The sequence below is a fragment of the Ambystoma mexicanum genome, chromosome 1p, assembly GCF_040938575.1.
Source record: "Ambystoma mexicanum isolate Mex_15411 chromosome 1p, UKY_AmexF1_1, whole genome shotgun sequence".
NCBI classification, from domain to species: Eukaryota; Metazoa; Chordata; class Amphibia; order Caudata; family Ambystomatidae; genus Ambystoma; species Ambystoma mexicanum.
Window position 1 is genome coordinate 1,460,317,012 of NC_090921.1, and position 144,179 is coordinate 1,460,461,190.

The 144,179-nt window shown below is 44.3% G+C and overlaps 1 protein-coding gene and 1 long non-coding RNA gene across 2 annotated transcripts; both read right to left on the reverse strand.

Annotated features, from left to right (window-relative positions):
* Window positions 1–1,652: 1,652 nt before the first annotated feature.
* Window positions 1,653–81,430, reverse strand: LOC138455434 (uncharacterized). The gene is made up of 6 exons (XM_069607106.1): window positions 81,331–81,430; window positions 56,048–56,116; window positions 47,697–52,205; window positions 30,723–30,881; window positions 18,051–18,111; window positions 1,653–1,950 (listed from the first exon to the last, which is right to left on the reverse strand). The coding sequence occupies exons 1-6, from the start codon at window positions 81,346–81,348 to the stop codon at window positions 1,784–1,786; spliced, it is 4,983 nt and encodes a 1,660-aa protein (XP_069463207.1). The 5' UTR covers window positions 81,349–81,430; the 3' UTR covers window positions 1,653–1,783.
* Window positions 81,431–91,634: 10,204 nt separating this feature from the next.
* On the reverse strand, window positions 91,635–100,142 carry LOC138579765 (uncharacterized). Its single transcript, XR_011304133.1, has 3 exons — window positions 100,033–100,142; window positions 99,412–99,519; window positions 91,635–91,728 (listed from the first exon to the last, which is right to left on the reverse strand). It is a non-coding gene; the product is annotated as an uncharacterized lncRNA (long non-coding RNA).
* Between the last annotated feature and the right edge of the window lie 44,037 nt (window positions 100,143–144,179).

The window sequence follows — 144,179 nt, forward strand, 5'->3', positions numbered from 1 at the left end:
GGTTTTTTCTGGTGTGTTGGCCTGCGAGCGGCTCCGTAACTGTGAGGGTGCTGCCGCTTTCTGTGTGCTCCAATTTAAGGGCTGCAGGAATGAGCATTTGTGACTGGCAGCACAGTTATTCGGATGCATTAGCGCCTCTGTTCCCTATTTTGTCCTACTGCTTTTGTTTCCTGTGTGGTTGTTCCTGGTATACACAGGCGCAGCATCTGGATCCACAACCTACCCTCTCTTCATTGTGCTTCATCAGTCACTCCTGGCATAAGCAGATGCCATTTTCTACTCCTCCAATACTCTCTCACCCCATCTGCTAGTGGCCCCTTCAGCCATATGCAGGCCATCATTATTTAGATGCTACTGCGCCCTCTTGTTGGCAGCTGCATCTGACATATGCTGCTGCCGCCCTGGCCACATCATTTTCTTTTGCTCCGCCTGACTCCGCTCATTGGCAGCTGCTCCTGACATTCACGGTCTGCCTGTGTTAGAGCATTTTATTATAGCATGTATCTGCCACAGTCACAGTACCTCTGTGAATGCTTGAAAGTACTGACCCCCCTAAACCGATTATCACTATATTACAAAAGCCTTACTCCAATTGCTCTCCTTTTATATGTTTGTCCTACTAGATACCATACCTTAGTTAAATGCAGTCACCTTTGTTTCCCTGCCTCTCTTCTCTCCTTCTGTTCTGCCTTATTAGAAAACATACCTCTTGAAGCAAATGTAAGTCTGGGATTCTGCCTAGCCCTCTTGGTAGCACATGTTGAATCTGGCTCTTGTGATAAGTGCAGTGGCATTAGGACTCACCAAATTCTGGGAAGGTAAGAAGGTGTGAGCTCACCAACCTGGTGGAATCCTACTTGAATTCCTTTCGAGTCCAAAGCCCCACTAATCCGCTGACCACGTTCCATCCATCTAGGACTTTCAACCACCTGCTCATCCCATTATATCCCCTTCTGCACCTGGCATGTTCCTGTTGGTGGTTCTGGCTCTTGGCTATGCTTCTCTTCACTGTGCTTGTGAGGTGTGATCGTGCATGGGGGTGTGGATAGCTTTATTATGGACTCCTGTGTGACGCCTGATAAATCTTTTCTTCACAGCAAATTCTTGCAAAGTTGAGTTGGTGTAACTGTTGATGAAAGACTGTTGTGATATTTGTGTTTGTTTGAGATTTGCGTTATGAGTTATTTTGTATTGTAATAGCAAATCATTTTTTTCCAGGATTTGTGTTCGTGCTCTGTTGTGGACAACACTGAGCCATGTGATGAGGTTTTCCCTTGGAACACAATCACATATTTCTTTTACTGAGAATCAAACAAAGTGAACCTGCAACATAACTGAAAGGGTGAAAATGTGTTATCAATACAACGTGTGGAATTTTTCTACTTATTTGTATGAATACATTTCATTGAGTTCTGAAACGTGTGCTACCTCCAGGAAAGTGAACCAAAACTTATTTCTTCTTCTATCAAGATATTCAAATGTCTTGATATATTGATTAATCTCTCTTGCTTAATTCATGCACCAGTACCTTTTTAAAAAGTCTATTTTGTTTTACAATTTCACGCACAATATACAAGCATTATACCAATTTAATGTTTTATTGGATTGAATAACTATATACATATTTCCTAAGCAGTATAGAACTGCCCTTCAGTGTACAAGTCCAAATCTAGAAAAATGTCTGACATCCAAAGCCAAGCAAAAAACATAGCTAGATAAAAATCAATATAAATCGGTATTTTCAATTTTCTAAATTATTGCTTGGATATAATTTGCTTGCAAATTAGTTTAAATCGATGTCAGCATTTCTGCTTGGTCTTCTGCAGGAACACAGTTTAGAAAAAGCAGATGTAATCCTCTTTCTAATGGAAATGCTCCTGTCTCTCTCTGCTGGACTTGTTTTGAAGCGCCATCCTTCAATCTGGCATTCAGAAGCAGATGTGGCTGAATCTATGGAAATAGAAATATAGTTGTTATACAGTCATTTATTACTGTTCGTCACAAGAGTGATACAACAGGTGACGGAACATGAGACCCATCGGTTGGAGGTCGCTCAGAAGGGAATATTGAGGATCACGCTGCAAAGAGTGGAATGTCTTCTGCTATACAGTTGAAGGTTAGGTTGGGAGGAATTTAATACGTGTATGACATACTGATGCATACAAATGGTCAAATGAGTATGCTAGTGAATTGTAAGCTACCAGTTTTGCACAAAAAAGGAGGAAAAGGGAAGGAATAGTTTCCTAAAGAATTAGATCTGGAAGAAGTTTGAGAGACAATGGCCATCTGGGGAATTCATTTTTGGGATAACATGCCTTGTGTTATCGTCAGTCTTTGGCCATGAGGTGGATGTTCCTTTATTTGCCATCTACTTTTATGCTCAGAATTAAAAGAAAGTTAAGGTTAATATCATGCGTATCTGACCCTACTACCTCATCCATATGGTCTTTTGTGACCTCCTCCTTCTTTACAAGCTAGACCAATAAGTTCTCAGGTTGATCCCAGCACCTGACAACTTCCGCCACTTTTTGTTTATATTCCAGCCTCAGGTGGGACAGATAATCCCTCTCCAGCTGTAACATCTGCTAGACCGCCATTCCCAACTCTGTTAATCTGAGATAAGTGAACAAGTTGATAGTACCTCTACAAAATCCAAGAAAGAGCATCTAAGCCCCCTCCCAAAATACAAGACCTCTGACCTTTGAGTCCATATGTTCTTCCATTACTCAAAACCCCCTCTTCATATTCTGCCACCCACAAAGGTAAGATGTTTGCATTCTATTAACCCAGAAATCCAAAAAAATAAAAAATAGGTTCTGGCCGAAAAAAACACATTTGGTAGAGCGCATGATGAGAATTAAAGTCCATGTAAGACTTTCCATGGAGAGTTGTCCAACATCACAAAACTCTAGAGTCTCTTGGGACATGGCCAAACAATCCCTTTTAGTGGTAATTTGACCTATGGAGTCCTGGGAATAATATTGAAGGCGTGGTGATGAACTGGGGTGACCCTCAAAACTAGGTGCCACCAACAACTCTGTTATACGAAGGAGATAACTATAGTCCATCACCAGCCTTAGGATGAAGCCTGATACCTTTTTCACCGACCTAAGAAGCCTGTAGACCTGTCTGAACCCCAATTCTTGAGATTCATCAACACCCTAAGTGACAGAGAAAGGAAATGGTGAAAGTCCCACTGTCTAGTTGGGTCACCACAAAAGGAAAGGGCACCTATAGATAGCCAACCTCAGGGGAAGCAAGATTCACCCATTTCACAATGTATGCATATTTATATTTCTTCAAATATAACAAAAAACTCCCCATATAAATCTTAAAATTCCTCAAACACATGGTGGGGTTAAATTCTCTGATTTCCTTAATTACTAAAAGGCCTTTTCCCTTTGTCAACTAGTTCTAAAATGCCTATTTGATATAAAGTTGAGTCTGCCTTGATTACACCATTTTGCATGTATGGTTTTGTTCAACTGACCTCTTTGCCAGATATTAAATGTTCTATTTTCATTTTTACAAAATGTCATGGGATACCATTTGAATCATTCTTATATATCAACTGCCAATGGCGATATGGCCATTTGGCACAACTAGCATATCTCTATAGGTAGTCATCCTATGTTGCTTCATTGTTGTACAGCAGAGGTAGTTTCCTTATCTGACATCTATTTAAAAGAAAATACCTATTTCTTTCGCATCATTAATGTCTTTATTGACAGCCCTGATCATATGTTCTATCTGAAGCTTTTTTGGAGCAATTTTAGTTAAGACCTACACTCATACACAAGAACCCTATAGACAATTGCACATTCTCTTAGAAAACCCCGGTACCAAGGCTGCTAAATTATATGCATTACACAATGATGACAACAATAACAATACTGCCCAAACTAATATTATAATATTTTTAAAGAGTGAGAAGGGAATTTAGATTTTACCATTTCTCTTGATACTTTGGAAAGATTTAATTCACATATTTCAATGCCTAAGTTTCTACAAACTTAACAGAAACTATATTTTTCATGTTGGATTGAGCTTACCTCACCCTTATCAGCATTTCAAGATGTTCCACAAATTGTCCTTGTTTATGTTAGGCTTGTCAATTGCCTAATACCGATTTCCTTCAGTGGATTGTTAAATGCACATTTCTTCATGTATTTGTGGTTAGTTATTGTGGGAATTCTGCAGAAATCATGAATTTTAGTGTTCCTCTAACACTTGTTAGTCTACTTTTAGGTCGTTTAAGTGATATTGAAATAACATAAATTGAATCTTTCAAATTATTTCATCTATTTATTGCCATTGCATTTCAAAAACAATCGTCCAACTGGTTATGCTCCAAAAAATGATCCTTTATATTATGGTGGACCTAGTATTCTCTATTGACATAATGGAAAAATGGTACACTAAGTGTGCTGCAGAATTTCAAAAATGTAATATCAAATTACTGTTTTTTTAATTAACTTCCTCAATGGCTTCAACCTCTTTTCACAGTAAGGCAAGTCTTTAAAAATGTTACTGTTCCTAAGCCACCATGAATATGTGTAACTCTTTTGTATTTGATTTCTATTGAACCGTTACCTATCCTTCCTTATGTGGCTGTATGTATCTTTTCTCCCACTTTATTTTCTGCACTTAAATATTGATTTATGCACTGGTGGTTAACATCACTCCTAACTATTTACGGTTTTTATCAATGGTGATAAATGATTTACAGGTGTTCTCTATTATAATACTCCTGGTAATTTCAATGCATCATCACTATGGTTTCACTAGATTAACTGTTAATTGTGTCTTAATCCTGTTAATATTCAATTTTTCTTGAAATTTCAATTAATAATATAAATAATAATAATTTACCAATCATATAGCACTACGAACCCTCAGGCATATGGGCGCTGCTTATTATTGCCCACAATGTGTGGTGCTCATTTATCGACCTCGGAAGGACGAAAGGCTGAGTTTGGCCCTGCCGGGATTCGAACCTGTGTCAGCAGCTCTGCACAGAGGTCAAAGTGAGCGCTCTACTCGCTAAAAGCATCACTTCTTGGAGCCCTCCCTGAGCTTAATTAGTTAATTCATCTTTTCTTCAGAATAGCCATTCTCTGTCCTCCTAATCTATTGGCAATTAAACTATCTGAAACATTGTTTAAAAAGGCATAGTTTCTTAATGGCTTCTCCAATCAATAAAACATTGAGCTACTGTATTTTAATGCATATGACAAACAAAAGAGGAAAACAGGCTACCCCTGCTTATACGCATTCACTCATTCGAATTACGACTGCCAAAGGCAGGTGTCAATCAATATCTGCTTGTGTGCCCGAATCGCTGTTCAAAAAAGTTACTCCTGCATCCCGTCCCCTTTCCTCCATATTTTTGAGACATTCCGTCCTTCGGGACGGGACCGGTGCACTTTGAAGCATCAAAAACTACTTTTGTCCTCTTATTTTTACGCTGGCCACCGCACATGGCCGTAACCCCACCTTCCTGAGCTCCGCCCCGCGCATCACCCTTCAGTCCTTTTCTCCATGCGGTCGGGGTCGGACGCACTTGCATCGCGGGGAATTTTTTCTTTTTTCCCACTTGTCCTTCATCTTCCTGCTCCGGTTCCAAAGTCGTCTTCTCCTCCGTCTATGACGGAGTGTCAGGGATTTGTGTCCTGTTCTTCGTGCGAAGGTTGTTTCACAAGGGCAGCTCCCCATTCTCTATGTCTGGAGTGCTTGGGCCCGGAACATCGGTGGTAGACTCTTGTCTCTACTGCGACTCTCTCTCCGTCCAAGCACTCCAGCTTCGGCCTGTCAAGTGGGAGGAGTTGTTCCAATGACTTCCTCCTCCACATTTACAGCAGTTCATCGATGAAAATAAGGAAGCAGGCTGTAAGTTCCTTCCTTTTTAGGGTACTCCGGCCAGGGGACTCCTCCCCGGGGGCTTCTGGTTCTGGGAAATGTCCAAGTGGCTCTTGTACCAGGGTTCTCCTTGAGGTGTCCAAAAAGGGGTCTAACCTGGATTCCAGAGTTTTCTCTGAGGCTCCCTGTCAAGGGGCTCAAACTACAAGCTCAACTCATCAGAGGACATACCCTTTACTGCTTGTCCACTTCCCTTCATCAACAGTAGTGGAAGCAGCTACACTCCAGGCTAAGCCTTCTTCAACATCCTCCACGGCTGCCTCTAAGGTCCTGTCCAAGGAGGACAAAATTCTAGATGGCATCGGGAAAAATGTTTTTTCCAATGCAGGCCTTCAGCCGCATCAAGCGAATACTGAAGTCATTCTGGCAGTGGCAAACCCCAAGCTATGGAGAGAGCTTTTGGAATTTCAAGATTGTATCCCACAGGACAGGCTAGAAGATTTTAAAGAAGGCCTATCCAATGCCAGAGTTCTGGCTCAGGACCTGCTGGAGGCTGCAGCCCATCATGTAGATACGTCCGCTCGGTGCCTTATAGTCGGAATAGACATTTCCCGCCAGGTGTGGCTTCACGCGACAAAGTTCTCGAAAGAGGTTCAGGACAAGTTACTCAACTTCCCCTTTGAAGGAAAATAGCTTTTCCATTCCTCCAGTGATGAGGAACTCAACAAGACAAAGGCAAGCACATTGTCGGCTAAATCTTTGTGGGTCCAAGCAAAACAACCTCCAGCTAAAGCAGCCTAAACACATAGGTCGGTAAACAGAGGTCGGGGGCTTTTAGGATTTAGAGGTTTCCAGGAGCATCGAGCACACAGAGCAGAAGGTTCCTCTGGTGGGCCTCGGCACAAGCAGCAAAGAGAGAGTGCCCGGTTTTTCTCTCGGTCATCAGCCTCCTCCTTGGCAACAGGAGGTCTCGCCCCTGATGAATCATCCAAATTATGTTTTCCATTGGTCACATGAGACTCCGGTGGGAGAACGTATATCGTCTCATCTGGAGGCGTGGAAGACCATCACAGAAGACAGATGGGTTTTGTCCATCGCCTGAGCGGGCTTCCGACTTTCCCTCCCTCATCCCACCTTCTCACCCTCCTCTTCGCAGACTGGTTCTCCCTCCCTCAGAGCCGCGGTACAAAAACCTCTGAACCTCAAATTGGTGCGACCTTTTCCCTTGTCTGTTTACAGTGCCCACACCCAACCAGGCAGGCCTGCCCACTATCCTCGACCTCTCCAACTTCAACCTTTTCCTTCCCCAAGAGAAATTCAAGATGATAACGCCCAGCCAGATAAAGTCCTCTCTTCAGAAGGGCGATTGGCTAAGTGTGGTAGTTCTCCAGGACGCTTGCACATCCTGATCTGGCCCCCACATCGGAAATACCTTCGGTTTTCTGTGGGAACAGACCAATTCCAATATCGAGTGCTGCCGTTTGGTCTCAGCTCGGCACTGCGTGTCTTTACAAAGATGATGGCTGTCATCACAGTGTTCCTCAGACTGCAGGGCGTTCATGTCTATCCATATTTAGACGATTGGCTTCTGTGGAGTCCTTAATCCCGGGCTGCAACAGCTAATCTTCAGTCTCTCCTCCAGCTCCTGTTTCAACTGGGGCTGTCGGTGAACTGGCGGAAATCATCTATGGCATTTGCTCAAGACCTGATATTTCTATGTTTCCATTGGGATACTGTCAGTGCCATAGAATTGCAGATTTATCAACCATGTGCCATTTTTTCCTGAACTCCTCCCACAGGTCAGCCTGGTGGCTCCAGAGACTCCTTGGCCTGATGGCTTCATGTGCTCTAGTTCTGCCTCTTGCAAGACTGTAAATGAGATGCACACAGCTAGCGCTGTGGAGCTGCTGGTCCCAAGCTTTGGATCCAGACTCCAAAATGATACTGATCCCATCTTCCATGATGTTGGATATTCAATGGTGGACAACCTACAACAACCTCGCATTGGGAACTTCCTTCCAGAACCCTTACCACAGGTCGCAGTTACAACAAACTTCTCCCTTCTAAGGTGGGGAGTTCTGTTGGGTCATCTCGAGGTCTACGATCTGTGGACACCCCAAGACAGGATGTCTCATATCAACTACTTAGAACTCTTGCCAGTTTTCCTGGCCTTGAAATCTTTCCAGCCTTCTATCATCAACAGGGTAGTGCGAATTCTCAAGGATACTTATGTAGCTATGTTCTACGTCAACAGACAGGTGGGTACTAGGGTGCCTCCTCTGGTGGATTTAGCTATCCAGATTTGGAATTGGGCAGTCCAACACAATGTCTGGCTACAGGCCGTGCACATTTCGGGATAGATCAATGTTGCAGCAGACTCCCAGAGCAGCCAGTCTGTGGAGAATTACGAGTTCCCACTCATTGTGTTGGACTGCCCAATTCCAAATTCCTCCAATGAACAGCAATGTTCTTGCCAAGCTTTTCCAGCAATAGGGTTCTCCAACAGTGGACCTCTATGCGACTATGCGACTATGCGACTATGCTACTGCAACCAACAGGAAACTAACACTCTATGCTTCCAGGGATGGTCTCGGAGCATCTTCCTTGGGGGATGCGCTCGAGATTCTGTGGGACAACATGAAGGAGTATGCCTTTCCTCCTCTGCCGTTGATTCATCGTTCACTCTGGAAGCTCAGGAGTGCCTCCAACTGCACTCTCCTGTTCATAGCTACTTGGTGGCAAGCCAGGTTCTGGTTCTTGGAGCTTCAGCACTTATCGATATGCGACCCAATCAGGTTACCACAGAACCCCAGTCTCCTGCACCAGAGCAATCACCGGTGGGGCACCCCGCCCCACAATCCTACAACTTGGCAGCCTGGTGCCTGAGTTCAGGGCCTTAGCGCAGTTTAACCCTTCGGAGGATAATATGCGCATAATCCAGGAGGCACGTAAGCCTTCCACAAGAGTGTAGTACAAAGGTAAATGGCTTCGTTTTTGTCATTGGTGTCTTGCTAAACAGCTTGTCTTGTTTTTTATATCAGACATTGCGGCCTCCGGCATCCAAGTCTTATCGTGCAGAACATATCTGTCAGCCATTGCAGCTTATATTTATACAGATAATTGGTTTTTTTCTCTGATAAATCCAGTAATCAAGAGGCATTTTGCAGGTCTCCTTCACCTCTTGCCGCCGGTCTGGCCTCCGCACCCAAAATGGGATCTAAACGTGGTCCTTACCGCTCTGTGTCACAAGCCATTAGAACCACTCGCCACTAAGGAACTTACATTTATCTCCTGGAAAGTGGGCTTCTTAATTGCAGTTACATCTGTGAGAAGAATAAGCGAGCTTCAAGCTCTCTCTGTTGAACACCTGTTCTTTATCTTTCACAAGGATAAGGTTGTACTTCGCACTCATCATTCTTTCCTTCCAAAAATTGTCTCAGACTACCACATAAATCAGTCAATATCTCTCCCAGTTTTTTTTTCAGAACCCGGTCTTAGATGCGCAAAGGGTTTAACATAACCTGGACGTCAGAAGAGGTCTGAAGTTTTGCCTTGACAGAACAAGTGATTTCAGAAGCTCCCCACAATTCTTGGTTACTTTCGGGAACCCAAAGGGGAAACCGGCATCAAAAGCGTCCATTTCATGATGGATTGCTTCATGTATCTCAGAGGCTTTACAATTCAAGGCATTCAGCGGCCAAAGAGCGTTCATGCACATTTGGTCCATGGCAAAGTGGCTGCTGTTGCCTTCCAGAAATATGTCTATTGGGAGTCCATAGCCAAGGCTGCTACGTTGGCTTCCCCCTTGGCTTCTTGTAGACACTATTGGCTTGAACTGAGCTCCCGGGCTGATGCCCAGTTTGGCCAGGCAGTTCTTAAAAACCTGTTCCACTAAGGGGAATTTCAATCCTCCCGTTTCTTTGGTCAGTGCTTGGGAATCTCCCAAAAGTATGGAGGTAAGGGGATGGAACGTAGGAGTATAACAAAATTACTCATTTTAGTGACTACCTTACTCCTAGTTCATAGTCCGCTTTCCTCCATACGCCCACCTGCCGTCCCCTCAAAATAGTTTCCTCTACTTTGCTAATGGTCCTTTGACTTTGGCGATAGAAAAGGACTGAGGGCAATGCCCGGGCAGAGCTCAGGAAGTCGGGGTTATGGCCATGTGCGGTGGCCCCTCGTAAAAATAAAAGAAGGACAAAAAGCAGTTTTTGATGCTTCAAAGTGCTCCGATGCCAAAAGTATGGTGGAAAGGGGACTATGGACTAGGAGTAAGGTAGTTACTACAGTGAGTAACTTTGTTATTATTGATCCCCTTTTTTACAGAAAAATATATATAAAAACATTAATATCTCTCAAGGAAAACAATAAGCTCGGCGGTAACCGGAGAATGTTGAGTTTACTCTGTAGACCAATTGATACAAAGTGCTAGGTGAGAGAACAGTGTTCACACTGAGGGGTTAGTGTACCAAAAGCGTGTGGAAATACAATTGTAAACACTAAATATAACCATTGGAAAAGAAACTACATTAACCAAAGGTTAACATGTTCCACAACCTATTGTACCCAACATGGTTGACCGTGACTCTTCAGCCTTTGTCTTGTAACCAATCACGTTAAGAGGAAGATACCGGCTCTCCTAATTAAATAAAGAAGAGAAGAAATATAGCCATTGGAAAAGAAATTGTAATAACAAAAGGCCACCATTTTACCTTGCCGGGAATTAGGTAAGTGTGCTCCCTGCATCTCCATTCCCCTTCGCTCAGGCTTGTAACCTATGCCCCGGGGCAGTATCATACCGGTAATGCCCCCCTGCTTGATGGTTACCGGCCGGGTTTATCGTTTTCTCTGTCAGATATTGTTTTTATATATTTGTTTGTAAACAAAGTGCATCACTAAACTGCTTTGAACAGAAATTCTGGTACACAGGCAGATCTTGGCTTGCATATAAGGGAGGGATAGCCAGTTTTCCTGTTTCTTTAGCCTTAAGCGTGTTCTTCCCATTCCAAAACAGGCCCCGCCGAGACCAAAAAAGTGGGAAGCACCCATAATAATTCTATTTTAATGCATATGTCCATGAATATGTTCTATTTTTCCAATCCCCTTTCTTCGGGAATTTCTCCTCTACCTTCTGAATCTCCCTTCTCAACCTTGCTTCTGAAGGACTTTTTTCCTTTTTCTGTCTGGACCCTTTTGTAATAAACAAGAACTGGAAATGACCTTCTTCCGCCTCACACGCTGTGGTCACCAGTACCACGCCCATATTGTTACTAATTTGAAAAAGGAATGTCTTCTGTTATTCCAAACCTGAATACTGAACCTGAAGAAGATTACAATACCAGCGTGAACCCACCCAAGAAAATTCCCTCACACTAGTAGTAGCGAAACCATGCTGTGATTGGTCCAGTCCACTGTATGGCTAGAAATGACAGAAACAAAGTATTGCTTCGTCATTTCCACAAGTAAATAATCTATAGAAGGGTATGTAAATTTGGGTAGAAAAAAGTAAACCCACATTTTTCAGGATTTAGTGCACTTCATATTTCTGTTTATAAAATAATATTCTTGATTACATCTAAATGGGTTTACTTTTGTTTACCTCAACATTAAAGTCCCTTTTCACAAATAAAAACAACAAAAAGCCTGTCCTACCACCTCATAGAGATACCCAAGTACCCGATTCCCTTAACATCAAAGCATATCCTACCAAGTAGATCAACCCTACTCGCACATAACTCTTCACCATTACCCTACCTCCCCTCTGCATGGAGACCGCAAGGATAAACTTCAAAATAGTCTCTTAACCGGCTTAACCCTCACAAGCAGCGCAGGAGGGGTTCCTGCCCTAGGCACAACAGAATCACGCAAAGCTCAGCAATAAGGCCTCACGGCCCACCCATAGCAGCAAGAGAAACCGCCACACGCTGGTGCTCACGTCCTGCTAACACTCAATTTTGTAACTGTCCACTGCCGGAGTACAGATAGAGGAAAACGTGCAAAACTTTGACATCAGAGAAATCCTACTGGACCTGAAGGCTGGAATTGGGGGCCTAGCCACCAAATTAGACACACTTCCTTCGAAAGTCGATCAACTCCAACATCGGCTGGACAAGCATGCAGACAGGTTAGACACAGTGGAACAGCGAGTGCCAGACCTTGATGACGGTGCAATGTCCCTGACCTCCAGGGTATCCTCGTTGGAAGCACAAATGAAAGCAGTGTGCCCCAAAAATGAAGACTTAGAGGGACGCTCTCGTAGAATTAACATCAGAATTGTCGGGGTCAGAGAGCAACAGCTTAGGATCAAAATGGAAGAACACGTGGAAAAGATCTGTATGGAACTATTCGGAGCTGAGACCCTCTCCCAGCTGTTTGTCATCAAAAGAGCACACTAGGTCCCCAACGTGAGACCAATCCCAGGAGCAAATCCACGCCCGATTATAGCAAAGCTGTTAAACTACAAAGACAGCGATGCGATACTCCAGGGGGCCAGGGAAAAAGGAGACTTCCAATACGAGGGAAATCATATTCAATTCTTTCCTGACTTCTCCCAAGCAGTCCAGGCGCAGAGAAGATCGAACGCAGCTCTTAAACGGCGATTGCAAGACAATCAAATACTGTATTCAATGCTCTTCCCTGCGAAACTGCGCATCCAGCACAAAGGTAAAACCCAATTCTTCAATACACAGGAGGAAACCAGCGACTACCTAGACCGTGCCGGCTGCAGGCCCGCTTCGAACAACGGGAGCCCACAAAGGAGAGACCGGATGAGAAGGGACCCACCACAAACCGCTCGATAGACGACAACAGGCAAAGGCATCGTGTTACAACCATCACCATGAAACAACCACCACAGAACATGCATTCTATAAAGGAAGGTAGCCCATTTTCCTCTTGGAGGGCTACTAGCGCCCCGAGCACAGCAATGTTGACTGTTTTGTTTAGAAGGGAAAGTTCATCGAGGGCAAGTTGGGGGTTGCCCACGCAGGGGAGGGAAGATAATTACACGAAGATGCCATCGACTGCTCATCCACGCACCATCAAGTCCACACTACAGAACTCCAACCCGACGAAGTTAAATTCCAACAGATCATCACATGTGCCTAGGTTCCAACCGAAACCTGCTGACCACGTCACGTCCACCTCCAATCATCCACCCATCTGCCAGTAACACTGTTTAAAATTGCCACCTGGAACATCCGGTGTGGCAACCAACCAGCAAAAACCAGGAGAATCCTCCAATACCCCCGAAGACACAAAATTAACGTGGCCATGCTACAAGAGACCCACCTCCTTCCAACCTCGGAACAACATTGGGCCAAGTCCTGGGGGTGTCATAGGTACTTCTAATCCCACTCATCCTATGCAAGAGGAGTCGCAATCCTAATCGACAAGAGAGTTAATTTCAGCCTGATCGGCTCAAAGAAAGACGCAGAGGGAAGGGCCATGCTGGTGAGAGGGATCCTAGGGGGAAACGAAGTAGTCCCAGTAAACTCATATGCCCCAAACACTGACAGACCGAATAACTTCAACTGGGTCATGACACAGCTGGGAAGGATCAACTCGACGACCATCATCTGGGGAGCAGATCTCAACACACCAATAGACCCTGGAATTGATAAATCCCATAACACAGCCAGCAAGCCGTCCAAGGCGAGCCTTCAGGTCAAGGAGATCTGCCATGCATTCAATCTAACTGACACGTGGAGACACTCCAACCGGGACACAAGAGAGTACACCTTTCATTCAGCCGTCCACAATACCACACTATCCAGCACTGCAACACCAGGTCTCAATTGGAGATTCAAGCCTGGGTCACTGGCTGACTCTGTGTTCGCAGCAGAACGGCGACAGGAAATATCAGCATTTTTAGAGATAAATCAGAACTCTGTGAGCTCGGCTGGCACCATATGGGAAACACTAAAGTGATACATTTGGGGTGTATGCATGGCAAAAGAGAACGGTATATTAAAACTGATTCGCTGCAAGCTGGCCAGTAGTGAACAGCGCCTAAAGGGGCTTGAGCTTGAATGCATCACCTCCACCGATCCACAAACCCAAGCTAACTTAAAGGAAGAACTGCTAAAGTTTAAAGAAACGGCTGAGCGCGAACTGAAATTTCTAGGGCACAGACACCAGATCTGTCAATACAGAGAGGGTCAGAAACCAGGTGCACTGCTGGCCCGCTTATTAACGATTGACAAAAAACCCACCCACGTGGAATGCATCAAAGATACACATGGAACCCTAGTCTACACGGAGGGAGAAATAGTCAATGTGTTCCGTGACTTCTACCAAGACTTGTATAGTTCCAAAGGCAGCATAAACCCTGAGTCACTGCAAGACATCCTCAACGACACCAAACTGTACTGGGTAGACAATGATCTACGTGAACCTCTAAACGCGCCTATAACACAGGAAGAAATTCTAGAAGCAATCAAACACCTCCCGAACACCAAAGCACCAGGGGAATTTTACAAAGCCTATGCGGCCACCATTGCCCCCCTCTTTCTTCAAGTCTATGAAGAATCTATAGATCAAGGGAGCCTCCCTCCCACACTGCGTGAAGCCAATGTGATAGTACTACAGAAAGACGGCAAACCTCCAGAAGACTGCGCATCATACAGACCGATTTCCTTGTTCAACCTGGACAACAAGATTTTGGCCAAAATTCTATTGTCACGCTTGCTCCCCCTCATGCCGGCACTGGTACTCGGCGATAAAGCCGGATTTATCTCAGGGCGCAGCACGACCTACGGCATCAGAAGGTTATTCGGCGTGATAGAAGCCCTTGATCCAAAACAGGAAACAGCCATAATACTTGACGCCGAGAAGGCATTCGATTCAGTTCAATGGCCATACATTTTCACAACGCTAGGACACATGGGGCTGGGGAATTTCTTTATTAAAATGGTATCGCTGCTATATAGTGACCCACGGTCCTACATTACCCTAGTAAACACTAGATCCTCAAGCATCAAACTAGAATGCAGGACTAGGCAAGGCTGCCCCCTTTCAGCTCTCCTCTTTGCCTTAGTGATGGAACCCCTACCCTCGAGACTAAGATCCCACTAACTGCACAGGGGTCTTACGCTAGGACCCCATAGATTAGTGGTCTCCCTCTATGCTGACGATGTCATGCTATTTGTCAGTGATCCCCAAACTAACCTCAACCCAGTGATGAGGGAAGTGATTAAGTTTGGTCATATGTCTGGCATTAAAACTAATCAATCGAAATCAGTAATATTTCCTCTGACCCCAAAGACCATTAAGTTCGCAGACGATCATGGCTTTAAGTGGAAAAACACAAAGGTCCGGTACCTAGGTATCTATATGTCCCTTAGCCACAATGATATATATAAAGACAACTACGAGACAACGCTAAGCTGCCTGCGGGAGCGGGTTCACAGATGGAAGTAACTCCCCCTAACACTGTGGGGTAGAACCTCACTGACTAAAATGGTTATCCTCCCCAAACTCCTCTACTTATTTACAAATATACCATTGCTTCTGAGGAAATCCTTCTTCCAAACAGTCAAAAGTCTCATTCTGGAACTACTGTGGGCAGGGAAACCAGCACGGGTAGCATACACAACGTTAATACTACCAACCTCAGGCGGCGGCCTTGCGCTCCCAGATATAGAAAAATACTACTGGGCAGCCCAAGCACAATTTGTAAGTCATTGGTACAAGATACACTTCATCCGCCCACATGTACAGGTGGAGCGAGCCCTGGCATCCTCAACCTACTGAGAGCTGTCATCATCAGTCACATCCCGGTGCCACACAATACGTTGAACACAGTCTTATCCACTTATGCAATCTAGAAATAAATTGCATGAAAATTCGAGGTAAACTAAGATTCTCTCCCCTACATCCCCCTCACATCTGAAAAAGTATTTCTTGTATGGCTAGACAAAGTTAACATCCACTCCTTTGGAGACCTCTTCCCGGAGGGCACTTTCATAACTCCACAGATGGTTAAAGACAGAGGAGGCACCACCTCCCTTGATATATTCCTCTATTTTAGGCTACGCCACACCCTACAAACCCTTTTCCCACCGTTTCCCAAACAGCCACCGACATGGGACCTACTACACAACGTAATTCAGGCTAAAGGCGATGGGAGACTAGTGTCACTGTTATACAAGTCCCTGCTAACAGACACAGTAACGTTGGATCCCCGGGTGAAGGTAAAATGGGAAACAGCCATCCAGGATACAATACCTGTAGAGGATTGGGCCTACATCCTCCGCCAGATCCAGAAAGTTGCAATAAACACCCGCTTTAAACAAATCCACTTCAACTTTGTGCACCAAACCTATTACACCCCAGTCAGAAAACACAGACACCACCCAGAGCCGTCGGCACAATGCGAAAGATGTAATGCTGCAAATGCAGATTTTTTTCCACCTCGCCTGGAACTGCATCGACATACATCGATTCTGGACCAATGTTTTACGGACAACAGCCGACATACTAGGAGAGGAGGTGACCCCGCTCCCGATGGGAGCCCTCCTTGGATTGACCAAGTATCTACAGCCCGCAACACGTAAACTAGCAGCCCTTCTCATGGTGCTGGCACGAAGGAGGATTGCTATAGCATGGGGTGGGGCCCGGCTCCCACACTCGAAGCCTGGGAAAAAGACATTATGTACTGTCAAGACATGGACTCTGAATTCATAAAGACACTACCACTGCATGCACGATCCCCCGACATCTGGGGGCCATACATAGCTTATCTGCTAAACAGTGCTGAAACCTCAGATTCGGAATCTCAAGCTACATAAACGCAGATGGAGGAACAGTGGGGCCCAGCAAAACCACAGGTGGCAGACCGAATTAGTGAGGACAAGTAAATAATACCATGACTATTGAGTCGGGCGTCAAGGGCGGGGGAAACTTGAGCAGGGATGTATGTAAGTTAAAACTGTTATGACTGCATCTGGTTGGTGCGAATGTGTATGTTCGTATATTCAAACTCCAAAAATAAAGTTTTAAAAAATAACTCTTCACCACACATCCTTCATAAAACATGAAGGTCAGACTCTTTGAGAGACCCTAACAGGAGGGGTTGGCCAGCCCATTCATATATCTAAAGGGCACACATAATACAACACACTACATATGTACCTCACAAGTGACACAGTGGTCTCTGGGGCCGTACCAAAAGATAACTGAAGCTTGTAGACAGCCCACATCGAATCAAAAGGAAGGAGCTTGAATTACAAAACAAACAATGGGAGGAATAATAAAGCAATCATGGCAGGAATATCTGGTTTAATGCAATATATCCTGGTATAGTAACCCAGACTGAAAATGAAGTGATGCAATGAAAGGTCAAACAAAGCTACCTTTAACAATGAAGACATTTTAAATGAAGAAAGTGAAAAAAGGGTAATATATTACTTAATTTGTATTTTCTTTTAAAAAAATGTCATTCAGTCCTAATTTGGTTTTAAAATGGGATCATGGTTTCCTATTGATTCGGTCGTGTGGACCTAAACCCCCTGCATCCTCCCAGTACATCTCAAAATATTTTCTTTTGGAATTAGCTATATCAATCCATGAAGTTATGCTTTCAAAAATAAGGGGAGTCCCCACGAACCAACAAGCACCTTTCCAATTATCCTGCAGCCTGATCTCCTGCTTTAAAAACCACATTGCTTGCGTCCAGAAGTGTTCTTTTGTTATGCATTCTATGTTTAGGTAACTAAATATTTGTGTATGCATATTTTAACTTCGTGTTTTTTCAGTAAAAGGTGTTTTGAACACTTTGTCGAGTAATCTTAATTGTACTGAACATCTATTATTATAGCGCCCTGTCTTCTTCTGTGACATGGCAATGAGGGCTGCATTCTCTCTCTTGGAAAATTACAGATTCTGAAATAAGGTTTTTTTTTTTATCTAGGTCGCCTTTTGTTTGCACAACTCGATTATCTACGCACTCGCTGTCATAAGAGTATCACGGCCCATTTTATTTCAACACATTTTCTAATCCTCTCCTACCATCTGGCAATCCCTTACTCCGACCGATCACACATTTGAGTACTTGCTTGAGCCTGGGTGAAGATTGGCATTCCTATAGAAACATAGCTATTGAATAAAAGGTAATAAAGCAGCTTTTTCAAACAGAACAAACACATAACATTTGCACTTAAAGAAAAATTAATATGTAGCCTTCGATTTACCAGGTGGGGATTGAAAGGTGTGATTAGATGCTGAGGTTTCTTCAAAACCTGAAAAAGTCCCCTGCAAAAAACGAAAACGAATCTGTTTCAACACTGTTAAATAAAGCAGCTGTGTACAAAATTAATAACACCATAACATCCCAGACCCCCCTCTGTTGTCCATACCATGTAACTTTGGGTCTCATCCTAAGTTACCAGGGGAAACCAGACGTGGACCCCTTGCTCACTGTTCTTAGAGAGGCACAGCTTCACCTCACTGATGAGGCCCAACTGGGCTGAAATACGTGTATGGGGTTGCTGTGGTACTCTTGTTCAGAGGAGAATTGCCTAGCATTTCAGTGCTGGACTGCCCCTGGGCAGGACAAAGACTGATATGCAGGGAAATGTCTTCTCTGTGAAAAGAACAGTGAGCTAAAGACTTGGTTGAATCTCTCCCAGGGGTTATCCACCCAAGAACAAGTCAATGGGCTGTGTTCGTGCTGGTAGAGTTTCCCAGACCCCCCTCTGTTTTGCATACAGTATTAATAACACCATTCCATTCACTACCATCTATTTTTATCTTCTAATCTTTTTGTTAAATGTTTTTATTGAAAACAGACAACCAAAATGATGTCCAAACTCAATGTGAAGGAACAAAGCTTATATGCTGCCCTGCATATAAAGGGGAACATGACATTTGTCTATAAAATCATAATCTAATGATGATGTCATGTATCAGAGATTGCAAAAGAGCGGCATGAAAAAGAAAGAGAGGAAAATAACTAAAGAAGAATTTCAGGAGTGCAAATGTCTGGAGATTAATGCACTTGTGTGAGCCATAGATTGCGTATAAAACTGTGTGTCTAATCGAAGAGGTTAGTTGTGTTCATTTAGATTATTTTCAGATTTTAACTTCATAAAACCAACCTGGACAATATTACTGTTTCCAAAGTTAAAACAAATGATTTTATAAAAATATGAAACATCAAGAAGTAATAAGAGTGCCAGTGCAAACCCATCAATTAGATTTATAAATGTTATAAATGTACATCCATCTAAAATATCTAAGAACACGCACAGTTCAAATCCCTGAATATTTTTGCTTACTAACATATTACATAATCTATCTTCGTTACAGAAATCATTACTTTTAGTTTGTTAAACTACCAGGCGATTGTATTATGTCCACTCCATGCTATCATAGTGCAGTTGGACACTACAAAAATCACATGCTTATGCTTTGTTATTTTGCAGGGTAAAAATACCTCTCTTAATTGTTCTATTCTCATATACCTTAGACAAGGTCTGAGCTTTCTTGATCTTAAAATTGAGTCAGCAGGGACATTTAGGGAAAACCATTTTGAAAACCAACATATATTGGTATCCCCACATTTCCCTACAGCCATTTCACAACATTTTACTCGTGTTCATTTCACAGCAGTAAAATGTAATAAAAGTGTTGCCGATAGAGGATAAAATAAGAGTTTTTGATGGTTAGCGATTAAGCAAAGGCGATATTGGGGGTCTAGAAAGGGTTTTGGATTTATCGTTTGCAGCAAGGGAATGCAGGTTTCTGAAGCTCTGCAAACCCCTGTAAAAGATCCTTCAAATATACGACTAAGAAAGGCTGCTTTGATATTTATTGGACCCATTAGTGTGCAGCATAGGCACACAACATATCCCGCTGGAGAGGCCCCTTCCTCCTCCCCCCCGCTCACATTGCGGACTGGTTGTCAAGGCTCCTATGGGAGCCTCTGGTGAAGGGAGGACCTTGCTTGTGGCTGGGGTTCAGGCCACAAAAATCGGTCGCTGTGCACAAGCCTAGATCAAGCCTGACCGAGACCAGTGCTGGCTCCCGAACGAGGTGCAGCTGCAGGACCCCACACAGGCTCAGGAAGGTGACAGGGACTACAAGGTAGCGATTCCACCCCCCTGTTCTGTTCTGTTCTATTGGGCACTGGAAATGGTCTGCTTTGTACGGCTGATAGCTCAATGTATGCAGGGTCAAACCCACAACCTAGCGGTAGCGCCCATCGGTGGTAGTGTTTATGAAACGCCACTGTGCACCAAACATTACATCCACAGGTAACCCTCCACATGAGCAGGGAGGCTGGAATCATCTCGGGCTGCCTGATCCTTTGGATTTCAGGCCCACTCCAAGGTGAACATGACATGGTACACGCCGTGCAAGCAGAGTACACAGAGCAAGATGGAGGCACACACTTCATTGCCGGCCCCTAGGAGGACCCTCAGATGACCACCGGGGTATCCATGGGCAATACAGAGACAGATGATACACCTCCAATGCAGGCTATTAAGCAGGCAATAAATAACTCTAGGTCGTCTATGGAGGGAAAAATGTACTCTCTTGGAATTGATGTTGACCTACTTTGACGAGACATGCACAAAAGTATGGGCCAGGTGGGTGAAGTGGAGATCAGGGTGTCATACACAGAGGATACTTTAACTACTGTCCACAGTCAGCTAGGGGTCAACATGCAGCACACCAGACTCCTTTAAAACAGAGCGGAAGACACAGAGGGGGCGTTCAGATGCAATAACTTTAGTGTGGTGGGCCACCCCGAAAAAGCAGAGGTTCCTTCGGTGGAACTCTTTTTGGTATACTGGTTTAACACTCTAGTGTAACTCACCGGCCTGTCCAACCCGTTCTGAATTGGGTGGGCCCATCGGGTGCTGACTAAGCCCCCACCCAGAGCTATTGTGGCTACCGCGACTGAGATGTGATACTACAATCTGTCTGACCGAAAGGCATCTAGGGCTGCATTATTCCCTTATTTCACCCGGTCGGTGCAGAAAGCCAGGCAATAATTTGATGCTGCAAAGAAGCAATTGATAATGATGAGCATAGAGTATGCCCTGTATTATCCAGAGAATCTGAAAGAACACCACAAGTGCCATTTGCTGTTCTTCACAGAACCTGGACAGTCATGGGACTGGTTGGAGCTACAACCAGGGCATAGACCAGACCACCACAATGGGAAGAAACAATCCAGAGGCGTCAGTGATTCCGCACCAGCTGTTGATGCTGCAGCAATGCACCAGGGAGGTCGAAAGGATGCAGAGCATTGCACCGCCCCAATCAGCCTGTGGGCTATAGCGGACAAAAAGGGAACTTTTTGGATGGAAATGTATATGCAAATGGCAATGATTGCAAATTGGTGGTTGGGATCTTAAGGTGGTTTGTTCACTCTATACAGGAAATGTGTGGTGGTAAAAGAGGAGATGTCATTTTACTTTGCTCTTCCATCCCCACAAAAATTTGATCTAGTTATTGGTAATGTTGGGCGATGGATACACCACGTTTGTAGGATGTATGGGGCGGGGGACATTGTTGGGGAATGAGGGGTTACCGGTTATGATCAGTTCATGTGTGCAAATCATTTCATTTGTCACAAAGTGGCTACTTGGATCCAATGGAGTGTTCCTAGGTAGACAAGATGGTGTTAACTACTGCAGAGCTTTTCAAGTGGGATCTGCAAGGGGCTCCAGGGGAGTCTTGATTATGGTCTGGAAAGACACCCCATTTGAGACTACGTAGGAAGTCCTGAATGCTATGCTAGGAGCAGGTACCTATTGGCGGTTGGGATACTCCACTGAGAAATGCTGGAACTTCTAAATGAATACACCACATTGCCTCTGGGGAGGGATCTCATGCTTCAGCTTTAGAGATCCCCTGTAGGGCATGCTGTGGATTACTGCATTGTGGGGGATGAATTTAATGATGCAATGAGTAAGGGTCTAGATATGTTCGCCGACAATGAGGCCAGGGCGCACACTCACACTAACCTTAATGCCTTTGCAACCATGCTGGGTCTCATAGATGTATGGTGGGTTATTAAACTGCATCAATGGACTTTCTCCTGGTGTGCTTCTTTCCCTGTCACAAATTGACTATTTCTTTATCGCCAACACTGATATCCATCGTGTCACAGCTATACAATAACCTCTGCAAGGTATCTCGGACCACTCACCGCTACTGATGAGGTTGGGTTCCTACCACTTGCAGAGCGATCGCTCCTGACGATTGAATTCATACTATGTGGGGGCACCAGAGGTGATGCAACAGTTCAAAGACAAGAACATGGAATACTTTGAGTTGAACACACTGTCAGTTGACGACCCGAGTACTCTTTGGCAATGGCCTCCGTGGGGAGGCCATTGCGGTGCTTGCGCTAAAGGAAAGGGCAGATTGGAAAACCCTGGTCAACTAGAGGTGGACCTTTAGCGTCAGGAGAGGAAATTAATCTTGAATCGCTCTCTGGGGACCCAGAGGCGACTATTGCATACCTGGATACAGCCCACAACTGCACAACAAACACAGCTCGGCAGGCACATCTAGCCTCTCATGCCAAAGTATACAAAGCTAGGGGCATGGCTGGCAAACTTCTGGCTCGGTTGGAAAAAAGGGAGACCTCCTCCAGACATGTACGTTGTATTGTGGTGGATGTTGTTGAGACGGGTTTCTGAACTCTGACCTGGTGGGCAGAGGTTCAGAAGGCCAGCCTAGTTTCTTGGAACAGGGTAACCTTCTGGAAAAGCAAGACCAATCAAGGTAGCTTGGCGGCAGTCAAGACTAGGTCTCAGGAGGGGTGAGGGTTACTGAAAGACCTCAATGAGAACACAGAGTAAAGGACACTTACAAATCACTCCCAGTCAGGTGTATATATATTAAAAAAAGAAATACATGTATTTCAAGGCCTTTGAGTTTCAACACACAAATCAAACCACAGTAATACTATTAAGCCAACACAATCCTATCTAAATACATATATACAAGGCCAGTGGGGTCTAAAAGGTTAATGCACGAAATGGGTCCACAACCTAAAATGGGAAGGAAACAGGCAGTGCAAGTAGTCTTTAGTCCCTTCTGCATCCAACACACTTCTAACTAAGAGGCAGTCCAATCCCTAAGAAGAGTGGAGCCTATTGCTCAAAAGTACATGCGATGCTGGCGCACGCGGTAAAGCAGATGGGCAAAACGGGGTCTCTTCAAGGGTCTGTAGCAGCTCAGGAAGGTGGGTGAGGTGATGAAGAATAGGTTCCCACTATTCGAGGTGGGCCTCCACTTGAGGGCAGAGTTGATTCCAAGAGTTGGGAATAGTTCGCTAGTTCGCACACACAGTGGAAAGGAGTGGGGCCCCCAGGGGCCACTCATGCATAAAAATGGATGGAGTTGCTAGGGGCCACTGGTTAGGGTTGCGGTTACTCACAGACCCCTGGGGCACTCCGACCAAACTTTGGCAGTCGAGTCCACTTAGGTTGCAGGTTCATGTGCAGTAATTTGGCGGCTATGCGCCTTTCAGCGACGAAGATACAGCGATGATTCCCAAACAGGACAGTGGTGATTTCTCCGCTCCTGGTGGATGGATCAGGCCAGTTTCACTGCAGCAGGCTTCAGGGGCAAGAGGGGCACAAATGCAGCACACCTGCAAAGTTCGTCACCACGGCTGGGAGACACGGTAACCGCGTATACTCTGGTTCGGGAGCACTCAGTTTACTCCAGACCTGGGAATGCCAAGTGTACGAAATTCGCTATGAGAGTGCCGTGAATACAGAGCTAGCGACGTACCAAGTTACGAGGGGCTCCTCAAAATGGCAGCGGTATCAGGGCAAAGAGTCTGCGTAAGCTGGCCAGCCCACTGGTTGGCTCAGAGACACTTCCGAGAGAGCTTACTTTAAGGGTTTGATGAAGGTGCCGAGAATAGTTGGTCCCACTATTCCAATGGGACGAAGCGTCTTTGCAGACCTTCTAGGATGACTAGATGCAGAGGGGTCCCACTGGACGACAGCGGGCTCAGGGTGCCAAACCTTCGAGCGGGTCACCAGTATCCAAGTATCCTCGACTCAACTTCAGGATACTTGGATCCTATCCTTCATTCAGTGAGAACTTCAGAGATTGACATGGTATGGGTGTTTGGGGCCTTCTCTTATCCAGAATCTCCTTTGTGTGAAAACAAAGAGGAACCAATGGGAGATCTGCTCACATACAGGCATACCATACGTGGACCAATCACGGACCGCAGTGGTCCCAGGCATTCACAGAACTCCAGACTCTCTGGCACCCAGGATGTGTATTAGGAACAGACATCCCAGCCCACATCCTGGAGGCACACACACAAGGGGTGCAGAAACCCGGGAAAGCTTCACGGGAGAATGCATGCCCAAATAAGGACTGACCCGGATCGGCTCGACCTGGGGAAGTTGAAGGGGCAAGATGGCCAAAGGACAGGACAAAGAACCTCGTGGCATGGCCATTTTGGAGCCAGGCCACCTGTTTGTACCAAATGCGGTAATCACGGTTTACCTAGCAGGAAAGTGTTAAAAATATACAAAATGATAAGCTGCCACCAGCCCTGTCCAAGGAGCATCTACACTTCTGCTAAAAAATCTTTCGAGAGTATCTAGGGCCTTTGGAAATGACTAATAGACCCAAGTGCACTGTACTAGAAGGTACTTTGCAGAAAAGTTGCAACAGTTGAAACAAAGTCTCCCAGTACTGACTGTCTTAAAGGCATGTCAGTTTCCCCATAAAAAGTGAGCGAAAAGCCCAGATGAGTGCAGCAGAAGGATGGGCTCCTCTGGTAAAGTCAGACTATGGTGTTCAACATCAGCAAAAAGTTGGGGGGTACACATCTGGAGGGAAAATTACACATAAATGGGAATCTTTCCTAACACTCGCCCCTCCCAGACCAAGGACAGGGGGAATTAATCCACCCCTGGATGAGTCTCATGTTCAAGTCGGTTAAACATTCTGGACAACCCATCAGCATTGCTATGTTGGACACCTGGCCTATGCTCAATAGTGAAGTCAAAGCCTTGCAAACTTATGGACCACCTGAGCAACTTTGGATTCTCTCCCTTCATGTTCATTAGCCACTTTAAGGGCTCATGGTCAGTTTGCACAGTGAAGTGGGTCCCATGGAGGTAGGGCCTCAGCTTCCTTAAGGCCCACACAACAGAGAAACATTCTTTCTCTACTGTGGACCATCTGAGATCTCTGTCCTTAAGCTGGCGACTAATGAAGCCAACAGGGTGTTCCTTACCCTTCTCATCTACTTGTAATACTACAGCTCCTATCCCAGTGTCCGAGGCATCTGTCTGCACAATAAAAGGTCTTTGGTAATCGGGGGCCTGGCACAAGGAGTCTTTTAAGCCATTGAAGGCCTTCCCACACTCTTCAGCCCAAGTTACCTTCTTGGGTTTCTTAGGAGTTGTGAGAGCAGTCAGGGAGGCAGCTATGGTGCCATAGTCTGCCATGAAATTCCTGTAGTACCCAGTGATTCCTAAAAAGGCTCTCACTTGGGTCTGAGTGGTGGGGGTAAACCAGTCTTGTACTGCCTGTACTTTACTGGGTAGAGGCTGTATCCTCCCTCCACCTACTTCATGTCCAAAGTAGACCACTGAGCCTTGTCCAATCTGGCACTTACTGGCTTTATGATCAAGTGGGCCTTCTGAAGAGCCTGTAACACAATCCTAAGGTGTTTTACATGGTCCTCCCAGGTGGCACTGAAAACTGCTATATCATCCAGATATGCAAGACAGAATTCATCCAACCCATTAAGAACATGATTCACAAGCCTCTGGAAAGTGGTAGGGGCATTCTTTAACCCAAAAGGCATTACCCTGAACTGGTAAAGACCCTCTGGTGTTGAGAACGCTGTCTTCTCCTTAGCATGTTCTGCAAGAGCTGTTTGCCAATAGCCTGCAGTGAGGTCAAATGTGCTGAGGTATTTGGAGGCACCTAAAGTATCCACCAGCTCGTCTGTTCTAGGCAAGGGGTGTGCATCTGTCTTGGTGACAGCATTCAGAGCCCTGTAATCCACACAGAACCTGAACTCAGAGGTACCTGCTTTTGGAACCAAAACCACAGGACTGGACCAAGGACTACTAGAGGGTTCAATCACCCCAAGATCCAACATTTTGATGACCTCTGTCTTAATGTAAGACCTTACTTTGTCTGACATCCTGTATCCCCTACTTTTGGTAGGCACACTGTCTCCTGTGTCAATGGCATGTTTGCACCAAGGTGTCAAACCAGGAAACTGTGAGAACATGTGGGAAAATTGCCTTAGCAAACTTTTCACCTCTGCTTGTTGATCAGCAGTCAGGTGAGGGGCCACTTGGACACCCTCAATGGAGCTATCTGAAGGACTGCCCTGGAACAGGTCACAGAGAGGTTCTGACTCCTCCTCCTCAACATCTGAAGGCAGCAGCAGTGCAGCGATTTCAACTCTTGGGATGAAAGCCTTCAGCCTATTTACATGGAACACTTTTGGAGGCTGACCAGCCCTTCCAAGGTCCACTAAATATTTGACCTCACCCAGTGACTCCACCACTGTGTAAGGGTCTGACAATGTGTCCTGCAAATCTCTAGGCTTTATATGATTCATGATCAGGACTTGCTGACCAGGTGTGAAATTGATGAGAGAAGCCTTCTGGCCGTACCAATGTTTCATCAGTGCTTGTCCTGCCTTCAGTTTCTCACTAGCCAGACCCATCAGGAGTACCAACCTTTTTCTGAGCCCTAGCACATAGTCTACTACGTTGGTAGTAATGGGGGAAAGGGCATCTCCCATCCCTCCTTGACTATGGCTAAGGGCCCCCTCCCAGGGTGACCAAACAGAAGCTTGAAGGGGCTGAAGCCAACACCCTCCTGTGGTACCTCTCTGTAGGCAAACAGTAAGCATGGTAATAGAAGATCCAATTTTCTTCTTTGTGGTTCTTCCAGAGCCCCATCCATGTTTTTCAAGGTTCTGTTAAACTTTTCAACTAGACCATTAGTGTGGGTAATATGCGGATGAAAATGTATAGGTGACACCACATTCCTTCCACATGGCCTGCATATACTTTGAAATAACGTTGCTTCCCCTATCAGGCACAACTTCTTTAGGGAAGCCAACCCTAGTAAATATGCCAAGTAAAGCTTTTGCAACTGACTTGGCAGCCATAGTCTACAATGGGATGGCCTCAGGATACCTGGTAGCATGGTCGACTAGTACCGGGATAAACCTATTGCCTGAGGATGTTTGGGGGTCAAGGAGACCAACAATGTCGATCCCTACCTTCTCAAATGGTACTCCCACAACTGGGAGTGGTACCAGTGGAGCTTGGATTGTTGAGCCACACTTACCAGATAAATGGCAGGTGGCACAACTCCTGCAGTGACTTTCTACTTGTACCCCCATCTTGGGCCAGTAGAAATGCATGGATAACCTTTGCTTTGTTCTCTTGATACCAAGGTGACCAGCAAGAGGCACTTCATGCGCCAGCTGCAGGAGGGAGGGTCTTATGGCAAGGGGAACCACCAACCTCCTATGGTCTCCGTCTTTAGGCTCTGTAGGCTCACTGTAGAGGAGCCCACATTCCCAATAAATCCTATGCGCCCCAGGAGGTTGACCCTCAAGATGGGAGCAGGCCTGTCTCCTTAGGCCTTCCAGAGATGGGCACCGATGTTGGCCCTTACTGAATTCATCCCTGTCAGGACCACCTTCTACTAACAGGACTTTTAGGTCAGGATGGTCATTTGTATCAAATACTTCAGGTAACACCTCTACCTCGTCAAGTCCACGTGTTTGAGCAACTACCTTCACCTCAGTGGTAGGTGAGTTAGGGGGAATGTTTCTTTTCCTTTTTTGTCTTTCTTGACTCCTTTCACCTTGGGTTTCCCCTTTTGGATTGGGCATGGCAGTGGTCTTGGTCAATGCTACACTTGTTTGTGACTTTGTGCTGGGTCTTTCTACTGTATCTCCCACAAGCCCTAAAGCTCTGAGATAATTTCCCAGCAAGACCTTTCCTGGGACATCTCTCTGAATGCTCACTGGAATCCTGAGCAGTGTACCATTGATAGTAAGATTTACAGGTATAACTGGGAACTTGAGAGGTGGGCCATCAGCCAACTTAGTGAGCAACAGAGGAGCTCTGGCAACTTCCTCTGGGTCTACCAAGGTAGAATCCACTACGGTTCTGCTGCACCCACTATGACTAAGGGCAGGAGTATCTACTCCATTAATCAGCACACTGTCCTTAAAGTAGTGCTTGGTATTATCCGGAATCCTAGAATAAGCCTCTGAGACTTTAGGCTCCCAGGAACCCAGGGAAACTAAAACTACCTCAGTCTATCCCACTGGGGAAGGAATCTGAGGAGAAGGATGCCTGTAATCTCTTCTTCCTCATAGGAGGAGAAGGCCAGATTAGCAGAGTGGACCCCTAAGGTGTTGACCTTACATCTGTGGTCCCCCTTCACATGGTTACTTGCTCCACAAGCCACACAAGATCCACTGGGTCTGTTGACATAGGGAGGCTTACTGTAACCAGAGTTCTGTTGGCGCACTCGGACCAAACTTCGGCAGTCGAGTCCACTTCGGTTGCATATTCAAGTACGGTCATTTGGCCGCTCTGCGGCTTACAGTGATGAAGATACAGCGATGATTCCTAAACAGGACAGTGGCGATTTAACAGCTCCTGGTGGATGAATTAATCCGGTTTCACTGCAGCAGGCTTCAGGGGCAAGAGGGGCACAAATGCATGCAACGTTCGTCACCACGGCTGGGCAACACGACAACCGCGTATACTAAGGTTCGGGCGCACTCACTTTACTCCAGACCTGGGCAAGTCAAGTGTATGAAATTCGGAGGGAGAGTACCGCGAACAGAGAGCTAGCGACGTACCAAGTTTCAAGGGACTCCTCAAAATGGCAGCGGCATCAGGGCAAATAGTCTGCGTAAGCTGGTCAGCCCACTGGTTGGCCCAGGGACACTTTCGAGAGAGCTTACTTGTAGGGTTTGATGAAGGTGCTGGGAATAGTTGGTCCCACTACTCCAATGGGTCGAAGCGTCTTCGCAGACTTTCTAGGATGACCAGATGCAGAGGAATCCCATGGGACGACAGCGGGCTCAGGGTGCAAAACCTTCCAGCGGGTCACCAGCGGTTCCTCGACTCAGCTTCTTAGTTTCAGGATACTTGGACCCTATGCTTCGTTCAGTGAGAACTCCAGAGATCGACATGGTATGGGTGTTTGGGGACTTCTCTTATCCAGAATCTCCTTTGCGCCAAAATGAAGAGGACCCAATGAGAGATCTGCTCCCATGCAGGCATTCCATACGTGGACTAATCACGGACCACAGTGGTCCCAGGCATTCACAGCACTCCAGACTCTTTGGCACCCATGATGTGTATTGGGAACAGACATCCCAGCCCACATTCTGGAGGCACACACACAAGGGATGCAGAAGCCTGCGAAAGCTTGGTGTTTCGCGGGAGAATGCATGCCCAAATAAGGACTGACCCGGGACGGCTCGACCTGGGTAAGGTGAAGGGGCATGATGGCGAAAGGACAGGACAAAGAACCTCGTGGCATGGCCATTTTGGAGCCAGACCACCTGGCAGGAAAGGGTTAAAAATATACGAAATGATACACCGCCACCAGCTCTGTCCAAGGCACATCTGCACTTCTCCTAAAAAATCCTTCGAGAGTATCTGGGGCCTTTGAAAATGACTAATAGACCCAAGAGCACTGTACTGGAAGGTACTTTGTACACTTGTTACATGTTGCAGAAAAGTTGAAACAGTCGAAAGGACTAAGGGAAACAAAGTCTCCCAGTACTGACTGACTTAAGGGCATGTCAGTTTCCCATTAAAAAGTGAGCGAAAAGCCCAGAGGAGTGCAGCAGAAGGCTGGGCTCCTCTGGTAAAGTCAGACTATGGTGTTTAACATCAGCAAAAAGTTGGGGGGGTACACAATTGGAGGGAAAATTGCACATAAATGGGAATCTTTCCTAACAGATGTGAGTGGGGACATTCTGGAACATGACAAAATATTTGAGGCTCTTGCAGGTTATTACGCAAAAGGCTATACAGGGCATCTCTGGGTCGAGTGGACCCACACTTCACAGACCTGCTCGATGGCCCTCCCTAATGCTTGGAATCGGAAGCTCCAAGATGTGCCCTGGAATCCAATTTTACTGAAGAAGTGATACAAACCATATCATCTCTCCAATCGGCCAAATGTACAGAGGCCAAAGGATTACCAAATTAAAGGCGGAAAAACTAGAACTGAGGTAACTGTCATCGCGCGTGCTTCATATACCAGCGCCATCATCATGGCAAGGAACCTTACCACAGACAAATCTTAAAAGGGGGTGTGCTGTACACACGAGCTGAAGATGTTAGTTAAGATAATTGTCACCAATGAGAGCAGGGGAATTGGAGAAATATTGTATTTCTTTTGTATAGGTTTTGAACAATCTTGTGTGGGGGATGGTTTATAATAAAATATATGGCATTGATTAAACTGTTGCAAAAATGAATATAATGTGTCAACTTGTTTTGTTCAGGGAGACTCAGGTTGGTTTGACTTTATAAAATCATCTAGCCCCTCCCGGCCAATTGTACAATTAAGCATCCTTTGGTACAAACGTGCACTTGCTTCTTAAGTGGTGGGCCTGCTTTGGGTTAAGGTGGTTAGAGGCCCATCCCCACAGTAATAAAGCTGTTTCCCAAAAAAGTACTTGCTAACTCTCCACACCTTTCTCTTAGACAATTGTGATCTGTTTTGGAGAAAGGTGTCTGTGCCCTGCAGAACAGCAGCCAAAAATGAAATTGAACACACAAATGTAATGAAACAATGTTAAGTGTTGATAAGATATTTAAATACATAGCTCCATCAACAGTTACCTTCTGCTGTCCCAGTCTGACCCCATTGCGGCCTTGATGCCTCATTCTTTTCCACACGCTATGAAACCATTTGTTTGGTCCATGGGAAGGTGCGGGCTCTGGTTCATGGGAAGGTTCAGGATCTGGCTGTGAAGCGGGCTGTGTTGGTGGATGCAGCTCCTGTGGGAATAAATAGTAGCATAGATATGATTTCCTTATTACTCAGATGTCCTTTACTACATTCATTGTTGCAAACCCTTTTTAGAAATTCTATCTAGACTATGCAGATTACTCTTTTCAAAATATTTTTTTTTCAGCCTTCGGAAAAGTAGGAGCACCTGGTTGTGGCAATGTTCTATTAATTTATTAGCACAGGTTCTGCTTGATTAGTCACTGTGAGAAACAGGCACTACATTTTCAATCCTCTAATGGTTAAGAGCATGTCCTCATTGGAAGGACTTCTGTTTGACATGGAACCCTTCTCTTTCCGATAGAATGGATGAGATGTGTCTGTGTTTTCTGTCTCATTTGGGTACAAATCATTTTAAGCAGAGGGGTACTGGAAATCTTACCACACCACCCTAGATCCCCACCGTGACATCACAGTCCAACCCCCAATTCCCACCTGATGAAGCCAAGGCATTGAAACATTTGGGATGACCAGCAGATCTTTAATCATCTGCTGCCGATCATCCCCATCTGCTTCTCATGATGATACTACCGATCATGACACTGACAAAGCCTTGAACCAAAGATAAGTTACCATTCTAATGTTGCATCTTAAAAACACCTCAACCTTCTTCCCAGGCGAAGTTGTGCTATAGGGCGATTTGAAACCGCCATGGGTGCTTTGAAACTGCCAGGAGGCCAGTTTAATCACTAATATGCCAATTTCTTAAATTAGGTTATGTTCACTGCCTTTCACCTGCACCCGTAAGATCGGCTCTGTGATTTTGAAAGTAACATAAGTTGTTCATTCCTTTCACTCTCATACGATCCTGGAAACATGTACTCTTGCAATGTGCTTTCAGCCCCTGTGGCTGCTAAGCAAATTAAAACGTGTGAGTTGATTTCTACTAAAGCGGCATGCTGTCAGTCCTGTTTACAGCACCTCAATCTGATTTAAACCCTACATACTTACCTGTAACCTATCTATATCGTTTAAATGCTATCTACTTAACTTGAATTGCTTAGGACATTTTCAAGTCTAACACCTAAAATGATTTAACCATCAGTAAGTCCCCCACCCCTTTTAGTGAGCCATTCCCGCAACTGATATGTGCACGCCTCTTTTCTGCACGAAGTTTGCATTTCCATTACACACCAATGGCAAGAAGCCACAGCTAAACATGGCAATTGGCAGAGATTCATTATAACTCTAAAGACAGAAAAATATTTGAGTAGTTCATTAACATTTTTAATTCTCAGTTTTCCCCCACAATACTAAGAAGCTGATCTCAATGTTAACAAATGCCATTCAGCTTACAAGTAAGACCAATGAATAAACACATGATGAGATCGGAAATGTAATGAAAACAAGTACTTATGAATGTATGGTGTGATACCATTTTAACATATAACATGATGAAGGGCAGTAAATAACGTTTTCTTTAGAAATAAATCTACACAGGCAGAGTCGGAAAATAAAGGCTCAGCCGGAGACCTGGGATATTGAGGGAAAGAGAAATATTTGAATGTGACCGCACAAAGGAGGCAGCTGTTGAAACCAATAGTCTTTTATGTTCTTTGATAAGCACTGAACGTACAGCTGCAATTGACGGGGCATCACGACAGCAATATCACGCAGCAGAACTGTGAGGAATCATGATTGGTTGGTGGAGATCTAGAAAGTCCCAAAAGCTCTGCAGTTATCATTTTAGTCTCGACTCGGTTACAGGCACGTCCAGTGACATGTGACATGTCACACATGAGGTTGAGGCCCTCTTGCCTAAGAACAGGAATAGGGGTCTTGTAGGTACTGGTTACTTTACCATGACTCATCGTGTATGATGGAGTGATCCGCTGTGAATGTAAATTGTGTCACATCGATAAGCTGTTCAGAATTGTACAGTCCTAGCATGGTGCTACTAAGACGTGACCACCAAGGGCATAGAAGGTTCTGTTTGAAAATATATTGTTCAAATATATCCAACTAAATGCATCTTACTGTTTTATGTATGACTCAATTGTGTCAAATCATATAACAACAACAAGACATCTGTTTTTGGAGCCACATTTTCAAGACCGGACACTCTACCATTTTTTCTGTCCATTTCTGTAGAGCTTTACAGAAAAAAAACCTGACTCTGTTGCTGCTGCCATTTCTTATTATATTTTATGGTTTTAACCATGGCCTTAACTCGAGAGCAGCAGAGTGCTTTACAGGGTGTGGGTAGCCAGCATTTGCAATGCCATCTTTTAACAGTAGTGCAGTACTGTGAGGTGCAATATGTGCATCGGTATGTGCATCCATTGGGATTAGTCCATGGCCCGGTGTTGTTGAAAAAAAATCACATTTTGAGATGTTTGCGAAATTGGGGAATTGTAGGGGTATTTCAAGTTGATACCCGGAACGAGTTACAGAGTGTGGATGTGTGACAAGATAAGGACTGTTTCTGTGTCCTCTCTTTGCCGACGAGTTGTGATTCGAGCCGGTTTGTGAATTTGCTGCACCAGGAGTGTGTGCCACCAGATATAAGGAGCTTAGTCGCCAGGTACAATTATGTGCTACTCGTGACTGCCTTATAGATGATACAGGCAGTCTTGAACAGTATCCTGGACTGGAGAGGAAGTCAATGTAATTTGCATAGTATGGTGGTGATTCAGTCAAAGGTCTGTGCACCAAGAATTGTTCCTGTTCGCCTGCTAGCCTGCCTTGCATCTAGATAGTCCGCCTTAGATACTACTGTGTTGTATTCTGCATACCACACACTTAAAATTGTTGCTGTTAGCCTGTCTCGCATCTAGATAGTGCGTCTTAGATACTACTGTTACACTCTGCCAGTCTCAAACACTTAGAATGGTTGCTGTTTAGCCTGTTTGACATCTAGATAGTGCACCCAAGTAATTACTGTATTATTGTCTGCCTGCCACACATACTATAAGACTTAGAAATTGTTCCTGCTAGCCTGTCTCACATCTAGATAGTGCGCCTTAAGATACTACTGTGTTGTATCCACATCTAGATAGTGAACCTTTGATACTATTGTGTTATATTGTGCCAGTCTCAAACACCTAGAAATTGTTCCTGTTAGCCTGTCGCGCATCTAGATAGTGTGCCTGAAATACTACTGTGTTGTACTCGCATCTAGATAGTGCGCCTGAGATACTACGGTGTGGTATTCTGCCAGTCTCATACACCTAGAAACTGTCCCTGTTAGCCTGTCGCACACCTACATAGTGCACCTTAGATACTACTGTGTTGTTTTCCACCTGTCACACACACTCAGAATTTGTTCCAGTTATCCTGTTTTCACATCTAAATAGTGCACCTAGATTCTGCTATCTTAGATTCTACCGGTCTCATCTACTAAGAAATCATTCTGCTTGTGTGTTTCACATCCAGATAGTGGACCTTAGATCCCTAGCTATTACAGTGTTATATTCCAGTCCAAAATACTGTGACTTATTCGGGTTTAACCTGCTTGACTTACATTTACTCTGTTTCTGATCCTACAATCACCCCTGACGTGGCACTGTGATTTACTTACCTACGCTACAGAATTAAACCGCTTTCACTCGTTCCCCCTACAATTACAAGTGCCGCCTGAGATAGTACTATCATTTACTCGCTTAAGTCCTAGATGCCGCTTCTTCATCCAGACCTCCACCCTACCCAAACTCCTTAGCCCTCTCCCACCGCCATAGTGTCCAGATCCGAGTCACAGGTTGTACATCCAGGGCCCTCATCAACCTCCATTAATTCTTCAATCCCTAGCTCCCCACAATCGGATGGAGCCCCCAGTCCACACAAATCCCCCTCTCCCACCCGTCCCAATCCCCAACCTTTCCGTATCCCCTCCTCATCGCTCGACCCTCACAGCTCCTTGCCCAGCCTCTAGCACCCACCTTCACTACACCGTACTCTATCCCCACCTGAGCACAACCCTGGACACCTCCTTCGAACCTCATCGCACCCTGACGCCACTCGCCCCCTCTCCTACCACCATCCAGCATCCAACGCTAAAATCAGAGGCGCATGCTGGTGCGCCAACCACCTCCCCCTCCAGAAGCCTATTACTCACCCCCCTTTCCATCCTAACTCATCATCTTCCAACCTCCCTCTGACACTGATTGAGAACCCCCCGATATCCCTCGCCATGACACCCTGCCCTCTATCAAACTTCAAAGCCAGGGGAGCCCTCTGGCACTCCAAACAGCGCAAATCCACCTCTCCCTCCTCTCCTTCCTTGCACCTTCCAAGGAACATCCCTCCCTTCCCTCCTCAGAAGCCTATCCCCACCCTAACTCATCATCTGCCATCCTCCCTCTGACACTTATTAAGAACTCCCTGATACCGCTCGCCATGACACCATGCCTCCTATCAAACTCCCAAGCCAGGGAAGCCCTCTGGTGCTCCAAACAGCGCAAATCCACCCCTTGCTCCACTCCTTCCTTGCACCTTCCAAGGTACATCCCTCCCTGCCTTCCACTCCCCTTACCCCCCCTGTCCGTCCACCTTAACCCATTGGAGAACTCACCTCTCTCTCGCCCATCACCATCTACCCCCTAACCACTTTACGACCCCTGCCAACAATCCACACTCTTCATATCCCTTCCCCTCGCTGAATGCAGCACATCTCGCCCTCGCAAGAACAGTAGCTTCATCTCCCTCCCCCTCCAATCCCCCAACCCTCTCTCACACCCCTATAGTACCAAAAACCATGAAAATACAGAAAAAGAGACTGGTCCTCTTCCTCGAATCGCTACTCCTCACCACTTCTTCCTCAAACCGTCCTGCCAATCTCTCCTTCACCTCCCCCCTCACACTCTCCACTGCCATCGACCCTGCTTCCACCTCCTCTCTCTTGACTTCTCATGCACACCAGAATCCCCGTCTCCTTCCAGACTCACTCCAATTCGTGGACCCCTAAACCCCCTCAAACCCACTGACCATCTCTCCACCAGCCCGTCCCCCCTCGGCTCTACACACACCCCTCACATATCTACCTCCACCTGCCTCATCTTCCCAGCCTCCTCCGACGTAACCCCATCATATGTCACTCCAAATCCACTGGTACCCTGCCCCCTCCCTACCCCTGCTCACCCTATCTCAACAAGCCAGAATGCTCGACCCTCTTCCTCCTCCCCTCCAATCTCCCATGCTCCTCATGCTCCTACTCCGATGACCTCGACTAAGTCGACATCCCCTCTCAAAGTCACCTGCATCCTTTTTAATGCCCGCTCTGTAGCAAGAAACAGACACAGCATATTCGACCTCCTGTCCTCAGACAAACCCAACCTCATCTTTATCACCAAAACCTGGTTCTCCGACGACTTTGCCCCTGTTGCACATGAAGCCTCCCCCACCCCCCCGGCTACTCGCTCATCCCCCTCAATAGACCATCCAGAGGAGGTGGAGTAGCAGTCCTCTTCAATTCTCATTTCTCTGTCTCACTCGTCAAATCTCAGACATGCATTCTCTCATGTGAATCCCTTCTAGTTAAACTCTCACTACCTCCGACTTTCTCCCACAGCTTCCTACTCATCTACAGACCCCCTGGTTATGACGGACATTTCACCAAAAACCTCTGTGATTCTGTAGCCACCATTCAAGTAATTCACCCCTCCCTCACACTCCTTGGAGATTTCAATATCTGGTTGGACATCCCAACCAACCCCATGACCCATCTACTGGTCGACAGATTTGATGCGCTCAATCTCTCCCTTTATACCACTGGTCCAGCCCATTCAAGGGGGCACACCCGTGACGCAATTTTTAGCTCGCATGACCAGATTTATGTATCCCGCCCCAAACCACTCATCTGGACCGACCACTTTGCCATCACCTTCTCCATCATCACCCCTGCCCCGCCCCCTACAGCCACCCTGTCCTCCCCGCAAGACCTCAAATGCTGGAACAAAGTGAAGATCCTTCCTGACCTTGCCGAAGCCCTACTTCTTAGACCCACTACAACGATCCCCGAGCCTGAACCTTAACCACCGACTCATTCGACTCTTGACTCAATGACTCACTAATTCCACTCACCCACCCACTCACACCCCGCTTCCTCTCGCAATGGACCATTCCCCAAATGGTTCACACCCCACCTGAGGAACGCCAAAAAACAGAATAACTCTCTGGAACGCAAATGGCGATCATCTGAAACCAATTTCAGCAGATCCATGTTTGCCTTGCACCATCGTAACTACAAAGCTGAAATCTGAAAAGGTCAAGAAAGCCTATTACAACAAACGAATTCTAAACTGTAGCCACCGCAGCAAAGAACTCCAAAGAATCATATTAGAATTCGTCAAACCCACTTGCACCTCTACCCAGTCCTCCCCATCTCAATCACTCTGTGACTCCTTCTCCCTACACTCTCCCTACACTTCTACACCACCGCTCTTGACAGGACAACTTCCCTTAACAACAAACTGTCCCTCCTCTCCCACAACCGACCAACCCCCCCCGACCCAATGGCCCGACCACCAATTCCCCCACCTTTGACTCATTCAAACCCATTTTCAGAGATGAGTTTCTTGACCTACTATCTGGCAGCAAACCGTCTGGGTCCCCCCTCGACCCCTGCCCTGCCTCTGTCCCTAAAATAAATATTCTCGTCTACCTGCACAGGAGAACATGCAAGAACCATCCTAAATGACTCCCTCACCTCTGGCATCTTCCCCGATGCCTTCAAAATTGCAAATGTCAAGCCTCTTCTAAAAAAGTAATTCCTCAACCCCCTTGACTCCAAAAACTACAGACCCATCTCGAACACCAGATTCCTTGCAAAACTCATCGACCGAACAGCATATTCCCAGCTCAACGCCTTTGTAGAAGCCAACAACCTCCTCAACCCCGCATAATCAGGCTTCAGACCACGACATGGAACTGAAACCACTCTGACCTCGATCTGGGATGATCTTAAGGTCACTGCAGACTCTGAAGGATGCGCTGCACTAATTCTCCTTGATCTCTGCAGTCTTTGATACAGTTAACCACTCAATTCTCTTTGACCGCCTCCACTCACTGCTCTCAAGTGTATCGCCTCCTTCCTCAGCAACAGGAAACAAATAACCCTCCTCTCGCCATTTGTCTCAGCTGCTCGCTCGGTTAACACTGGAGTACCGCAAGCGCTTGCCTGTCCACTCTCCTATTCAACCTCTATGTGACCACCCTTCACGGAATCATCCGCATACACAACATCTCGTGCTACAACTACGCTGATGATACCCAAATCATCCTAAGAATCCCCAATTCGAGTACCAACCCCCACCCCGACCTCAAAGCCTGTCTTCGAGATATTGACCGATGGATGAAAATAAACTACCTCCTCTTAAACCACACTAAAACTGAAATCATGGTGTGCGGCAACACTGCACTTCTACCTCATCCACTCCCATGGCCCGCGTCCCTGGGCCAACCCCCCACCCCTTCCGACACAGTAAAAAACGTAGACTGCACTATGGACTCTGGCCTAGACCTCTCCCGTCAAATCAACAATGTGTCAAAATGCTGTCACTACCATCTCAAACTTCTCAGACGCATCTTTCCCTACCTCTCCTTCCCGAGCAGACTTGCCGCAGTTATGTCTATTGTAATGTCGAAACTGAACTATGCCAACTCCCTATACCTAGGAGGCCCAGCGTACCATCTTAACAAACTCCAAAGAGCACAAAACGCTACTGCTAAACTGCTCCATGCCCTTAGTCCAAGAGACCACATGTCTCCAGCTCTCAGAACCCTCCACTGGCTCCCAGTGGGACGAAGGGCCACCTTCAAGACCCTGTGCATCACTCACCGTGTAGTGCACAGGACCGGTCCATTATACCTGCAAGAAAAGATAACACCATACCTCCCATCCCGCACGTTAAGATCAAGCACTGCCCTCCTCTTAGTGATTCCAACCTCCAACTCTGTCAGGCTCGGAGAATCCCCCTTCTCAACCTTGGCTCAGACTCCGTGGAACTTGCGTCCCCCATATATTCGACACACCCAAGACTATATGACATTCCGCAAAGCTCTAAAAACGTGGCTCTTTCCATAACACCAAACGCAACCTCCTGATGCAATTGAATCCTTAGCAACTCGATGACTAATGCTCCATGAAACTCCCAACAATGTCATCAATCAATACGCTCATTAACTTAATTTGGCCATTAAGCAACCGCATGCCTGAAATGCATAATAATAATCTCCTTAGATCATAACTCCACGTAATTCCCTCTCCTTACTAATACTCACATATCCTTCCCAGTATCCCTACTGCCTCCTCACCATACTAGATCCTCAACATATCCTCTGTCAACTCCCGGCCCACCTCACGTATACTTGATCAAGGTACACTTGATCTCCTTAGATCATAACTCCACGCAACTCCCTCTCCTTACTAATATTCACATATCCTTGCCAGTATCCCTACTGCCTCCTCACCATACTAGACCCTCAACATAGCTTCCGTCACCTCCCTTGCACCTCAGGTACACTTCCCAACCCGTGATGTCCCTAAGAACTACCACCCCCCCCGCCTTCCCATGTTGTCGCTGGGTAACCCCAGCCCCCTCTAGTCCCTATGTCGCTATGTGCCCCTTTTGTCCCCCGTGCTGTTGCTGTGTACCAGACCCTCTGGCTCCCCCGCGTCATAGTATACCCCTCTGATCCCCCGCGCTGTCGCTGTATATTGCTGCTAATGCTGTGGGAGATTGATTCAATGGTCTTTCGGATTTTGTCTATTTTTTCGATACAAAAGTTATTGATTCTGTTGTATTTTTCCTGAGTTTCTGGAACCCCAGGTTCTGGTCAGTGTCTGGTACAATGCTTTACTACTTCAAAGAGGGCTTTGCTCCTGTTAGAGACTGCTGCAATGGTGGTTGTGTTATATGCAGCTTAGGACTCAGTAATCAGAATCCTATGGTTGGCATGGAGAAATTTGAGGTTGGTGAGAAACCCCAGGGTTAGCTTTCTACTTCAACATTTTTCTAGGGCCCAGATTGATTGTTTTTTCCTGGAGATCTGTGCGGTGTACCAAGGGGCAAGTGGTTAAGTCCTAGCATGGTGTTGGGATGGTCGATAATGGTTTCAATGGGAAAGAAGGGTTTGTGTTGGACGTTACATATTGGTGACTGGGGTAGATGAGATGTTAGTGTGATATTGCAATCTGGTATGTATCCAGTATAGTTTATGAGAATGGGAGGAATGTTACTATTAGTGTTATTTTGTGTATAGTTGACACATTTTAGATATACATACACGTAGCAACATAATAACAGGTATGCAGATATAGTGTGAACACAATGTAGTTGTGTGGCATGCAATGTAATGCCTAAAGATGGGAAGCGAGGAGCTTATATAAAAATGCGACAGAAGAGATTCGCGGATGGGGCAGCGGTAGTCTTGAACACATGTGCACAGATATATATACAAGGGGGTTTTCAGAGAAATGTGTTTGGGACAGTAAGGGAACAGTGAGTACATGGTGAATACATGGGAAGGTTATGTACCACAGGTCGCTCATGGCCGGGGTTTGTGTAGGCCACAGTAACCTGCCTTGGCGAGATAATCTCTGGGCGACTTGGGAAGTTGTATGCCGAGGTCGAAGGATGGGGGGAAGGCGGCTAACTGCATTCGGCCATCTTGAACATCTAGATCATCTTGAAATATATCCTCTGAAATATTAGTTTGCTTATGTACAGGAGAGGCACTGTGAAGAACTGGGGACTGAAGTCTAGGAAACTTAAAGGGCCTTGGGTGCTCATCTAAGAGAAGGGATGTTTTAGGGAACCTGTATGAGAAAGAAATAAACTCAAACACTATTTCCATACACTCCTCAAATCTTTCCCTTGTCCAAGTCCCTGTAGTTAGAGTTCAGGGAGTGGAAAAACTACATCCTCTAGAACAGGACTTTTGTGACTCTCTAAGGACTGAGATAGAGTGGAAGATGACTGGACATATCCCTGAGTAAAACTGGGGGAACTTGGGTGCCAGAACCATGGAATCAGGCTGTTTTTCTCCTTAATTTAGGGAGAGTTTTCACTGTAGACGCATTTTTCAACGTGTCTTTCGATGTGTCTGAAACGGCCGTCGATAATTTAGGGAGAGCACCTAGAGAACCGGAAGACTTCTAACCATGCGGTAAACATGTAGCCGGAAGCACCGCGGTTTGGGAAGAGGACCGTTCTCCAGATTTCGCTGAAGATTTCAACGTGCCTGTAGGTTCAGTCATATTCTTCGACGGTCCCGCACAAGAATGCTTGTGGCTTGTGTGCTTAGATTTGGGGTGAGCATGTGTGCCCCTGACACCAGTGGGTGTGACCCCCCCGTAGCAGTGCGTTCTGCATGCTCAGTGAGGCTGGGGACAACCACACAGGAGTCCAAAGATTCTGCAACAATGTCTTCGACATCCAAACTGGAGCCCTGGCTGCTCAATTGTTCCTCGTCCGATGCGACGGCACCAGTGGGAAAATGGGATTCAGCCTCCACGGCGTCAGCCGCCCACCGCTTAGTGCACCGTTCTTTAAGCACCTTAGAATTGAAGAGTTGACACACTTTGCAACGCTGTTCTTCGTGGTCACGAGGCAAACAGTTGTTACATTCCTTATGAGTGTCCTTCCAAGGGAACTTCCTGTTGCAGGTAGGGCAAAATGTATAAGGATTTCTCTCCATTATTAAATATAAAGAAAGGAGCACCCAGACAAGGGATAGGACAAGAAAAGGCGTTCTCTAATGGAGAAAAATATTGAGAAGAAGCCCACTCACTCTTCCTACTGTGAAAGGCCGAAGCTTGATGTGAAGGCCATGGCCTGTCATTTAAAGTCCAGGAAGTCTTCAGAGGTCGAAGAGAACAGTCAAAGGGACACCGAAAGTGCATCGAAAGCTGGACTAAGTTTAATAATTATAACTATAACTAGCAATATATTCATAGCACGTAACAATCTGGGGGACATAGACGCGTGAGGGATCATGGGTACACTACATGTCATAGTAGGGATAGTGCTACAGACATGCCCACGTCGACGTCCCTTTTCGATCTTCGAAAAAAAGATCTAATATTCTGCGATTACCACTAGGTGCCAGGTTATATGCGCAGCATGTGATTCTAAGCAGCTTCACAAGCATCAGAAACCATGGTTCAGTGATGAACAGGGCATCAAGGTTGTTGTATGAGATGAGGTCAACGATCTCTGCAGCGTGAGTGACGGCTGAGCGAGCATTGATCAACATGAGAGGGCGGGTGCTTGTGGTCCGTGGGTGTTCGATGGGGCAAGGGCAACATTGATGAGGTTCGCTAAGGTAGTTTGCCTGGGCTGCCAAGGGCACTTGGCCATTCGAAACATAGCGAGAGTGGGGATTGGCTGTGGAGGTAGGAGACACATTTTGGTGTCTTTTGGTGAGTAGCAGTAATAGCGATTCGTTTGTTGGTGAAGTGTAGTTTAGCGGGCCAGGCACAAACAGGGGAGGCCTAGGTCTTCGCCTGTCCTTTGCGGAGGATGCCAGTGATGAGGACGCCTAAGGAGGACTGATTTAATAGGTGGTGGGTGGGGCAACTGAGTGCCAGGGCCTGGTCATGTGACCAGCCATCTACTCAATGTTTTATGCCTGGAGCTGGCCTAGGGTCCTTAAGTAGAGGCTTGGAAGGAGCGAAAAGTGGAGGTGGGTCGAGCAATTGAGTGGCATGGTCTGTTCACGTGATCAGCAGTCTACACAAAGCTGTCTGCCTGAAACTAGCTTGGATCCCTGAAGTAGAGGCTTGAAAGGCATGAAAATTGGAGGTGGGCGGAGCAGCTGAGTGGCAGGGCCTGGTCCTGTGACCAGTAGCCTACTCAATGCTGTCTGCCAGGAACACACCTAGAGTTCTTAAGTAGAGGCTTAGAAGGCACGGAAACTGGAGGTGGGTCGCGCAATTGAGAGGAAGGGCCTGGTCATGTGACCAACAGCCTACTTAATGCTGTCAACTATATATTTTTTGGTCACCCTTTAGCCTGGCTTAGTTAGACCTATCCAAGGACTTTTACCTTCGAGGATAACTGTCTACAATTAGAAAAATGAAATGTAGTAGCAGCAACAGAATGTCGTTATACTTCTGTTAGCATGCACATGTATGACTTTGTCCTATCTTTTGCTACATGTCTTTTCTTCTTTTTTCTACATTTTTCTCTATTTAGTTTTATATTTGTTTACATTTTGTATATGTGACTTTGGTGAAAAAATGTACATCTGTACATTTTGTACTTATAATTTCTTTACAAAAAATATGTAAAAGAACAAGGACAGTCACTTAATAAAAGCTGTTCTTTTACAGACTAATGGTATAGCACAAGTGGATTATTATGGTTCTTTTATGTACTGCTATCCTTGGTAAATACACAAATGGTGATATCCAAGGATAACACATTGTCGTTAAACCTAGGCTGCAATCAATAAGCGGCAGTCGGCTTAGACTTTTCCAGTCAGGACACCCCCACTCTTTGTACACAATACTTAATGCTGTCTGCCTGGTGCTGGCCTAGAGTCCTTAAGTAGAGAATTGGAAGGCGCGAAAACTGGAGGTGGGCGGAGCACCCGAGTGGCAGTGCCTGGTCCCGTGACCAGCAGCCTACTCAATGCTGTCTGCCTGGAGCACATCTAGAGTTCTTAAGTAGAGACTTAGAAGGCACGAAAACTGGAGGTGGGTGAAGCAATTGAGTGGCAGGGCCTGGTCCTGTGACCAGTAGCCTACTCAATGCTGTCTGCGAGGAACACACCTAGAGTTCTTAAGTAGAGGCTTAGAAGGCACGGAAACTGGAGGTGGGTCGCGCAATTGAGAAGAAGGGCCTGGTCATGTGACCAGCAGCCTACTTAATGCTGTCCGCCTGGTGCTGGCCTAGAGTCCTTAAGTAGAGAATTGGAAGGCGCGAAAACTGCAGGTGGGCGGAGCACCCGAGTGGCAGTGCCTGGTCCCGGGACCAGCAGCCTACTCAATGCTGTCTGCCTGGAGCACACCTAGAGTTCTTAAGTAGAGACTTAGAAGGCACAAAACTGGAGGTGGGTGAAGCAATTGAGTGGCAGGGCCTAGTCACATGATCAGCAGCCTACTCAAAGCGCTCTCCCTGGAGCTGGCCGAGAGCCCTTAAAGAGAGGCTTGGAAAGTGCAAAAATTGGAGGTGGGCGGAGCAACTGAGTAGCAATGCCTAGTTACGTGATCAACAGTCTAAATAATGCTGTCTGCCTGGAGCTGGCCTAGAGTCCTTAAGTAGAGGCTTCGAAGGCATGAAAACTGGAGGTGGGTGGAGCAACTGAGAGGAAGGGCCTGGTCACATGACCAGCAGCCTACTGAAAGCTGTCTGCCTGGAGCTGGCCTAGAGTCCTTAAATACAGGCTTGGAAGGCGCGAAAACTGGAGATGGGCGGAGGAACTGAGTGGCAGGACCTGATCTCGTGATCCGCACCTACTCAAAGTTGTCTGCCTGGAGCTGGCTCAGAGTCCTTAAGTAGAGGCTTGGAAGGCGTAAAAATTGGAGGTGGGCAGAGCAGCTGAGTCATCTACTCAATACTGTCTGCCTGGAGCTGGCACAGAGTCCTTAAGTAGAGGCTTGGAAGGCACGAAAATTGGAGGTAGGAGGAGGTGGCAGGGCCTGGTCACGTAACCAGCATAAAAGTCAAGCTCAGTGTAGTGGGCATTGGATGAAGCACAGCAGCAGCAGGGCAAGAAGAGAAATTTAATAAAGTGGAAAGCAGAGTGAGCAACAGAGAGCAGCAGAATCAGGAAAGTCAGAAGTCAAGGAAGTATGGGAGGAGTAATAGAACAAATATCTCTGAAGGGGAGAGAAGAGAGAGAAAAGAGGGCGGTTGAGATCTTGCAGGGAGAGGAGAGAATGAGCAAAGCAGAAGAAACTAAAGGGGTGACGAGAGAAGTATGGGAAAGAGATCTGGAGGGAATAGGAGAGAGTAAAGGAGATTAAATAAACGTGGTGGGGGGTAAAAGAGAACACATTAGGGGATACAGAGCAGAGAGAGGGCTGTAGAGAGTGGATAAATAGCCAAAGAGCTGACACGTCTCAATAAAGACTTGACAATTATTGAGGAGCCAAGAGATAAATATAAGAAAAGATCCTAGAGCAGTAAAATCTCAAAATCATCTTCTGAGGAAGAAGAGAATCTAGGAGAGTAGGTGAAGAGGGCCCGATTATTGTGGTCCATCGAGGAGTTGAACAGAACAGGAGACAAGACAGAAAAGGAACTAGTCCAGGACGTTGAGAATGGGGGGGTAGAGAGATCCTTTGAATAGAGCATCCGTCTATGCTGTGCTGGCAAAGAATGTGCCAGAGTCACTTGCCACTATTCAGGGGTGCATTCCTGAAGCTCCCTAGAAACCCTAGTGTGCAAGACCACAGCATCTTGCCTACAGCGATGAAAGGAGAAACATGTGACCCAGCCAAGAAAGAAGTGCAGAGGACACTAAATAATAAAACCTACTTTAGGAGTAGTTCGTTTTTTTTTTTTACTGCCAAGAGGTCGAACCCCAGGGAAGAGATTGGTGGGCTGATGAACCACAGTCCTCAAGCAAGCTGGAATAATTCCTTTGTAGTTACTTTAAACAATTCCTTATTCATTTACCCAGTCCACCCCAAGCCGTGGGCACATTTATTTTGGACACTAAATCTGTTCGAACCTTATCTCTGGAGCCCTGAATTGCTTGTTGATCCGCCAACCCTGACCGATATTACCAGCTAAACCCAAAGGCTGTATTCCTCACTGATGCAGAGGGGGAAATATGACGAGGGACCTGAAAGAGACAGAAGCAAAAGACAGAGAGAGGGATAGAGAGAGACAAAGAAAGAGAGAATGAATAAGGGCTGAGTCACTGCGAGAGAGGGAGAAGGAGAGAGAAAGAGAGAGAGAGAGAGAGAGAGAGAGCGAGAGAGAGAGAGAGAGAGAGAGAGAAAGGGAGAGAGAGAGAGAGAGAGAGACTGACTGACTACTGGTGTTTCCAGAAATTCATAAAGAATGATGCAGTAAATCTGTCTTTTTCTTTTTTTAAGTGTGGCTCTATGTTCTTCACCGATTCCTGAAAGAAGGCCCCCTCTAAATACTTCTATTATAAGTTTGTTTCCAAATTGTTTCCTACATATAGCCCAAGAAACTTTTGATATGATTTCTATTTTGGGACCTTTTAGGCTCCCTAACCTAGAGTCTCTAATGCTTTTCATGAAACTCCTGTTTCGCACAATTTTGAGTTTAAACGCTCCTATCCTATCAGCCTATTAGCATTATTGCTTTTGTTATGGTACAGTTTCTTGGAAATTAGGCACAAATAATTTTGGTTGTCACATAATAGTATGTGAACTAATGCTTTTCTGTTTCCTTTCCAATTCCAACAGTTTATCTATTTATTATGGGAGTGGTGATTAATTTTACCAATGTTTGAGTCCAATTTTATTATTTCTCCTTTGATTACTGATTGGCTGCATGCTAAATCAAGTCCCGGAGCATCAAAGGATGATGATTGTTTCAAGACACTGGGGCCAAAATTCACAAAAAGGTACTTTTAGAGATGCGCTAGTCACCTTATTTTGAAAGTTGACCTTCGCATTTCAGGAGGGACTGGATAATAGCGCAAAGATGCTCTGTCCAGTCCACTTGCATACATTATGTATGACAGGCTCACAGCAACCATGTGGGTGCTGGGAGCACATTTCACAGAGGCAGGCCCTCAAAGGTCCAGTCTCTGTGAAATGCTTGGATAAAAAAGCATTTCCATCCTTGTTTGGGGGATGGAAATGCAAGTGTGGAAGCCACGGTTTAAAGCACAGCTGCCACTTTTAAAGAAGAAATCATTACAGGGTCAGTAATAAGACTGTCATGATTTGCACCTCCCCCTGCCACTCTTCCCAACAGACGCAGGCGGTGATCCCCATTTCTATGAATGTCAATGCACATTCCATTTGTGAATTTGGGATGTGCTTTCAAATGTGCAGAAACGCCCCCTAATTCGCGCAAATGTGCAAAGGGGTCCAAAAGGGCATGTGAATGAGCGGATCGAAGATGCAAACATTTAGATGTCCTTTGTGGGTTGGGCTGCTCCTTTCTTTGGTGCAATTGATGAGATGCACTCTCAAATCTCATCAAAGTTGTGAGAATGGGGTCATGGGCGTCTAAGAAGAAAGCTGTTGACTGCACCATGGGTTCCAATCTCTCTGCTATTTCTTCTCCCACGTAAATGTGATGATCTTGCTGGAGAAGTGCATTTCTGTCTGTTGTCTCTCTAGCATGATTTAGGTGCGATTAATAAATACATTTTCCTGTAATACCCTTTTTGGATAAATGAGTAGCGTACAGGAACCTTCATCAGGATCTGTCTGCCACCAGATTTCCACCATTGAGATGTCCCCAAATTTCTCTGATCAAAGTAAGACGAGTTTTACAAATTGTGTATATGTCCCATGTGTCCCATGTGATCTAGCATTGTTCTAGGTCAGCACTTTGGTGAAATCCCATCCCATAATTATATCAGCTCCCTTTTGATATGTCTCTCATGCAAAGAGATTAGTACACAAGTCTCATGTTTCATATTAGGAAAATAGCTAATGACTGTTGAGTTTCCCTTCAATAGCTGCAAGTTCCATGCATATTTTCTCTAGAATGTGCTTTGTTGCAATTCTTTCTCAAGATACTTGTGATGCCCTTAGTTCTTGCATTTGTTTCCTTTGGATTTCATCACATGAAGGGCTACATTTTCATTGTATTGACCTCTGTTTCTGATTGGAGAAATCTAACTGTTAAATAATAAAAACAATTATAATAACAATTATTATAAAAATAATAAAAACAATAATAATAGCAATAGAAGATGATTACCTTGCCAGGCACTGCAGGCTGTAGAGGAGGAAGGTTTATATCCGAAATGATTGCTTTGGCCAGTACATCAAGGGCAAATTCTTTTCTAGTGGCCAAAGCTTCTACCGCTGCTTCCGGTGTGGACACAAACTGCAAGAGCTGCAGGGAAACTTCACTAGCGACAGCTGCAAAGTGCCTTTCATCATATAGTCGTGTGATCAGGATGGACCGATTTATGATCCATGTTGATCCACTAGTGATGAGCTTCATGATTTTGTGTCTCAGTAGATGAGCCAGTTGAGCACACTCGTCCTCTGATACATTTGTTTGGCATTCAGGGAACGGACCGATATTGACTAATTGATGTAAGATGCTTGAAACGATCTTTGGGAGGTAGAACTCTAACCATATGCCAACAGAATGTACTGATGTGGACTGGAAATGAGTCTTGCCCTTCCTAACATCCATTAAAATCTTCAAGATCATAAAATCTGTCTGCAGAGCTGCTGGTGAAGCGAGTGCCACTTCTTTCACTGAATTTCTTTCGAAAGTAAGGGTGGATGAGATTTTGTCTATTATTAAATCAATGAATACCTTGACAAACATAGTATTTGCCTCAGTAAAGTTTTTGTAAACCTCAGAGTTAGATCCATAGTGTTCCAAAAGACTGTTGAAAACAGTATCCACAACAGAATTAACACCATCATTATCAATTGATGTGAAACAGTCAATGACTTCCATATTGCTCACAATAACAATATGGCGTTCTGCGAGACAAAGTGAAATGGATTTAAACAATGTTAACAATATCTCAGATAAAGATTCTTCATATTGTTTACCCTGCATGGGACAGCCACAAGATGTACATATTCGAGATACAAGTTGGCAGAGGATGGATTCCAGGAGTTCCGCAGAGTAAATATTTAAATCTTGACAATCTACTTTGGTTGCAAGACTTGGAGTTTCCTCATCTTCAGAGTCAGAAGAGGATTCGGTGTGGAGTGAAGACTTTTCAGACAAATATGCTTGTGGGCCTTTACATATCAATTCTAATATAACCAAGTTGGCAATATACTGCACGGCAAATTCATCTTCTCCATTGATTGCACTCTGCAATTCAGATAGAGAATTGTACTCTATCAAAACATCCCTGAAAACAACCTGTACCACCCCTTTGACATCTGCTCTTTCATATAACCAGAGCTCAAATTTGCCATGCATTGTATCCCCAAGTTCTTTTTTTATTCCCCCCATCAGTTTGCAAGCCAGTATCTTAGAATCCAGAGTCATCAAGTTCCTGCTATTTAAGCTGATGGTAGAACTAAGTGCTGGAGGAAAGATTGCATTAGCCAGATCAATAACTATATCACCTAACTTGGTTTGATTGAAAATTGCATCATTGAGGAGCAAAAGCTGACTCCCACCACTCGATTCATCCTCACAGTTTTTTTCATATGTGTTTTCAATGTTGGAAATCTCCTGATTGTTACCATCTATAACTTGATCTGACTGTACCTTTAAAGGTGATGGAGGGCCATGCAGTTCTCTCTTTAGTGTTGTTGCAACATAGTAATCAGTGTGATCACCATTTTTTTCTGATGGAGTCAGTTCTGCAGTTGGCTTACTGTCTTGGTTTTCATTCTGTGCATTTAGTGCGGCAGCTTGTGGTTCTTTGGATTTCTCCACTGCATAAGTTGTATTAGTGATTTTTGGTCTAACACTTTGATTACTATGGAGCTTCTCCCCACCGCATGTGGATGTTCCCTTTCCAGACCTCTCTACTTCAGAGTCAGAAGAGGTGTCGGTGTAGAGTGAAGACTTTTCAGACAAATATGCTTTTGGACCTTTACATATCAATTCTATTATAACCATGTTGGCAATATATTGCACAACACATTCATTCTCTCTATTGATTGCACTCTGCAATTCAGATAGAGAATTGTATTCTATCAAAACATCCCTGAAAACAACTTGTACCACCCCTTTGACATCTGCTCTTTCATATAACCAGAGCTCAAATTTGCCATGCATTGTATCCCAAAGTTCTTTTTTTATTCCCCCCATCAGTTTGCATGCCAGTATCTTAGAATCCAGAGTCATCAAGTTCCTGCTATTTAAGCTGATGGTAGAACTAAGTGCTGGAGGAAAGATTGCATTAGCCAGATCAATAACTATATCACCTAACTTGGTTTGATTGAAAATTGCATCTTTGAGGAGTAAAAGCTGACTCCCACCACTCGATTCATCCTCACAGTCATTTTCATTTGTGTTTTCAATGTTGGAAATCCCCTGATTGTTACCATCTATAACTTGATCTGACTGTACCTTTAAAGATGATGGAGGGCCATTCAGTTCTCTCTTTAGTGCTGTTGCAACATAGTAATCAGTGTGATCACCAATATTTTCTGATGGAGTCAGTTCTGCAGTTGGCTTACTGTCTTGGTTTTCATTCTGTGCATTTAGTGCTGCAGCTTGTGGTTCTTTGGATTTCTTCACTGCATATGTTGTATTAGTGATTGTTGGTCTAACACTTTGATTAATATTGAGCTTCTTCCCACCGCATGTGGTTGTTCCCTTTCCAGACCTCTCTACTTCGGAGTCAGAAGAGGTTTCGGTGTAGAGTAAAGACTTTTCAGACAAATATGCTTCTGGGCCTTTACACACCAATTCTAATATTACCATGTTGGCAATATATTGCACGACAAATTCATCCTCTCTATTGATTGCACTCTGCAATTCAGATAGAGAATTGTACTCTATCAAAACATCCCTGAAAACAACTTGTACCACCCCTTTGACATCTGCTCTTTCATATAACCAGAGCTCAAATTTGCCATGCATTGTATCCCAAAGTTCTTTTTTTATTCTCCCCATCAGTTTGCAAGCTAGTATCTTAGAATCCAGGGTGATTAGGTTCCTACTATTTAAGCTGATGGTAGCATTAAGTGCTGGAGGAAAGATTGCATTTGCCAGATCAATAACTATATCACCTAACTTGGTTTGATTGAAAATTGCATCAGTGAGGAGTAAAAGCTGACTCCCACCACTCGATTCATCCTCACAGTCATTTTCGTATGTGTTTTGAATGCTGGAAATCCCCTGATTGTTACCATCTTTAAATTGATGTGATTGTACCTTTAAAGATGATGGAGGGCCATTCAGTTCTGTCTTTAGTGTTGTTGCAACATAGTAATCAGTGTGATCGCCAATATTTTCTGATAGAGTCAGTTCTGCAGTTGGCTTACTGTCTTGATTTTCATTCTGTGTATTTAGTGCGGCAGCTTGTGGTTCTTTGGATTTCTTCACTGCATATGTTGTATTGGTGATTTTTGGTCTAACACTTTGATTACTATTGAGCTTCTTCCCACTCAGAGTGGTTGTTCCCTTTCCAGACCTCTCTGCTTCTATTGGGGGCATTACCAAAGAGACACCTAAAGGCGTAAAGTGTGTTGGCTCGCCTTCAGTCACATGCTCTGTTTCCATGAGCGTCAGACAAGGTACAGTAAGTAAATCCCTAATTTTCATTGCAGCCAAAGATGATGTCGGTTTTCTTAGAGCTTTCGCTGCATTTATTGTATTGCGTGGAGGGATGCATGCAGGCCATTGCTGGGATGTTAACTCCAGGTCTCTCTTACCACCTAAAGTATAGGTAAGGGAAGCACTTATTAATGCTTGTGTTAGATTTCTGTTCAATATATATTTGACTGACATTCTCAAAATATTGTTCAATAAAACAATTTCTATCTCTATAAACATTTGGCTGTACTGAAGGCATGCCATGGATTTGGTCACAAAGTGTGCATTAGAAGATCTGAGAGGTGACACTTCTCTCAGGGACCAGCGTTGGTCCAAAGCAATCTGCACAGAGTCTGCATTCAGACACAGGCTTACCAACTGATCACGACCTGATGTTTGAGCAGTGAAATTCAAAAATGATAAACATGCTCTAAAATGTGTTGTTACTAATTGATTAGAAGCTCTATTTGCCAGATTAACTGTGAGCTTCGGGAAACCACATTCATGACCTGAAGCACTGTTCCATGGACTTTGGGGCATTGCCTCATATTTCACCAAAGCTGAGCTCAGAGAACTGTGGCTTGTAGGTGATTTCTCTGATCGCATTGTACTCCTCTCACCACTCTGAGCTTTACCTGAGACATTATCATTTGAAATGTTGCCACATCCTCGGTTTGTCAATTCTCTGACAATGTACCCACTGGGAAAACCGGCAGATGTGCTGTGGCTCACTGGGAGGGCATCAGTGGCCAAAGCATCTGAAACAGACTCTGTAACTGACAATTCTATAGCTGAATTTGTATTTTCCAGAGCAAGAGACTGTGTTGGTGGGTCAGTCTTCTGCGCATCTGTGTCCTTTGCAGAGTCAAGGTTCAGCCCACTATCTGATTGGCCATGCTTATTTGTCATCCAGTCTTGGAATAGTGTGAGCGCTGGAAGTAAAATGCCTGTCACCGAATATGAGACCAAAAAGGCAAGTTGGTCAAATTTGAAGTAAGTTTCTTCACAGGATGCCTGTTGGAAAAAGTCAAGTTAAAGAGACATTAGCTATTTGCAGGAGTCTGGGGCGTTGCTGACAGAGATTAGCAGTACAAACGGATCATACATTTTCATAGAAGTCATCACAAACCGTATTAAATGTTTGCATTTAGCTGTAAATACTCTTGCTCTAAATGGCATATGTAATGTAAGCAACTATTTAACAAACAAACAAACATTCCTTGACGAACCCCATTACCCCATTTCCTAGTTCATTAGGTTGTGTCTATATCTTGTGTGAGAAACCTGAAGGTGTCTCCCTAGCTAGTCCCTGGAGATCTGTCATCCAGGTGGCCAGGTCGTATTCAGTCTCCATCGGCAGCGGGACAATCAGTGTTAAAATGTAATCTATCCCAGTCCACACTTTCGACAGACTCAGAATCAGAGGACTCAGAGGATTTTAAAACCTTATCCGAAGGGATTGAGTGTTGTTTCTTTTCTGATTCGGACACCACAGGGGGAACCCTTACACCCCCGGAAGAAATGGCTGATCTAGCCAATATCATTGCTCAGTTGGTATCCCATCAGATACATGCCGAAAACAGACTCCAGGGAAATGTAACTACACTAACTGAATTGCAAGCAAGACCTTTACTATCACAGGGCATACTTCAGTCATACCTTTAAGGCGAAGATCTGGGAAATTGTTTCCTAAACTTCAAATGCCTGGCCGAAAAACTATGGCGGGGAGAGAACCTTAAGAGATGCTATTTGGGACCCTTGTTGAAACTTCCATCAACTACTCAACCTTGCACAGGGAGCCTCCTTCCTATCCACCAAGAAAGGCTTGTTAAAAAGAGTAGGGCAAACCTGCAATTTTTATCAGCAGAAATTACGGGCCATTAGGTTGAATCCGGGAGAAACTCCTTAAGAGATGGGTGAACTGGTCAAAAACACGGTGACCCTATGGACTAATAATAAAACTCTAGAAGAACTGACGGAAATGATTACCTTAGAACAATTTACAAATTCCTAACCCCCTTTTTTTTGCAAAAGTCCGTCCTTCAATTAAATCGACCTACCTTAGCCATGGACATTGAGACAGCACAAAACCACTCGAACGCGGCTAAACACTTTCACCTAGCCCATCGATCTGAAGATCGAAGAGATCATAAACCCATCCATTGCCCTCAAACCCAGGGAATAGATAAACAAGGGGGGTCATACAGATTCAAGGAAGGGATGCCTCGAGAAAGAGTAGAGATCAGGAAAACTGACCCAAAACCTAAAGACAAAAGCAGAAAGGAGGAAGTAAAAGGAAGTAAACCACCTCCTTTGATCTGTTTTCCTTGTAGAGAAACAGGACATCTAGCTAGACAATATCCAAAGAATATGAAAGGCGAACCTATGGAAATATACTTTTTGAAGGGTGAATAGTGGGAAGAAATCGAGGAAGAGCGAGAGACCTTTAGCATCTGTTTATGTCAAACCCCTATCGTGTTCACATATGAAAAGGCTTAGGTGAATGGAAAACAGGTAAAGGCTTTAGTCGACTCGGGTAGTAAGCAGACTGCTATATAGACCAATTTAGTTACAACACAAGACCTAGACCATGCAGCCCTGGTCCGAGTAGCTTGTGTACATTGAGACAACAAAGTATATCCCAAAATACCAGTACACATAGAAATCCAAAGTAAATCCTGTTAAATACCATCAGCAGTAATTCCAGGGCTCCCTGAAGAAGTTATTCTTGGGTGAGAGTTCCCCATCTTCTCTACTCTCCTACAGGAATCTGCACCCCCATTTGGAAATGTTCTGCCCCAGAGGTCCTGGTAGGAACGTTATGACTCCCAAAACTCTCCAGTATGGGATTGGGAAAACTCAGAAACAAGAAAACCAAGACAGTCGTTGAAACCCAATTCATAGGTTACTGTAGAGAGTCCGATAAGACCACTTCACCTCTACCTATTAAAACCGATCAGTGGAATATGCGAGAGTTCCTGGACATCTCTCACCCCTGTTCTTTGACCGGTCTTAACAACAGGAAACCTAACCAAAGAACATGTATATCATAGGGGAAGGATACGTGAGAAACCTGAAGGTGTCTCCCTAGTTAGTCGCCGGGGATCTGTCATCCAGGTGGCCAGGACACAGCCATAGCAATTGGATCCAGTTGCTGGGGGTGGACCAGTGAGGGAGGATCACCTGGATGGGGGGGTCCTTGGGAAGTGGGAGTGGGATACTGATTGCTAACACCAGAGCCATTTACCTGACATGTCCCAACACAAGGGTCAGGCAAAGTCAGGCAATTGACCAGAATCACACACACCTGACAGCCCTTCTCCACAGGGATAAGAGCACGGGACGATCAAGGCAGACCGCACGAAGTGAGCGATAACTCAGCATGGGAGTTCAAGAGGAGGAGAAAGACGGCGCAAACCGATAGGGTGACACGAAGAGAAGCAACCTTGCCCTTTCCGACCAAGGCCCGTGAAACCTATGTGGAAAGAATTGTAGGACCGCGAACAGTAGCCCAAGTGTGTTGCAGCAGATGTCAACACAGTACATGGAGCATGCCTACGCTGATAAGCAGGACTACGGGAGACGCCTGCTACTGTGGTACCGGCCTTAACTCCTGAGACGAAGCCAGCCAAGAGGTTCATCACAGCCGGTGAGCCGAGGGGAGGACCGATAAAGAAACCGAACTGTGTTGAACAAAAGTAGCAAACGGCTGATTGCAGAACGTACAAATAACTGTTGACGTAAAAGGGGAAAGCCAGCTGCAGATGAGCCAGGCACCACGTGGGTGCTCACTTGAGAAACTCTTGGCGATTACCCGATTGTTTAAACTACTGGTACCAGAAAGCCTTGGGAAAGGCAAGAAGAGGGTCAAAGTGGTCATACAGGGGTCTAGTAAAATGCTCTGTACAGTCGAAAGTCTTTGACCGGCAGATGATCGTGAATAAGGGAAGTGAATTCCACATCGTAGGAAAGTAGAGGGAACTGTGAGATTGGCAGGAGTGAACCCGAAAGGGGGTGCCGATAGAAAGGGGCAAAGTCTAAAGTCCCAAAGAACAGTGTGTTGACAAGAGTGAACCCGGCAGAGGGATGTCCACAGTGAACAGTGTTTAACATAAGTTAGCAAGAGTGACCCGGTGGAGGGATGCTAACAAAAAGGGGTGAAGCCTGAAGCCCCTGTGAACAGTGTGTTGACAGGAGTGAACCCGACCAAGGGATGTCCACAGTGAACTGTTTAGCAAAGGTTGGCAATAGTGAACCCGGCAGAGGGAGGTCGCCAAAAAGGGGCGAAGCCTGAAGAATTGTTTAAAAAGACATTAAGATTCATGAATGAAAGAAAAGCCATAGTTAACCCGAAACAGGGGGGCTGCCGTCCAAGAGGGGTCCAAGCCCGAAAGTGGGAGATCCTGAGGTGGAAAGACATCACCCAAAGTCCAGTGAGAAAATAACTGTTTATTTGTTTTGATTGAATATGACTTGTGACGGGTCTACACCCGGAAGAGGGGGATCCAGGACTGAAGCATCACCCAACATATATGTGGAACAGAACTTTTTTGTTTGTTTATTGAATACATAAGGCCCTCAAAGGTAAGAGACATTTGTTGAAAGAGACTTAACCATCTTCTAAAGAATTGTTTTTCGCCTTCCAAGCTTTTCTTTTGATTCATGATTTGGCTTATGTAGCGTGGAAATAGTTATACAGTAGATCCAGTTGTTGTGGTTACATAACCCCACTGAGGCTTTGTGGGTATGCCCAGGAGCTTAGTGATGGAACTTGACCTGGCATGTCAATCAGGAGAGGTTGCAAGGCCTAATTTCAGCTAAACAGATATTGCACTGGCATTTAACAGGCGAGTTACCTTTTTGTCCAATGCAGAGTCCTCTGTATGTTGTAGAGTCTGCCGACCTGGTAGTGGTATACCTGATACCTAAGAAGAGCGCACAACATTTTACTCCAGGCTAAATCCTACAACATTTTGCACAAAGAAAACATATTAATACATCAGTTAATAGATATATATTTTGGGTCAAATGAAGTATTGAATTGGCTGCACATTGGATGATTTGTGTGCAAGCCTAAAGGAATGTTGGTCCTAGCCGTTAAAAGTACTGTATGACACAATCAATATTTAATTTAGTTCAAGGTTAAAGCAATAGTTTATTAGAAGCTGATGTTCAAACAGGAATTACAAATGTTGCTCTGTTATATGTTTTAATAACTTTATTATGCCTTTGTTGATATAAATCCACAAACAGTGAACGGTCAAACAACATAGCTTATCTGATCCTCAGTCTAATAAGTTGATTTAAAATAGCTGCTCAGATCCAGTTGTGTGTTCAAAACCTCGATCATAGCTTAGGTTACATGCACATTTGCAGGCATTTTGAAAATGTATTGAGAGTTGTCTGTAATACAAGATTCATAGAGGTGTTTTGAAGATCTAAAGACAAATTAATAATGTCCAAATGATGTCCTGTCCAATGTCAAATGAATCAGTATTCTACCCAGTGTTGAGTGCCTTTCTCCAGCTACTTTCAACAGGAAACCAATTAACAATACATTTCTGCTAGGGCATGAGGCTCGGCTTACTGGTTGGTGTATAGTTCATTACTGCCAAGCAATTCACTAGGAGCAGATTCAGGGATAAATATTTAACGGTACACCTAATATATAGAAACCTTACTTGTACACAAGATTGTGTTGGAAGGGATCTCGTCAGGCACTGTGGTTCATGCCTGGGGAGGTCCCAGACTAACGAAAGCAAGCAAGTGCTCCCCTTTCAATAGCCTCTGGTCACCTACTGTAGCTAGAGATATGGTCAAGCAGACAATGCACAGCTCTTTGGAGGTCATGTTGGGAATTGAAAAGCACAATAACTACCCTATTGTATTCAGGAAAGGATTGTCCATGTTGTCTGTTATCAAAAATAAAATGCTGTACCTGAATTTAGTTCAGTGTGATGATTATCTACTAGAATAGGGAAGTAATTCATGTTTAACAGAGACGATAAATAAGTAAGAAACAGAAAAGAGAGTGGGCACCACCATATATTCAAAAATGTTCAGAATATTCAAGTAAAAATCAAATATTTCAAAAAAGAATATACATCCAATTGAAAAGGAGCTGGCTGTGACAAGTCTGGAGACACCCGAACTTATAATTGCAACACACGCTGGAGACCAAGTAATAATACTGGGTCACACAACCGCTCTCATATGGGGCCCAAGATGGGCACGTATTTATATCTGATTCACGACAATATGTTCAAGTATCCATAATATACCATACTTCTTAGAGAAAGGAAGATGAGTCTTTCTGATTCATATCAAAAATGATTTATCCATAATAGTTCAAACAAAGAGCTATCACTAATAATCCTTAGTGAGGAAGCAGTTGCCACAATCCACATGTATTAGACTAAAAAAGCCAATGCATTTCGGAAATTATTTCCTTCATCAGGGCGAGTCTCATTGGTGTGGTCAGTGGTGAAAAACAGAACGTCCTGCGTTCATGCCCACTCAGCAGTGGGTTGTAAATGACAATATGCACAAAGGCATGGAGAAAATCCACTCGTGCTTACAAGGAAACCAATCTTGTAATACACAGAGAGAAACGATCCTCCACTGTGCAGCTGCAGGGCAGTGACTCAGTCTGAGTTGTAAATGACAATATGCACAAAGGCATGGAGAAAATCCACTCGTGCTTACAAGGAAACCAATCTTGTAATACACAGAGAGAAACGATCCTCTACTGTGCAGCTGCAGGGCAGTGACTCAGTCTGAGTTGTAAATGACAATATGCACAAAGGCATGGAGAAAATCCACTCGTGCTTACAAGGAAACCAATCTTGTAATACACAGAGAGAAACGATCCTCTACTGTGCAGCTGCAGGGCAGTGACTCAGTCTGAGTTGTAAATGACAATATGCACAAAGGCATGGAGAAAATCCACTCGTGCTTACAAGGAAACCAATCTTGTAATACACAGAGAGAAACGATCCTCCACTGTGCAGCTGCAGGGCAGTGACTCAGACTGAGTCACTGCCCTGCAGCTGCACAGTGGAGGATCGTTTCTCTCTGTGTATTACAAGATTGGTTTCCTTGTAAGCACGAGTGGATTTTCTCCATGCCTTTGTGCATATTGTCATTTACAACCCACTGCTGAGTGGGCATGAACACAGGACGTTCTGTTTTTCACCACTGACCACACCAATGAGACTCGCACTGATGAAGGAAATAATTTCCGAAATGCATTGGCTTTTTTAGTCTAATACATGTGGATTGTGGCAACTGCTTCCTCACTAAGGATTATTAGTGATAGCTTTTTGTTTGAACTATTATGGATAAATCATTTTTGATATGAATCAGAAAGACTCATCTTCCTTTCTCTAAGAAGTATGGTATATTATGGATACTTGAACATATTGTCGTGAATCAGATATAAATACGTGCCCATCTTGGGCCCCATATGAGAGCGGTTGTGTGACCCAGTATTATTACTTGGTCTCCAGCGTGTGTTGCAACGATAAATAAGTAAGACCAGTCTTTAAAACAATAAGGGTTTAAAGAAGTCAGCATGGGATAAACAGCAATAGTGTAGGTTCTATTAAGCATAAAATCACAGTCCTTTTTATCAGGCTTACATCAGAGTCAGATGGTGAAGCGATCAAAGTTAATCTAGCGTTAGATTGTAGGTTCTCCAAAGGTTTCTGCATGCTTGCAGTGATCACAAAATGGCAACAACCCCTTTGTAGAGATTTTCCAGTTGCTACTTTTACAGGTAAAGCTACTGGTGGCCCTTTTTGAGCAACCCACAATGTACCACCAAAAACAAATGTAGCATTAATCATTTGTTAACCAAAGGTAGTTTTAAGTCTGGGGAGCATTTGGGAAGGGTAAAAGCGGAGGGTTTGTGAAGGTTTGGGGTCTGGGGATAGTGTAGAGTTGTTTTTTATTCCAAGCATTTTCCTGTGATTGAAATATAAGATATTGATCCTTTTTGAATGTCAAAAGAAAAGAATCATGGACTCATAGTTAAGGTGGCTTAGATCCCAATACCTGCCGAATTTCAGTGATTTTGTTGCATTAAATAGGCACCTTAATGTCACTTACATTTTTTTCCTTGAATTTCAAGGGTTTTGTTGTACTGAATGTATTCACCTTAACTGTATTGGAATTTTTATTTTCCACTGGGGAGATGGACTGTTGATTCCAGGACAGGTATATTATTACAGGGCCTGAGGTAGCAGCCCTGTAGTTATGGTTAAGTTGCTCAACTCATAGAAAGAGCACTTTTGGGACGGCTTATAACTTTGGTGACGTTCGACGAATCGTCACCAAACATTACACAAGACGTATATGACCACCACAGAAAGATTTAGCAAAGTTTGGTGCGGTTTCGTCCAGGGGGGCAAAGTTAAAGGAGGGGTCCCAACATTTTTTAAATCCTCATAGATAACGTAAAAAATGTTTTGCTCGCGCTCAGCCCAAACCTCTGGACGGATTTGCACCAAACTCGTGCTTTTGCCAATTTGGTGTACATCTGTTGAGTTGTTTTTTTTTTAAATGGGCAAAAACGAGGGGGGAAAAAGTAGTGATATGTGTGTCCGGTCTGCGGACTCATTTCCTGATTCGGAGTCCGCAGATACCCTCTGGACCAATCAGAGAGCAGCATGAGGTTAACGAACATCATATGCGCCCGCTGATTGGTCATCCCCATTGCTTGTCTAAGTCCATCATCACCACTGCTTCTCTCATCCTTGTCACTTCACCTAATTATCACCACTTCCCTCATCCTGTTGGAAGTTCATTATTACACTTACCTGGATATCCTGGCCACAATCCCCCATGACCCTTACCCCGGGATCCCTTCCCTAATCTTCTTCATAGACCCTCATTGCCCTCAGGCCAACATCACTCATCTGTGTCACTGTCCCTCATTATCCCCACGATCTCTATCCTAGTCACAGACCATAATTATGGCCATGATCAACAACCTCATCACATTTCCTCATTACCCCTGCAACCCTCTTCCTTATAACTGCACTTCATTATCTCCACAGCCCTCATCAGCATTGCATTGCCTCATTACCCCACAACTTTCATCCGCATTACAGTCGATCATTACCGCATATCCCTCATACTTGTCACAGTCCCTTATTATTTCCACATCCCATCCTTGTCATTGTTCTTCATTAACTCTGCATCCCTCATCCTTGTCACAGTACCTCATTGCACCCACATCCATGATCCTCATCAATAACCCTCATTACCCCAACCTTCCTCATTCTCATTACAGTCCCTCATTACACCTGTAACCCTCATCATAGACACAATATCTTGTTACCCGTGCAATCCTTATCTTCATCACAGTTCCTCATTACCCCTGCAACCCTCACGTTCATCACATACATCATCAGAGTCCCTAATTAACTATGCACCCTTCACCCTTGTCAACGTCCCTCATTACCATAGCATCCTCATCATCATCAGAGTGCCTTATTATCACTGCACGACTCTTCCACATCACAGTGCCTCATAATCACTGCATACATTATCCTCGTCAAAGTCCCTCGTTACTACAGCATTCCTCATCCTCAGTCTCATTACCACCACCCTTATCCTCATCCCAGTTCCACAGTACCACCACTTCAACATCATCGGCACAGCCCTACAGTTCCTCTACATTTCCTCTCCTCTTTACAGTCCCTCATGACAACAACACTTTCATCCTTGCCACAGTCCATTATTAACCCTATATCTCTCATGCTTCCCACAGTTTCTTATTACCCCTGCATTCCTCATCTTCATCACCGTCCTTCATTGCTTCTGTATCCCTTAACCTATTCACAGCCCCTCATTACCGAAGCACCCCCTTCCAGTTCACAACCCCTCATTACCTAGCATCCAGGAGGATAGCTCAGGGGCAATGTGTTTGCCTTGGAAGCAAGACAACACAGAGCAAAACAAGTATGAATCCCGGTCCCACACTTAGAGACTGATCTCCGGTATTAAGCATGTTATAAAAGATGAATTAATTAATCCCTCATCACAGTTTCTCATTACCCTTACCCTGGCAGCCCTCATCCTTTAAAATGAACTCATTAACTTTACCCCTGCATCTCCTCCCTCACCATTGTCAAAGTACCCTTACCGCAGCAATCCTCATCCTTGTTACAGTCCTTCATTACCCTTGCAATCCTCAGCCTCACCATGGACTCTCTTCAACCATATACAGCACTTATTTCTGAGCACCGGCACTTATTGTCTCAGACTCAGATCAATTATGATGGTGTGTTTTGGCAACTTTCTTTTTCTTTTTTTAAACCTCTCATTCAGTCTTAGTTGCACAACAAGCAACAACAGTGTGGGCTACACCAGTGCTGCTGTTCTACCTGCCTCGTTTCATGTATAAAAATGAGCAGGAAGGTGACATCACTGACTAGCAGGACAGATGCAGCAGGGTGAGCATCTTAGGCATGTGGTCCGGGCAGAAGCTGGCAGCCATGGTATCGGATGCAGCTTTCTAGTTCAGCGGGTCTGATAGCATGTTTAGGTATGTGTGTCAGTGTCAGTATGACTCTGGATTCACTGTGGATTCACTGTGCCTCTGCAGTCTGGGGCACTAAGCGGGCACATTCAGGGTCTGGAACATATTTAGGCCCTGGCACCTAGTTGTTTACAAATCAAGCACTGCCCATATATCCCTCATCCTCACCACAGTCCTTTGTTGCACAATACAACCCTCATACTCATTACAGTCCCTCATTGCCCCTAAATCCATCTTCCTTGTCACAGTCCATCATTACCACCTCATTCCTCATCCATATCACTGTTCCTAATTACCACTCCATTCCTCATCCTCATCCCAGCCCCTCATTACCCATATCCCAATATACCTCATCCTCTTCAAAGTCACTCAATACTCTGGCAACACTCATTCTTGTCGCATCCCCTCATGTCCCTGACCCTAGCTCACCTCATCCTTGTCACAGTCCCTTCTTAGCCCTGCATTCCTCATGCTTGTCACCATCCATCATTACCCCCACAACCCAAATTCTCATCATGGTCCATCATTACTGCTGCAACCCTTCTCATCATCATGGTCCCTCTTTAACTATACATCCCTCAACCTCTTTGAGATCCATCATTAGCCCCGCAACACTCATCCTCATCATGGACCCTCATTACCCTTTCAACCCTCATTCTTGTTAGAGTACCTTGTTACCTGCACAAATAATCCCTCCAAAGTCCCACATTATCCTTGAGACCCTCATCACAGGCCATCATTACCCTACAAATGTCATCCTTTCACAGTCCATCATTATCCCCCACATTCTTTATCATCATCACAGTCCTTCATTATTTCCACATCACCATCCTTGTCACAGTGCCCCATTCACTCTGCATCCCTCATTCTTGTCACAATCCCTCATTAACTCGTCTTACCTTATCCTCACCACAGTCCCTCATTGCATGCCTATTGTTCATCCTCATCACAACCTCCAATGCCTTAGCATCCCTAATCTTCATCACAGTCCCTCATTACACCCGTAAACCTCATTCTCATCATAGTCACTCATTACCCCCCGCAGTCTTTATCCTCACCAGAGTCCATCATTATACCTGCAACCATCATCCTCTTCACAGTCCCTCAATATCACCTCATCAATCATCCTTGTCACAATCCTGCATCCCTGCTGCATCCCTCATTCTAGTCAAGGTCCTGCATACCACTGCATCCCTCATCCTCAGTCCCTCCTCATCGCTGCGCCCATTATCCATGTCACAGTCCTTAATTACCAATGCATTCCTCATTGTCGCATCAATCCATCATTAGCACAGCATCTCTCATCCTCATCACAGTCCTGAATTACACCCACATCACCCCTCCCAGTCACAGACCTGAATTGCCCACAATTTTAATCATTGTATTAGTCTTGCATTATCATCACAGTCCTCGTGCTCATCCGAGCCCCTCATTATTTATTCATCCCCATTATTATTACAGTCCCTCATAAACTTAGTATTCCTCATCTTTGTCACATTCCCCTATTCACCAAGTATTCCTCATTCTTGTCATGGTCCCACCTTTCCCCCGTATCTCCCATCCGCTTTGCAGTCTCACACTAATCCAGCATTCCACATCCTCATTACAGTTCCTCATTACCCCCACAACGCTCTTCCTTGTCACAGCCCTTCATTACCCCTGAAATCCTCATCCTCATCACAGACCCTAATTACTCCTCGAACCCTCATCTTCATCGGAGTCCCTCATTACACTCACTTATTCCTTGCATATTACCTGACTCTCTGGTCCTCATCACAATGTCCTGTTGTAAATGTATCCCTCATAGTTGCCACATTCCCTCATAACCACTGCATCCAGCATCCTCATCACAGTCCCTCAGCAATCCTCATACTCATCTCAGTCACTCATTACCACTGCATCCCTCATCCATATCAGTCTCTCATCACCCCTGTATCTCTTATCTTTGTCACAGTGCCTCCTTACCAACACATTCCCATCCTAATTACAGCCTGCATTACCCATGCATCTCCCCTCTTTGGTACAGTCCCTCATCACCCCAGTATCAACTCCCCTCTTGACAGCCCTTCATTACCCTTCACCGGCATCTCCTCTCCTCATCATTTATGTATCCCTCATCCTTTTACAGTCCCTCATTAACTTTGTATCCCTCACCTTTGTTACAGTCCAATATTTGCCAAGTATTCCTCATCCTCACACACAGTCCCTCCTTGCCCCTGCATCTTTGATCCATTTTACAGTCCCACACTAATCCAGCATTCCACATCCTTATTACAGTCCCTCATTATCCCTGCAACCCTCATCCTCAACACAGTGCCTAATTACTCCTACAAACCTCATCTTCATCAGCATCCCCATCACTCTCCCTCATTCTTGCCACAATCCTTCACACTACGGCATCCCTCTTCCACATCACACTCCCTCGTTGTCAATGTATCCCTCAAACTTGTCACAGTACCTCATTACCAATGCATCATTCATGCTCATCACAGTCTGACATCATCCCTCCTCCTAGTAAGAGTGCCAATTTACTGCTGCATCCCTCATCCTTACAGTCTCTCATTACCCCAGCTTCACTCATCTCTGGCACAGTCCTTCATTGTCACCACATTCCTATCCCCATCACAGTCCCGCATTATACCTCCATCCCCTTCTTTGCTACAGTACCACATTAACCCAGCATCAACGGTCCTCTTCGAGAGACTCTCATTACCCTTAGTCGGCATCCTTCCTCCTCATCAGTCTCCCATTATCCTCACATTGGCATCGATCTTGCAATTCACAGTCATTCATTACCCTTCCCCCAGCAATCCCCATCCTCATCACAGAACCTCATTACCATGTCATTTTTTGTAAAGGCGACATTTTTGCCGCGATTCTATTACTGCATACCGTATGGATATAGTTTTTAAATGCCTGAATGCCTGCAGCATCCAATGGCTACAACGCTTGCAAAAAAAAAGAATTCCTTCTCTAAGGAACATTTGGGCAGACTAAGACTGGATAGAACATTACTTTGGTGCCATGGACCTCGATATAGCATTCTTTTCCTAACATGTAACAGGAACATCATTCAACAGTACACGATTACTACAGAGAAGTCGGTAACAGCAGTATAGGTTCCACGCGCATAGAGGAGAAACTGCATGGGATGGAGTATTGCAAGCACCCCCACACTGAACAGTAATTAAGGGCATCAGAAATGGAAGCTACACTCACAAATAGGCCTCAGCAGTTCAATTTCCACTCACAAAGAATTTGCCCATGGGAAGAAAATTGACCCAAGCGCTTCACATAGACAAGCAATAGCATAACAGCAGTGGAAGCATCACCCACATAGAACAGCAACAGTTAATTGCCTCTGCAGTGCAAGCTTCTCACAGAGATAGAACTAATATAGCATTGATAGCGACTAGTTTAAATGCGATGGCTAACTTCGTTTCCAGAATTAGAAAAATTCCATGCAGTAAATTCAGTAAACCATAATTGGAAGGAATTCAACCTTAGAACAAGAAATTATTTGGAAACACACGGAGCGCCGATTCACGGCTGGATGCTTCTAACCAAAGCATCTCTAAGCATCACTAAACTTTTATACTAGTTCCTATGGCACAAGGTATTCTTCGGTGATAGCGGAAAACTAACTCAGTTGAATATTACCAGACTCACAGCAACCGATATCCCTTTACTATACCTATATGTGGTAATGCAAACAACCAGTCATACCGGTAATGTTCACTAACCCTGATGTGATATTTATCACTCCTACCTCCAGAGCCTTGACTCCACCCCCAGGGAAGTGTCCATGAACACTCCGGCAGGGGCTGGGGTCGGTGTAGGGCTAGGGAAAAGCATGTACCTGTCACTGTGCAGCAGAGATGAGAGCAGGCAACGACCCCTGCAGTAGGCTGCTGCTCTCAATTGACAACACAGGAGAGGTTTACCAATGTCACATATATTTGTATTGATAGTCCATTGCTCACACCATCCATTAACCTTTGGTGTGTATTAAAAGACATGTACCTTGTATAACACATGAATACACAGTCATTTAAATAGATGCCCCTCATGTAATAATCTTGTTCAAAGTCATCTGATATCACTTAGTAATGAATACTCAATTAATGTGTCTTACATTCTCATATACAAAATAAATCATTTTAATTATGAGAAATATGTAATAAAGAAATATCCTCATTATTATCATCACTATACACAACACACTTAAAATGCAATAAACCATTAATGAAAAGTTGAATCATTGTCATTTGCCTCTACCTCAAGTCAAGACTAAGACTGATCAACCTTCTCCAATAAATCAAAGTAACCTTAAAAACAAACTACCCGCCTCACCAGGTCACAATAGGCAACCTCACAGAACACGCTAGGCAATCTAGCACCTGCAATCATGATAGGCATCTGCCTCAATAAATAATCAATATCTCAATACCTTTCTCAATGTGACATCAAATGCAGGGTAAAAGGGCCTCATCCATACTCACTAACTGAAGAAGGTATGGAGTTGAAGAGGGCTGGAGAAAAGACTGGATGCCTGGATAAAATCCACAATTCAAAACAAAAATGAAAAATGGAAAAAGCAAAAATTGGAAAATATCCCAAAAGACACCTTTTAATGCACTATGGGATTTTCATTAAAAGAAATAATCAGGATTAAGTGAATTAAAAAGAATGAAATGTCCATTGGATTTACTGGTGCTCAGCATATAACCAATCCAGAATAAGGTGAATTGAATTATTCCATGACTATGCCAGCAATCTACCGAATAGAACTACAGAAAGAGCCTAAATAGCAATTGATGGGGATGTTTATGTCAGCCCAAGCTCAAAAATTTAGTGTATAATTATTTGACTATTGACTATAGGTTGAATATCAGACTTGCCATTGCATAGCCATGATGAGCACCTAGAGGGGGTCGAAACACGTACTGGCTAAGGCTTTAATATTTTGACTAAGGTTTTAACTTTCTTGTTCACGCAAGGTCAAATGTCGGCCGGACAAGGGCTTGGCTGTTAGTAGCCATGGCTGCTGCTCCCCCGCCTCTTTGGATCAACTGCGCGCCATTTGCTGCTTTGGACACACCCTCACTACATAAGGAGACGCCTGCACCATTGCCAATGAAGCCCTCAGCCGGACAAGAGCTTGGCTGTTAGTAGCTGTGGCTGTTCGGAGCCTGGCATGAAGCTTCCATCTACATCGTCCTTTGAGCAAACGTTAGTGATGCCTTAGCTAAACTCTTGGGGCCTCTTTACGACCCTGGCGGTACGGAGTGAACGGCGCCGTAAAAGGTGCCGGCGCCGTTCACTCCGTACCGCCGCATTACGAGTTCCCCTCGTGGGACACGGTAAGCACGCCTGGGAAAACCAGGCGTTCTTACCGGGTCCCGCGAGGGGAAGAGGGAGCAAACAACGGGCCATCTCGTAATGGCCCGTTGTTTGCTCCCTCTCCCATTCCCATTCAGTCCTATGGGGGCTGAAATGGGAATGGGGAAGGACCGTGTCCGGGTCCTCGGAGGGAGGAATTACCGGGCCTTTCCGAACTCGGAATGGCCCGGTAAATCCTCATTCCGAGGACCCGGACCCCGATGCGATTTCACCCCCATGAGGGGGTGAAATTGGTGGAGTTTATGGTCCATATGGACTTGTTAACCTTTGTGGGGGGGGTGTGCCCACACTGTTGCAGAACTAGATAGAGTTGAAGCAGATAATAGGACACTATTCAAGCAAATTGACCCCCTGAAGACGATCCTAGGGGAGTTGAGGCTTGGTAATCATGCCACAGTCACAACCCACAAGTTAACAAACATTGCGGCAGGGAGATATCTCCCCTCATGCTCTGTATCACAGAAGGTGGCTAATTTCCCAAATTGCACCTACAGTGTCACCAATGCCTTAGACCCTAAAATACACACCGTGAGGTAGTTGGGGATATCCAACATGTGAATAAGGATACCATTTAAGCTCAAATACAGCCTCGTAACTGCCCTTGTAACTCCCACTTTTTCTTAACCAATGTTCAGAGAGTGCCAAAATACAACAGAAAATCAGAAGAGGGCCTGATAAATACGGTCTGCCACTGGTTGAGATGGAATAGGGGATATTTATCGATAATCAGGAGCGATATTGTTAATTGCATACGACTATTACCTAATTTAGAGATTATATCAAAGTGCAACCAAAATCTCATCTGCTAGTGAAGGGACATTTGTCATTGGAACAGAGGAACCTAGCCCCCAATTCCCTAGAGGTTATGTTTCGTATGAACCCCCCACTCCCTGATATAGTCCCAATACTGATGATGCCCCCCCTATTCTAAATAGTGTCCCCATGGTGAGGGTGGGTGGCAATAGATACTTCAATCTTCACCGCAATTGCAACCTAGTAGCGACAGGAAAGATAGCCCAGTATTGGCATTGCCCAGAGGGGCAATTGGGAGCGCAAGTTTTGTTAATGCTGTGCAATCACAACTAGAGGGGGTTTCAGACTAGGCTGAGTGTATCAGTCATGGAGGAGGTAGATTGACAGAAGGCTGATCCCACAGTAAGTGTGGTTGATAACCCCAACCCTGTGGCTGTTTCTTCATATTTAGATGCACCATTCACAGAGACCTTCGGGCAACTCAGGTGGGGCGTTACGATTGTTATCATGGAACATTGCTGGAGTGCAGAAATACATGGTGGAGGAGGGGTGGAAAACAATTTGTGCGGACCCACACTATTATTGCCTCCAAAAAACATGGGCAATAATTGCCCCCAATTTGCACAGCTATGCCACATTTTGAATACCAGTGGCCCAGGGCAAGGGAGGGAGGCCAAGTGGAGGTTTAATCTTTTGGGTTGATACAAATTCTTTCTCCCTGCAACTCATATGCATTTCACTGGCTCTAAAGATTTTTGGGAACTTCATGTAAGTTGTGTGGATGGGACCAATGTCTTGCTCATTATTGTGTATCATCGACAGGAACGTCATATGGGTCATTCTCTGTAATTACTTCCAGGGGGAAGAGTTAGGGACTGGAGAGAAACAAAAGGGGATGATGAAGATTATTGTAATGGGAGAATTCAATCTCCAGTTTGAACCCCTTGAGATTATGAACGGGTTGGCAGATGAAGTAGATGAGCTCTAGGGTATAGACGACGTTGCTGCTGATCAGCCAAAGCAGACATATGAAAATGGAGACTTGGCAGCCAGTGTGATTATGTTGTTGGATTTTAGGGCATGCAAGGGTTGGTTTAAGAGTGACCACCCCACCAGGAAAACTATTATATCTTAGTGAATATAGAATCATGGAAATTGGTGTGGGATTTTATGGTGGTAATAAGACCGGAAAGCGACCATGTGGCCACTGTGATGGTAGCCCTATTAGGTATGATTATGGATATCAATGTCTACAACACAATACCAATTGTGATCAGGGGTGAAGCAAGGCAAATGTCAAATGGAAAGCATTGGAGTTGGGGACTAAATTACCCGATACTTTTGTGAGTAACTTACCGTTATTAGAGGTATTTTTCTTGATCAACCAGGAGGATGGCAAAATAACACTGGCCCTGCATGAAGCCCTTATTAAGGTTTTGGGAGCCTGTTTCAGTAAGCCTTGGTCTGTCCTTGAATCAAAAGGGACTTGTAATACCTTTTGGTACGATGGGGAATGTCAGCAGGCCAAAACTGTGTTAATTGAACAAGCTAAGGGAGTCTGGGGTGGGGTTCCAGTGGCTTTATCAGAGGCTAGAAGTAGATAAAAGAAATTATTGAAATCTAAGAAATTGGAATGTTCAGAGAGCTTATGGGATACTCTCCTTACAGCCTCCAAAACAAACGATTCAAAAAACGTTTGGGAAATGATTGCATCTGGTAAACATAGAGAGCAAAACTTTATTCAGGATAGCATACCCGAAGCAATGTGGCTCACCCTCTTTGACATTCTTTATAAGGAAACAAGAACACCTTTCAGTAGGAATGGGAACGACCAACTGGGGATTGTATCCCATTGAGATTAAGTCCACCTAATCTTCAGCTTGAATTAAGTTAGCGATGTGCTCTTGTCCCAAAAATCTGGCAAAGCTCCAGCGCCTGATATGGTTCCTATTGATCTCTTTAGCAATGAGGTGGATATATGGGGTACATATTTTGTGAAACATCGATGTGGTGTTGTCGGAAATTAAGGTGCCCATATTCCTTGTGCCCATATTCAAGAAAGGGGATAGGGCATCTCCTGTGTATTATAGACCCATCTTGATGCAGGTGGAAAAGTGTTTGCAAAGGTGGTTTTGGCACACCTAGAGGCTTGGATCGTGGAAGCAGGGGTCCTAAACCATCTGCAGGCTGGGTTCCAGCAAAATATTAGCACTATGGACCAATTCCTAAGGCTATATTTGATAACAGAGAAACATGTAACGTTAAGGAACATGAACATATATGCCACCTTTGTTGATTAAAGGAAAGCCTTTGATGGTTCCGAAAAGCAAAATTATGGACAGTAATAAAGAATCTAGGTATACTGTAATCTATCTTGAGAGTTTTCCGGGCACTGTATACAGATAATGCTCTCTCAATGGTCCAATCTATAGTCATGTTTTAACTGGGTTTTAATGATAATTGCGTTGTTAATTTATATTGTAAGTCAGAAATGTGCAGGTTCTGCAAAGGGTTGGAACCACGTATCCTCCAATTTTAAGTGGGATGTACTGTATTATGTCATTTTTATCTATTTTAGTCTTGCATTTTTACATTTGACTATACATTCTCGACTAATTGTGCAAATTGAACAGGTTCTAGTGTATGAATGCTGTGATGTGTAATTTCAATGATTTGTATCTGTTTATTTTTACCCATTGTTCACTGTGTTTTATAATTGTTTTGTAACTTGTTATATGTGACTTTTATGGTCTGATTGGGCCGAAATAAAATTACACAAAATGATTTGTGTACCGTTTCCTGGCCACTCCACAGGTCGTCCACTTCCCAAAGCATGTTTTAGAAGGGAATGTTAATATTACTGCATGATATATCGCTCAGTATGCCGTTCATATTCCCTCTACAAAGGTCTGCTCATTTGATGTCTTCAGTATATATATCTACATTTTTAACACACAAACACACCTAGCCACTTACACAATAAAGCAAACATGACTTGTATTATATGTTTTGGGGTTTGATAGCAGAATTGGCTGTTGTTGATTGCTGAAAGCCCTCATTTACTGGGACTAGTAGTGCTTAATGGAATGCCAGTGTTGTGATACGATAGTGCTGACAGGCAAGTGCTCAATGCCAAAATCTGCATCTTGTCACCTGGTTAAATGATGGCTGGCCCAAGTTAGCATTGGCTAGTAATATTTGACTCTTGACAAATAAGAAACGGTGTGCTGTGTGTATGTAGAGCATTGATGTGCAAGTGACTTTTTTATGGCTGGCTAGTAGCTTGCAACTTTCATTTATTTTTGCCCCCTGTTTATAATTACAAATCTGAAAAAAAATAAGTTTTTATGACTTTTTAAAATATTAATATTTATTACTATTTTACCATAAGAAATTGCCAGATTAATTTGGTCGTTACTTGCCACATGCCACAAACATTTTGCTCAAGTTCGTAGCCTTCTTCAGAATACTTGACTCGTCCAGTCTTCAAACAATAGTAAAATTGAACTAAACAAATCACCATCAATAATTCCTAATGTTATCCAGACATTGTGGCTAAAAGAATTCATTTAGCAAATTTATTTTACAATAGAGAAAACAATCAGCAGAGCGGAATAGGGAAATAGTGGGACTTTAATCCCTGTCATTCAAATATTTCGAAAGCTTTCTGTTGGTGAATTCTGTTACTAACACTTTTGTAATAGAATAATCCAGTAAGCACACTTTAAATCCAAAGTAAAAAATGTCACTGTATGCTTTCTTCTGCATTTTCAAAGATTACAATTATCAGCAGTGAATTAACCAGATTTATCAAAAGCTCATTATTTTGAGAAGGCCCAGCAATGTCTTCTTTTGTAGTGAACACATTTTGCTAACATGTGTACAGTACATTAGCACTACTGTCTTGGTTTTATTACTTTACAACAAATCACTGTCCAAAAGATATAACCGACATTAAATATATTAAGGTTAACGTTAGAATAACAAGACCTTCACTGTAAAAATACCGTTATACTGGTATACTTTACAGCCCTACCATGGTCTTGCTTCCCACTGCAGCACTGAATGCCCCTCATTGTACTCTCCCTATCAACCACTATGCTTCTCTTCCCATCACATCCTATAAGTACCCCACCAGTCCCAATGGCACCCCAAACATTCCTCGCTATACTGCAATGCTCTCTCCTAGCCATGAGATCAATTCCTTCAGTCGAATTAGTCAAAACGAGGCACAAACTCTGCTAACGATGGAAGGAGCATCCCAAAACTTCTACCACACATCCAAAATAACCTTCCAAGCTACCTCTCCTTAATTGTGCCCTCAGGACTACTCTATGTGGTGGGTTATATGGATTTGATCTCAATAGAAAGGAAAGATTCACGTGACGCACACAATATTAATGTTAAGAATGGATGTGATATTGTTACAATGTTGTAGTTTTGAATGGTTCTAAAAAAGTTAATTAAGGCTTGTTAAAGGTGACTTTTAGTGTTATTTTGTGTCAAGTATGATATATTTAGATTTGCATACCTGTAGCAACATAATAAAGATTCTGTGAACATACTATGGGTGCACATTGTGCAACTTTGCGCAATGAGATTTAAAGCGCAGAGGTTCATACAAAGTGGAAAAAGGCTCTTGAATGGGAAACCTATTATGAGGGGATGCAGTAGTTTTGAACACAGGTAAACTGAGGCATGGGTTTGTTAAATAGATTTCTAGCTTGTTCAGGAGACTCGCTGGCTAAGGAGGAAAGTATCAATTGGCAGAGGAACAGCTGCAACAACATGGAAGCAGCTATTTGGAGTTTACATAGAATGAGGGCATGGGCCCAGGGTTGTTTAGCTTGGGAATGGTTGTTCGAGTGGCAGAAGAAGCATCTGCCATCTGACACTGTCAGTCTAGAGTTAGTGGCTAAAACTGTAAAAGGTTGACTGGGTACGGAGATGTCAGTGGGCCTATGAGAAGGTCAAATAGATTAGCAGGAAAAAGATTATAATGGGAATGGAGGCCAGATTGATTGAACTGGTGGTTGTGTAATAAAAGGGCGCGAGAGGACGCCGAGAATAAATATCAAGAGTTTCAGAGTTTTTGAAGAAATTAGCTAGTGCCTGATCAGAGGAGCCTATTGTTAGCTCTCTATAGCCTCATAAAGTGCCCACACATAAACCATGCATGTCAGATTTAGCGTTGCAGGTCCGTGACCAGGTGTAAACGGTACTAAGACTGTATTACATGCCCATGTTAGGGTTGTGTGTTTGCAGAAAGGAACCCAAGAGCAGGGTTGGGTTTGTATTTGCAATGTCATGAAAATTGTATGTCTGAGGGGATGTGCCACAGTGAAGGCAGCCAATCAAATTGTGGAGATTTGATTCCGTTGCATAGGGGGAACCCATTTTTATTTTGGGTGAAGACTTTGTAAGGGAACATGAGGGAGATGTGGGAGTGTGCTAACTGTTCTGGAAATGGATATCTAATGCATCTGTTCTGCGGTTCAGGGAGACTCAGGTTAGTTCAATATCCAAGGAGTTGTCTAGCCTCTCTCCCAGCGGACCTTGTGAAATAAACTTGGTTTAATGACAACGTGCATTCACTTCTTGAGAGGTGGGCTATTTTAGAGTGCAGAGATCCGAGGTCAGCCCTTACATATGTAATTGGTAAACATGTAAATTCTGGCCTTATTCTCTTAATGTTACAAATATTTCTATGTCCTCCAGTCCCTGTCCCTGGTGTATGTGCTTGCCCTTACCCCTTCACCACCCAGCATTCTATCCATCAACAGCTTTATGTAAAGGCACCTTACTCTGGGACTGCCTCTGCTCTCTGTCAGTGCCCACTTAGCAATTAATTTATTTTCTAAATGACACCTGTTTGATACCAGCACTGCATTGTACTATAGCCACAGTTCATCTTTAATGTTTGAAGTGTTTTTCAACTGAACACTTCTAAATCCGCTACTCGATTTACTGTAATGTTTGCAGAAATACCTACTTTGAAAGTCTTCCTGCTTCCTAACCTTCTAACCTTACTCTGTTTCTCCACCCTCCCACTTAATCAACCCATGTCATTCCCTGTGTCACCTTGAAACAGCTTTTGTTCTGTTGTTTTACAAAGCACCAATAAATAAATAACTCCACAAATAAATTACTGATAAAATGGCTTAATACGACAGCAGTATTGAAGGTGTGGGTCATTAAATCCACTGATCTGAAAAAATATGCAGGTGCAGTCTTTGGTTTGTTACGGGTTAAATGGGCAACATGGCAAATACAGATTCAAAGCCGTTTTAGGATCAAAACTAACTTCAGTTTATCTTTATTTATGTTGCCAAGTCTCTGTTTTCGACAGGGTTCAACTATAGGACCAACATCTTAAAATGTGGCATTCAAGCTGCTCAAGTGCTGCTTCTTGGGGTCCATTTTCCTTTGCCGTATGGACTACATTCCACCCAAAACTTCAAAAGTACCAACAGTCCCTTTTTGATGGTTCCCAATGTGCTGCAATTCAGCATGAAAAGCCCATTGTTTCTTTCTGTAAATTCATGGTCATGTCTTCTCTGTCGCTTCAGACTACACATTTGATGCTAGTTCAAAGTCATTAGTGATTGTGTCAAATGAATGGCTTGTGTTACAAAATGATGGGTCGACATGATCAGAAAAAACAGCCCAGCCCCACAGTCAGATTTTCTTTATAGATCCTGATGGCATTCAGGTGGCAACACAGTCCTGGCATTTGCAAAGAAATACTACCCACGTATTTGAAGTTTCTATCGCATACGTGTTAGTGATGAAGTGGACTATGAAGTCTCAGGGTTGCAGAGCAGAAAGGAAGCTGGCTACAGGAAAGCAGGCACGTTTGCAGGTTTACCTCTGGTCCTCAGAAAGAAACAGAACTTTGCAATCAGTCAGGTGGCTTGGAAGGTTGCAGGCCCCTGTGAGCTTCCCCAAAATTCATATATGGCCCGTTTTTGCTTCCTTTCTTTGGGATTTATCCCCAGGCGTAGCAAAGCATGTATGCCGATCCTTTGGTTAAAAAGGAATCCTGGGGGCTGAGTGCCAAACCAGCTCCGAATTACAGGGACGCATCCATTCAAACATTTACTGGCCACTCTATCACTTAGGACATCCGCACCCAAGATCTGAAGGCTTTTCTGGCCTTTACCTTCAAGAGGATTCAAGTTTGAATTTGGATACCATTGATACATTTGGCTATATATTCAGAGGGTTTCACATATTTATCATGGCTATTTTTACTGCGGCTATTTTTGGTGCTTTATTTTAATGGGGGTATCCCCCCAACCATCCATCTAACCCACCACCTCACCCTGCCTCCCACCATCCCCAAAACCCTTACACAAACACACAACACATATATTTAAAAAATCCCCAAAAATGGCAGGGGTGAAAACCCCATGCTTAAAATAGTTGCGACAAAAATAGCTGCGATTAAAACACTGTACTAGTTTCTGAGAGCTGCCGCCATCACTCTATGAGGCATACAGAAGTCACATGCATATATGGAGTGGTCTATATCCTACTCACTCTTGTATAGCAAGCTGCATAATGTTGTCAGACTTAGTAAAGCATTCAAACTGGTGGTCCTGGTATTTACACTATCAGGGTACAGGAGGCTGTACCTCAAGAAAATCGACAATCATTCAGAGAAGACTGCCTTAATTAGTGGATTCTACACAGTCAAATGTGTGAAGAGACTTGGACAGTGAACAGGATACCTTTTGAGAACCCTGGCACAGAGAGTTTTGGGGTCTTTCATTGGGAAAGGTGGAATTTGCATCTCTGAAGCGGCCTAAGAGGAGAACCTATCGGGGTAAAACATCTTAAGATTATCTTTAGAGAGCTTCTGGTACTCTTAGCCAATGTCTCTCCCTTCTTCACAACTGGTTGGAGGTTGCTCCTGAAACAGGCCATCCTGGAAAGCAGCTGGAAAGATGCTGAATTCTAAGATTTAGATATGTGGAATACCTGATATAGTCACTCCCCTATAAAACACCACCCCCCAATAAGCCAACCTGCAGTTCCCTAGCTTTTACGCAAAGCGATAGTTGATGACATTGGGCTATGTGTGAGGGAGTTGCTGGGTGGCAGTTGTGAATGAGGAAGAGATCATGACTAAAAGTGCCTAAATCACAAGGAAGGTAATTTTCAATACTCTAAGATTCAGATGCTCCCCCTCCATTCGAACATGTTGGGACACATTACACATTCAGAATGTACTGGGGAGGAGGGGACGGCATGTGCCAGATGGCTCCAACTGATACGGCCTTACAGTACCTCCTTACCAAATCAAGTATCATGTCTGGAGCAAACATCCAGGGAAAAGTGCTTACAAAGCACATGGAGAGAAGCCCATGTCGCTGTCCTGCAGGTCTTAGTGACATGCGTTTGGAATGCTGCAGATGTTGCCTTAGATCTGGTAGAATCCACATGTAGTCTCCCAAGGACATGAAGACCTTGCAAAGGATTTGCTTTAGAAACGCAAGACGCAATCCACTTGGCAATGGAGTCCTTGGTTGCCTCGAATTCAGGCCAAACAAATGGGTGGGGGGGATGCGGGGGGTATCACCTGCTCCCTTTAAAAATATATGGGGGTTGCAGGGGTGTCCCCCTACAGGTTCCATGGGGTAATATCGCTGCAAAAATATGGCGAACTTTTTGTATGACGATATTTTTGCGGGGATATTATCACATGGAACCTTTCTTGTCGACTTCTCCACTATGTGGCAATACTTGACCACTTTTTACTTTCCCACACCACAGGGCACTATTGCACAGCCATCCCACCAACTCTTCCATACCACTCGCCCGGTCTCTTGACAAACATGTAGAACCACAAGATCAGGTTTGTGTATTAGAATAGGTGTAATTTGTGTGGATCCGGGTTTTAACTGAGGGGATGGCTGATTTCACCTCTAGAAGGAGCGCCTTTACATCAGAGGCTGAATGCCTTCTTTCTTAATAGTTCTGTACCGGTCAATGTTTCTCCCTGGTTGATGGGTTTTCAGCCTCACCAATCTGGAAGCATATTTACCATTGTAAGCCTGTTGAAGCTGGATTAGTCTCGCTAATATGAAGCTGCTGAGTAAACGCTTCCTAAAATGTTTAAGCAGCCAGAGTTCAGAAAATGCAACTGTCCTGCAGCTTGCATAGCAAGTCCTCCAAAGACATTCATTTTTATTTATTTGGGTATAAAAATAGAAATGACACAGTGGTCTGTTCAATGTTGCGAAAGCCGCCAAAAGCCTGCTATTCGTGTGAAACATCTTGTGAAGATACTTGATACAGTGAAAATAGTTATAAGGGTAGGAAGGGATGGGCTTCTAAAGAGGGAAAGCATTATATTCTGGTTAAATGTCTTATATGTTCCTTGCCAGATCTTGGGTTTCCAGAGGACTGTACCCGGACACTGCATAATAAACGGGGGTTCACTATGCCTTTGCAGAACGCTATCATTTAGCAGGTTTTTAGTTTTTTTAAAAGGACATTACTATAACAGCGCATTTTGAAGTTGAATGGTATAACGATTTAGCAGAACTAGGGAGCTGTTCCTTAACGACACATGTCTGCATGGTAGTATGGAAGATGGCTCTGTCGCTTGCTGATTCATGGCTCATTTCTGGCCTCATTGAATCATGACCCTATGTAAGGTATGAGGCAGAGTAATTTGGGCCTCTGTGAAGTATTGGTGGGCAGTCAGAAGGGAGGCCATGGCCAACTGACCACAAATTGTGAACCATGAATGCGCACGCTGTCATACAATAACCTAACATCTCATAATGTGGCCTAACAAAGCCTATTAAGGCATAACGTGGCACAATGTCAACTTTGCACCACTGTGCTTAGAGAAAATAGCTACAGATATGGAACACAAAATTGCGTGCCAGATGGAATAATGTCTTAAAGGACATAGCAATGTATTCCTTGTCGTTAACTGTCAGCAGTATTGCTGGTTGTGATGTGCATGGTTGTGATGTGTGGATGGTTGCGTCAGTTATTATTTGGCAGCAATAAGAGTGTGTCCATGTGGTGTCAGTGTTCAGTCGGGAGATAATTGACAAGATGCGGATCCTGAATTCACAGGTACAGATATAATACAACATAACCTTGCTCTGATAGGTGCTTGCATCATATTACATTGCTCTGCATTGCACTGAATCACATTGCATTACATTGTTTACAGTTTACACCGAATTATATTACGTCACACTCTACCACTAAGTGCTATATTGCAACACTCTGTGCCACACTGTTTTACATGGCGTTTCACTGCAGAAACACATTAATGCAATGTTGGGTGGTATGCCACATGATCAGAATGCATGGCACTAATGCTCCTGGTATACCCACCAGAAATAAGGTAAAATAAAAAAAGCATAGATTATACACCGGACTACAGCTGGCATGAATAATCTGGTGGGGAAATTCATGAGAAGAGGCGATTGAATCAGGTGATGAAGGATGGGTGGCATAGAGGAGGGGGATAGGTTTGAGAAGACTGCTGGGGTGAGGAGTAGGAATGATAGTATGTGAGGGTTTAAGGGAAAGCGATTGCAGGAAGAAGGATAAATGGCCTACCATTGTTTTCATGAAGTAAATTACTTAAATAAACACAACCCTAACGAAAAGGCAGTTCATAGCGGCTTAAAGTCTTGCAATGTAGTAGAAATAAAATGTTTTTTGTGGATACTTACTAGTCTCTAGGAAGGAAGATACAAGAAGAATTAACCAACGTTGGAGACCCCGTTAAAGGGCTTGCTAAATGGACACAAGCAGGGTTGCCCTGGACACCTCTACGTGCACTCCAATTCTCTGGAGTGACTTTCTGGAATCAGGTAAGCAATACCTTTTTCCCCACAGTACCTTAGGTTAGAAGTAAATGTTTGTGGTGGATGTTCCGCGATGTTGCAGCTCTTGACCCGAATTCTGGATTCCTTGGTCTGATGACTGAAGGCAGGACAATAGACGAGATCTCTCAGCAGCAGTCTCGAGGGAGTATCTCTGGACTCTCTGCGGTCTTGGCACCTTTTCTGCAGCACCAACAAAAGCTGCAATTTACCCAGTCGATCTTCTTTGCTTCCTGCCGTCCCGCACTCTGATGAGGGGTATGGGTAAGTTGGATCGGATCTCTGGAGTGTACCTGAGGGCTCAGCAAAAATGTGGACGGATTCGGCCTTTCCATGATGGACAGCAGGTCTCCTGGTATTGGGGTTCCGCAGCTCTGGAAACTCACAGGACCTGAGGAGATGGCTCAAATCAAAGTTTGTCTTGGGGCTGGTTGTTCCCAAAAGCCAAAGAGAAGAAGTCATCCTCTTCGGAGCTCCTCTGTCACACAAAAAATGGCGTCAGGACAGCAGTGGCCGCTTCACGGTGTTGTAAAGGGTCTGCAGGCGTCTCTGGTCATCTTCTTCTTCAGTTACTTCAGCTTCCAGTAGTCAACTTGCTTTTCACTCAAGAAGCCTCACCTTTTATACAGTTCCAGCACACACTCCTCTGCAAACGGTCTCAACAACTTACATAAAGGGGCTTTTGGCTGTCCAATCAGGACAGCCAGACACGCAGTGGGAGCTGGTCGTATTCAGGCACTCTGGCAAAGGACAGGGGGGGTGGAAAACTACTCCACCACTTCCTGCCTGCCCAGACACTCTGGACCCATTGGCACCTCACCACATGAGGTGGTGGGTGCCAATCTATAACGTTTTAGGAGCGATACTAAGTATCACTGTATCCTTGAGAACTGTAGTTACTCTAGGGTAAGAAAATAATCACAAAGGCGGACCCTTAGGGTCTCCAGCAACACTGGCTATAAGGAGCTCTTTGTTGCAATAGTAAAATACGGTATCCAGTCAATATTTCGAGAAAAAAAATGTCGACATACCAATATGTCGAATCAAAATTAGCGAAAATTTTGTTTCACATTTTTATTTTGATTTTTTAATAGGGTTTAATTTGGTTTAGTTAGAAAAAAAAGATGGTTTAAAAAAAAAAACGGGGGCTTAAGGGGGAACCCCCCCCCCCCAAAAAAAGGCATTCGAAAACAAAAACATAGGCAATTTTGGTTCGACATATTGGTATGTCAAAATAGTGACTGTTGAAAAACTCACTATAAACCGTAAAATACAGATGCCTTTAAGAGTTATGGAGAAAATAGACTCCATAGTACAGGTAAAATACACAGAATGGAGTTCCAAATGACAGACCATAAGAATGAATGAGTGGAAAAAGGCTCCACTCATTCAGGATTGAACGGAAAAGGTCCAGTAGTCCAGCAAAAAGTGCTGGGGGGGGGGGGTGAAGCATAAAAATGCTAAATCGCCCTAACACCTGCTATAATGTGTTGCACTGTCTTGCACTGCTACACTGCACTGTGTTGCACTGTGTCACATTGCATTTAATTGCCGAAACAAATGAATACAATAAAAATGTGTGAGCTACATGGATAGGATACATGAAAGTAATGTGCATGTGTCACACTAGAAGGAAGGTAAAACTGTGAATAGCAGACTGTCGTCACAGAATGCAGGCCTGGTGAACATGCTCAGGACACATGAAGTTACACAATACATAAGATAATAAACAAGATACATCCAAATATATATGTCAAATATAATACATGACCACAACGCGTGCATTATGGGACCCTGGACTGTGTACAAGTAGAAATAAGATCAGACTGTGGATGATAAACTGTGGTGTTAGCTAAGAGTAGATGGCATGCATGACCTAGGGAGGGGCGTGGAGGGAGGCTGAGGATTGGATATGGGGAGGGAGGATGAGCGTGAAGCAGGAGTTGGGGTTGAGAGGCAGTGGGTGGGAAGTGGAGGGGGGGTGGATAGGGAAAGAGTAGTTGAGGGAGAGAGGGTTGTGTGAATGAGGAGGTGAAGGCTTGAGGGTGGGATGGATGGGGAGGATGGAGGTGGTATACGGTGGGTGCCGGGTAAGGTGAGGAGAGAGGGTTATACGTGAGTGGGTGTAGCAGAATGTGTGAGGGTGAATCCGTTGCAAGGGGATGTGGTGAGGTGTTCATGTGTGGGTATGCTAAGAGGGGATACTTGGCAATGGTGGTTGGGGTAAGGGATGGGATGGACAGGGGGTTGGGCTAGGGATATAGGAGGGATGGGTAGAGAAGGAGGAGCTGGGTGTGGTGGGTTGGGTAGATAAAAGGAAAAGGTGGGCTGAAGGGAGTGGGTGTGAGAGAAGGGATCGATTGTGGAGGGGAGTGATTAGGGGTCTGTGGGAGGAGTGGAGAGGTATAGGGAGCTGAGTAAAAGAATAGCAAGAATATGTCTTAAAAGTAAGTGTTAGTGAAGGGACAGTGTCTTGCAGGCATGTATTTATTATGGATGAATATAAATGGTAACATTAAGTTTGACTACTGAACAAACAGCTTATAAGGTAACATATACTATTCAGATTATTTACCTTTGTAGCCATTTTCATGCTGCAGGGTATATTATTGCCACCTGGGCGCACAGGCAGCTTTGAGTCTGGCACTGTCTTGGAAACTACTGTTCCTTTTCCGGGATTTACCTGTAAGCCCAACACAATCATACAACTAGTTATTTAGAGGACTGCTTTACCTTAGTAATTAAAATAACAAGTCTTTTAACCATTCTTAGTTCCTAAATAATCTTATTTCTAAATTCCCTGTTGAGAAGCCCTGCTGCACGGGTCACAGCACTAACAGAAGAGGTCCAAGCAGATGGCATCCATGCCCAGAACCCACAACCAACGCACCCTGCCATCCTCCCAGCGTCGGTTCCTTGTTTCTGGTCTACTTTCACACATAGAAATACAAGTGAGAAAATGGTGGGTTCCAGGTTTTTTTTTCCAAAGTAGCCCGATATTACCCAGTGAAAGTGCAAACAGCCTTTTCATTCTGTGTGCTGCAAGCAGCAAGCTACACACATTCTAAGTGCTTCCAGAAAAGAGGCCGGGGGCCAAGAGTGCTCTGCTCCCACAGCAATGCCATCCCAGTTGATTGAGATTCTTCACCCCCCTTGAAACCAGAATGAGATTTTATGGTGGGCGTGTCAACCATCTGATTCCCACTCCAACTTTAATAAGATATAAACTATTCCATGTAATCACGAGGCTGTCGTTAAGATAGATCAAGAACCTAATATAATAATTTTTTCATCCATGACGTAAAGTTATTTTCCTTAACACATCTTCTGATTCACGTAAAATGAATTCAACTGTTATTCAAGCGCTATGGTATGCTGACGATCTTGTGCTGATCTCCAAGACTCCGACGGGGTTACAGAAGTTAATATCTGCTCTTGCCACCTATTTTGATGCAAATGAGTTGTCGATGAACTTAAAAAAATCTCAGATAGTAGCTGATATTCCTAAACCAACTCACAGAACCAAGTACACCTGTATGGTCAAGAATATCACCTTAACATTGTCTTGCATTATAAATACTTGGGTTCCCAATTTGAAGCTAATTCATCAACTGTGGAACATCAGCAGATATTGCAAAACAAATTGAACTCGGCAATATCACAAACTAAACTCATTTTGCACAAATTTGGTAAATGTACTATTACTCCTGCATTACATTTTTGGCTACAAAAAGTAACACCGATCTTATTATATGGGTTGGAAGCAAGACTCATTATTAATATTAAAGTTTCAGACAAACTGGAAGCCAAATTCTGGAGGAAAATATTAAATGTGCCTCAATCAACCCCAGGACCATTGCTGAGATTTGAACCAGGTCTTATCTCGTTGAGTGCAAAATATCATTGGCAATTATGTGCGCTACTCCGAAAATGTCTCCTGAATACAAATGAAGGGTCAATATTAGCTACATTATCTACATATTTGTTCACTTCTGGACATCGATTTGTACAGAGATGGACAAAATATGTTTATCAGGTTATGATCTTGGCTGAGGTTGACCTAGAAACCCTTATTCAGAACCCGGTACGAGCAAAAAAGAAAATCTTTTTCCATGATTGGATTGAGACTCGTGCCTTATGCCTACAATATAAGCACTCGCCAAGTCATTATGTTGATAAAAAAATGGGGCAGGTGGGAGTTTATTTGCTGAAGTCTCCTTCACCTCAAGTTTGTATGGCAATCTTGAGTATGAGATTGAATCTTTGGCCTACTCGAGATCTCCTGGCCCAAGGCAAACAAATTGCCATACAAGAAAACTTTTGCAGATTTCGTAGGGTGTCATCACAGAGAGAAACGTTAGAACATATGATTATGTACTTGTTAATTTTATATTAATTCATGTTCTATGTAAAAATTGTATGGAAAATTGAAAAAAAGGTGATTAATTTCAGCTAAAATTTCAATTAAAAAAAAGAGCCTAATATTAATAAATTACATATAACCAAACCTGAAGCTTTCATGATAGAGGAAATTGTCTCACATAGTGTGGGCCAAGAGGAGAAGGTACTCTCTAATTCAATTCACAGTTTTGATAGGTTGGACAAGGAGCATTGTGCTGTGTGGAACATTGCCGGATTAAGTTCTAAAATAGTAGAATCTATTTTAGTATTTTTTCATTACCAAATTTGACATTATGCTAGTTCAAGAAGCCGGGCCAACATTCTGTACATCTCACCGAATATGCGACTATTTTTACTCCTGCCAATTCATCTTGAAGCAGAGCAATATCATCCAAAAGGGCCACCATTACAGATTCGATGCCCAACAACGCCCCTCAGAACTGACTGACCCAAAAACGTCATATGAGGTCCCAAGCAGAAGTATAGACCCAAAAACGTCAGATGAGGTCCCAAGCGGAAGTAAACACAGATCATAGACTATTTTGTGAATGGAGTCATTATTTTAGCAGGAGGCAGGTGTCACAAATGGCAGCGAGACGTTTAAAGGGTTTTAATTCTTTTTCTAGCAGTTTCTACTTGTAAACTAACTGTCAGGTAATTTTAGTAAAGGGGTAGATCGGTATTTCAATGTAGGGTCCGTGCTGCAACGGGTTTGGCCTGCGGCACTAGGGCTGTTCTTCTCTCATTTCCCTCGGGATGCCCACCCTAGCCCAGGCATCATAAACCCTGGTTAGTACTATTGATTGGTAACCCCTACTGTCTAATATCTGGTCTTAGGCTAAGGTAGTTTCCCTCATTGCAGGCTCACTGACTCCCTCAGTGACCTCCTAGCTGTCCCAACCCTAGCTCCCCTTAGAGTTATACAAAGAGCTGGGTGCAGTGTCTGCACTTAGTCTGTCGGATCTGCCTTAAACCAGTCACACTCACTCTTACCTGGCCCTTCGAAGCTGCCTTTTCCTCTTCTTCTCAACTCCTCCCCACCAACCTTCTTTCCCTCCAATGTACTACTGCGCCTTCCTCATGCTGCCATCCTATGATGTTAACATTACTCCTTCTACGCCCACTTCACTACTCCCCTACTCCTACACTAATACTGCTCCTCCTGCTCGCGCTACTACTCCTCTCACTACTATTGCTCCTCCTTCCACTACTACTCTCCTTCCACATCTACTACTACTCTCCTCTACTCTACTGCTTTGTGCTCCATTCCCCCCTCAGCTCTACTGCTCCTCCTCCACCCTACCCCTCTCTCCTCCATGCTACTGCTCCCTCCTCCACTCTACTGCTACATTCTCCAACCACTAATCCTACTGAAACACCCTCCTTTCACCCTGTTGTCATACGCTTCGCATACACGCTCTACATTAACCTTTCTAGTAATTTGCCACACATGCACTCTCACTCTGCATTCCGCTTGCACTAACTAAACCAATACCACACCTTTCCTCCAGTTAATGCCTCCCCCCTCCGCCCCTCCTTCCTGCCTCCTGCTAGTCTCTTGGTCATCCTCCACTTCTGATCTGAACCAGATAACGCAAACTTCCTATTTCCTGTGCTCTGATTACATATCCCTCCCTCTGCCCTGATTGGTGAGATTGCCCTAGCCAATCGTGATCTACCTTTCACTCCTGGGAGGTGTATGGGCAAGGCAAAGTCTTTACACCTCTGCATCACATGCTCTAAAAAAATTATAGAAAGAGACTGATGAGCATTTTGGGGTAGAAGCATGGAGTGAGACAAATGTGTACTGTGAACATATAAACTGGCACCAGTGGAGGGCTTAAGCATTGCCCGCCCTGCTGCCTTTCCCTTCAGATACAGGACTGGCTCTGAGCTGCTTTGTGCTGAGCCTCCCTCTGCCCTTCTTGAGAAGGCCAGGGACAGATATTGTCAAAGGACAATCTAAAAGATGGAGGCGCCACCAAAGGGTTCCCCTACCCATTTTATGTATTTGTTTATTTATTTAATTGGTTTTATAGCGTGCTTAATACCTACCAATCACAATAGTGCTACATGTGAGTTTCTCGATGTCTAGCACCCGTTAATGCTAGATGCTGTAGTATTTCAAGAACCTCTCAGAAAGGCTATTGGGGCTATTGTAGGAGAAGGGGAAGATCCCCACCTGGTCCCTGTCCATGTTCCTTGGACTCCTGGGGATTTGCGTCATTTGGCGAAGACTTTCCAAACATATGGAAAGAGTCTCAGCGTTTTATTCAAAAAATAATCACTGTAATTCTGCACAATAATCCTGCCTGGGCTGATATGAATCGGCTTATGATGGTAAGTATGCCTCCAGAGGTCAGGCAGACGTGACATTAGTATGGAGGCAAGGGGAACGGGACATAAGGCATCTAGGTACTGGTGATGCCCTACAACAAGCCAGGAATAGATTGGTCACTACTATCCCAGAGGGGGACCCCAGAAGACCGACTGGGGCAAGGTAGGAAATAGCAAGCAAAATAAGGGTGAAACATTGGGGGATCACTTGGACCTGCTAAACCTAGTGTTCATTCAACATTCTGAAATAACTAAGCTCAATAAAACAGTGTATGAAGTGATAGCTAATTCATTTGTTTCTGGTATACAACTTAGAACAATCTGTATAGGGTGGCAAAATGAACCATTATCTGAGCTGGTGGCTGTGGCAAACCACTGTGTGGTGTGCCAGGAACAAAGGAAAGAACATACATAGAATACATTTTTGACTCTGCAATTGCAAAATGTGCAAGGGCAGGTAACCCTTGGGGCAAAGGGAGGGTTCTGGGTTGGTTTTCGGGGTGGGGTAGCATCAGGGGTAAAGGAGTCCCTAATGCAACCCAATAGGGTAATTGGGACAGCAATGATAGTATGTGGATCTTATGCATGTAACTATTACAAGCAAACAACACACTGGAAAATGGAATCGCCTTATAGACTCCAATTAAATTATTTCCCCAATACACATGAAGAGGTTCCCCCTAAATCCCAACATCACTGTGCCACGTTCAATCATGACTCCTAATGCTAATATGACTGGTCCCTTTCCAAACCCTAATGCACCAAAGAATCTTCCTAACAAACCGTTAAAGTGACAGATTGAACAGGAGCCATTCTGACTCAGCCCGAGAGATAACCTCACTGTGATTCCTCTGATGCTGGTAGATTAAAAGTGTCTATACATTAAATGTGATGCTCATGGGTAGTCCCTGCTTTGTAGATACCGTTGCTAATAAATATGCAATTAGATGTGAATGTTCTGATGATGTAATACTGTCCTCAGAAACATTGCAAGCAACAGGGATATCCAACATTCCAGTAGTACATCATGTCCCTGAGCCGCTCCCAGTTACATTGGGTCCCATTACTGACACACATGCATTCCTCCCTAGCACATGACCTCCTGTCAGACTCCTTGGAAGAGATGTATTATGTTAACTTAATTGCTTCATTTATTGTTCAACCGAAGATGTATTTTTGAGTGTTCCCACTAAGACTACTGAGGCTGTTTTAGCTACCCTCCAGGTTTTGGCAGGCAAGCTAGTATCAATTGGTGCAGAGTTAATCAATACACTGTCAGACTCTTTGCGGTCTAGCCATGATAATAAAATAGGATATATCAGTAATGCTGATACTTCTAAGATGCTACCCCGTATCCCACAGTACTCGCTGAAACCAGAAGCTGGGGAGGGAATAACCCCTATCATAGCTGCCCAACTAAAACGAAATATTATTGTCTCCACTGCTAGCCCCTGTAGCACTTTGATACTGTCTGTTAAGAAGCCAAGTAAGAACCCCTACAGATTTGTACAAGACTTGAGGGCAGTACATTCTGTTGTTATCCTATCATTCCGGTAGTGCCCAGTCCAACTGCACTGTTGTGCTGTATCCCACCGACAGCCACACACTTTACAGTAGTGGATCTGTGCTCTGCTTTAATCTCACTAGATACACACATAGCTAGTCAAATTCTTTTGCCATTTTCCCATAGAGGAATTCAGTCAACATGGACTAGGCTACCCCAGGGATATACTGGGTCTGCTACTCTGTTCTCTCAGCAACTTAAGAAAGATCTAGATGACAATACATTCCCAGGAATGTCTGTGCTGGTGCAAATGTCGATGGCCTGTTAGCTTCCCTTGCATACGAGGCATGCAAATTGGACACAAACTTATTGTTAAACTCCATTAGCCAACAAGGGACACAAAGCCTTGACAAGAAATTACAACTGTACAGGGAAATGGTACACATGTTTGGATACAAGATTGTAATGGGCCAAACAGTAATTGCCTCTTACAGGAAGAAAGCAATATATAAGATCATGAAAACTCAGACAGTTACACAGAGGAGAGCATTCTTAGGCATGAAAGGCTATTGTATGCAATGGATTTCAGAATATGCACAGACAGGGAACTCCTTGCAACACTACATGAACACCAACACAGTATGACTCTTAAAATGAACATCAAAAGCTGAATTTGGATCCTGTCATTGATTAGCCTAACATCACATAATATAGTCAAACATTGTACAACATGACATCATACGCACTTTTCGACAACGTGCTTCGGTAAAATAGGCATTGATATAAAATAACATTGCATGCTAAATTATTTAATACATAAAGAAACGTTTGTTATCTGCCATTATCTGTCAGCTTAGTAATGCTGAATGGGGTGTGCATGGTTGTGGTGTGTGATGGGTTAAGTCAATTGCAAGTGCTTCACCCCACGCTATTTGGTATTATGATGCAACATAAAGCTGAGTGGGACCACAATCAAAGATGTCCGTGGGATGCCATTGTACAAACAGTAGAACAGCCCCAGCTAATGACTGCAAGTCCCGGAACCTAAATTCAGGTATCCGGAAATCAGAACCCGACCTAGCAGATGTTTGCAACGCATTCCATCTCAGTGCACTATATTGCATTACATTGTATCACACTGCCTCATATTGTATCACATCGTACCACAGTGTGCTATAATGCATAAAACTGCATCACCATACACCACACTGTGTTACTTTGCATCACATTGCATTTTATTCCATAAACAAATTAGTGCACGTTAGAGTAGTGAGCTTCGTGGATATGATGCATGGGACTAAAGCACCTGTATGCTATGCCCACTATAAGTAAAGTCCAGCTCTGGTCAGTTCTGTAATCCAGTAACGCAGAGAGGGAATTGGCTATGGATGAGGTAGAATATGTGGCATAGAGAAGGGGTGGGGGTGGGAGGGAATAGTTGGGAGAAAGAGGTAGAGTGAAATGGACTAGGGGGTGAGGGAGTGAGATGGTTGGGGAAGGAGGTGGAATAGGGTCCAAAGAGGTGCAGCGGTGTGCGTGGGAAAGATGGAGGTGTTTGGGCATTGTGGTGGGCTGCGTAGGGGAGAGAGGGTTAAATATTGGGGTAGTGGGGGCTAGAATGCAAGTGGATATGATGGGGTAGATAGAAGAGAAGGACGAGATAGGGTGAGGAGAGTCTTTACCATGGTGGCTGGAGTGAGTGAGTGGGTGGGTGGGTTGCTTTTGGAGTTTTGGAGGGCGGGGTGGATAAGAAGGAGGTGGAGGGTGATGTGGTTGGGTGGTGAGATGGTGAGATGGAGGGAGGAGGTTTTCTGGACGTGGTAGGTGTCGATGTGAGGCTTGGGTTGCAGAGGGGCAGGCTTAGGCGTGTGAGGGACGATGAAAGGAGGGCGTAGTGGAGTTTGTAAAAGGAAAGTTGACATTTGTCTTGGAAAAGGGGATCAGTGATGGAAAGATGGCTTGCACGGTGGTACTTTTTGCAGATGAATTTAGATGGTAGCTCTATGTAAGATTACTGACGAAAGAGCGGGTAAGGTAAAATACATAATTACATTTATTTACCTCTGTACCAATTTTTATATTGCAGGATATATTGCTGCCATCTGGGAAGACAGGTAGTTTAGAACCAGGAGTCATCTTGGAAACTGCTGTTCCTTTTCCTGGGTTTCCCTGAAAACCCTACAAAATCATGCAACAAGTCATTTAGAGGTTTGCTTTACTTTGGTAAATAAAATACTCAGTCAATTAAACTCTATTCATTCATAAACATTATTTTCTAATCTGCCTGTAGGAAGGCCCTGCATCACATTCAAGAGAAGTAACAGAAGATGTCCAAGCCTATGGCACCCTGGCCCAGAACCCACAAACACACCCTGCTCAGCCTCCAAGGCTCCTTTCCATTTCCGGGTTCTACAGTGATGATGCACACACAAGAATACAAGGGAGTGGATGGTGGTTAGTGGTATGAACCAAATGGGGTGAAGGGCTACGTGCACTCATTTCCCACAGTGAGTACATTGAGTAACTTGTTCTTACCTGTATAGCCAAGTTCTACTTATTTCCTACGCATGGTTAGAACATGTTAAAATATCAATCAAAAGGCCTATTCATCAATATCTCAAATCAAATGCGTACTTTAGTATTAGACACAGGGCAGAAAGGGAGAATATCTTTACCTTCATATCTGTGGATTATCACCAGAAAACGTTTCAGAAATATATAAAAGACAAAAATGGGCTGGCATGAGGCCAGTCGCACTCAGGGGAGAACAGGTTCCTGCGTAGCTCCAGCACTGTCTTGATTTTTAGGGATCAATCTTGTGCTAAGAATCTGGGGATTGCATGTGCACTGGTGGATCTGTATTTTCAGAAGCAGAGGGGCTCCTTAAATGATTGCCTTTGGAAAACAAGAGGCCTCTGGGAGCACATCATTCGTAGAAACTCTCCTCCTCACTGGCAGCAGCACACAAAGATGTCAAGATGCCAACTGTGTGATGCTTCTGAATCAGAGATTAAGGCCGAATGCATGTGCAGCAGCAGGCTTGGTCTTCAACATTAGACGTGTTGGAGGAATACAATTGAGCACAGCAGGCCTCAGTTTTACTGTGAATCTAGGTTGAAGTCTGCCCACAAGTGAGCTGAGGGTAGGCAACTCAGGATGAGCACTTTGGCACATCCGATGGGGGGCCTGGTTTTCCTGGAGGCAGAGAAGGGCTTTGGTGGATTTGCTATTTGTATAGCGCCATGGGAGAGGTTACTCTATCCCATTCTGTGCTCACATGCCTGTGTGCTAGTAGTTGTATGGCCATAGGAGGTGAAAGGAAGAAAAGATGAAGAAGAAGAGTGTTTCGCAGCGGGAGGCTTCTGATTTCTTAAGACGCTGCTCTACTTTTTTGGAGGGTAGTGCTGCAACTGCAACTCTGCAGGACTGCGTGTGACATTAAGGCCCTAACAAAGAGTGGGGGTGGGGCTTCTGATATAATTCTTAAATGGTCTGCACAAGAAATCTGATGTGATGTTGGAGATAAGAACCTTGCTTGCAGGAAAGAATAAAACCTTTTTCCGACACAGCAACTGGTTGAGGGAAAGGGTTTATTAAGGCAGGAGATGCAGATTGTGGTGAAGGCTGCATGTTAATTCCAGGCCATGTCTGAAATGAGGGATGAGTTCTTCTCTATGTGAGATGTTCTCCCTCGACCATGTGCCATCCTGTGGAGAAGGTGGGAAGCAGGAAAAGGGGATGTGCGCCACCAATCTGCACATCCTGAGATGTTCAAGAGGAGGTCGACGCATCCATTCAAAAGTCGTGGAAATCCTGCAGGATGTTGCAGATTGTGTTAAAACGATTGTGTTCATACCGTCAGGAGGTCCATCAATTAAGGCGGGCTTAGGGCTCCTTTAAGTACCCTCCACTCACCTGGGTAGCATTGGCAAAACCATGAGGACAGTGTGTGGGGCCTCATAAAATAATAGCATTATTTCTATGAATAAAAAAGCATATCCACAATAAGAGGGAAGGTGGATAGGGTAAGAGCAGGTGAGGGAGAGAGAGGGTTGAGTGAAGGAGGTGAGGGGTTGAGAGAGGGATGGATGGAGAGGATGGAGGTGGTATGGGGTTGCTACAGGGTAAGGGGAGGAGAGAGTGTTAAATGTTGGGGGGGTGTCAATGCAGCAGGATGTTTGGGGGTGAAGCTGGTGCAAGGAGGTGTGGTGAGGTGTTAATGTAGGGTGTGCTAGGAGGGGAATCTTTGCAATGTTGGTTGGGGTATTGGATGGGGTGGGTCCAGTGGGTTGGGTTTGGGATATTGGAGGGATGGGTAGGGAAGGAGGAGGTGACTGGTGGTGTGGTGGGGTAGGGAGGTGAATGGAAAAGGGGGGATAAAGGGAGTGGGTGTGAAGGAGGGGACCAATTGTGGAGCGAAGGTGTTGGGGGTATGTGGCGGGATGAATGGAGAGGTGAAGGGAGCTGGGTAAAAGGATAGCAGAAATATGTCTTGCACGTAAGTGTTAATGAGGTGACAGTGTCTTGCAGGCTTGTACTTATTATGGATGAATATAAATGCTAACATTAAGTTTGACTACTGAACAAACAGCTTGTAAGGTAACATATAATATTCAGATGATTTACCTTTCTATCCATCTTCATGCTGCAGGGTATATTGTTGCCACCTGGGCGCACAGGCAGCTTTGAGTCTGGCACTGTCTTGGAAACTGCTGTTTTTCCAGGATTTACCTGTAAGCCCAACACAATCATTATAGGACTACTTTACCTTGGGAAATGCAATAACAAGTCTTTTAACCATTATTAGTTCCTAAATATTCTTATTTCTACATTCCCTGTTGTGAAGCCCTGCTGCACGGGTCACAGCACTAAAAGAAGAGGTCCAGTCGGTCACCGGGGCCAAGAGTACTTTGCTGCCACAGAAATGTCATCTTACTTGTTTGATATTTTTCACCCCCTTAAAACCAGAATTAGATTTTATGGCGGGCTGTTAACCATTTCCTTCCCACTCCATCTTTAAATAAGATATAAACTATTCTATAGTGAGCATTCCCTTGGTTAATTTACCAGTGAATGAAGTGGATAATCACGAGGCTGTCATTAAGATAGATCCAGAACCTAATATTAATACATTGCATATATCCGAACCTGGAGCTTTCACGATAGAGGAAATTGTCCCGCATAGAGTGGGCCAAGAGGAGAAGGTACTCTGTAATTACATTCCCAGTTTTGATAGGATGGACTCAGGGCATTGTGCTGTGTGGAACATTGCCGGATTAAGTTCTCAAATAGTGGAAACGTTTTTAGCAGTTTTTCGTTACCAAATTTGACACCATCGTAGTTCAAGAGACTTGTCCAACATTCTGTACATCTCACCAAATATGTAACTATTTTTATGCCTGACCATCCATCAGGTAGGCAGCATTCTAAAGGTATACTTTTTTTGTCAATAAATGTTTATTAGTTTCTCAAAACAATACTTTTTTATGATTAAGTTAGCCAGTTACTTTAAGCAAATTGCCATTGATGAAGTGCACATTCAGTTAGTTTGATTTGACTTCTGCCAATCCTAGTCACATTTATAATGTATACAATAACTGCTCAGAAAATGTACCCTCGGTATATATGTCTTGAAAGACTGAATAATTGGTTTACCAAATGTAACTATGCAAATGTGCCCATGTTGGATGTTCTGGTGGTCCTTTTAGATGGGGAGCATGGTGGAGGTGAATTCCATCAGTTGGATAATAATCTGTATGAACACCTTAATTTTGAACAAGGTACCAGGTGAGTTACTCTGAAACATTTATTTAAGAGCAAACTCACGCAAGGGGACTGGGCAAATAACTATGCGTATCTTTCAACACTATGCACTTATAAATCTGTCTCAAATGTCACACTTCGTTTTTTACAAGCACAGAGGTATTTGAGACAGTCTCCCAATCTGGCAGTGCAGAATGACATACTCAGATTACATATAAACCAGCTTCCTCTTTTTGTCCTCAAGGGTGCATATCTGTAAATACCCTTAATGCACATGGTTTGTCGCATTTTTGAAAATCCCAGATAAGATTGAAACTACTAAGCACCTATTCACTGAATTTAAATCACTGGGTCCAGTTTATATGATAATCTTTGGCAAGTACGCGCACAACCCAGAATCGATAAAGTATGAGACATTCTGGAATGATTGCCTTAATTCTGAGTCAAAGCTCGACCAAAGAGTGGCACAGTCACACAGTTCTATCAACCCCTCAGCACCCTGCCCCATGCGGAAGGCTGTATTCCTGACCCAAACCTGGACATTGTTCAGCTTGGGTTTGTCACTGACAGAAACCGACTGACCTGCAAGAGGAAAAGGGGTGGGGCTTAGCCCCCTACTAATGTATTCCACAAAGGAAAGAGGACAGTGTGAAGGAGTGTGGTGGAGATTTCTAGAAAAGGTGAGGTACTTGGGTTGGTGAGAGAAAGTGGTACTAACCGGTGAATGTGTGTGCAAGTAGTAAAAGGTTCGGCTGAACGAGCATCAGTTCTACATGTGCGCATGCACTTTCTGCGCTGCAGTGCAGCAGGTCCTCCTTACAGACTTAACCATCCATTATTAGAGTTACTGAAACAGACCTTTCGGTGTCCCTCTGGTAGTTCTTGGGTGTGCGTTCTGCACAAATGCACCATAGGGCTGAGTGCTGAATCCGTGTCTCAGTTATGAAATCTGCAGTGGAGCTCAGTCTCCATGCTGTTGCTATGTCTGGGTGGGTGACAAAACGTTTGGAGCTGCAAGATAGCGCGTAAGTGCTCACCCGCCTCGGAGAACTTTTTCTTTTGTGTTGATACAAATAAATAAAATACTAAAAGGACTCCACAACGAGGTGGAAGTAATACAGGAGTACGAGGAACAATACAATAGAACTGCTCACAAGAAAATCCCCTCAAGAATCAGTGTTCAACACGGAATTTGTATTATTTGGATTGGGTTAGGATAGGCTAGGTTAGTTATCGACGAACTTAAGGTATATAAAAAGGGATAAAACTTGAAGCAGACCTAGCCCAGGGGCTTCTCGTGCAAGAGAGCAGGCTTAACCGTAAGTCATTTGAAGGCGCTCTGAACCTCTGGGCCTTTGGCAGAGATCTCCATGTATGGTTGGGTCCAGGGAAGAGCTTATGCAGCATGAGAGAGCACACATTACAGTGCTAGATTGAAAATATATCTTGTCACATTACAGATCTCAGCCAGTAGAAGCCAGTCTCAGGAAGAGAATCTTTTTTCAAATTAGTTTGTCTAGTTGGCCTTTCCCTTAAGAGGTGAAAAAAGCCCAGTCAGCCAATTCCATGGGTTGTGCATTAGATGCCTCTGGGATCCAAAAGTGATGGCCTTTCCCTGAGAAGCGGATCCAGGGGGAGTAGGAGTGAAGATACCCTCAGGTTTATCACAAACCCCTACCATAAAGTTAAATGTTACCCACAACAACATGTACAGAACTGCTTTGCTTCCCAGCTAAGCGTGTGCTATAAATTATTTGTTTTTAAAAATAGAAATACAGTGGCCATGCCCAACTAACTGCAAAAGGAAGTGTCTTCGGCTCAGGACCACTGCCTGCCTCTTGTGTACACCAGGCTAGGAGGGTACAGGCTTACTGGACAGGCGCTCCCCTCCTAGTAGATTCTGTGGTTCACAGGCATGCCCTGTGTAAACTGAGTTAGGGCCTATCTGCATAGTCCGTTGAGAGTAGGACACACTCTCTTGGGCTACCTTTCTGAGCAATTTTTTCAGCGCACGAAAGTTCATAAGCTAAGACACCTTAGATCCCGCAGTGGTCTCAGATGCTTCTCTTCCAGGAGTAGGTGTTTCCATGATTACTGGGTTGGATGGCTACTCGGCTGCAGGATCTCTCTGTTTAGTATACTGCCCCTTTTTGGCTTGTGACCTAGTGATTGCAGACCCTGTCACATCTAACTCAGCAGATACTATACCCAAAATAACCAGCCCGTCCCTTAACACCACTTTCAAAGGTACATTGGGACTCATTACGAGTACGGCGGTAACCCACCAGTGCTACCAGTGGGTTGCCACCATGCCCGTTACACCGGAACCACCAACTGAATTCCTGGTGCCACTGGGACATTAAAAGTCCAGGTGGAGCGGGAAGTCAGGCAGGGGATTCGGACTCCACGGGAATGGGGACTCGGAAGCACCGGCACCGTTACTAACGGTGCCCGTGCTTCCATGACAACTCTGCCTCCCGGGGTCGTTGCGCATGGGAGGGTCAGACCTTCCGGGCGCGGTGACCCCGGCTGGCAGACTTGTAGTGTGGCAGCCCGGAGACAAGGGTGCTGGTAAGCTTAGTGGCACCCTTTTTTCTGGACCGCCACACTCGTAATGAGTCCTGAATACTCGAGAGATAGTTGTGCAATATTGTCACCTATCTGGGATGTTACAATGGCGGTAGGACCGTTCTTTAAGTACTGAAGCACCTGCTCTGGTACTGTGCAATAGCTGGAATTCCATAATCCTTGGACTGAACAAGTCAATGGACCAACGAGTAATAGGGTCAGTAGCAGTTGGACCTGCTACAAATCAAATCTATATATATTAAAGTCAAAATTTGTTTGTGGCGGGATTTGTGGCAAAGAGTTGTTCCATATACAATTTCACACCGTGTCACCGATCTGCACCAAATATTGCATAGATGCCTGTTAGGACTTTCCGGACATTACAAGCTACATGACATTTGAACACCCCACCTCTTTTCCTGGATTTCAGCACTGGTCAAAATGTGTTTGTGGATTTGTAGCAAAGCATTGTTCCTTATACAATTCCACACTGTTTCACCAATCTGCACCACATTTTTCATAGTTACCCGTTAGGACCCTCCAGACATTACTGGCTGCATGACATTTGGAGACCCCACCCCGTTCCACAGATTTCAGCACAAGTCTAGCATTGTTTGTGGGTTTGTTGCTTGCCAAAGCGTTTTTCCTTATGCAATTCCACACCCTTCCCCCAATCTGCATCAAATTGTGCATAGTTACCTGTTAGGACCCTCCAGACATTACTGACTACATGACATTTGGGCACCCCACACAGTTCCCCGGATTTGAGCACCTTCACACATGAGACAGTTGCCTGAAATCGTCGAAACATCAATGTGGCCGTAGAAGTACCGGTCCTGACACAAGGAACAAAACCCGAGGTCCAGGCCCTAGAATGCATGGATTCCAAGATATTTGCACCTCAACGCACGGCAACGAACTGCACTATGCCAGGGTGAGGTGCTAGGTGGGCAGAGAGCACAGAAGATCCCAGTATGCAGCAGCACACCAACTCTTGCCTTCACCCAACATCTGCTCCGGGGTATATCAGCCAGCCACACGCACCCATTCTCAGTGTAGTTTACTTCAGGGTGCAAAGCACATCAAGCGATAAGCGAATCAGAACAGTGACCTACAGGATCAGAGGTTATCATGTCTGTCTACAGAACCTGTTCAGAGAACAGGTACTTCTGCTAGTAATATAATAAATGGGATTGAGGAATGCTTGATTTGCTTTAGCATAACATTGCATGTTGAATGGTGTAACGATTCGGCAGGATGATTGGACTTTAGGTGGCGTGGCCAGTTGCTGAGTAGCATGTTCCTACCCTTGAATCTTCTTTGCCCTCTAATTTTCGGCCCACATCTTTTCTTCCTTTTCTTTCTAAACTTCTAGAGTGCATTTATTAATGACGTTTCCTCCTTCATTAAGGTACACTCTCTTTTACCTTCTTTTCCGTGTGTTTTCAGGCCCAGACATTCTACAGAAACTGCACTCCTGTCTGTCGCTACTTTCTTCTTGTTACTCTAAACTTTCCTCTCTTCTTGTTCTTCTTGATCTCTCAGCCGCTTTTGAGATGGTTGATAACACTATTCTTCTTTCCTCTCTTTCTAATTTGGGATTCTGGGACTCAGTGCTGAGTTTCATTTCTACCTCACAGGGCCCATGCTCTCTTTTCCCTGGGCTGGTCACTCTTCTCCCATCCTTCCTCTCCTGCATGGTGTTCCTCAAGTCTCGGCTCTTAGTCCTCTTCACTTTTCCCTCTACACCTCACCTCTTGGTTCGATTATTTCATCTTTTGGTTCCTCCTATCACCTTTATGCGGATGATTTGCAAATATTTGTATTTTTCCTTCTTTTACTGACTCTATTCACTCTTCTCTATCTGCTTGTGTTATTGCTATCCAATCTTGGATCACCTCTCACTATCTTCACCTCAATCCCTCAAAAACGGAGGTTCTGTTCTTATCTGCCAATACTATTCCTCCTCTCTTCCCCCTTCTTTTCTTTTCCTCCCTCTTTCCCTTTTCTCTCTCCACCCATAATCTTTGCATCAATCTCGACTCTTCATTATCCTTTTCTTCTCATGTGTCCTCTATCTCTGGCTCTTGTCGCTATCAACTTTTTAACATTCAAAAAGCTTGTTGGTTTCTTACCTTTCCCTCCATTAAACTTCCCATCTCTTCATTTGTTTTTTCCCACCTGTTTTACTTCTCTTCTCTTCTTCTTGGTCTCCCTGCATCTCACCTTGCACATCTTCATTCTGTTTACCATTCTTCAATTCGGGTTCTTTGTCCCCTCTCCTCTCTGGATTCTATTTCCTCTGCTCTGCACTCTTTGCATTGGCTTTCTTTTGAAAATCACACACTCTCTCATTTTCTCTGCATTGTCTTTAAGTGTCTCTATGGTCTTGTTCCTCCGTATCTCTCCTCTTTAATCATCGCTTTCTACTCTCCTGTTCGTTCACTTTGTCCTGAATCTCTCTTTCTTTTGAACTGTCCCTCATATCCCATGTGCCCCCTCACGTTTCTGTTCCTTTGTTCTTCTTGCTCCTAAGAATTGGGTACTCTCTTCCTCTTTCTTTGCATTTCATATCCTCTTTTTCAGTTTTCAAGTCCCGTCTTAAAACTCACCTTCTCACTCATTGATCTGTTGTTTTTTTTAACTGTCTGCTGATTTGTATTGCTGGTTACTTTGTTCAGCGCTTAGGCATCAAGCGCTATAGAAAGTTTATAAAAATATATAATACAAAATGTTCTGCTGCATCAAACAGAACAATCGCAGCAGCTCCACTTTCTATCAGGGCTGAGAGTGCCAGGGGATCCCCTGATCCTGGAATGATGAAGAGTGCTTGGTCATCTCCTCTATCCATAGATGTTGGATATGAATAAAAGAGAAGACTGGTCAAAAGCACCTCCTTCTTTGTACTGTTTAAGTACATGAGTTCTTGATTCCCATCTTCCGCTTGGGGGTTAGTTAAGTAGACATTCCCCCAATAAGCGGCTTGTCTTGCCAGTGCATTGCTGAGACCAAGATGCGCCCATCTTTGGCGTCTTCGCCCAAAAGAGGACCTCCAGCAGCTCTGAAGTTCATAAGTTCAACTTGGTTCTCTTGAAACCTGGATGGTTCCTTAGAATGGCTAGGGTATCAATGCTGCAGGCATCCTGTGTTTTCTCCTTTTACTGCTTTGTTTCCTGTAACCTGTAGACCAGCTGCAGAAATGGGTTACCATGACTTCAAAAGATTAAGGATGAGGGACTTGGCCAATACATCTTCCAGTTCTTCATTAAGCCCATGTCGAAAATGAGTCGTACATGCATTGTTGATATCTGCTTGAACCGAGAGGCATATTATGTATTTCATAATATTTTCGTTGCTGCGCCAAGGGCTGCATGAAAGAGGAGGGATTACGCTGAATGGAAATGTGGGGTTTGGTTGGAAGGGTGGTTGTCTGTGGGCTCTGTAGGAGGTAATAGGAAGAGAAAAAAGATGTCAGTTGGGGGTGAAGGTGAAACTCGTGCAAGGGGGTGGGTTGGGTTAGGTAGTGTATGGAGCAGTAGAGTTGGGTAGCATAGGTGAAATGGTTGGCAACGGTTACTGGGGTGAGGAAAGGTATAAGTGGGATGAGTTAGGTTTGAGGTTTGGAAGGAAGGCATTGAAGAAGGTGTGTGGGTGGGTTTATGGTGAGTCAACAAAGGGAGGACATGGGCTGAAATGGGTATGTGTGGATGACGAATGGGGCTGCAGTGGGAAGAAGTTAGGTGCCTTTGGAAATATGAATAGAGGGAAGTATGGGTAGGTAAAAGGGAGAGTGGAATGGGTGATTTACAGGGGTCTGTCAGTAATGGGAAGATATCCTGCAGGTGGTACTTGTTGGTACTTATGGGGTGAGGGAGGATAGCTCAGGGGCAACGTGTCTGTCATGGAACCAAGACAACGCAGCACAACACGGGTTCGAATCCTTCTCCCGTGCTTAGAAACCAATTGGGTATAAAGCGTGCTATAAAAGAACAATTATAATTATTGCAGATGCATTTAGATGATAATCATAAATGTGATACTGAACATAGAGGTAATAATGTAAATATCATTCAGATTATTTACCTTTGAAGCCATTTTAATGATGCGTGGTATATTTTTGGCAGCTGGGTGGATAGGTAGCTTTGAGTCAGCTGCTGTCATGGAAACTGCTGTTCCATTTCTAGGGTGTACCTGTAATCCATGGAAATCAAACAACAAGTTATTTAGAAGTTTGATTTAGGTTAGTTAATTAAAATTAAATTATCACAATTGTAACCCTTATTTTTCCTAATAAGTCTTATTTCTAATGTCCCATATTGGTGGTATGAGGGGGTAGGATGGGGTAGCGTAAGAGGGGATGATTTCCAATGGTGACTTGGGTGAAGCCAGGGGTGGATTGGGCTTGGGTTTTGGAAGGAGGGACTTGTAGAAGAAGTGGGTTGGCCGATGGAGGGGGAAATGGGTTTGAGGGATGTGGGTGTGGATGAGAGAATGACGTTATGCATCTTTAGGGGTTTTGTGTAAAGATGGATGGAGGGGTCAGCTAAAAGGATAAAAGGAGTGTGGAAAGTGTGTCTTCCAAGTGGACATCAGTAAGGTGTTTTGCAGGTTGGTACTGAGTACACGTACATGCAGATGGTAATACTACATATTAATTCTGAACGAGGACCAGATGAAGTCAAATATATTATGCAGATTGTTTACCTTTGTAGCCATTTTCATGCTGCAGGGTATATCAATGCCACCTTGGCGCACAGGTAGCCTTGAGTCAGGCACTGTCTTGAAAACGGCTGTTCCTTTTCCAGGATTTACCTGTCAACCCCACAAAATCATACAACCAGTTATTTAGAGGTTTGCTTTAACTTAGTAAATCAAATAAGTGGCTTTTGAACCCTCTGCCTTTGAAAACATCCTAATGTGTAATATACACACAGGAAAACAACGCAGGTGTTCTTGAAATTATGTGCTGGTGATTACACATAGTGAATGTTTGTGACAATGTCTGCGGCTATCAGAATGCTAATGGTTTACACTGTTATAATGCTCAATGAAGAATAACATTTAATTGTTGGCAATCCAATGCACTGATCTGAACAAATAGACAATCAATATAACAAACACAATTTACACATTTATATAAAAAAACCTGAAAAAATAGATACAATATTGCTGTAAAGTTCACGCAATTCCACAAAGTTCATAATAAACATGATATATTTTGCTGTTTGATTGCTATGACACAATTGTCAATATTAAGTATTTTGAGGCAGGCGGGTGGCATGGGATCAATATTCTCCCTTGGATGACACTTCTTGTTTTCTCTTTTGGGTGTGATGTCACTACAAATCATGCATACGCAACGCAGTCCAGTGCAGACGTCCCAAAACTCTCTGATGTGTAAGTCTCAAATTTAGATCTAACCTACTCCTAAAACCTACTCGTCCTATCTGCCCCCATTCTGCATCCTGAATTTCACAACCCAGGTCCTCTACCAACATACTCCAAGTATTCACCAGGAATCATCAATGAGAGGATCCACAGCCATTAGCTTAACATATGTGGATACCATACGTGGTGACAAAGTAAATATAGCACACCCTGTCGGTTCATCCTGTATTGGCATAGATAACATGCCTTGTCTCTGTAAGAAAAGCGCCTCAAGTCCCTTGAATCTAACTCTGTCTTTATTGCTCAGACCATATAACCATTGCAGTTCCCAAAGGTACCATTCGTCCAACCCGCAGCACATCCCCTACCTCAAGTATTCCCCATTGAAACCCAACTACGCCAATACAATGTCCTATTAGCAATTTGAAGACCAGGATTATTCCAGAGGGAGGCATTTTAAGTAAGATAAACATTACCTTCAAAGGTAGATAGCCACCAATTAAGTATTTCTCTAATCACAGTAGTCCTGGGCAGCTTCTCAACCACATTCGGTATCTTTTCCATTGAGTAAATATTGCTCAATTTATAAGGTTTAAAGGTTCCCCTCAGTTGATAACCAAATAGGCTCATAGTGATTCTCAGGTGATATAATGTGCAACTTTCTTCAGTATGAAACCTCTGTAATATTTATCCAAATCAGGGTAAACAACCCCCCCTCATGTACACTACGTCATAGAATGAACCTCAGGATTTTTCTTATTTTCTTTTCACCCCACAGAACATTTTGCAAGATCCGATCAATCATTTTCAACATCTTTCTTGTGAACCTCAATGGAATGGACTGTATAATATAAAGCACTTTTGGTAACAAAGTCATCTTTATTGCATTAACTTTAGCACAGATTCCAAAATTCAAACGTTCCCACTTTCATATGTCCTTCTTCAAAGTCTCTGCTAATGTATTTTGGTTGAATTCTACAATTCTTTGCAGATCCCTGTTCGAGTAGATCCCTACATTCTTCACATGTGAATCTGACCACTTACAGTTCCAATCTGCTAAATCCCCTCTCCTACAGGTGGGAAAATCCCCTCTCCTACAAGTGAGAAAACCTTTGTTTTGTCCCAGTTAACTTTACGGCCCAAAATTTCCCCAACCTTCTGAAATCACTTCTTTAAAATTGCTCTTCCTTCTTCTGGGTTAGAAAGGATAACTACCATGTCATCTGCGTAAGAGAGAACCTTGACCTCACAGCTCCCAAACTTTAGTCCTCTTATTCTTTGTTCACCCCTGATGTGAGCCGCCAAAGGTGCTAATGCAGTATTGAATAAAATGGGTGACAGAGGGCAACCCTGCCTCGTACCCTGTGTAAGAGTAAACATGTCCGATAATTCATTATTCACTCAAATTTTTGTTATCGCTGCATCGTGTAGACAACCAACTGCCTTAAGAAAATGTGTGCCAAAACCCATCTTTCTCATGGTAAATTTCAGAAATTCCCAGTTGACTCTGTCAAAAGACTTCTCTGCATCAATGAAAATCAGCACAGTATCCAGAGTTTCTGTTTGGCAAAGACTCATTATATCAATAATGGTCCTTATATTATCATACCCGAACCTAACCCTCATAAATCCAACCTGAGATGCATGAATTAGACTCCCTATACATTTACCCAGCCTATTTGCTAAAGTTTTAGCAAATACTTTCACATCGACATTAAGTAGGGTAAATAGGCTGATAATTCCCACCTTTTTTGTGGTCTGTTCCCGGCTTTGGTATCAAAGTGATCATGGCCTCATGCATAGATGGACATACCCTCCCATCCTGTATGAAAATATTAAACCACTCACCTAGAATGGGTGCTAAAGTTGATCCACATGTTCTGTACAACTCTACAGGCAAGCCATCGAATGCTGGAGACTTTCCAACATTAAGCTGATCAATTGCTAACAAAACTTCCCCAAGCGTTATCTGTTTTTCCAAACCAGCACATTCTTCCTGACTCAGCAGAGGAATTTCAATAGACCCAAAAAAGTAATCCAAGTCAGAATCCGATGGAAATACGTCTTCTGTATATATTGATGTATAAAATGACCGGAAACATATGTCAACATTTTTCACTATCAATTGTCCATGTTCATCCTCTATTCCCTGAATATATGACTTTTCACTCATCCCCTTCAATCTGTTAGCCAACAATCTGCCACTCTTGTCCCCATTTTCCCAATACTTTTGTTTCATGAAAAAAAAACTTTTCTACTATTGAACTAGTTTTATTAGCTAAGGTTTCCTGGGTGCGATTCATTCTTAGACGATCTGTAACACTCCCAGTTTGTTCATACTTTTGCTGCAAACCGGATAGTTCTTCTTTGAGAGATTTCAATTCTATCAGACCTCTTTTCCTAATATACTAGTTTCTATTAATTAGTTCACCTCTTACAGCTGCCTTGAAACTATCCCACACTATCATTGTGTTTGCAGACCCTAAATTATCCTTAACAAATCCTCAATGAAAGTTTGAATACCTGATACTACGTCAACTTCCATCAAAATCCTTGATTTTTCTCTCGACCAAAATCCAAAACGAAGGTCTATTAAGGCATGAAATCTCCCTCTCCCTGATGTCTTCACCCAAAAACCTGTCTAATAACTTATCGGATATTAAAATGTAGTTTAATATTGAGAATGAATCATGTACTGGCGAGTATAACGGGTATTCCTTCGTGGATGGATGTAAAGCCACCCATACATCCACTAAGTCAAATCTCTGAAGAAAAAGGGTAAATTCCTTATACACTCTTAAATTTGTGTATCTGCATTGGCCAGTACAATCCATGTTATGGTCAATAACGCAGTTAAAATCACCCCCCAAAATGTTAGACTCTCCACACATATCACACAGTAACTGCGTCATTACCTCAAAAAAGACATTACCCGGTGAGCAAGGACCATACACACATCCCACAGTAAGGACCTTTCTATCAAATCCACAAAAAAATCATCGAGCTTCACCATCCATAAGCTACCCTATCAACCGTGACATTCATACTTTTCCTAAAGCGGATTCTAACCCTTCTCGACCTTGTTCAGAAGCAATTCGACAATTCACGTGGGTATCTTGCACAAGTCAAACATTTCTTGTCCTCATTAGTGAAATGCGTTTCTTGTAAAGGGACTATGTCTGCTCTCATTCTCCATATCCCAGCCATCACCTTCCTCCTCTTCTGTGGGCAAGTAAGTACTTTAACATTGCATGTCACAATGATCAGTTCAGCCATTCATCCCAAGTCAAAAGCTAGTGTCCTACAACTATACAGCTCTATAAATGTCCCAATTTGCTAGTCTTCTTAACACACCTTCCGTGAGTGGCATTACCCAATTATCTATCCTTGCCTCAAAAACCATAATCCAGAATCCTGATCTAAATTAGATCCTTCACACAATAAATACCACCGTGAGTAGCACAACAACCTAAGACATAGAACACAAAAAAAACAAAACACACACAAAACACCCAAAAGAAAAAAACAGAAAGAGATATAACAACAATTTAGAAGTCCAAGGCCACCCAGACTATTTATGAGTAACAAACACTCCAATGCACAACATATTCTGAACCATAACCCTCAGTTTCCAGTACCCCCGACAAGTATAACCAAATTAAGCATTCTCCCCATTCTACCCAAATCCCTGTGAAAATTGTCAATATCCAGGTTCAATCACCATCTTAAGTGTAACTAAAATCTTTCTGGTCCTACTTATATGGCTAAACAATGTCTTCAAGGTAGACCACAAGCTAAAAGTACAATACATTTGCCAGCCGCATCATCTATTCAAAAGACAAAAAGTGAATTGCCATGTATTTGCACTCTCTTACACATCTCCACCCTCAAATCAGCCAACATATCCATGTTACCATCCTCCCTCCCTCACATTCAAACACACTGGGCATGCATCTCATATACAGTATTCAATACAACAGCTTCCCCTACATCACTATATACATCAGAATATTCATTACCTCCCCCAACAGTCATAAACAATTCTAGAATCATTTATTTCTGAATTCCAAAAAGCGTATAATGCTACAATCCTGTCACTTGCATGCCGAAGGTTCAAACTAAATGATTTAGCCTTATAGAATACACATGGAATTCAATAAAATTACCCGGTATAAAGTTTATTCGGGCCATAGATGGATTAGAGCAACAAGAAGGGTGAGACACAACCCAACCCGAGATCTAATATATTTGCAATGAATACACTGCCTTATCTGTATAGGCTCCCTCCGTCTATGTGTGCCACGCTAAGCAGCTTTTGAGTTGCATGATCATCACTGCTGCGCTGGAGTATGTTTCACTGTCCAGCGCTGCGGGTCCATATATACAAACAGTCCCTTTTCCCCAATCCTCTCAAGCACATTGACGGGTCCCCAGCGATCACCCGCACCGCCATTGCCTGTATTCCAGAATTGAATTCTGACTAATGTTCCTCCATCTGGGTCTCCTAGTCACTTTCTGGTATCTCGTCACTACGCTTGGTTGCGCGCTACGTCCATTCCTCTAATGTTTTCCTCCGAACTATTTGAGCCTAGATTCCATACGCTTTAGCAGACAGCAAAATCTATATTATTATTGTATATGAATTAAAATTGAAAGATTATTAAAAAAAATTGAGTGGCAACAACTGTTGCCAATTATATGTAAAATACACAAGTAAGGACATAATCCCCTGTTGATAAATACAATCTTATTTTCATAATTTCTGTTTCTTTCCAAACATCACATTCATCTGTGTTGCTACAGAATCCTCCATTGGTTCTTGATCCAGATCAGATAAGAAAGCCTCTGCTCCATGATAGTCAACAAAAGAGTCAACCTGACCCACAAGAACCACCCGAAAATGTGTAGGATACACCATGTAATATTTCAAGTGTTTGCTTCTTGCTTTCTCCTTATCCATGTTAAATGCTTTTCTTTTCTCCAATCATCTCTGCTCAATTCCCCAAAAATCATTATTGTATGACCCCAAAGCAAGGTCATTTATTTCACTGGCTTTCTTCAGAATCCGCTCTCTTTTAGGGAATCTCAGAAACTTCTCTATGAAATGTCTTGGTCTCTGTCCAAGCGCAGGTTTTGGAACCAAGGACCTATGAATCCTCCCCATTTTCAATGGCAAATTTGGGTCCAGGTTGGGCAGTTTAATTAAAGCCTATTCCCGAAAATCCATCGGACCGCCCCATTCAATGTTCTCTGGAAATCCTGCAATACGGATGTTGTTTCTTCTTGAGAAATTCTCCTGCTTAGGGCACTTAAGGGTGTGCTTCTTATTTTGTATTTGTAGTTTCCTTATTTGCACAGCCATTCTCCTTGTTTCATCATCCACTGAGTTCAAATGACTTTCCACAGAGGCACCCCTGGCAGACAGTTCAACATATCTCTCCTCTAAAGCAAATAACTGATTTGATCTCTGCAATGTCAGCAGTCACCTTGGTCAAAAGTTCCATCAGTGTGTCCTCTCTTCTCTCACTGTCAGTAATGTCTCCTTCACCTTTCTGTCTCTTTGCTGGTTGGGTTGTTTCGGATGGACTGATGTCAGCCCTCATTAATGTATATAGGAGATGAATACAGGGCAAAGGAGCTCCGCTCTCACACTGCTATCCCTGAGGCTGCTGGTTCTAGAAATCCAATTGTAAAAGGCTAAGTATGAAACTTGTGAAAATCCTAACAATGATATAATTGTAGTATAATGGTCAAGTGCTGTGTCTAGCACTCCTGCAGGCCAGGGTTCTTGAAGGCAGCGTTCAGCATCAATGTGCTTTCATTTTGTTTTTTTATTTTATAATGTTGCCCAGAGACGGTGTAATACATGTTCCATTCTCTTTTATAATGTTGCATCAGATAAATGTGTTTCATGTTTAATATGTGTTCAATTCTGCAACAACGGTGTAATACATATGCCTTCCTGTTTTATGATGTTGCAGTAAATAAATGTTTTTCACGTTTAATCCATATTACAAAATGCAAAGCGCCTGTAGGTTCATGCCATTTGTGACCTCTCGTCCCAAAACATCTTTGCGCTGAGAGGGACAAATTACAAAGTTACTTAAATTATGCAAAAATCTAGGGGGGTCCTGGGAGTCCCTCTGCTGGACATTAGTCCTGGTTATGAGAACCTTACCCAGAGTCTTTAGCTCACAATCTTTCACAGAGGAGAAATATCCAAAACATGTCAGTCTTTGTCCTGCCCAGGGGAATTCACCACCGAACTGCTAGGCAATTCTCCTCTGAACAAGAGTACCAACAGCAACCCCAGACACGTGTTTCGGTCTGGTTGGACCTCATCAGTAGGGTGGAGCTGTGCCTCTCAAAGACTAGTGACCAAGGGGTCCACGTCTGGATTCCCCTAGTAACTTGGGGTGAGACCCAAAGTTACTAAAATTATGCAAAAATCCAGGGGGGTCATGAGAGTCCCTCTGTCGGACATTAGTCCCGGTTACGAGAGCCTTACCCAGAGTCTTTAGCTCGCTACCTTTCACAGAGGAGAAATATCCAAAACATATCAGTCTTTGTCCTGCCCTCGGGCAGTCTAGCACCGAAATGCTAAGCAATTCTCCTCTGAACAAGAGTACCACTAGCAACCCCAGAAACGTGTTTCGGTCTGGTTGGACCTCATCATTAGGGTGGAGCTGTGCCTCTCTAAGAATAATGTGCAAGGGGTCCACATCTGGATTCCCCTAGAAACTTAGGGTGAGACCCGAAGTTACTTAAATTATGCAAAAATCAAGGTGGGTCTTGGGAGTCCCTCTGCTGGGCATTAGTCCCGGTTACGAGAGCCTTACCCAGCAAAGCAAAACCCCAAACACACCTGAACACCTGGTTTACCCTCCATCACAAAGCACTACGCAATGAGAAAAGAAGGCAGAAACCATTTGGAAGACCAACCCGTCGAGGCTAGTAAGGAAAAACGGACACTTATCTCTAATAAATTCAAGAAGGGGATACTCCTAACCAAAAAAGACACCTTCACTGACAATATCAACAAAGCAAGTTCTAACACCAGAGAACTGTTCACCATTCTAAACGAACTAGAGTCACCTACGCCCCAATCAGAAACCTGCATCAAGGACAAGACTTGGTGCGCCAATATCCAAACTGTTCTAGCTAACAAAATCTTACTCCTACAAAATAAAATTGAAAACAAAAAACACAACATAGCCAAGGATATGCCTGTATCTAATTCTCACTCAACTCCTGAGAAATTCTGCAACCGTTTCAACTTCGCCCCGTCTTCATCAAGGAAGTAACAGAAATAATATCCTCTCTTAAACCTTCAAGATGCCAGGGCGACCCCTGCCCAGCACCTATTATCAAAGAGGCCGTCAGAGATCCAGCGCCTTTCATCACTTCCCTCAAACTCCTCCATTGATTCTTACTCCGTTCCCACTAAGTTAAAAGATGCTTGGGTCCTGCCACTTCTAAAAAAAACTCATCTAGATCCCAACTTACCCACCAATTACAGACCCATAACCACTGTCATCTTCCTTCTTAAAATTCTAGACAGAGCTGCCTGCAATCTCGCCAGCACTAGACCTATATGGGAAGCAGGCTATCTCAGCCGCCCTATACGAGGCTGAATTGTGGGGGCAAGCAAATGGCCAAATCTAGCTGCACATTTCCTCCGTTATAGTAACCCCCAAGTCTTTCTCCCATTTGGAAATGTAGGCTAGAATGTCCCTAGATGGGGCCTCATCTAGTAGGAGGTATAGTCTTGCGACTCCTTTTTTGGTTGACCCTTGCTTCATGGTAAGCTCCAGCCCTATGGGCACTCTATTGGCCGCCTCTCTAACCTCCCTGTTGGAGATCCAATGCCTGATCTGAATATAGTGGAACCATTCCTGCTCTGTCACAACAAACTTCGTTTTACATTCCTCGAACTGTAATGGGGCACCCGCTTTATAGAAATCCATCAAAGTTAATGTAGCTTGCATTGCCCAGTTCGACCAAAAGCTAGGGGATCTGCCTGGCGCGAAATCAGTGTTCTATCCCATTGGGGTGTACAGACCTAGCCCCAGCTTCAGTTTCTTATTCCATAATGCCTTGCCCCAATATTTGAGTGTGCACTTTGAGGTTTCAAGTAATGGATCACCTATCTTCCCCGCCGATTGCCCAAGGAACCCAAGGTACAGCATTGGAATGTCAGTGGCACTCTGTTCTAGTTTACACCAGCCCATTTGATACTCCTTTAATACATTGGGGCCAGCTGTGCCGCCAGGAGATAACGGGACATCTCAGGTACTGTAACGCTTACCTGGACTCCTCGCAAGCGTAATACCTTCCCAGCCTGTGGACCTGATACCTTGGAGCCTTTAGGATTCTTTTTCTGTTTGGACAAACAAATGACAACAAAAGAAATGCTATAACATCTATTAACTGAGATAATTACTAGATGAGATTTGTATAAACACCTAAAATCATTCCCTTCTAACTCTAGTGCTGAATTCCCTTCTCACCTGTGTTTTATTATTGTGGAGCTCTCCATCCTGTTTTTTCTACAGGGGCACATTGAGATGGAAAAACAATGGCAACTTGGGATGCTCATGAACTCTATAGCTTCTTGCCTTGAAATGTCTATTCTTTTAAGAATGAGTCTTTAGGTAAGTAAGCAGGTGAAGATACTGTAGTCTTTAAGGGCTTCAAATGATTCCTACATTGGTGAGATCTCTCTTACTAATTACTTTTGTCTTTTCCTCTTTTTCGCAGGTTCTAGGAATTTGGGGAAAGAATTATTGCTGCGGATGGCTGCGGAGTTACTCAGGATGAGAAAACATTAAAACGTAAATTCGCCAATACAGAGTAACTGCAGCCTTCAAGGTGGAGCGCGGTAACAACTGTGAGGTGAAAACTTGAAGAACCTTCAGGTATGCAAATGCTTATAATACGTCTTCTCTGTAAAACTGTTAAGTTCGTTTTTAATTAAATACCTCTTGTGTTGTCTGCAGGTTTTCGGAAAGCTGAGGAAAAACCTTTGGAAGATGCGGTGGCTGCGGATGAAACTTCTGACTGAAGATCCTGCGACTGCGAGCGAAAACTGCTGACGGAAGATGCTGCATTGCTGAGTGAAACCTCTGACTGAGGAGATGCGGCGAGCAAATAAACGTTCTTAAATGAATATAATAGCGTTGGAGATAACTTCTGTCGGGTAAGTCTCTTCTGTGAACTATAGTACTCTATAGCTTTTCGTAAAACTAATGTCTCTATTATCTTCTGTTTCTTAGGTTCTGTGAGGAGAAACGCCGATAGCGTTACACCGCTGTCAGCGGAGCAGACGCGAAGCGTGCATTCCAGCGGAGGCGGCGCGAAAGTAGCTCCCTCTGCGAATATGAATAGAACCATGCTGCAACTTGTAAATGGGTTTTGTGGGTGGCCATCTTAAGAGTATGGAATTACTATTGAACACCACGGAAGTCTATGGAAGTAGATGCTGTGAATGGTGTAAATGCCACATGTGCCAGGCTAACACCCACCTTTGACCTGCTGATTGATGTAATGTGCTCTGCCTAGCCTGAATGTCTGAATGAAGACTATGCTCACTGACTGGGATCATGACAGGAACCCTGATTCCCCCTAGACATGTGGGACGGAAAAGGACTCTTCTGGGCACTCTAAGCTTCTTGCCCCCCCCCCTCGCACTCCCATATAAAATGGAGGATCTCCCTCTGCAGAATTTTAACCATTGGAATCGGGATCCGGATCGGAAAGGAGCTCATCACATATATAAATCTTGGTAACAGGGTCCTTTTGATGGCCGTTATGTGGGCAAACCACAAAGGTTCTTGAATGTCCCACCTCTTAAGGTCATCTAACAAAGCTTTCCAAAGGCCTGGGATATTAGCAGCAAGTATCCCCTCGTATGCTGGTGTCAGTTTTACTTTTACCCCAAATATTCTATTCCATCCCATTCCCAGATCAAGGGGAATTCCCTGCTCCATATCGTTACTAATTTAGGAACTTTCGTATGGTTAAGGGCCTTTGATTTGGAGTAATTAATGCAGAAACCAGACACCCCCGCTAACTTCTCCAGGAGCGTCATAACCCTTGGGAGCGATTGTGCATTGTCTCAGAGGAACAGTAGTATGTCAGCGGCATGCCTCCCCATAATAAAACCAGTCTGATTAGGGTGTATGATCTTTGGCAGCACCCCCATTAACCATTGGACAAGCACTTTTGCATAGAGCTTAGCATCCCCATTGAGTAGAGAAATGGGACGGTAGCTAGCGAATTCAGTAGGATCCTTACCCGGCACCAGTACCAAAGTGGTTGTGGAAGGTCCCAAATTCCAATGGACCCCACCCCCAACTCCCGAATTCGATTAAACAATCTAGTTAGAGGGGTACATAGTATAATTCAGAAGGTTTTATAGTATTCACTGCCTAACCCATCTGGTCCCGGAGCTTCATTTCCGGGAAGAGAGTCTATAGCTCGACCCACCTCTTCCTGCATGAATGGGGCCTCCAAAAGCTGTCTGCCATCGGAGTAGATCTATTTTATTTAAGAACTCCTGCTAGGCCTTAGTGTCTAAGTCCTCTCCCTTCAGGATCTGAGAGTAGAATGCCTGCAAAATATTCACTTCCTCCAACTCCCCCCTCAGCAAATCGCCTACCCGATTTTTAAATTGGGTAATGTGATTCCTAGCCTTTTGCCTCCTTAATTTTGCTGCAAGGAATCGGTTGGCTTTATCTCCTCTTGCATGGTATGACTGCTTAGTTTGTATGAGGAGTGGCACTGACCTGTCTGCCAGAGGGGCTTCTTTTTTTTTATTGATTTAGTTGAATTTACCAACTTTTCAATATACAAAGCAATGATGAAATCGCATTTAAAATGTAAAGATACAAAAGGTTTTAGATCAGTGCATGAAATTGTTGACATACATAAAAACTAATATGAATAATGATGCAACAAAATTAAAACAAAACAATACAAATGCTACCACATCAGATGAAATCCTTTTAGAACTGAAACAGTTTGACTTTTTACTATGATCACTAAATTAGAAACTAAAATGTGCTGAAATTATCCAGATTTGAGTTGATCCAAGTGTAGAGAGAGTAAAAAATTCACTGTCGCAACTTGAAGGCCCAAATGCGTCGAGCCATAAATGTAGTCCCAACATTCGTTAGGGTCATACATAGAAAGAGTCAAACAGTACTTATGAAAATGCAATTGTCGCTGACTGCTTAACTTAGGACATTGAGTAATGAGGTGCTCTATAGTTTCAGGACATCCAGCAATTCGACAAAAGCGACACACATTCAGAGTAGGCAAGATTAGTTTTCGCGTGCAAAGGAGATCTTTGGTTTCCCATATAGGTAATCGAAAGCGTAGAATTAAGTTTCTATATTTGGAAGACGGAGCTTTCGAGAGATAATTTATTGTAGTACCACTTTTGTGAGGAGAAAAACGTTGGCTAGAGGCGTATTTATATGAAAGGCATATCTGATGATTCACGATCCACGCTGTTTGGTAGATTTGAAGTTTAGCCTTATCAGGATTGTGAATTAAGAGTTCGATGGTAATGTCTGCCTGAGCCAAAACCTTATATACTGACAATAACCATTTTTGAACGAAAGAGTGATCAGTACTGAATAAATAACTCGATAAGATCGTGAGAAGAGAGTCTGATCGATTAGACACTAAACATTTCCTTAAGAAAGAACATTGCCTCCAATTGAATATGGATGACAGTGGAGTAAGTCCTAGTTCATAACGCAGCCATGATATAGGAATGCATTTAGGTAGATGTAATACATTCTTCCAATATTTTGCTTCCCATTTATCAAATGTGCTGGAGGCGAGGGGTGGCCCCGTTTCCAGTCCGTAAAGTATGGTGGGAATTACTTTCATTTGCCAGAATGTTATGGCGGGAATTATGGAAAACTTGCCAAATTTGGCAAGGAGAATGCGTGACTGCGAAATAGCAGTGAGAAGTTTAGTGTTTATCTGATTCAGATGTTGTGAGGACTTCAGAGAGGCTTCAAAAATGACTTCTAGATATGTGTAGGCCGAGACCATCGTCAGTTCAGTACTGTCACCAATGAACCAATGTTTTAAGTTGTGAAGGCCTCGATTAGGATTATACATCAAAACTTGTGTTTTTGCAGTGTTCATTGATTTTCCACTATATAGGAGTCCAAATCCGATATGAGTTTTTGTAAGCCACTTGGGGTCTTGGAAATGAGCACAATGTCGTCAGCATAGAAAAGTGCTTTTATAGAAAAACCATTGATTTTCGGTGAGTCAGACAAAATGTTTTCAAACCTGTATTTGATGTCATGAATGTAATAATTGAAAATTGCCGAAGCCAGTAGGCAGCCTTGTTTAAGGCTGCGCGATGTTGGGATAGGTCGGGAAAGTAGGCCATTCAAGGTGAGTCGAATTTGAACTGAGGTGCAAGAATGAAAATGATATATTAGGTCACAAATTGGAGGTGGACATTTATCCTTGATGAGTTTAGTCATGAGTTTGACTCTCGAAATGGAGTCAAACGCGGAATGAAGGTCCACAAATGCAAAATAGATCTGCTGTTTTTGTATTTGACAATGTGACTTAATAGCATTCAACAAAAACAAGTTCACAGTGGTGCCCATGCCGGCCACAAAGCCTGTTTGGAAAGGGTTACAACGAAAATGATCTGTGGTCCAGGCAGAAAATTCATGGAGTAGAAATTTGGCAAAAAATGTTCCTGGTGAGTCGAGAAGTGCAATGGGTCGATAATTCCTAGGAAAAGACTGGTCCCCTTTCTTGAAAATTGGAACGAGAATGGAAGAATGCCATGACAAAGGTAGCTGTCTTGTGTTCAAGATATGTTGGAACAAGAGGAATAAGATTTGTGCCCAGTGATTTAGATTGTTCTTCAAGGTTAGATAACTAATACCATCAGGGCCAGCTGCTCTGGAATTTTTAGACATTTTGATATAATGACTTATAGTATCTATGTCACAGATGAGTGACCACTTGGTGGTAGATTGCATTTGATAGGCAAATTTATCAAATTCCGGATCAGTATATAACTCCAAAAAATGATCGACCCATTGAACTTCTTCGACACCATTAGCTTGTGTATCCAATTGATGTCGACAATTTGTATGCTTTAATAGTTTCCATATGTTTGCAGAGTTTTTAGTGCTTAAAGTATTTAGCATGAGTTTGCTGTATTTTTGAAATAGGCGAGCTCTGTGTGCACGTACCCAGTTGGTATATCGGGTTTTAGCCTTTCTCGCTGCATCAAATCATAGACAAGACGAGGACGAAAGCAAAAGTTTACGCTCTTTTCTATATTCTATTCTCCTCAGGTGCAATTCGGAACCGAAAGAGTGTAGATGAGTGAGGGGTTTCTTTTTTGTGATTAAAAGGTTATTATGAAACTGTTGTAAAATGTGGGTGTACTCTATATTAGGGTTACTGACAGAAGATAAAACGAGCGACTGTTCTAGAGCACAGAGCCTGCTTGGGGTCCAAGCGAAACGATTTCCTGATTGACGTTCAGGGGTGCTAAAAAACCATTTTCGCTGAGTTGGTGTTGAGGAAATCAATCTGGAAAATCGTAATGAAAGAAATTTATGATCACTATGCACCTGAGGTGTTATAACTAGGGAAATAATGGTATGAAACAGCTTTGAGTCTACATAGATGTAATCTATAGTACTTGAACTGGCGTCTCTGCGCCAAGTGGTTGACGCCGGAAGATCTCCGGTCACAGAACCATTAACCATGTTAAAATTGTGATCGGACATAAAGGCAGACCAAATTGAGACCAACTGAGCAGCTGCCTCAGAACAAGGTTGCAGGCAGTCAAGATTGAAGTCGCCAACTAAGAGCCTAGCAGTGATATTAGGCGATAAAGAGATCAGTTCTCGCATAAATGAAAGCTCTCTGAGAAATGTATTGAGGGTTAATTTTGTTGGATTTCTGTAAATATTAAAGAGAGCAAGGTTGCCCCCACAGCCAATCACTTTGACGAGCTGAATAAAGATTTCAAAAGCACACCAAGGTTCAATAGATAGGTTGGAGGTTTGTCGCACAGCTATCAAGAGTCCTGACATTGGTCTGCCCTTGACTCCTTTTACTGCAGGAATCAAAGCAATAGAATAGTTGTCCCATATAGGGAGTGACAAGAGCCAGGTTTCTTGGAAAACTAGAATGTCATAAGATTGAGCAAGCACATTAATGGATTGCTGGAGATGTACATGTCCTCTAGTATTCCAGCAGCCCAACAAAACAGAGTGTGGCTCTGGGGCGGCTTGTGGTTAAAGCATCTGAGAAGTGCTTTTAGTTGGAAGGTACAAGCGTGATGTGGTATTTGTTTTGGTAGAAACATTAGAAGGAACGTTTGTCGGTGTAAACAAAGATTATGTTCGATCAGGATCTTGGGAAATGAGGAACCCCATGTCGAACAGTTGCAACTTGGCATTCCGTAACATTTTTGCAACAGTTGCTGAGGGTATCCAGAGGCGTACAATTGAGAAAGTGTATCTACATCGTTGAGGATGTTTAGGATACACTGCCTGTTCAAATCATATAAAGAAAATGTACCTCCTCTACATTTCAAAATAAGAGAATGACCAACTGGTGTTCGACTGCTTAAAGATGGAGGTAATGTTTTGTTGGACAGCTTTCTAGAGTTCGACCTTTGTGAAACCAAGGGAGGAAAAGGGTAAGTAGATGGGCATGTGGTCTGTTTTATTGAGGGAGGCAGACTCGATGACCAATTCGACAGAGTAGACTTGGTGGATGGCAAGTCATGGGATGTCTGAGGCGCCATGGTGGATGATGTGGCGCTTTGAACAGGCCCATTGAACATTGAATGAACACTAGTAGAACCCAAAAATGATCTCGATTGAGTCTCGAGAAACGCATCCACTATAGATTTTAGTTGGGACGTCATCGCATCAGGATGGAAGGGTGCATTGGAGACTACAGTGTTGGGCAGGGTGAGATAGACGACCTGTGATGGATGTGGGTCGAAAGGTCTGCGATCTCATTTCTAAATGGGTTATTTGAGGAAGGAAGAGAAACAGAAACAGAGTTCAGGACAATGGGTTGTGAGTTACAAACAATTTTAGCCGAGAGATATTCATCGATGGCAGTTTTGATAAGTGCAATGTTAGAAGAGGAGGAGGAAGCTATCTCACAGATATTCCGAGTCTCAGGGAGAGTTGACGTCAGCACGTGACTAGAGGTGCTAGAGATGGGACAAGAAGGGCCCGAGCCTGTCGGAGCCAAAGAGGATGCTAGCGCCTTAACCAAGTTGTGTAGAGGCGAATAATGAAGATTGCTCGAAGATGTCGGCAATGCATGTTCAACAGTATGCACATTTTGGGTTGGAGAGATCTTTTTGATACTACTAGGAACTTGGGAAGAAACTGTGGTAGTGGTTTCATCCCTGGTCGGTTTGGTTATGATAATATTAGGACTGTGTTGAATGTGATTGGTGAACAGCATGGTAAGGACTAGAATAAAATTATTGGTTTTTTCGATGCTGAGAAAGCCTTTGACAGGGTTAATTGGAAATTTATGGATTATACTTTAAAAGGATGGGATTTGGGCCTGTTTTTATGAAGATGATAGAATGTATACATCATGATGTTAGAGCTCAGGTATTGGTCAATGGAGTTATTTCGGGTTCATTTCCATTGTTGAAAGGTACGCAGCAAGGGTGCCCGTTGTCACCATTTTTGTTTGACTTGCCGCTGGAGCCTCTTGCTGCATATATTAGACAATGTAAATTGATCAAGGGAATTGTGGTTGGGGGGTGGAAGTTAAAATGTTATCATATGCGGATGATATGATGCTTTTGTTGTTGAATCCAGAAGTGTGTGGAGATGTAATTAAGGATATGTTTAAGGAGGTAGGTGACATTTCGGGTCATAAAGTAAATTGGGATAAAACTGAGATTTTTCCGTTGTCTAGAACATGTGATAGTAATATTTTAAGCTCATGGAATTATAAGTGGTCGCAAGGGGGGGTCACGTATTTAGGAATACATATTATTGGGGATTTAAACAAATTGTTACATTATAATTTGGATCAGGTAACTGCGAGCATATCATTACTAATAAAGAGATGGGAGAGATTGACATTGAATTTATGGGCAAAGATTAATCCGATCAAAATGGTTCTCTTACCCAAACTCTTATATGTTTTGCAATCCATTCCTTTCATGATTTATAAAAAACAATTGATAAAGGTTGATAGACTATTCCAATCCTTTTTGTGGGGTGCTGGGAAAAAGCCTCGGGTTCCAAAATATTTCATGATGCAAAGTGTGGAGAAAGGGGGATTTGGTTATCCAGATTTACTGAAGTATTATAAAGCATTTTTACTTAAAAAGAGTTCATATTATTTTAGGGAAGTGAATGAAAAGTAGCCAATTTGGCTGAGTATGGAAAGGGGTATATGTGCACCATATGATCAGGGGAATATTTACAGTATGGGTAAATTGCCGAATAAACGATTGAAGCTAATTCCCGTGGTGGCAACTAGACAGGTGATAGGGTCATGGTTTCGAGAAAATGGGTAGGGCTATGGCTTCAGCCCGGATGCTTCTATTTGGTATAATGAAGCTTTGCAAATAAATAATAAATGTCTAAACTGGATTAATTGGATTAATAAGGGAATTCTGAAGCTAGGGGATGTGATGGATGGGAGCCAATTGTTGGGATTTGAAGATCTACATTGTAGATATGGTTTGAATCGGAGAGAATTGAATAGATACTTGGCTCTAGCTTCCCCGATTAATTTAAGGATAGGTATGGCTGGGGGTTCTGTTGGGGGAAAAACAGAATTTAGCAAATTATTGGAAGGTCAGGAATATTGTATACGGACTTATATACAATTTATGCCTATTGGTGAAAATATTCATCAATCAGCACGGACTGGACTGAAGGAATGTTGGTCACATGATATTGGGAGGGTTATTACTGATGAGGACTGGAGTGACATACTGAGGGTGAATTTACACTTGGGAGCAGACATGGGTTTGTGTTTGATTCGACAGAAGATCATTGGAAGGCTATATTGGACACCGGTTAAGATGTTTAAATTGGGTCTTCAATCTTGTGATTTATGCTGTGCTGTGACATTGGTATAGGCACCCTGTTACATTTACTGTGGGAATGTCCGAGAATGCAATTGTATTGGCGGGATGTCATTGATAGGATTGATCTGATTTATGGAATAAACTTGCAAATGTCTACAGCTAATATAGTTCTATTGTCACATAAAAATAGATGTGCGCGTTCTAGAAAATGTACTTATTGGATTGATAGGGCAGTGATGGTAGCAATTGAATTAATTCTCAGAATTTGGAAAAAGAGGAAAACGCCTAATGTCGAGGAGTGGTTAATGGAGTTGCATATTCTATCCCAATATGATAAGGTTTTATTGGAAAATAAAGATAAAGGTGAGGAATACATAAAGTTATGGGGCCCATTTTTGGCTCTTTATGATTAATGTGACAGTGGAGCTGATCTGGTGGATGTGTCATCTGAGGAGGAAAGGGGGATAAGGCAGAGGTGATGGTGTTTTTTTCTCTCTCTTCGCCCCACTTGTGTTGTCTCTTGTGTTGTTCTGTGTATATTTGTCAGTTTGCTTTTATGTTTCGCAGGATAAAGCTATTATGACAGATTGAAGCTGTATGATGCTTATATTGTTCTGTAAATTAAGCTGTGATGCTTTACTGTGAGACATTGTTTACTTTATTGGTAGTAGTTGTTGTTCATTGCAAACTTAATAAAGTGTTTTAAAAAAAAAAGAAAGAGACTATGAAGTTTTTTGGAAGCTTGGGTGCAAGCATATTTTTGGATTTCCTGATTAAGGTTTGACTTGGTTGTGATTTCTTTTTGGGGTGTCGTTTGCTCTTTTGTGGAGCTAGAGCAGGATCAAGGCAAATGGGAATGGGTTGGATGGGAGGGGGAATGGCAAGAAGATCAACTGCAAGCACTGAGACCGGTACTTATTTGGGGATGATGTCCTGAGCGATGGAAATACTCACCCATGACGAATCACCCACCGGTGTGCCTGCTGCAGAAGTGTCAACCTCAATGGGGCAGATGATGTCAGCAATGGACGGGACAGGCTGAAAGAGACTTATCGGATTACTTAATGGAGATGACGGCATGTAGGGGGCTACATTTGGAACAGCTAAAGAGTTCTTAGACAAAATAATCCAATCATGGATGGTATCAGTGTGCTGGGATTGTATGGAAAAGTTCTCGTCTAAACGTTCGAATAATTTGTACATGCTCAAAACGGTTGTGTTTAATGCGGCGAGTGTAATCTCTAACATTGTTGGAAGTTGAATAGCTTCTGATAAGGGAGACTGACGAGGGGGAGCACGGGGAGTCGGCTGGGCGTATTGGGAGGTGTTGCTAAGGGCACAATTTATGGAAGATAGGTCATGAGGAGGGACTTCATCAGATGTACTGCATACTGAGATAGGAGAGTTGTGGTGACTCGCATGAGGTGGAATGGTATCGTGGTTGATAGGTGAATGACATGAATGAATCGGCGTATGGCATTCATAGATCATCTGAAGAATGTCAGCCGATGGGTCCGTGTGAGTGTTAAAGCGAGTGCTTTCCACCGCGAGTAAAGTAGAGTCAGAAATTAATTGAGGCATTGGATTGATATGCAGAGCAGCCGACCATTGGCGGTGCCCAGCGATGCGACACGGAACGTGCGCCATCTGTGAAGGACTGTCGTGCGCAATGGGAGCAATATGTGAAATTTGACCAAAGGAGGTGCTCTGGTTAATGCGTTCATGCCTTTGCAAAGGATTGCTACCGGGTATTCTACACTGATGATTTAACAATGGTGGTATCAACGTGTGAGACCTACGTGAATTGCGGAGGTTATTCAAAACTGCAGCAGCCATGTTGGAAGAAATAGCTGCATTGTCCGGCATGCCTGACTTCAAGGTGTGTAAATGATTGGACATAATAAAATAATTTAAAAAAGGACTACAGACAAAATAATTTAAAATATATGAATAAATAAATATGGATGATCACCTTGCACAGAAAACTAAACGTGAGCCTGAGTATATGGAGCCGACAGCGCCCGCTGCGCCAGGCTCAGCGGGCAAAGCGGTACTTCACTCAGGTACTTCGCTATGTGTGCGCGTGCGCGGGCGCACAAGCAGACACGTTTTTGAGCGTGAAGCAGGAAGTCCGGCCCAAAAGGGGGCATTGCTTGGCTGATAGAATTTTTTTTCCCAACAAAACAAACAACAAAAAAAGTCAGACCGTGTCCATGGGCCAAGTGTGGTTTGTTCAATGAATGGCAGAGTCCAGTACGTTGCAAACAGCAAGACAATGCGTCCGTGGCCACGAAATGCAGGAAGCGAGCAAAGCGGTACTTAACTCAGGTACTTTGCTCTGTGTTCACGCGCGCTGGTGCGTGAGCAGACACGTTTTTGAGCGTGAAGCAGGAAGTCTGGCCCAAAAGGGGGCGTTGCTTGGCTGATAGAATTTTTTTCCCAACAAAACAAACAACAAAAAAAGTCAGACCATGTCCATGGGCCAAGTGTGGTTTGTTCAATGAATGGCAGAGTCCAGTACGTTGCAAACAGCAAGACAATGAGTCCGTGGCCACGAAATGCAGGAAGCGTGCAAAGCGGTACTTAACTCAGGTACTTCGCTCTGTGTTCGCGCACGCGGTTGCGCGAGCAGAAACGTTTTTGAGCGTGAAGCAGAAAGTCTGGCCCAAAAGGGGGCGTTGCTTGGCTGATAGAGTTTTTTTTTCTCCAACAAAACTTGCAAACAGCAAAACAATTAGTCCGTGGCCACGAAATGCAGGAAGCGGGCTCAGCGGGCAAAGCGGTACTTAACTCAGGTACTTCACTCTGTGTGAGGAGCTTCTAGTTTCACCCTAGCCTTCACCAGAGCCCACCATGCACTCTGGGATCCCTGGGATGCAAACCACCTGCCCCCTTAACTTCCCATTCCAACCTCACCCGAAGGAGCTCCTTCTCCCTCAGGAAGGCTGCTGTTTGTGCAATAAATTCCCCTCTCATCACAGCCTTGCTAGCATCCCTAAACGTAACCCAGTTCACTATCCCAGTATATTTTCCCAAAAATAATTTCATATGGACGTCTCCATATGGGATCTCTTTGCAAGGTATCTTAGAATTAACTAATTCAACCGCCAAGGTCTGCAAACCTTTGGGGGAGATGTCAAAGGCTTAGCCCGGAGAATGACCGGGCCATGAACAGTTAGATACTGCACTCCTATCTCTATTTCTGTAACCTGTGGAATGAAGGTGTCCAACACTAATTCCATATCAATCTGGGAAAAACTCTTATGCACTGCAGAGTAGTGTGTGTACACCCTGTGTTGGGGATGGAAACAACGCCAGGTCTCAATGAAATGTAGCTCTCTGAGAAAGCAGGCCAACGCCTGTATATTGTCATGCTTGCGCCATGGGCGCATCCATTTACGCTCTATATGGACTATTTGCTTATCATTTATTAACAACAGACTCCAACAAACTACATATACCACAATGCACCTGGCTACAAACCGATTCCTGGCTGTTCCTATTTTTCATCAAAAGAACTACACCCCCCAGAAGCCCTAGGGACTTGCCCTGCTTCCACCAGCCTAGGAACAGAAAGGGAGGTGGCCGATTGCCTGCAGGTGCGCTTAGCCAGGTGCTACCAATTAGCCTGCCTCTGTGCTGGGCTAGGCAGTATATAAGGCTGCTGTCTGCAGTGGCTCAGCCTCTTGCATTGAGAGTCCTTCCTCCACCTTTCGCGTCTGTCTTCGGATCCTTGTATGCTGTTTACCCTCACTCCTGCTTGGACCCTGCCTTGCAGCTTGTTACACCCCGCTGCCTACAGCCCTAGCCTTTTGGGCTCCCTGCCTTGTTGCTTGCTCCACCCTGCTGCCTCCAGCCATTGCCTTCCAGTCTCCGCCCTTGCCCTGCCGGGCTCTCCACATTGCAGCGGATCACGCTCTTCTGTCTTCCAGCCTTCGCCCTTGCCCTGCCGGGCTCTCCACATTGCAGCGGATCACGCTCTGCTGCCTTCCAGCCTTCGCCCTTGCCCTGCCGGGCTCTCCACATTGCAGCTGATCACGCTCTGCTACTTTCCAGCCTCAGCCCTTAGCCTCTTGGCTCCCTGCTCTACAGCCTGCCTCACTCCGGCTGCCTTTGCCCTTGTCCTCTGGGCTCCCTGCTCTACAGCCTACCTTTCTCCAGCTGCCTACAGCCCTTGTCCTCTGGGCTTCCTACTTGCAGCTTATCACGCTCCGCTGCCTACCCCCTACCTTTTTTCCCGCTGGGTCCTCGGCCTAGCAGCCCTCTACAGTCCTCTGCAACCTTCTACGTTCGGCGGCCCTGCCCCTCAGGGTTCACTCCTTACTGCCCGGCCCTTCTGGGATCCTTGCCGTGCAGTCTGCTTTACTCTGTTGCCCTAAGCCCTTTTCCTCTGAGATTTCTACCTTACAGTCCCACTCCTGTGGGCTTACTCATTGCCTTCCTGCTCCTCTGAGCTCTCCACCTACCCTTCTGTCCTCTGCCATCATATCCTGTTACTCGACTTTCCCTTCATATCCTTCCGCTAGTTTGCTATCATCTCCTTTCCTGGATTTGTCTGTTGTATCTTCTCTTGTACTGTTTGTAGACCCTTTTGTACAGAGCTTGCCTGCTGGTTCCCATCAGTCAACCTCTGCCCCTTCCCTTGTCTCGTTTCTACATCACAGACACCCATAGCTGCTGTTCCAAGTCATGAGCAAATAGCGTGGGCCTCTGTTATAGCAAACTGTGCAGAAGGCTAGAGTATTTCCAAGGTTCGTGGAATACTCTTTTCCTATATCTGCATACACCCCAAGAGGGTATTCATTCTGTATCCTTTCCCTTGCCTACTCTTCGCTCCCTTTCCTTTCCGCTGTGTGTGTTCCTATCTGTCCACTTTATTTGGCACAACCACCCAAACCCTTTCTGGGTGTCCTGTGCCGCTCTTAATAGAGTGCCATCCTTGATATATATGCCTACCATTGTTGTGGATTGGTGGGAGAGTTTTGTCCACTGAGGCATCCATTACACAATGAAATCCCCCCCACTAAAACCTGCCCCACACACAATCCAGCTACCTTATCCAGGAGATCAGTTAGGAAGTGCTCTTGCTTCTCATTTGGCGCACATATAGCTATCAAAGTGACCAGCTGGTCCAACAACAACCACCCCCAACACCAGGTATCGACCCTCTCCGTCTTTGTGTAGGAAATGTTTATGGAACCCCATACCCTTCGCAATCAGTGTTACTACCCGTCTCTTTTTATTGCCATTGGACGCAAATAACAGAGGGAAAACCTTTATGTTTCATCGTTAGGGATCAAATGCATCCCCATGTAGCCAAACCACATAATCCCGCAGTTCAGTCAGCCACCTCAGGATTGAGCGACTCTTGACCAGTGAATTTAGTCCCTGGACATTCAGGGAAACCATTTGTAGCTCCGCCATCATCCAATCCCAACCCTTTGCATCACGTGAGGCTCATCACCAACCACCCTCCCCGATTGTAACAGGGACTCCTGTGTGCCACCACTATATCATAACAAAGGACCCCCTCCTTGATTATGAGAGTAACTCCTATATACCACCACCAAATTGTAACTTATACAACAAGAAAATACCCCCCAAACACCCAATCTAACTTCAGATCCCAACACAAAGAATATCATATTCATCCACCGGGTTCTGCACACCACCTGGGTAATAGGGACTCTTTTCTGGCATTACCCCTCCCCTCTTTTCACATTATCACCTTCATGTGGAGAAAACCCCAAAAAGACCCTATTGTAGAGCGGTGTCAAACATGCCCCGTATAGTTGACGAATTAGATAACCTTCCGGCCCCATTTCAGAAATATGTATCCCCCCATAATTACCACATTCTGACATTATTTATCCCAGGTCAGGTGGGAGCTGCATTTCAGGCTTCCCTACTCTTCCACCTAGACTTCCTGGCCATATCAGAATCATGGCTTCACGATGCAGCGGGTCCTGCCCTCTAATTAGCAGTTCCCGACAATTATACCATCATACGAGCAGACAGACACACTTCCCGAGGTGGGGGTCTAGCCATTATAGCCAAGATCAGTCTTGACATGAGAATCTCCACATCCCCTATCACGAAATCTTGTGAATGCCTCTCGGTCAAAATCGCCACCCCTAGTTCCCAAACACTAAACATCGTCCTGGTCTACAGACCTCCAGGTCCTATTGGAACCTTTGCTGAGGACCTCTCCACCACCGTGTCTAAAAATTTGAAAAGCACCTCCCAAACAATAGTGGTAGGTGATTTCAACCTAGGCTACAATGACACTAAGGACACCCAGTCTACAGCTACTGCTCTGATCCTAAAAGAATTGGGTTTCGCCCAAAAAGTGAACCTTCCCACTCATAACAAAGGTTGCATCCTTGACTGGATAGCTGAACACAACTGTGTAGTAACCATCACCGATTCTATTCCCCAGATCTGGACAGACCACTATCTACTACTATTTACAGTAGCAACAAACTCAGCCACAGCCAAGTCCCCACCTGCCCCTCCTATACCCACGAGGAACAAAAAGCTGATGACCACGGAAAAACTGTTGCCCATCATACTTCCACAACTAAACTCGCTCCCAGCCAATATGGATCCTAATGTGCTAGTTGATCACTTCAATGAAACTATGAACACAGCCCTTGACCACATAGCACCACTCAAATTACGAACTAGCAAACCGAAAAAACATCTCAACTCTTGGTTCACCCCTCATCTAAAGAATCTCAGGCTAACCAAAAGAAAACTAGAATCCATATGGAGACTCACTCCTACAGCAGAAAACAAACTGAACCTTGCAAAGGTATCCTCCCAATACAAAAAAGATATCCTACTAGCCAAACAGGAAACATACAATACCAGAATATCCCAATCCAAATCAAGTGTCAGAGAACTGTTCAGTATCTTGAAAGAGCTGGAAACCCCTATCACTCCCCAAGAAAACTGCACCAAGGACAAAAAATGGTGCTCAGACATTCAGTTTGCCCTTAGCAACAACGTAGTCAACCTTCAAACTAAAATCGCCCTTAAAAAAGCATCTCTCACCCCACATGGCGCTCTCACCTCAGCACCTTTACCTAAACCTAAACAAATAACACGATTCTGCTTCTCCAAGGTATCTACCATTGAAGTCGAAAAAGTTATCCTGGGACTCAAACCGTCCAAATGTAAAGGCGATCAATGCCCTGCCCAATTAATTAAAGATGCTGCGAGAGAATTATCGCCATTCATAACTAAACTCCTCAACTCATCCTTCACCACCGGCACTGTACCGAATAATCTAAAAGAGTCGTGGGTCCTGCCACTCCTAAAGAAGCAAACCCTCGACCCGGCCATTCCCACCAATTTTAGGCCTATCACGACTGTGCCCTTTCATCTAAAATTTTTAGACAAAGTGGCATACATGCAAATACAAAACTTCCTTGAATCCAACCACCTGCTCGGAACCCGCCTATCTGGATTCCGTCCACAGCATGGAACCGAGACTGCCCTTATCGATCTCAAGGCCCAAATAGATCAATGCAGGGACAATGGCCAAGCAGCCTTACTCCTCTTGCTAGACCTCTCAGCAGCTTTCGATTTAGTCGACCATACAGTCTTATGCAGCCACCTAGACTCTGCTGCTCACTTCTCCAAAGAGGCCATAATATGGATCAAATCCTTCTTGAGTAACCGCACCATGAGAGTCTTCTCTCCATCAGCCTCAGCTGACCTGATCCCTAAAACGTGCGGCGTGCCCCAGGGATCTTGTGTGTCACCAACCCTCTATAACATATTCACAAAGCCACTCTTTGACGAAATGGATCATCTCGGTATCACCTACACCAACTATGCAGACGATACCCAGATCCTCCTTCCGCTTTCAGGAGATTACGTTGTGGACCTGGCCTTAGTGAACAAAATCTACAGCATCTTTCAGGCATGGATGGCCCCACATGGTTTATGCCTGAATGACGACAAAACTGAGCTCATAATCCTAGGCACTCCGACATACATAACTAAACTTAACCCTGACTATGCAAGCTTCATTATCGACGGGAATAAGATCAAAGTGGCAAAGGAAGTCAAGACCCTAGGTTTTTACCTTGACGCCACGTTAAACTTTGTCAAACAAGTCAATTCCCTAGCCTCAACTACGGCATATACTTGCAAACTCATTAGAGCCAGCAAACAATTCCTCTCCACAGACAGCTGCATCACGCTTGCCAGAGCCCTCATACTGTCCAAACTGGACTATTGTAATGGTCTCTACATTGGGGCTAACAAACAGACTATCCACAAAATCCAGGTCCTCCAGAATAATGCCCTGAGAACTGCTCTCAAGATCAACAGAAAAGAGCATTTATCCTCTATAAGAAGAGAATATAAATGGCTATCCACTCAGGATAAAATCCAACTGAAAATTGCCTCCCTTACTCACAAGTGTCTTAATAACATGGCACCACCCTACCTCATGGGCAGGCTACACTTGAGAACCTCATCTAGACCCACAAGAATGGCCAATGCGAATTGCCTTCATGTCCCTCGCTTTAAACATGCCACCATTGGAGGAAACAGCTTCGCAGTCAAAGCAGCACAGATGTGGAACTCACTACCACATGATATAAGAGAACCCCAGCCCTTCCTGAAATTCAGGCAGAATTTCACCAAGTGGCTGAGAGCCAAACATCTAATTATTCTGACCTGCTTGACCCGACTGTCCCCACTGGCGATCCACCTGCATGCCCCCAGTACCAATACTTCGGTCTGTATTTACACCAATGTATATTACTGTATTTATTCCACTGTATATTACCTCTACATTTTTAAGTATACCTACACCTGTATCACCTGCTAGCTGGACCTAGCTCCAGCCCTGTACATATTTTGTTTATTGTATTATGTTTATGTTTATTGTATTGTATTATGACCACGCACATGTACCTGTACATATTTTGTCTATTGCATACTGTACTATGACCATGTAGATGTACCTGCAACGAAGTTGAGCATATTCTTGTCTTGTGCGCCCTGATGCTCCAGAGCAAGGCACGCCTTACAAATAATAAACTACACTAAACTAAACTATTCTTCCCTTTAGGGTGCAGGTGCCCCGTTTTCTATCTTTCCCTCTTAGGGAGGGGTGTAGTATTCGGATTGTCGTCCGGGTCAGTTTCTAGCTCCATTAATGCTGTTCTACGCACCCCTCCATCAGTTCAATGGCCTCTACTTCCTTGGAGATGATATATAGTTGGAACAGGGGATGGCAAAGCACTAGAATGTGGAGATCAGAGCGTTGATCATTGAACAGTATGGGGGACCTTGCTGCCGATGAGATGGTTAATGTGAGATAGTGCCCTTCTATCACGAAAATTGGTTGGACTAGGGTGGGGTGTGAACCTGTGTCACACTAGCGCTAGGTCAGTTGCAAATTTATACTCAGTAATCTGCCTTAATATGAGCGCTTCACATTGTTCTTTGATCGAAAGATTGCCCCGACGCTCATCTTAAGGCACAGGCCTCTGGCCCAAAAGGTTGTTACTTAACAAGAGGCCCTAAACAGGAGCCCCACACCAACACTCATTACCCTGTCTCGCATTGACCACATGCCTTGAAAAAGACCTCTGTGAAGTTGAAACACATGTTGGCTGAACTGTATAAATAAATTCACCATGCAATAAAACAAGTTTCTGCCAATCTTTACATTAATAGTAAGAATTACAGAGCATGAATTTGCAACCAACCTAGCACCAGTGTGACACAAGTTCACACCCCAATATGGTATATAGTTTGCCCTGCCATTCAAAACATAGTTCACATGGGAATGTCCATCAGTAGCGTATATCCTTGGATTTGAGCCATCCCGTGACCATCCGCAGTCGCATCCGTGTAAGCTAGTTGCTTGGGCCAGGTCCTGGAAGAGTGTTAGCGGGGTATCCCAGAACCGTACTGGTTCTTGCTTCCGCACCACTCTCATCATCTCCTCCTTCACCTGGAACAGGTGGCTAGTCAGGCCATCGGGAGCCAGGTTCCTGCTTACTTGGTAAGTAGAGTGATTGCGATGGGTACAATCCAGGACGATCTCCCGTTCCGATGAGGTGTTCAAGAGAAAATGGAACATAGCCGCCACATATTCATGAAGGTCTGCATCCTTTTCCGGGCCAAGCTTGACTGCTTTGAACTACTCCGGGCTACCCTATATAGACTTCCCATGTGAAGTCACCGGGGAGCATGTAAGTTCATTGTAGGCCAGAGGGAGCCCAGACTGAGATGCTCACAGTTTGCACACCTGCCACTATTGCACAGGGAGCCACTTCCGACACTCTGTTCCTATCCTCTAGGTGTATATATTGCATGCTCAAACTCCCAGGTGCACCTCAGGGTGCTCTGGAAGACCCATGAGGTTCAATGACACTAAGCAGTTTCACCTCTGTAGGCAACAACGCTTCTAGTTCACAAAAGTAATTTGCTTCAACTCCCCCACTGTGCCACGCTGTTCAGCACAGCCGCTGTCACCATAATGCCATCTATCTGCTGACTCCGGGGAGGTTCACCGCCGCAGGTTCCGGGTACGTTGAAAATGCCTGTGAGGCTCCGCTGTGCAGCCTGTGCACTGACAGTGTGTTCTTTCGGGAGCTGCCCGCTGCCAATGCAGGCTTCTTGCCACACTCCACGCACCCTCCAGCCACCCCCCCCACAGTGCCACTGACCATTCCCACTTACTTTTAATCACGGACCGGAGTCCCGCCAATGCCCCTCGACTGCGGGGCATTCACCATGCTGTCGGTAAAAAATCATGCAGCGCTGCCCAGCGAGGCTACAGCTTGGAGATTAACTGCTGATCCCAGCTGCAATTTCAGGGATATCAGGGGCATAAGTTGCAGAGGTCGATTCAGGCTTATTCATGAAGTACACTCTCTCAAACGCGCAGGGAATTGCCACTGCGGTGCCCCATACCGCTCCCCTGCATTTCAAGGAGGATTTGACGCCGTAGAGGGGATAAAGGGCCTCAGAATCGGCTCGGCTATAGGAGCTCACCAAAGAGACATCTGGTGGTGTCTGGCTAGCCATGCCCCCTAAAAGAATCCTTTTACATATATATACACCATTATAAGATCTAAAAGTCATTTCCATAAAGTGCTTAGTTCTGTAAACTCCATCTAAACAGTAAGATACATGTTCAAATGCAAATAACACAGCAATTAAGGAACAAACTTCTCTGCAAGAGCCATACCCAATATATAGGGTACTGCATTGTAATGGCATACATTGCAGGTATTTCAAAAGTACATAGTGCTATTCCTGAGATAAGGATAACAATGACAATTATTGTTATATAAAGTGCCTAGTGCTAATGATCATTAAACAATAACCAATATGGATTGAATTGGGCTACAATCATGTAGTACTGACAGCATATCCTGACACACAAGCCTCCATACAAACATTTTTGAAACATTTAATTACATATAAACCCCTTCACAGTGTATCCCCTCCATGATTAGGCGTATAGTTTAAATCTGCATAGTGGAGACAACTCTGCTGAAACAATAGGATAAGTACTCGAAACAAAAGCGAAATAAGCAAAAATATGAAAAAATAGAAAATATGTAAAAATAATAATTAATAAGGGCATGGCTGCCGCCAAAGCCGGGTCCGGGTTCCCTGACTAGGGAATTACCGGGACATTCCGAGTTTGGACGGCCCAGTAATTCCCCCTACAGGGAACCCGGCCCGGACCTTCCCCATTCCCATTTGAGCCCCCATTGGGATCAATGGAAATGGGTGCAGGGAGCCAACAATGGGCCTATTACGACCGGCCCGTTGTTAGCTCCCTGGTCCCCTCACGGGACCCGGTAAGGACATCTGGTAAAACCAGACAACCACATCGGGTCCCGCGAGGGAACCTCGTAATGAGGTGGAATGGGTTTAACGGGTCCGCCACCATTGGCGGCACCCGTTAACCCATTCCGCCAAGGTCGTAATGAGGCACATAGTGTGGAACTGCCTTTATTACCTGCTGTAAGGTTACCATGGTAAACTTTTGTAATTTTATAGATTTGTTCAGTTTCCGCAGATCCAGAATGGGCCTCCACTTTCCATCCAGCTTGCGGACGAGGAAGTATCAGGAATACACTCTCCTTTCCTCAGAATCGTTTGGGAACATTTTCTATGAACCTTTTGTGTAGCATGAGTTACAACTCTTGGATGAGCACTTTCCTGTGCTCTAGAGGCTGGTGATATGGCAGGATGCAGGGAAACTGAGGGGGTGAGAGCCGCGGCAGCTTTAGGAATTGAAAGAGGTGGCTGTGTGTTATGGCGTCCAGGACCCATTTGTCCGACATTATGAGTTTCCAGTAGATTTTTCTATATCCTTGGAATTACTTTGTATACCTTTAGGAGTAATACGATGACCCCCTGGAGTACTGTCTGTCCCCTCTATTTGAGGGAGCCGTAGATGCCCTTCCTGGGGCTCCACTGAAGGGCTGAAAGGATCAGCAGTTTTGCAAGGATGCTAGGGAGCAAACTGTATCTGTGTGTTTTATGGCCTTGAGGGTCTCGTCTATTTTCGGGACAAAGAACTCATCCACTTCGAATGCCATGTCCACTACCTTGTGGTGGATGTGAGTGCGAAAGACCGTGCATTTGAGCAATGCCTGGCACCCTAGGACAACCCCATTTCCCACTTGTTTAAACCCAGTTTCTGCAAGGTCCATTGCCATATTTATACTGTGGTTCGAGGCCTTCCCTTCTCCTTTGAGGATCGCCTTTGCCTCTTTCCTCTTGTCCTCTGGAGGATGCTTGAGAATGGGCGATAGTTTGTGCCACATCTCCCAGTCGTAGCGGGCGAGGATAGAAAGGGAATTGGCTGACTTTAGGGTGGTGGTCCCTATCGCCAACACCTTCTTTCTGAATGTGTCCTGTTTGCGCACTTCACTGTCAAGTGTCACCGCGCATTTCTGTTTATCCGACTTGGCTTTACAGCCTGCAGCTGCCGACACCACTGATTCTAGAGAAGGCTGCGATATAAGGCACTTTGGATGTTTCATGATCTTGCGGCCCTGCTCCCACACGTGATCGAGGATTGGTATGGATACCACTGCCTTCTTTTTTTTACCAGTGTGGTTGAAAAATTAACATAATTTTTTGTCTTTGAAGGCTTGGAGGCTGAGTTCCTTGCAGGTCCCTGTGATCATGATGTGGAATCCCAAGATGTCATTTGGGAGGGTGGGAGGGAGGTTAAAACTCTCCTCCTCTGGTGGGTTGTCCTGTGGGGAGCCGGTATCCCAATCATTGCCACCCTGGGGCCTATGTGAGGAGGTTGACAATGTGTCAAGGGGCTCATCTGTGTTTTAGTTCACTTTATTCTTGTGCACCCCGCTATGGGCGCGAGAGCGTACAAAACCTCATTTGAGGAGATGCCGCCAATGCTGTTGATGCACTCCTAGCTTGTCCTGGATCTGTGAAGCGAGGGTGAGCACTGCAATGGCAGAGGTGAGATCGGTGGTTGTAGAGCCGGTAACGCTGGTTTCAATAAAGCTGCATCTAGTTGTATAATCACCCTCTGCACAGAGGAGGGGAGAGGACCTGAAATGACAATGGACTGGTCAGTAGTGACCGCATTTCCTCTTGGTGTGAACATAAGTGGCTTGGTCCTGGAGTCCTGGAGTAGGATGGAGTGCTGCTTCCAAACCTGGTTGATGTAGGCCATGACCTGATTGGTCGTCCACAATAATGCGTCTTCTTGGTGTAGCATGCCTGTTGGGGGACCTTGTAGCTTCCTGTAGTATGACAGACTCCTCTAATTCTGAAAATTCATCTTTTCATGAAGTGTCTGCACCTATCGATCCGGTGCTGCAATATTTCCTCTGGAAAACCTTGGAGTATGCGATTGGGGAAATTGGTGAGGGTCCAAGTTGTTTTAGCGGCTTGTCCAGTATGAGGGCCGCTGATGGTGTTTGAACTGTCTACAAGGCTGCTTCTGTAGGCTGCTGGTTGGTAATTTGCACCTATTTCCCAACACAACGATGAAGCTGCTGAGTATTGGGCTTCCTACCAGCTCTACTTAAGGTAGGGCTGCAAGGCTCACTCAGTGTTTTATTCCACCCTGACTGCATTTTCCAGATTTACTGGAACTAAATTGAATCTCTTTACTTTTTTTCGATCGTGGGTACAAAACGGCCCGCTTTTCAAAATACCGATTTGGTGCTTCCACAACATGCGGCTGTGTTGTCCTGACAATTTCACCCCCTGAATTGAGGCTTTCTGAATGGCACAGTGTTTTTTGCTGCTATTACTGTGTTGAGAGCCCTGTTTTCTGCATGCTTTAAAGATGGCTGCTCCTTTATGACCATCTGCTGGCTCTTCCTTGTGCCTGCAGCCTGGGCCATTGTGATTGGGCAGTGACTTCCATTTCACCCAATCAGGGTCTCCGGGAGGCGGGAGCCAGCACCAGCAACTACATCAAAGGCCCCTGTCTGCTCCCTGTCCCTACCAGAACGCTACTTGGGGTCCTTTCTGCACCCTGCACCAGACCTTTCAATGATGTTGCCACCTCACTCTTCTAAGAACTCCGGATTGCCTTGACATTCACACCTCCTTCACCATGGCTTAGTCCCTCCTTTCCGGACTCGCCCCTAACCCCTTTTGACTTCTGCTGTCCCTCTCTGCTTGTTTCTCCCATGTTTACACTCTGAACAGCATTGCATTTTTGACCCTCGCTCGGCTAGCATCTGAACCCAGTTGTAAACTCACATCTTGCTGTTTTTGCTTTTTGGTTTGCGGAGTGTGTGGGAGTGTTCCTTGTGTTCTGATTCCTTGTTCCTGACGTACTGTGTTACTGTGCAAGAGTAACTCTTCTCTTTCTATTGGAACCTACTACGGATAAACCCACCTCCGGACGCGGAGCGTCACGGAGTGTGTGGGATTATTCCTTGTGTTCCCTGTGATCCCTGTTGAACCGTGCAAGCAAGAAGTTATGGATCCAACCCTTTCAACGGATGTTGCACTACACCAAAGAACAGCTGCCAGCTTGGCGAGAGGTGGAGCCCCACTGACACGAGACCAGCGCCGTTGTCATTCCGAGTCCGCTGTAGCGGCAGCTCGGATCGAAGCCCGGCTACCACAACTTACACACGTAAGTAAAGCGCTGCAAGTAACAGCACCTGAACCACAACTAGAAGGATTGCGTCCTGTCTCGATAGCAAGACGCTATCAGTTTAAACAACCTTACATGTTTTTCTCTTCCCATGTAGAACTGGACCCGAGATCTGTCTGTTTCAAACTACTGGGCTCTGTAACACGATTACATGATTATTCAATTGGGGGCTTTATGAGTCACCGCTCCGCTGAACTGGAAGTTACGGAAGCACAAGAAAAATGGATCATTGGCACTGTGCGGATTGGATGGGCCAGAAGGTATTAGAGTTCGCGGGCACTGGATTTGGTCTTGAGGCACATGATCACATAGAGGGGCCACTTCAAAAGACGCAAGTCGAGGAACAAGTGGTGGCTGTTCCCGGTGTGCCCTCTTTGAAAGCTTTAACGTGGCGCTTGGTCGCAAAACAACAAAAGAAAATACAGTTAAGGAGCGGGGCAATTAATTTAAAAACTTGTAATGCATCAGTGAACGGCTCAATATCAGATGAGAGCGAACATGAGAACCTGACTCCTCACTCTAAATTGATTCCCCTAAATACGACGTCAAAAACATCATCATCGGAGACAAGCCCATTACTTGCAGCTCCCTTGGGGGCCTGTGCACCGTGTTCTGTCATAGGAAGACCTGACAGGAAGAAAGCCGAAAGCCGAATTCTTTAATGGTCGCGGACCAGTTGCTAAAAAACCTGAAGGAAATTAATGCCTCGATGGCAGTTAACCAAAAAGCTAAACAGCCGGAAGGGGGCACAGGAAGGCACCAAGTAGCGGGAACCAGCAGTGCATGCTGGAGTACTGACATCCCGCTACGGCCGAACATAATCTCTGATTTGACCATCACGGTTGCTACGCTCCTAAAATTGTACGAGCACTTGAACGAATCTTGCAAAGACCAAAACACCTTGTTAGTGCTAATAAATTCCAGAATAATCAACATGGAAGGTGCAGTTCAGGAACTGAAACAACAAGAAACTAACTGCGCCAAGAAAAACGAAATGCTAAACACTTTAAACACTAAACAGCTCAAAAATAATTCAGAGGATAAACGCCTTCTTGGGAAGTTGCAAGGGAAGCTTTACTGATCCTGCAAAAACAATAACAAAAAGGACCCACACTAGAGCAAGAGTGCGGCTTGCAGAATCAAAATGGGAGACTCTATTCCAAAGAACATGCAGAAGATTTAACAGATAACTCCACAGGGGGAGTCCACAAAGTACTGACCACGGAGGGTTTGACATCAAGTGCCCGAGGCTCATTAGTTGACCAGTTAGGGGGACTTAAGGAACTCATTCAGAAAGATAGCACGAACCCCGACCTCCAACTGAACACCATAAGATCACTTACTCCCAGTGAAGCTGCAGTAGTGGACGGTATTGGTGAACTAGCAGCTATTCCTTCGACCTCTGTGAATGCGGATGGGTCAACTACACCTTCATCTGAAGAATTAAATTCCAACGAAAAAAGCAGTGCTTCGAGGAGCACGAACTTTGTCATTTTTGAGAAACCAAACCCCGGCGCAATTCAAAATAAAGAAAACAAAAAATCTCAGAAGCAAACAAAAACAAAGAAAAATATAAAAAGTCACAAAAATACATTAACAAAAAACTCTTGCAAGTTCCTACGAAATATAAAGGCCCTAAATGTGACAATACAAGCTGAACCAATAAAAGATTCCACCACCAAAGCTTTGGATACTCAAGCTTCAATGCAAAATCCCTCAAAGAAGACTACATCAGGATGCATGGAGATACCAAAGCCTATAAGTGATCAAGGAAATGCGGACGATCCAATGATTGAGCTACTTGCTAACTTGTCCACACATGAGGTGGAGACTGAAAAGGATTCAACGGACTCGGAAGTTGAGGAAGAATACCACACTGATGTCATTGATTCCGAAACTGATTCACCTAGTGATTAGAACTCTCGAAATACGCCAGAGGTTGAATCTTGCACAAAAAGAACATGCACATTTGCAAGTTCTCCAACCCATAAGAATCAAGAATTGCGGCTGAATGGAGACGGTGGCAACCGATTCATGACAATAGCTGACCAAAAAGACTTCCTCTTGAAGAAAACAGATCGGATCCCTGGGCCGATCAGAAGAAAAATTGAGCTTTAGTGGACGTAAGGTAAATTACAAAACGAAAAATGTTACCCAAGTTGGGGTTAACGAGAATCAGAAAAGGAATCCAGAAACTCAAAGTGCCGATGTGCAAGATTGGAGGGAGGACAATAGACCTCAAACAAGTGCAAAAGGCAACTGTTGGTGGTAAAAAAAAACGCCTCCTAATTGAAAGAATCTTCCGGTCCGAGGACTCCCTAATTTTGTACAGAAGAAATGTGCTAAAATTATTTGGACACATACCACATTTGTGAGTAGTGGCATCGGATGACATAAAAATTGTTGAATTTGTAGATGAGGCTTCTACTGACCAAGTATTATTGCACATATCTTCCAGAATAATTTACGACCTGATTCTAAATTGTGGTTCTGACTTTAAGTCTTTAGGGTTTGACATAAAGGAAGCTAGCACTGGTGAATCCCTGACAAACAAAAGACTTAATAAGATCTCACCACCAAACGAAAAGGTTTAACAGAAGAAGAACGAAGGATCTTACAGTCAGAAGGGGAGAGGAGAATCGCCAGCTTTCGCCCTATGCTGCCTGCCAAAAATGTTGTCCAAGCTGTAGAAATCCAACAGCACTCAGAGACTCGAGAAAGCCCAATAAAACAAATCAAAATCACTCTGAAGAACAATGTAAAATCTCTAGAAGATCTTGAGAACGACAAGAAACAGCCAGAGACTTCTAATTAACTAGGAACATGGAGGTGGTTGGCAGGGTCTATAAATTGTTGTGAGGAGAACTAACGCCAAAATGCAAGGAATGATGTAAGTTTAAGGATCATTTCATGGAACACCAGAGGTTTCACCCATTTGTCTGGAAGATCTGATGGAGTGCTGAACAAATTAGATGTAATTTGCCTCCTGGAAACATGGCTTCAAAAATTGCTGTGAGCGCCAGGCTTCGAAATAGTGTTGAACCAGCAATCAAACAAGCCAAGTGTAGACCAATGCCAGGCTTAATAATCATGGTAAACAAGACCAAACACCTTAAAATAATAAAATCTGCAAATCCTTCATCATATCTGCAGACAGCCATCAGTGAAATAGGAGGAAACACAAAAAGAAACAACAGCCTGTTACACATCATCAATATCTAATGGCAGCACTCAGCCTCTGATGAATCAGAGTTCCTTGAGCTGATTTGTGAAACCACTGATCAAATTACAGAAGAGGAACCGGATCCCTGCATAATTTTGTGTGGTGACCTAAACAAATGTCTCCAACTTGACAATGTAACTATTAAAAAAACTAAAAGAAAAAGCAGAGACCCTTACCAAATAAAAACAGCTTGGGCTGACGAAATGGAGGTGAGCGAGCTAACTCTATTGAACGGTAACACCAGAGGAGACATCCCTCCAAATGCTACATGGTCTCAAGGGACAAGCGCCTCCATTTTGGATTATTTTTGTGCATCAAATGCCATCGCACAAAACATTTCAAACTCATGGTAATACCCATGGATCAAAGTGACCACAATTTGGTCACAATCAAAATTGTCAGATTAAGCTGTGAAGAGAAAGAAACTTGGGACGCAAAGATAAATGTGATGCCGGGAAGAAACAAAGTGCGTATCGACGGAGAAAATATTACACTGATATCAAATATGCTCCAGCCGAGTGAAAACCCCAAGCACTGGGATCAAATAGAATACCCTAGACTATTGGAGAAATAGACTGAACATCACGCCAAACTGCGCAAAAAAAAAACTTCCGACATTGCCATGTTTACGACCATCAAATTGTGGCTAGAAAATGAGAGCTAAGAAGATCTCTAAGAGAGGATAAGAAGAACAATGGTCAGGACCGGTGGCTAGAAACGAAAAAAAAGCAAAACTAGCGTACAAATTGTGGCTGTGCTGTAATAAAAACGTAATCCTCCAAAGAGACGCTGAGGAGATGTTGAAGACCTTGACCAACGAGAATACTAGATCCTTTTGGTCCATCACAAATAACATGGACGCCTCCCAGGGATCTTTACAGGCATCTGCGGTAACTGAGAGCCAATGGAGTGTGCATTTTCAGATATCTTTAAGAAACAAGAACAAGCAATTTACCTGGGCACAGAACATCATAGTCCTTGGAAGTGTGAGATCTGTAAATATTACATTTTGGCAAACATCAAAAGATTAAGTCCCTCAAAGACCCCACGCCCTGACGGCTTGGCAAACTGGATGCTCAAGCAGAACCCTGAAGAATGGGCAGAGTTTTGTCATAACCTCTTTGTAAAATCATAAGAGAAGGGAGGGTGCCAAAATCCTGGAAAAGCACCCTGATTGTGCCCATCTTTAAAAAAGGACTGAGATCTGACACAAAAAACTTTAGACCTATAGCCCTACTAGATGATGTTGGTAGAATCTTTGCAACACAGATTCTGAACCATCTAACAACATGAATCCATGAAGCAGAGGTTATGGACATTCGACAAACAGGCTTTGTAAAGGGAGTTGGTTGTTCCCTCAATGTGTTCCTAATAAACATGTTGAAAATGGAGGCAATAAAGAAAAATAAAAGGATATACTTGGCCTTTGTCGACCTGGCACACGCTTTCGACAGTGTGGACAGGGAACTACTCTGGACAAAAATGGCAGATAGAAAATTCCCACCAATCCTACTTAAAGCAATACAAGAGCTGTATTCGGAAACGGAAATAAAAGTCAGGTTGGATCATAAGGTCTCTTTGTCCTCTGCAATAAAATGATTAATGGGGTGTGAAGCAAGGTTTCCCGTTGGGAGCAACCCTATTCAATTTGTACATTTCTGATGCAGGAAAAGAAATAGGGGAAGTAAGGGCTTTTCCCCCGAAGATAAACAGAAACCACCTAAGTTATATATTGTACACAAATGACATTGTCCTGATCGAAGCCACGCTGGTCGGACTACAGCGTAAATTGACAGCTTTGGAAGCATATACAACAAAAAACAGCTTGGTTATAAATGCAGCAAAAACCGAGATTCTTGTCCTTCAAAACCTAATTGGATCAAAATCTTCCAAAAAGAAGAAATTGAAATCGTCTATTGGTGGCAAAACAATCAGTTATGCCAGTCAGGTATTTGGGCACTTTAATCAGCTCCCACATAAATGATGAGCCAATGGTTCAAAGGATTAAAAGAAAATGCTAACTCCTGGCCGCTCAAGGTGCGATCATAAACAAAAAATACGGCACATTTTCAATAAAACCAGCTTTGGAGCACTACAAAGCCAAGGTTATACCATCACTAATTTTTGGAGCCGAAGCCATGTCGGGGTGTGCGTATGTAACATGGTCCTGGTGTGAAAACACATACTGGAATAGAATTTTGCAACTCCCAAAAGGGACTCCAAATGCCTGCACACAATATGAACTAGGCTTGACATCAATTAACGCTAGAGTAATGTGCAACACCTTGGTACTCTATAGGAAGATAATTGGAGCAAGATCTTGAACCTAAATGAAAAAAAATTAACACTTGACTATTCAGGAAGAATGGGAGATTTTCTGTGCTAAGTTACTGGCACAATTCAATCTTGACAAAGAAACATTGATACAGAACCCAAACAAAGTAAAAAAAAATGTGGGAACAGGACTGGTGTGAAACCTGTCAAACCTGGGAAACCAGAAAAGCTCATTGATGTATGCATTTGTCTGCCCCGGAAGCAAGAGCATACAATACGATACTGAAATACTTTGAGATTTTTCCCTGTGCCACCAAGAGAAGAACATTTATGAAATTTCGCATGTACCTATTCCAAACAAAGGATACTCAGAATTTGCGACATGGAACTCCAGCTTTGGACTCTCTGTGCAGATTCTGCAAACTAGCGAATGAGAACTTGAAACACCACGTATTATATTGCACTAAATTAACTGTGCTGAGATCTACATTGCTAGGGAAAGTGGTGTCTGAAAGATCCTGCCTGAGTGGCGAAAATGTGTGGCAGGTGATGTTTGAGGGAACTGACCATAAACTTTTATATGCGTTGGTGTTCTTCATGGAGGCTCTAGAAAACAGACTGATGGAACATGAAGTATTATAATCAATCTAACAATGGATAATATGCCCACGACAAGACTGACAATGGCACCAGGATCTTGTTGTTTAATGAGGTTTATATTGAATTAAGGAAGTATATTTTTTAAAGTTTGTAATGAACTGTATAAAAATAAAAAATAAAAATAAATAAAAAATCCTACTGCTTTTGCTTTTTGGTTTAAAAGACAAATCCTGCTGTTTTTGCTTTTTGGTTTAAAAGTCAAATCCTGCTGCTTTTGCTTTTTGGTTTAAAAGTCAAATCCTGCTGTTTTTGATTTTTGGTTTAAAAGTCAGATCATGCAGTACTTTGCTAACTTGCTCTGCACTTTGCTTGTAAATGTTGCTTCTCTGTAACTTGCCGGACCATTGACTTTACTGCTCTCTTTGTTCCACTATTACCTGCCTCCCCCCACCTTTCTCCTTCCATTGCAGGCTATCATTCCCATGGCGCTTTCTGTTTCTCCTATATTTCCACTGCTTCTCCATTGATTATCCTTCCCTTCTCACTAAATCTGGTAGGAAGAAGTTCAGAAAGGATATCTTGGCCTCCAACCCTGGTCTCCCTATTGCTGACACCTATTCCAGGGCTTCCACCAGACAGAAACTCACCAACATCCTCTTTGTCGTTCCTTCGCCAGATCTATGGACTCTTCATATGATCTCTGTGCTCTGTCCTGTCCCCTCCTCTCCCATTAATGATGGCACTCGATGGGAAGCTCTCATGGCTCTCTTCAACACCTCTAAAGTCATCATGAATGTCTACCTTAATGGCACCGTCAGTGTCCAAGGCCCTGAGGCCAATCTCCTCCTCTTTGATAGGCGTTTCCCTTGCCTCATCAATTTCCTTTAATCTCCTGCTGTCCGCCCCCCCCTTGGCTACCTTGCCCTCTCTTCCCTCCTCCTCTGCCCCACCTCAAGCTCCTTCTTCACCTCCGCAGGGTGTACCTCTGATTTGTACCCCTCCCCAGAAGGTCTTTAAGGCTGGCAACCTTCTTCATCCAGCCACTCTCAACTCTTGCTCTGATGTCAAACACTCCTCTGACATCTGCCACCTCCTGGAAGAACTTGACCTCGACATCCTCCGTCTTACAGAGGCATGGTTCACGGCCAGCTCTGTCACAAGCTTTGACACCCTCCTCTCTGATGGCTACAAGATCCTCTCTGCACCCAGATCCACCCAGTCCGGAGGGAGTGTAGCCCTGATCTTTCCTGAGTGGATGCATGCCTCTATCATTGCCACACAGACATACTCCTCTTTTGAATGCCTTGTCTGAAGGCTCTCTCCATCTCTCCTAGCCACTCTCTTACTGTGGCTACTATCTACCGGTCAGATTACCTCATTTCTCTCTGAGTGGGCAGACCTCTCCTCTTCCCTCGTGGCCTCAACCACTCAACTCCTCCTTCTTGGTGACCTCAATATCCATCTTGACACTCCTTGTTCCTCCTCTGTACTCTTCCGTGACCTCTGTGACTCCCTCTCCCTTTTTATCCTCCCCTCTGGCCTGACTCACTCTGCAGGGCACACACTTGATGTCTTGATTTCCTCTGACCTCCCCCTCTCCATCCCTCTGACCACTCCTCTCTCCTGGAGTGATCACTCCCTCCTCTTCTCTCACCTCTGCCTCTCTTCCCCCGAGGCCAAGTCTATCCCAACACTGCCACCTGCATTCTTGGACATCCGGCCCATGAAGCGTGTGTCATTGGAGGCTTTCACTGCCACCTTCTCTCCCTGCCTCCACCTCTGGCTGACTCACATCCTGACAAAGCATGGTCTATACTCTACTCTTCTATTTCTGATACTCTTGATGCTCTTGCCCCTGACATGAGGATCTGTTTGAAGCCCAAAGCCTAGTGCAATTCTTGGCATGACTCTGACCTAGCTCCACTTAAACGTACATGTAGGGTGGCTGAGAGGAAATCGAGGGCTTCTTGTTCATCCTCTGACAAACTGGTCTACGCCTGCTCCAAAGGCAATACCGACTCTCTGTCCACACCAAGAAGAGAGCCCATATCCAAGTCTGTGCCTCTGCGGCATCAAACAACTCGGCCAAACTCTTTAAAATCTGCAAGGAGCTGGCCAACCCTGCTGCAGTCCCTATCCTTCCTGTCGCCTTGCAGGTCCTTTGGATGGCCCTTGCCTCTCACTTCATCTCAAAAACCCAGGACATCATGTCCACCCTTTATTCCCCACCCCCTCCTCTCTTCTCTCTTTTCATGAACTCAGACCCTCGTTCAGACTCCCCCCACCCTCTTTCTCCTCCTTTCCTCTTTTCTCCCCTGACAAGGTCACTAGACAAGTCTGATCTATGAAAGTCTTGTCAAAATAGGTTCATCACTGTTCTTCTAAAAGCATTAAGGACCACATTGACACCCTCGCTCCTGCCCTGGCCAATATCAGCAACCTCTCCTTTGCCTCAGGAGCCTTCCCCTCCCCTCTGAAGCACTCTCTTGTGTATCCTATGCTCAGGAACCTCACAGCTGATCCTTCTTGCCCGGCTAACTATTGCCCAATTTCCATTATTCCTTTTCTGGGCAAACTCCTGGAAAAGCTGGCCATCTCTCAGCTTAACCTCCACTCTGATTCTGTTGGCTGTCTCCACGACCATCAGTCTAGTTTTAGAGCAGTCAGAAGCACGGAAACTGCTCTCCTGAACATCTGTGAAGATCTGCTCCCAAACCTTGACTCTAACATTCCCTCTGTCCTCATCCTACTCGATCTCTCTTCCGCCTTTGACGTGGTCAACCATACCATCGTGCTCAACCATCTCTGTAACAACCTGGGCATCACTAATCAGGCTCTGGCCTGGCTGACCTCTTTCCTCTCTGATTGACCCTCCCAGTTTCAATATGGGTCCTTCCTTTCTTCTATCTCCCTCTCTACCTGCGGTGTTCCCCAGGGATCCAACCTCTCACCCAGGCTCTTTAACCGATACCTGGCAACTCTTGCCCACCACATTGCCATTTTCTGCTCAAACTTTCAGTGCTATGCTGACGACACAACTCATTTTCAGGCTTCCCTCAGCCACATCTTCCCCTTCTCTCATCTCCGACTGACTATCTGCCATTCAGGATTGGTGTGCCGCCAACGATCTCTGCCAGCAAGACGAAGATCCTCCTCATCGGCACACCTTCACCCTCCTTTCCTGTCACTCTCTGGCCGGCCTTCCTTGGCCCTCCTCCTACCCCCACCTGCGTGGCCAAGAACCTCAGGGTAATCTTTGACTCCATGCTTTCCTTCTCTGCCCACATCTCTGGTGTCTCTAAAAAGTCAAACGTCCTACTGTACCTCAGAGGTATTCTGCCTTTCTTCTCCTTCCCCCAGAAGCTCACTGTCTCTCGTGCCCTGGTTCTCTCAAGGTTGGACTATTGCAACAGCCTCTTTCTAAATCTATCTGCTTCTACTCTTCGTCCTTTGCAGCTGTTCCAGAACAGGACTGTGAGACGTGTCCTCAGAGGCGTAGACAGGGTAAGGCCTGAGCGGGCAAGGCCCACCAAAAATCTGTAAATGCCCAATCAGCAGAACTGTGTGGGCATTTACAGATGTTAATGTCGCTGGGATGGCCCCAACTACATTAGCTTCAGGCCCCACTTGTTAAACAATCCCGGCTACGCCTCTGCGTGTCCTTGGCCTCAAGACCTGGTATTGTATCTCTCCAGCCCTGAAATCTCTTCACTGGATCCCAGTGGATGCAATGATTAAATTCAAGACCCTTTGCATTGTCCACAAGGCTTTCTGGGACCTGGGTCCAAAATACCTTTAGTTGTCCCTCCGTAAATACCTTCCCTCCCAAGCTCTTCGCTCCTCCACCACCTTCCCTCGGGGTCAGTTGTTTTTCAAAGAAACAAGCTGGGCGTAGATCTCTGTCTTCAGCTGGGGCCTCTCTCTGGAACAGCCTCCCTGCCACTCTGAAACTTGAGAAGAACCATCTCCGGTTCTGGGAGCACCCCAAGACCCTCCTCTTTGCTACTGCCTTTGCTCCTCTTCTCCCCTGCTGACCTGCTCTGTCTTGGCATTGTGCATCTGGTCACCATCTGACTTTCGGGCCAAGGTACCTGCTCACCCTGCCACCCACCCGCACTGCCTCTGACAATCCCTTGCACTGGGGTCTGTATCTGTAACCCTACAGTCCCCCCCTTTTTTTCTGCACTTATCTTCTAACACTCCCTGTCTGATGCCTCAAACCTAGCACTTTTCATTTGCTGGCTGCACTACCACTGTGTTTGTTTTTGTTGATTTTATTATTTATTTATTTTTATTCTTTTGCTTAGCACTTTCCACTTTCTCCCAACCCCCTATGCACTTTCTCCCTTTTGCTCTCCCGTGCACTTGTACGTTCTCAATGTCACTGGGCCTAGTAAAATCGTTGTTTTGTTCTCCCTTGTGCCCCTCCCTTGCCTCGTCACGCTCTGAAACACTTGTGTTCGAGCGCGATACAAATAAAATATCAATCAATCAGTGATGAGAGTACGTTCAACGATGCAGACCATGAGCTGCCTTTATCTAGGGACTTTTTATCTGTCGCCGATGGCGATTTACCCTTATTGGACCTGCGGGTCGTCCTTGATGCCCGGTTGCCTCCTGTTTTTGCACCGTCTACACATCTGTAGACGAGGTGTCCAATGCATGGCGTGATGACACTGTCGACAAGGTTGATGGTTTGATGTGTCCGGGCAACTTGGTATGCTTGCTAGACATCTTGGAGGGGGTCACCGTTGACAAGGTGTTTTCTGTCGGCATGGTTACTGTCGACATGGTCGATGGTGGTATGTGCAACCTTAGAATTTGGCATGGCCGGGGACCTGGTATCTCCTGCCGGACTCAGTCTCTGGCGCGGTCTACGATGTTCTCCCATTAGACGAGACCTTGGATCCTTCAGTGGACTTGGACTTGTGCTTATGATGCTTGCCGGATTTGTCTGCCGTCAACTTGCTCGATTACAGGCTGTGCATCTGCTTGTACAACAACTGTGTTTGTTTCTGGTGATGATGGGTGTTTTGGGGACCTAAAGGGCCTTTTTTCTCCCCCGGCGGGGATGTCCTGAGCCATCGTTGGCTTGTAGCCGACCCAGTGTTTGATTCTTCAAT

What these genes read in the sequence shown, in the direction of transcription:
- LOC138455434 (XM_069607106.1), bottom strand. An exon ending in AGCCTGCAGTGCCTGGCAAG is followed by an intron (nt 30,882 to 47,696) that starts GTAATCATCTTC and finishes TTATTCCCACAG; the next exon opens with GAGCTGCATCCACCAACACA. An exon ending in TCAGACTGGGACAGCAGAAG is followed by an intron (nt 18,112 to 30,722) that starts GTAACTGTTGAT and finishes CGTTTTTTGCAG; the next exon opens with GGGACTTTTTCAGGTTTTGA.